Genomic DNA, 140,534 nt, shown 5'->3' on the forward strand with positions numbered 1-140,534 from the left:
ATTATGCTCCTGTCCCTGTGGTCCTTACTGCCAAGCCCGTGGTGTGATTCAGTGGCCCAATAAATTCCTTTCTGTCCCTGGCAACTCAAGAGCCCTGCCTAACGCAACCACCCAGCAGTGAGTGGTAATAAACACAGCAGTTCAGTAGGAGAGATGTCGTGGGCAGGGCTGGACGATTTGCCAAGTGAAAGTTCTGGGCAATAGTGCCGTGACGTCAGAGCAGACAAGATCGCCTCACTCATTCAGCCAATAACCATTTATCGAGGCCCTGCTTGGGACAGGCACAGTACTCGCCACACGGGATATAACAGTGAACAGGAAGGACGAGGTCCCTTTTCTCACTTTGGAGTAATTGGAGGGGACTTCCTAGAGCTGGTGAGGCTTGAGGCGGTCGCTGAAGGACGGTGAGATCCAGCCAGCTAGAGGGGGGTGGGGAGACTTTCCACAAAGGTAAAAGCATGAGGAAAGACACGGAGGCCGAAGACTGCAGTGGCTTCGAAGGCACAGCGGAGGTCTCCCAGCTCCACGGTGTCTGACTGCAATGGGCCCTCCGCAGTGTTCATTATGGCAGGGCGGAATAAGTGGATGAATGAACCAATGAAGTAAAGCGTGAGTGGGGAAGAGCCGGTCATTTGGCTGGGCTGGAGGAGAACTACTCCCAGGGAAGGTCACGCTGAGGAAGGGAGCCTGAAGCCAGACTGCAGAGCCCCTCGCTAAAAAGCACGATGGCCTTTGCCTCGAACCCACTGCACAGTCCTGATTCCGGTGGACGGGGAGCAGCTGGCCAGGCAGCGTGGCTCCAGGTCCCGTGTGGCCGCATCTCTGTGGTGGCCGCCGCGCCCAAGCTCGCTCCGCCCAGCACCCTAACCAGCGCCACGGCCACCCAAGGTCATGCCCCAGACGCCACCCGCCCTGCTGGCTCCTGGGCGAAGCTGCCAGCGCAGCACTGCTGCCCAGCCTGTAATTTCAGCATGACCTCCGCCCCGCCTGGCCGCCTGCACCCCAGGCCGACGCTCCGCGGCGGGAGCTGCTGCAACAGGGGAAGAGGTCTGCAGACTCCCGGGGCCCCCGACCTGGCTGCAGGGGCACCCCCAGCTCTGCCAGGCTGCGGCGAGGCACCGCCGGTCCGCGGCGCCAGTGAGACCACGCCCCCTCGTGGCCGGGAGCCACCCTGCACCTCGACCTTTCCGGAGGTGGAGAATTTGCATCTTTATTTATTTAGTTTTTGAAGAAAATACATTTCTGAAAAGCTGAGAACACACACAAATCATTTAAGGCAGATAGGCTGGTATCTCACGGAATCTCATAGTAAAGAGTTTTGGAGAAAGCTGTTTTGGATTTTCCAAAGCCAGAGCAACATTTTCTCTCTTTTAACACTTCCCTGCTAAGTCAGGAGGATGTGAGGTCTGCAAATTGTCGTTTTAATTGTTGCCCACCTCTATGGAGAACACTCACATGCACATATGCTTTGTGAGGTTATGGAACGTCTTCCACTTTTTGTTGTTGTTGTTATTCTAACAGCCCCATCAGGGCAAATACTTCCTCTGTTAAATGACCTGCAAAAGCAAAGGGCTCTGGAAACTCGGCTTCCCGCCTGTGTGCTGCTTGTGCCCAGCGGGGGCAGACTGCCCCGCGCCTGCGCCCTGAACCCATTCTCAGGCATCGCGTCTGCGTTACGTGACGCCCCGTGTTAGGTGCTGGTTGTTTTTGGTGGTGGTTGTGGAGGAGGGCGATGTTTTATGAAAACTAGAAGACAGATTCTCATCTCAGGGGCCTCTGTCCACCTTAGACACAACATACACATATGACACAACCCACAAACAATTACAAAACAGCAGAGTCTAAACTAAACATACATGTGCTGAGAGCAGTCATCCTCGTGGGGGAAGGCTGATGACAGGACACTCGCTGGAGACTTGGTGGCTCGGAGGCTGGGCGAATGCCAGGCCCACAGACCAAGGCCTTCGGGGGTGGGGGGCTGGCCTGGTGTTAAGGAGGAAGCCAGCACCTACCCGTCTTTGGAGATACAACCATTAGCCCAAGGCAATGTGGCCCACCTGGCACCTACACTCACTGTTCTGCCTTTGCAAAGACCCCACACTTCTCTGCAACTTCCTCACCATTTGGCTGCCGCACAGGATCAAATAGGAAGCACCGCCAGGGACGCTTGGCCCACTGCACAGCCCTTCCTGCCCCTAGCAGACCTGGAGCTGCACGGGGGGCTTCAGAGTACCCCTCATCAGCACAACTGGTCATTCCCTGGTCCTGCTCCTGCCTCTATCTTTGAAGGGAGCAAACGAAGTCCTTTGGATCCTGGAGCCCTGAGGGCAGCCAAGCCCAGAAGCCAGGTATGCTCACTCTCTGCAGAGAACACCTGGGCAGGGGTGGTGCAGTCCCTACACATTGACACAGCTGTCCGTGTCACTAGTTTCAATACAGCGGGCATGGATTATGAAATTCAGCACATGAAGCAGGGGAGCTTGAGGGCAGGAGCCAACTGTTTTCAAACATGTTTCAGACCATGAAGGTCATTAGTGAGGAATGTTGGACTGAGGGATTCCACTGAGCCTGTCCATTCTTCACTAGTAATTTCTCAAAGGCAAACAGAAGGCCAATTTACTCATCTACAGTGGGGAATGCAATTGCCACACAATTTAAAAATACTCAGGAACCAGAAAGTTCTTCAGCGAACAAGAAACTCAACTAAAGACAATCACATAAGCCGGATAGCTAATGACAGCAAGTCAAGAAAGCCCAGGGCAGCCATGTTACCACCCCCAGTTCCAGCCCCTTGGAACCATGTCTACACCTGGATTCCACCAGGACTTCTACACACTGAGGAGTCAACTCCTCCCAAGACCACGAGGAGTGAATATAACCCCAGGCAGTTGCCCACCCACTGCTTTTGGAATGGCTCAAGGCCCGTTCCCTGGGAGGGATTCTGCTGTCAGTGATGATCTCAGCTTTTGGACTTATACCTGTTTGGATTTGGCTAGTCTTGGGATGACCCATCCAGACTCTGTAATCTGGCTTCTGATCAGGACAGCGTTGCTCCCGGGCCAGGGTAGGGGTCAGGGGTATCATTCAGATATTTTTGGTTCTAGGTAACAGAAACCCTATCCAAACCGGCTTACTTGGCAAAGGATATTCATTGTGTCATTTAAGAGGAGGTCCTGTGGAGCGCGTGCTCCAGGTCAGTGGATTCAGCATCTCAACGGGGACTCAAAGATCCCAGTCCATGTGTTCCTTTGTCCACGCTTCCCCTCCACAGGGCGCTGTGCCATTTGCCCTTCATGCATGAGACGGCTGTCGGTCCACAGCTTCCAGATCTAGAGATGGTTCTCAGGAGTTGCAACCTGGGGTGGTAACATGGCCGCCTTGAGCTTTCTTCACCTGGTGTCTTTAGCTATCCCGTCCATCTGATTGTCTTTTTTTTTTTTTTTTCCGGCATATTATGGGGGTACAGATTTTAAGGTTTCAATAAATGCCCATTTCCCCCCCATCTGATTGTCTTTGAGTTTCATTGGAGAACTTTCTAGTTCCTGAGTATTTCCAAATTGTGTTGCGATTGCATGCCCCATTGTAAATGAATAACAGAATGTGTGGCCAAACCTTTGGATTTTTGCCAGTCTGTAGGTGAAAAGTGGTATCACAAGTGTTATTTCAATTTTAATTTCTTTTGTTATAAGTGAGGTTGACCATTTTTTCATATACTTAAGGGCTACTTGTTTTTCCTTCTCTGTGAACTTTGTCTTCACATACGTTGCCCACTTTCCATTCGGGCTGTCGGTCTTGGATGCTGGTTTTGCCATCTCTCTGCTCTGGCCTTCTCAGCACTTGCTTCCTGCCCAGGCTGGAACCAAGATGGTGGCAGCAGTTCCGGACACTACAAAGTCCCCAAATTAGGAGTATCTCTTCCTGTATGTAACTAAACTGGTTCCAGTTCCCCCTACTCCCTTTTCTGTCTCTTCTAGGGACAAGCAGAGCTAAAAACGACTTCTCAGCCTGCCTTGCAGCCGGGGGTGGCCATGTGACCCAGTCCTGCCCAGAGAGATGACGTGGAAGAGTGCTATGGGATTTCTGGGAAAGCCCTGGTCAGAAAAGGGACAGTGTCACAGTCACAGTCCCTTTCTTCCTGCTTTAATGTGGACAGAATGGCTGGAGTGACAGTCTTCTTGGCACCATAAAAGAAAGACCAAGAGAGCCACAGAGATGCTGCTCTTAGTACCAATGACAGAAACTGCCTACACCCATTTTATACTGAGATCATTAAGTATCTTTACTCTTAAACTACTGTTAAGGGGGGGACTTCTGTTACCTGCTGATAAGGACATTTCTAATGGATAGACTGTGGCTTTCTCTTAGGAGGGACGAACTTCCCAGAAGTAACCCTTTCCCCTTCCCTGGACTTCTGCTCAGGTATTGGTCAGATCGGGTCACATGACCTTCCCATAGCCAATCACTCTCAAGGGAAAAGGATGGCCCTTAGGCCCACCAGGGTGACTCCTGGCAGGTGGGGTCAGCCTTCCCTGAGGCCTATGGATGCAAGGAAAAGAGGTGGAAATTGGGGAGAAAAGGATGACACTTTTAAAACACAGGAAGTGAGGAATGGCTGTGGGCAGGCAGCCAGTAGTGCAGGGAGTGGCCTTGGCTCAGGTTTGGGCCTGGGGGAGCGGCATACCTGTGCCTCACCTGCTTGTACCAGTTACGCAACCGCACAGCCACCGGGCTCCCCTGGGCTCCGCCTGTGCGCACAGGTTTGCAACATGTTCCACCTGTGCGGCGACAAGGTCATTTGAATGATGCATGGACAGTTACCTTAGCTACACTTCTTTCAACAAAGTAAAAAGAAACAGATGTATCTCCTTAAAACAAAGACCAAAACAAGCCAGGTAAGGCGGCACACCTGTACTCCCAGCTACTGGGAGGCTGGGCTGGGAGGGTTGCTTGAGCCCAGGAGTTTGAGGCCAGCCTGAGCAACAGAGCAAGACCTCCACCTCTAAACATAAAAACAGATATGTCAAGGGTTGAATGTATTTATATAAAAATAGTAAATAGAAAAAGAGTCTTTTAAAAAAAATGCCCCAAACAAAGACAACTTTCCTTAATACTAATAAATTACACTAGATCCCTGATCTCCAGCGACTGTTAAAAAAATGTTTCAACATCGACCTGGAGAACTGTCTTCACCTTGACATCAATCCACTGATTTTAGGGCTGTGATAATTCAATCTACTACCATCTGATGTAATTTTTCTGCTATCTACACTATGTTTCTTCATCTTCTTGGCTCAGCAAAATAAGAAGCCCGTTAGGAGACCTGTTGAATCCAACGTCTCTGTGCCTCCAGTCAGGAGCCAAGGTTGATCTGTACTTTTAGCTGATGAACCATTCTAGCTCACGTGAATCATCACATCCTTTTCTAGGGGTTTCTTTATCTTTTTATGAGACAGAGTCTCGCTCTGTTGCCTGGGCTAGAGTGCTGTGGCGTCAGCCTAGCTCACAGCAACCTCAAACTCCTGGGCTCAAGCAATCCTCCTGCCTCAGCCTCCCGAGTAGCTGGGACTACAGGCATGCGCCACCATGCCTGGCTAATTTTTTCTATATATTTTTAGTTGTCCAATTAATTTCTTTCTATTTATAGTAGAGACGGGGTCTCACTCTTGCTCAGGCTGGTTTCGAACTCCTGACCTTGAGCGATCCTCCCGCCTCAGCCTCCCAGAGTGTTAGGATTACAGGCATGAGCCACCGTGCCCGGCCTTTTCTAGGGGTTTCTGAGTCCCCCCTTAATCTTGCTCAGCCCTCTGGCCCCATAGTTGAAGTCATCATTGTCTTCCTTTTCAGAAACGGGAATGTCCTTTACTTTCCAGCTCATCTTTCATTGTCACTTTTTCAGAGACCACTGGCAGGGGCTCAGCACCCCATTTCTTAGCAGCCAAGGATAGAATCAGGTTTGGTTAAGGGACCCATATTTCTCTTGAATAGCCTGCTTATTGTCATTACAAACTCTTCAGCCCATCTTGGACTAAGAGCTAGTGCCTCCCTGGCAATGCTTACGCACACACTTCCCTCCCAGGTTGGAGAGGTAGGTCCCCCGGCCCCCTGCGTGGGTCCCACCCTCCATTTGGGCCTCCACCAGCACCCCCGCCCCCGTCCCCCCACAGCTCCTAGCAGGAGGCCTGCTCCTTCTGCACAGAACTAAAAGTTCCTTTCAATTGTTTTCCCTGGCAGTATTCTATTGCAGTTGTTTATTTCCTCCATTATTAAAAAGTAACATAAGCTCATGAAAGAAAATGTAGAAAATCCAGATAAGTAGGAAGCTAAAGTAAGGAAAAAACAGCTGACTGCCTCACCACCTGAACTTAAGCATAGTTAACATTTCCATGCCTCAGGGAAGCTATCCCAACAGGCCTTGTGTATCTTTTCGTGTCTTCTTTGTAAAATTTACTTTTAAATCTGAGCTCTAATTATCAACATTTTATATACCCTTCAACAGAGTAATTCTACTCCTACAGAGTCATTGTGAATGTGGGCGGAGGGTGAGCTTGAGCGCAAGGCATGGGCAGGTGCAGGCGTGGGCCAAGGACGCTCCTGGAACAGTCGTACAAGCCCAGGAAAGGTCCCTCATTCGGACAGTGCTGCTCTCTGGGGAGGAGGAGGTAGAAGTGAGGACAGAGGGGTATGCTTTTACTTACACACTTACAAAACCCAAGAAAACAATGATTTTTGTAGAGATTCTTTCCCTAGTTTTTTCATTTCTGATACTTCCAAATTTTCTTTTTCTCTTTTTTTTTTGAGACAGAGTCTCACTTTGTTGCCCAGGCTAGAGTGAGTGCCGTGGTGTCAGCCTAGCTCACAGCAACCTCAAACTCCTGGGCTCGAGCGATCCTCCTACCTCAGCCTCCTGAGTAGCTGGGACTACAGGCATGTGCCACCATGCCCGGCTAATTTTTTTTCTATATATATTAGTTGGCCAATTAATTTCTTTCTATTTATAGTAAGACGGGGTCCGGGGTCTCGCTCTTGCTCAGGCTGGTTTTGAACTCCTGACCTCAAGCAATCCACCCACCTTGGCCTCCCAGAGTGCTAGGATTACAGGCGTGAGCCAACTCGCCTGGCCATACTTCCAAATTTTCTATGGGGATCATATCTTGCTTTTGTTATCACAAAAATGTAAAATATGTGTTATGGGCTGTGTATGTCCCTTGAAAATGCAGATGTTGAAGTCCTAACTCCTAGGACCTCAGAATGAGGCGGTGTGTGGCAGTAAGGTCTTTAAAGAGGTAGGTCATTAAGTTAGAATGAGGCCCTCAGGGTGGCCCTGATGCAGTATGACTGGTGTCCTTACAAGGAGATTAGGACCGAGACACTCAAGAGGAGAAAATATGTGAGGAGACAGGGAGAAGACGGCCATTTGCAGGCCATGGAGAGAGGCCTTAGGAGGAATCAGCCCTGCTGACACCTTGATGTCAAACTTGTAGACCCCAGAATTGTAGGAGTCAATTCTGTTGTTTGAGCCGTGGCACTCTGCTATGGCAGTCCCTCCCAACATGTCATTTTATTTTATTTTATTTTATTTTTTAAAATTTTTTTGAGACAGAGTCTCACTTTGTTGCCCAGGCTAGAGTGAGTGCCGTGGCGTCAGCCTAGCTCACAGCAACCTCAAACTCCTGGGCTCAAGCGATCCTCCTGCCTCAGCCTCCCGAGTAGCTGGGACTACAGGCATGCGCCACCATGCCCGGCTAATTTTTTATATATATATCAGTTGGCCAATTAATTTCTTTGTATTTATAGTAGAGACGGGGTCTCGCTCTTGCTCAGGCTGGTTTCGAACTCCTGACCTGGAGCAATCCGCCCGCCTCGGCCTCCCAGAGTGCTAGGATGACAGGCGTGAGCCACCGCGCCCGGCCTCCCCACTTTTTTTAAATCCTAAGGGTGGTGAGGTCTATAAAGGTGACAGGATGGCACAGTGGTTAGGAGACCAGATTGCAGACCCCACTCGGCTTAGCTTGTGGTTCAGATTCAGGTCAGCCGTTTCCTTTCTGGTGCCATTGGGCAAAGCACTTAAGCCCTTTGGATTTCAATTTTCTCATCTGTAAAACGAGGATAACGAAAGCACGGGTGTGAGGACTGAATGAATTAATATATCTAAAGTGCTTGAGCTGGGCTGCAGCCGCAGAGGCTGAGGCAGGAGGGTGACTTTAGCTCAGGAGTTTGAGGCCAGCCTGGGCAGCACAGCCAGAGCTCCGTCTCTCAGAATAAAAATGTACAGTGTTTAGACTGGCCGGCCCACAGGGCAGTCATCAGTCCTGTGCACCCCCTGAGCACTGGAACTGTGGCTTGTCCAGGCTGAGAATTGCTGTAACTGTACATTCTCATTGGATTTTGAAGGGTTCGTGCAAAAGGAGAATATAAAATAAACTCAGTAATAATTTCTTATATCGATTGCATGTTGAAATGATGATATTTTGCATCTATTGGGTTAAGTAGAATATATCATTACAATTATTTTCACCTGAGTGTTTTTTGTTTTTTGTTAACTGCAGCTACTAGACTGGGCGCAGTGGCTCACGCCTGTAATCCTAGCACTCTGGGAGGCCAAGGTGGGAGGATCGCTCAAGGTCAGGAGTTCGAAACCAGCCTGAGCGAGACCCCGTCTCTACCAAAAATAGAAAGAAATTAATTGACCAACTAAAAAAAAAAATATATATATATATATATACAAAAAATTAGCCAGGCATGGTGGCGCATGCCTGTAGTCCCAGCTACTCAGGAGGCTGAGGCAGGATGATCACTTGAGCCCAGGAGTTTGAGGTTGCTGTGAGCTAGGCTGATGCCATGGCACTTTAGCCCGGGCAACAAAGTGAGACCCTGTCTCAAAAACAAAAAAAACAAAAAACAAAAAACTGCAGCTACTGGACTATTTACAGTTACATGTATGGTTTGCATTGTGTGTTTATGGGACAGCCACTTAGGACAATGCCTGGCATATAAAGTCGGTGACTGTTAGCTGCTATCTGTGTTCTGCGCCTAGCACACGTAAGCACTTATCCAATGGCAGCTTTTGTTCTAAAATCTTCTCCCGTGGGCCCCTGTCTTGCCTCAGGTTTGGAGATCTCCGCTTGGGAGGCCTCTGTTTCCCTTCCCAGTTTGTGCTATTCGCAGGCAGTGAGAGCCCTAGCCTTTCCTTTTATCTTCCCCACCTCCATGACCTCTCCAGGGGCACCCTGCCCCCAGTCTTGGTATTTCTGTGCAGGTGGGACTCTCTTGGTGTCCAGTCCCCTGTCACCCTCCTGCCCCCCCTCCCCACTGGCTCTGGGCCCAAGCACCTGTGTGCTCCACACTGAGCCCCCCTCCCCCACACCTGGGCCGGCAATTACTCTGCCATCATCTTTCTCGGGTTTTCTCCTTAGGCTGGGAAATTCTGAAGCTTGATCCTTGGTGCTGAGACGGGATGCTGGCAGAAGGTGCTATTGGCAGGCTGCCAAGAGGCTGCCCCCAGAGGCCTTCACCCTGACGAAGTCACCCCTGGGCCTGACCCGGGCCTGGCAGCTGGTGGAGATGAGCCCGTGTCTCAGCTGTGGACTCAGACTAATCAGTTTCTCAGGGGACCAGTGTGTGCAGCAGATGGCAAGTTTTCAGCGCAGTCAGTCGGCCAGAACAGTTTCCGTTTGGGGAAGTGTCTCCGTCAGCCACTGAGGCCGCGGGAGGGGAGGTGCGCAGGGCACGGCTGGGGGGCGGTGGCTACACACACGAGGAACCAAACAGCTTTACAGAGAACGTCAACCAGAACTTGGGGGTGAGGACCCCCAAATTGAGGAGGAGATGGTGGGGAAGGTCAGAGAACCGAAGGGGGGTGGGCAGAACAAAGCGACAGGGGCCAGGCCTGGGCGGTGTGTGTTCAGTGACAAATGCCCAGTGGCAGGACTCCAAAGACCTTTTTTTTTTTTTTTTGAGACAGAGTCTCGCTTTGTTGCCCAGGCTAGAGTGAGTGCCGTGGCGTCAGCCTAGCTCACAGCAACCTCAAACTCCTGGGCTCAAGGGATCCTCCTCCCTCAGCCTCCCGAGTAGCTGGGACTACAGGCATGTGCCACCACGCCCTGCTAATTTTTTCTATATATATTAGTTGGCCAATTAATTTCTTTCTATTTATAGTAGAGACGGGTCTCGCTCTTGCTCAGGCTGGTTTTGAACTCTTGACCTTGAGCGATCCGCCCGCCTTGGCCTCCCAGAGTGCTAGCATTACAGGCGTGAGCCACCGTGCCCAGCTCCAAAGACCTTTTTTAAAAAATAGTAGTAAAATACACCCACTACAAACTTTGCCGTCGTAACCATTTGTACCGCGTTTCCCCGAAAACAAGACGGGGTCTTATATTTATTTTTCCTCAGGAAGACACCCTAGGGCTTATTTTCAGGGGAAGTGTTATTTTTTTTTAAGTACAGTACAACAATCTACATTTATTCAAATAGAGTTAAGTCGTCGTCTTTTGGAACATCATCATCACTCTCCAGAGCCCGAATTCCATCCTGAATGTCTTGCGACTCTATTTCCCTTAGAACCATCGGCCCCAATGTCTCCTGTGGAGCAACAGAGCTCTCACGGGGCGGATGAGAAGGGCTGCTCGTCTTCTGTCCCACTCCTGGACGACACGCACGGGTTGTGCGGACGCTGCGTAGCCACGCCCGTCACTAGGGCTTATTTTCGGGGTAGGGCTTGTATTGCGCACATGCTTAGAAATCCTGCCAGGGCTTATTTTATGGGTAGGCCTTATTTTCGGTGAAACACGGTAGGTGTACAGTCCACTGGCATTAAGCACAGTTACCTTGCTATGCAACTGTCCCGCCATCCATTTCCAGGTCTCTTTGTCCTCCCAGACTGAAGCTGTCCCATGTGAGGGAGGACAATCAGCTTCCCTCAGTTGACAGACCCCAGTGTTCATCCTCTCCAAAAGCACAGTCACAGAGTAATGTGTGACCAAATATCCAAACACCTATGGCCCAGGCAAGTTGATGCATAAAATTAACCATCACACCACCCTAATGTGTACGAGGAGGGATCTCATTGTGGTTTTCATTTTAAACTTTATTTATTTTTTTAGAGAGAGAGTCTCACTCTGTTGCCTAGGCTGGAGTGCAGTGGTGTAATCCCAGCTCACTGCAGCCTCCGACTCCTGGGCTTCAGGCAATCCTCCCACCTCAGCCTCCCAAGGAGCTGGGACTACAGGTGCGCACACCACGCCTGGGTAATTGTTTTCATTCTTTGTAGAGCTGGGGGTCTTGTTGTGTTGCCCAGGAGTTTGGGGCTGTAGTGAGCCATGATTGTGCCACTGCAGTCGAGCCTGGGTGACAGAGAGAGACTCTCTCAAAAAGAAAAGAAAAAAAAAAAATAAAGAGAAAGGGGAACACAGAAGGGAACACTCTGGGATTTTAACATTTTATTTTGTTTCCATTTCTGGACTTTCCCTGATTTGTAAAAATTAATTATTGAAGTCAATAGAAAAGAACATAAGAAGAAATGGTTAGGGGATAGTGGATAATAATATATAATGAATACTCATTTACTCACCACACCACGTAAGAAATAGAACATTACCTTCATTGTATGACTATCTGAGTTAATTTTTTTATATAGTGTTTGGTGAGGATCTACCTTCATTATGTTTATATCCAATTTTCCCAACACCATTTGTTAAAAAGACTGTCCTTTCCCCATTGAATGGTCTTGGCTGCCTTGTTGGAAATCATTTGACCAAATATGTGAGGGTTTACTTTTTTTTTTTTTTTTTTGAGATAGAGTCTCGCTCTATTGCCCAGGCCAGTGTGCCGTGGCATCAGCCTAGCTCACAGCAACCTCAAACTCTTGGGCTCAAACGATCCTTCTGCCTCAGCTTCCCAAGAAGCTGGGACTATAGGCATGTGCCACCATGCCCGGCTATTTTTTTCTATTTTTAGTTGCCTGGCTAATTTTTTTTTCTCTATTTTTAGTAGAGACAGGGTCTCACTCTTGCTCAGGCTGTTCTCAAACTCTTGAGCTCGAGCCATCCTCCTGCTTCGGCCTCCCAGAGGTCTAGGGTGACAGGCGTGAGCCACCCACGTGTCTGTCTTTATGCCAGTCTCACACTGTTTTGATTACTGTAGCTCTGTAGCAAGGTTTGAAATTGGGAAGTGCGCATCTTCCAAACTCATTCTTCTTTTTCAAGATTGTTTTGGCTATTTGGGGGGGGGGATGGTCCTTTGATATTCTATATGAATTTTAATATGGCTTTTTTCCTATTTGTGCCAAAAATGTTATTGGAACTTTGATAGCAAAGGGCTTTTAAGAACAGGACCTATAATACTCCATTGGAAATGTGTGTTTTCCTACTAGGCACACCGCTCCGCTGCCCGAGCCTTCAGCAGAAGCTGTCTCTCACTTGGAGAGAAAGCTGAGAAAGGGGCTCGCGTCTTTCTAGGGAGGGCACGGGGTGGAGGGAAGGCCTGGGAGACGAGAGGCAGGGGCTCAGCAGGACAGGATGGGGCTAGGGGCACAGAAGAACCTTCTCGAGCCCTGGAAAGAGTAGGGAGGATGCCGGGGTCCCATGGCCATGGCGTAGGATTAGGAGATGCTATTATATTTAGACGCCAAAGGCCAGGGCCGCACCAGCCGTAACACTGGGCCCAACCTTGGCATTTCTCACACCCAGGGACTTTGTCCCTGCCTGGGCTTGCGCCCTGTCTGGGAGGCCTGGGTCTTGGCAAGGGGTGGTCGGTCTTGGGCTGCACACGTGGGTGGCTCTGGCTGTCGCAGGGTGAGGGCCCCACCCCAGCAAGGGGCCTTGCTCACTGTTCCTCTCTGGATAGACACTGCCACCTTCTGGCTCTTTGTCAACTGACTGCCACCACCACCCTACCCTCCAAAACCGGTTTTCTTCTGACCAAGAAAGGATAGATCAGGCCCGGTGCGGTGGCTCACACCTGTAATCCTAGCACTCTAGGAGGCCAAGGCGGGCAGATTGCTCAAGGTCAGGAGTTAAAAACCAGCCTGAGCAAGAGTGAGACCCCGTCTCTACTATAAATAGGAAGAAATTAATTGGCCAACTAATATATATAGAAAAAATTAGCCGGGCATGGTGGCGCATGCCTGTAGTCCCAGCTACTCGGGAGGCTGAGGCAGGAGGATCGCTTGAGCCCAGGAGTTTGAGGTTGCTGTGAGCTAGGCTGACGCCACAGCACTCACTCTAGCCTGGGCAACAAAGCGAGACTTTGTCTCAAAAAAAAGAAAAAGAAAGGGTAGATCTGGGGAGATGTCCTTCACTGTCTTACACTCTTATCTTCCGGGGCTGCCACACAGGTCACCTGCATTGCAGTCTGGGTGACCCCAATCTTTTCAGTCCTACATTTATTTTTTTTTATTTTTTCTTTTTTTTTGAGACAGAGTCTCACCTTGTTGCCCAGGCTAGAGTGAGTGCCGTGGCGTCAGCCTAGCTCACAGCAACCTCAAACTCCTGGGCTCAAGCAATCCTCCTGCCTCAGCCTCCCGAGTAGCTGGGACTACAGGCATCCGCCACCATGCCCGGCTAATTTTTTCTATATATATTACTTGGCCAATTAATTTCTTTCTATTTGTAGTAGAGACGGGGTCTCGCTCTTGCTCAGGCTGGTTTCAAACTCCTGAGCTCAAAGGATTTGCCCACTTCAGCCTCCGAGAGAGCTAGGATTACAGGCGTGAGCTACCGTGCCCTGTCAGTCCATTGGTTTTTGCTGGGAGTCCCCGGGCACCTCCCCCACAATTATTCTCTGTTCTTGGGCAGGTTTGCTGGGACCCTGTAACCAGTTTCTCAGGTTTATCAAGGTATTTTTGTTTTCCTCCACTTCTACAGTTAATTCTCTCTCTCCCATTACCTGAATGCTGGGCAAGAGCAAAAGCCCTTTGCTTTGGTAGCTCTCCTTTTTTTTTTTTTTTTTTTTTTTGAGACAGAGTCTCGCTTTGTTGCCCAGGCTAGAGTGAGTGCCGTGGCGTCAGCCTAGCTCACAGCAACCTCAAACTCCTGGGCTCAAGCAATCCTCCTGCCTCAGCCTCCCAAGTAGCTGGGACTACAGGCATGCGCCACCATGCCCGGCTAATTTTTTTTTTTTTTGTATATATATTAGTTGGCCAATTAATTTGTTTCTATTTATAGTAGAGACGGGGTCTTGCTCTTGCTCAGGGTGGTTTCGAACTCCTGACCTTGAGCAATCCGCCCGCCTCGGCCTCCCAGAGTGCTAGGATTACAGGCGTGAGCCACCGCGCCCGGCCCTTTTTTTTTTTTTTTTTGAGAAAGGGTCTCCTGTCACCTGGCTAGAGTACAGTGGCATCATCAAAGCTCACTGCAACCTCAGACTCCAGGACTCAAGCGATCCTCCTGCCTCAGCCTCCAAGTGGCTGGGACTACAGGGGAGCAACACTATTCTGGGCTAACTTTTTTGTTGATAGTAGAGACGGGATCTCGCTCTTGCTTAGGCTGGTCTTGAACTTCTGAGTTCAAGCAATCCTCCTGCCACAGCCTCCAGAGTGCTATGATTACAGGCGTGAACCACTCCGCCTGGACCATTTTGTGTTTTTTTTCCATTTTATTTAATTTATTTTTTAATAGAGATGAGGTCTCGCTCTTGCTCAGGCTGGTCTGGAACTCCTGAGCTCAAACGATCCTCCCACCTTGGCCGCCACCACGCCCGGCCCCATTTGTATTTTAAACTCAGTGTTGAAACCCAAATCCTCTCAAGAGGCAGGCATCAAAGGGAGTCCCAGGTCTCCACCTCTCGACTCTTGCCATCCCCGAGTCCCAAACCAGAGAAAGGAACTTAGGCGACCGTGCAGACTGGAGTCTTGCCTGGGACTCTAGGGTGCTGCAAAGATGATGTCCTGACCTTGCCCAGGGAGGCCCTTGGTCCCCGTGGAATCTGCAGGGGTCATCGGGAGGCCGGTGGAGAGGCCACTGCTTCCTGGGGACACCTTCCATCCGAGACGGTGGAAACCGCACGGCCCGTCTGCTCACGCTCCCCGTGCTCCACCTCCTCGTCCCCTTCCCTGGCGCGAGATCCTCTTTCCTCCCTGCTTCCTTGCCCCCACCCGCTCTCCACGGAGCAGACTTATCCAGTGGGCGCCTCCCACAACCCAGTTCCTTCTCCCCGCTCACCTCCCTGGGCCACATGCTCCCTGCTGGAGGCTGGAGCACCTCGGGCACTCCCAGGGAGGGCAGCCTTCGGGGGCGAGGACTGCTCGGCCAGAGGACAGAGCGAACCATCCAGCGACTGCGCCGCTCGGAACACGGCAGGTGCTCAGGGCTGCCCTCCTTCTACCCCAGTGTGGCCGTCAGACACGCTGGTGTCCACCGACAGGAAGAAGCACAGGCAACATTTTTTTTTTTTTTTTTTTTGAGACAGGGTCTCACTCTGTTGCCCGGGCTAGAGTGAGTGCCGTGGCGTCAGCCTAGCTCACAGCAACCTCAGACTCCTGGGCTCAAGCGATCCTCCTGCCTCAGCCTCCCGCGTAGCCGGGACTACAGGCAAGTGTCACCACACCTGGCTAATTTTTTCTATTTTTAGTAGAGATGGGGTCTCTCTCTTGCTCAGGTCCGGAACTCTTGAGCTCAAGCGATCCTCCCGCCTCGGCCTCCCAGAGTGCTAGGATTACAGGCGTGAGCCACCGCGCCCGGCCCAAATATAACAACGATTTATAAGGCACTTACTCTGTATTCCGTATATCAATACAAGTATCTAGAGATGATTAAAGTGTACAGGAGGAGACTGTGTGCAGACTATGTGCCACTACCGTGCCATTTTATATCAGGGACTTGAGCACCTGTGGATTTGGTACGGGGGTCCTGGAACCAATCCCCCTGGACACCAAGAGAGACTGCAGGTACAGTATTGAGCACTCAGGTGGCGACTCCCCACCTGGCTAGCTGGTCACCGAACTCCCTCCAGGCGGGCCCCCGTGCAACCGCCATGATCGATCAGGGAGAACGCCGACTTGCCTCCTAACGGAACGTAGGTCTAAATTACCAAAGAGGCAAACTGGGTTCAGATAAGGAAAAGGGCCAACACTTGCAATGAATTCCCACTTCTGTGTTGACCACAGGGGGCCAATTCCAAGGACATATTTACCATTTGATCGAAAGAGGGGAAGCGTCAGGAGACCCCGTGGTGCGTCCTGTGACTCAGTGGAACAATCACTGACTTGGATCTGAAAATCCTGCTTTGTTCTGGGCAAAGGGACTGACTGCCTCATTCTGCACGTGGGGCCACTGCGCATGTTAAATGACCTCAGGTGCGTGGGTGTGGCAAAGCACCTTCCACAAGGAAGAGATCCAGAGGCACCCTCTTTCAGTTCTTTGGGGGGCCCCGGTGAGCTGTTCCCATTGCTTAGAGGGAGGGTGTCACCCCCCGGTGGCAAAAGCAGGAGGAAGGAGACACCGAACAGCTCAGGGCCGCAGACGCAACTGGCCTCCCCCAAGAAGCCTACGCGGAGGGGCACCGGCACCGCGGGGACTGTCCCACCTCACCTGTGCAGGCGGTCTCTGATTGCCATGCTTCCACTTAGGATTGTGTGAGCTATGCTAGGTCTATGCAGATTGCTTTCACTCCACCGTAAAGTTGAAAAACCCCCAATCGAACCATCGGAAGTCAGGGACTGCCTGCCGTGTTGCCGGCACTGACTGCATTTTCCACTTAGGAGTTTCTGACTCACGGTGGGTTTATCGGGGATGTGGCCCCATTGTAAATCGAGGGCACCTGTGTCACTTCCTACTTTGGTGGCTTCTCTTGGCACCCCTCCTACTGTCCTCCCCAGCGGGCTGTCACACACCTCCATCACCCCCACTATTCACCCCCTTCACTCTCCGCCTCCTACTTAGAGGAAGTAGCGGCCACCAGGCAGGAGCCACGCGGTGTTCTCCATCTGGGGCTTGGACCCCGTGGCATCTATGGTCTCAGCCACCTCTGGCCATCACTGTCCTCTCGTTGACACCTTCAGCCTCCCCTCTGCCAGCTCCTTTTAGCATATTAATTTGCTAAGGGCATTCCCAGCTTAAAAACAAAACTAAACTAAAACCCAAATCCTGAAAGCACTCCTTCCACCTAGCACGTCCTCCCTCTTTCTCTTTGGGGGAGGAGTGGGGGCCGTCCCCCTCCCTCCCTCCCCGCCCCTGGCTTTTCCGCTCAGGCCTCCTCACCCTCTGGAGAAGCCCCTGCCAAGGTCACTGATGGCCTCTTGGTTGTCACATCTGTTGGACACCTTTTGGTGCTCATTTATGTGTCCGCTCTGTGGCTTCCCCGCCCTGGGCCATCCCCTGGCAGCCGCTACCCTGGGACATCTCACACTTTCTGGGACGGCACCTTCTCTGTCTCCTCTTCCTCCGGGCCATTAGGCGTTGGCGTCCTCCAGGGTCCCCTGCTTGCAGCACGCTCTCTCCTGAGCAGTCTTATCAGACCCGTGGCTTCTGCTGCTGTCTGTGCGCGGAGAATGTTCGGCAGTAAGGCTCAGCAAGAAAAGACACTGATAAAACGCTTGGGTTCCACAGACGCAGCTGGGGTAAAGTCCTGGGTCCTTCCCTAGGACTGTGGGCAAGCTGGCGTGCCACCCAAGTCCTGGTTTCTCGTCGACAGCACTGGGGTAAGAACAGCACCTACTTCTTAGGGTTGTTATGAGGATGAAGTGGGATAATTCTAGAGCAAGCACCTGTGCATGCAGCTGTCAGTATCGTGACTGTCATTCGCAGGGGTGGAGAAGCAATGGACAGAAGGGAGATTAAACTAAGGAATTTCGGTGGTTTGGATCCGGGTTTTGAAACACAAGAGGATGGTGGGCTGCTGGGGTCCCTTTGCCAAGGCCATTCCTAAGCCCAGAACACAGATGCCACGGGGCCGAGAGCTGAGGAGCGGGCAGCCCCTTCCCATGGCTGCTGTTCCGCTTCTGGCCATCTGGACGACCTTGTGAGCACATGACCGTGGACCTGGCAGGGGGCTGGCCCGCAAGGGGCTGGCCAGGATGCCCCGTGTGCGTGTGCTGGCATTCACCAGCTAGTCTGCCCTGCAGTGGGGGAGGTGCTGGCGGATCAGAATGTGAAACAGCTTGGAGCCAGGAAAGGGAAAGGTCACCTTTGTGGCTGTGTCCAGGGGGAGGGGACACAATTGTCGGAGGAAGGAGCACCAGTCCTTGAGAAGTATGTTGACCCTGCCCCTAGCACCTGTGCCTTTGGCAGGTCCTGACTACGTGTGCCTGCTGTCTGGATCTGATCACAGGCTCCAAAAGAGGACCCGTGGCGGCTGCAGTGGTGTCTGGAGCCAGCCAGGCTCAGGAGAACCAACTGTTAAATTTGCAGCAGTTTTGTAAGCTGGCTGTTAAGCACAGCCATTATTAAAATTTAAGTTATATTTTCTTTCTTTCTTTCTTTCTTTCTTTCTTTCTTTCTTTCTTTCTTTCTTTCTTTCTTTCTTTCTTTCTTTTCTTTCTCTTTCTCTCTTTCTTGAGTCTCACTTTGTTTTATTTTATTTATTTATTTTTATTTTATTTATTTATTTTTTCTCCACCCCCCCCCTTGAGTCTCACTTTGTTGCTCAGTCTAGAGTGAGTGCCATGGCGTCAGCCTAGCTCACAGCAACCTCAATCTCCTGGGCTCAAGCAATCCTGCTGCCTCAGCCTCCCGAGTAGCTGGGACTACAGGCATGCGCCACCATGCCCGGCTAATTTTTTCTATATATATCAGTTGGCCAATTAATTTCTTTCTATTTATAGTAGAGACGGGGTCTCGCTCTTGCTCAGGCTGGTTTTGAACTCCTGACCTTGAGCAATCCGCCCGCCTCGGCCTCCCAGAGTGCTAGGATTACAGGCGTGAGCCACCTCGCCCAGCCAGTTATATATACTTAAATTTTGTTAAAAGACTCAAGCTCACCACTTCCTAATTATTTTGCTACATTGTATCTGTCTGATGGAAACACCATGCACCTCTGTGTCCTGTGATGTCATGTTGGTAGTTTGAAATCAGCAATGGTGGAAGTGTTTACACTACAGATCAGCGCGCCGGAGCACGTACACACACACATACACACACACACACACACACATACACACACACACACACACATACACACACACACATACACACACATACACACACACATACACACACATACACACACACATACACACACACACATACACACACATACACACACATACACACACATACACACACACATACACACACACATACACACACACACACACACACACACACACACACACACACACACCCTCCGCCGGAGCAGGTTGTTAAACATTTACCAGCATCTCACCGGACTGACTGATTCCAGGAAGTTTGTTTTTATCCATTTCTCGTGACGTTCATACTAGCCATGTGCCCCACATCAACTGGGCCCGAGTCCCACTCCGACCTTTCGGATCTTCCCACTTCAACATCCAAGTGAGCGGCCTCACGTGCCCAGGTGGCACTGGTACCATGCCCCGGCAGAGGAGAGAATGATGGTGGCCATTACTGATCACTTATCACTTGTCCAGCCCTGCCTCAGCTAAGTACTCATTTCATCTGTGCGACATTACCGTGAGGTTGGTACTAAACTATGACTCATTTTACAGAGGATAAAGTGAGCCACAGAGAAGTTAAGCAACTCTTCCCAGGCAACCAGCTGGGAGGAGGCTGGAGTCCTCACTCACCCACTGGCTCTACTGATAAAGGATGATCTGATAATCTGATAAGGGAATTTGTTTAAGTGGTTCAATGACCACTACTTCCTGCCACCTGACCCTGCCTTCACCTTTCAGCCACCACAGGGCAATCTTTCCTGAAGTTTTATTGTTCTTAGGCACACAATAAAACAATAAAACTGTGGACTCACAAAATAAGGCCTGTCCAAGGTCTTTAAGAGACTTTAGTGAATAAATGGGACTGTTCTAGAGTTAACGATCTACTGTTTCAGTTGATGTGCTTCTGAATCAATCAATCATTAATCAGGAACTGAGATCCAACTAAGAAACCAACTCCGTTCAAGACCTGGCTACCTCCCATGAGAGCTAAGGGCCCGAGAGTTTAAATTAGTTGTCAAGGCCTGGCACGGTGGCTCCTGCCTGTCATCCTAGCACTCTGGGAGGCCGAGGCGGGCGGATCGCTCAAGGTCAGGAGTTCGAAACCAGCCTGAGCAAGAGCGAGACACTGTCTCTACTGAAAATAGAAAGAAATTAATTGGACAACTAAAAATATATAGAAAAAATTAGCGGGGCATGGTGGCGCATGCCTGTAGTCCCAGCTACTCGGGAGGCTGAGGCAGGAGGTTCCCTTGAGCCCAGGAGTTTGAGGTTTTTGTGACCAAGGCTGATGCCACAGCACTCTAGCCTGGGCAACAGAGTGAGCCTCTGTCTCAATAAATAAATAAATAAGTAAGTTGTCAAAAGTTACAGTTTCTAAGAAGCAAAGACAGGATACTGACCCAGCTCATCTGATGCCAGAGCCCCTGGTCCAGGCAGCGGCATATGACAAGCTATTAGGCTGCTATTGAAAAATCTTGTCCCAGGCATGATGGCGCACACCTATAGCCCCAGCTGCTGGGGAGGCGAGGCGGGAAGATCGCTTTAGCCTAGGAGCTCTGGGCTGTAGTGCGCCATGCACACCAGGTGGCCACGCTAAGTTCGGGATCAGTATGGTGACTTCCTGGGAGCATGGTACCACCAGGCTTTAAGGAGGGATGAATCAGCTCAGGTTGGGAATGGAGCAGGTCAAGACTCTAGATCAGTGGTGGGGTTGGGCCTGTGAGTAGCCACTGCACTCCAGCCTGGGCAACACAGTGAGACCCTGTCTTTAAAAAAAAAAACAAAAAACTTTGGGGGAAATGGGGAGATGATGGTCAAAGGGTACAAAGCCTCAATTAGGCAGGAGGATAAGTATTTTTTCTTTGAGCTATATTGCACAGTGTGGTGAATATAGTAAATAATGTATTATATATTTCAAAATTGCTAAGAGTAAATTTCAAAAGTTCTCACTACAAAAAATGGTAAGTATTTGACGTGATGGATATGTTAATTGGCTTGATTTAATTTTTCCAGATTGTATTCATAAATTGTAACATCACTTTGTACAAATTATATCCAGTTATAATTTGCCGTATGGTTAAAAATATTAATAAACATTTAAAAAATCTTGTAGAAGAATATTTAATGGTAGAGAAAAATGTCCTAAAGTATTAAGTAAAAAAATGGTGGTTAAACTATTTTATCAATTCTTGGATATATGTTGTTTTTCACATTTAAACATATCTGAAATCAGGGTACATAAAAATCATTTCTAGATGAATTATAGGTATCACTGTGAAAGCCTAAGCTTCTATAATTTAGGAAGATACCATAGGAGTAAAAATTAATAGGGTCCTAGAAGATACTATAGAAGAATACCCTCACAATCTTGGGGTAGGAAAATATTTATTAAATAGGACACAAAAATCATAACCATAAAAGGTATGTTGACCTAAAGGAAAAAAACTGAAGCAAAATTAATAAAGGTAGACAGTTTATTTGGCCAAGTTTGAGGACTGCAACCCAGGAGCATATTCAATTTGACCTGAATATACACTCCGATTAGCAGCAGTTACAAGTGGGTTCTTAAAGGAAAAAAGAAGAGGCTGTTCCTAAATTATTTGCCAAGAATTTGCATTAAAATTACATATTATTGATTGGCTATCCATTCCTCTCTGTATCACAGATTCCAGGAACATGAAGTTAGTGGGTAAGGAACAAAATGACTCTAGACTATTCCCCCCGCCCCTATGGATAGGGGGGAGGGGTTGCGACTGAAGTCCCACACTCATGTCTCTGAGCTTGGTAAGTTTTGCAGACCTCACTAGCTCAGACTGCTCTGAGCTGCTTCACTTGTCTCAGGTCGAAAAGTTGGACTACATTCAAATTGAGAGATTTTGTGCATCAAAAAACATGTTAAGAGGATAAGAGGGCAAACCACTGAGTGGGAGAACATTTGCAAGACATGAATCCAGAAAGGGGACTCATCTCAAAATGTATATGGAACTCCTACCAGTCACAAACAAGCACACAGTCCAAAGGAAAAACAGGCACTTTCCAAAAGAGAACATCCAAACGGCCAATAAGCATACACAAAGGATCTCAATCTCATTAGTCTCTGGGGAAATGCAATGTAAAATCACAATGAGCAACCACTATACCCACCAGAAAGAGTAAAGTTGAAAAGAAGGACAATGCCAACTGTTATAGAAGCTGTATAGAAATAGAAACTCTCATATGTTGCCGGTAGAATGTAAACTATAGAATACAAAATATAGACACTCACTTTGCAAAACTGTTTGGCAGTGCCTATTAAAGCTGTATATATGTGCCTTGTGACCCAGTGATTCATTCCTAAGTATTGTCCAATAGAATTTGTGCATACGTGCAGCGGAAGACAAGTGCAAAATCTGTAAGACCATAGGTCTGAAGAACACACGTTTGAAGGACACAATTGACAAGCCTGATCCAAAGGGCAGATGCAGAAGTCTGCACCTCACAATGAGGGAGCTACACTTGTTTTCAAGAACACCTGGGAGGCCGGGGACAGTGGTGTGTGCCTGTAGTTCCAGCTACTCGGGAGGCTGAGGCAGGAGGATGGCTTGACCCTAGGACTTCCAGTTCCAGCCTGAGTGACATAGCCCGACTCCATCTCTTAAAAAACAAAACCAAAACCAAAAAACCCACCTGCCAGCTGGGTGCAGTGGCTCACACCTATAATCTCAGCATTCTGAGGCAGGAGGATTGCTCGGGCTTAGGAGTTCAGGACCAGCCTGAGCAAGAGCGAGACCCCATTTCTACAAAAAATAGCAAACTTAGCAGGGCATGGTGGCACTAGACTGTAGTCCCAGCTACATGGGAGGCTGAAGCAGGAGGATCGCTTGAACTCAGGAGTTGGAGGTTGAAGTGAGCGATGATGATGCCACTGCATTCTAGCCAGGGCAACAGAGCAAGACTCGGTCTCAAAAAAGCAGAAAAATACACCTGCAAATTACAAATTTAACCTCACATTGGATCACAAAAGGAGTCAACAGTGCCAAAGACAACATATCGCATAGACTAACAATGACTCTCCTTTGACTAAAGCCTTAGTCAGACTCCCCTGAGCCCTCTGCTTGGTGAGGCCTGACCTTTGGCTTCCTTCTCTGTCCTCACAGTCTCCAGTTTGAGCAAGCACCCTGCTACGACAGTTTAACAACTCCCCACCCTTGGTATCTCACCGCCAGGGCAGCTTATCTCTCTGGCCCCAGTTTTGCTGAGATGCAAGTGCTCTCTCCCAGCACAATGATTCTCGAACTTTTTGATCTTGGGGCCCTTTTACATACATTCTTAGAAGTTATTCAAGACTCCAGGGGATGGTCATGCTGGAGACTCAGACTTGTGGGGGGAGGGGGGAAATAGGCATTTATTGAAACCTTAAAATCTGTACCCACATAATATGCCGAAATAAAAAAAAAAAAAAGACTCCAAAGAGCTTTTGCATTTATGGGTTATATATACATAACTGTATTTACTGAGTTATGGCCGGGCGCGGTGGCTCACACCTGCAATCCTAGCACTCTGGGAGGCTGAGGCGGGAGGATTACTTGATGTCAGGAGTTCGAGACTGAGTTAAAACTGAAAACATTTTAAAGGTATTTATTTATTTTAAAATAACTACATTTTCCAAAATAAGAATTTCATGAGAAGAGTTGCCTTGTTTACATTTTTGCAATTCTGTTCATATCTGCAATGGAAGTAGCTGGATTCTCACATCTGCTTCTGCTGTATGTTGTTTTGGTTGAAGTACATGAAGAATATCCAGCCTTACACACGGTTGGAAAAGAAAGGGGAGTATTTTAATAGTCTTTTCAGATATGAAGGATACAGCCATCCCTTGGCATCCATGGAGTATTGGTTCCACAACCTCCCGCAGATACTAAAACCCACAGATGTTCAAGTTTCTGATATAAAATGACATAGTATTTACATATAGCCTACACACATCCTCAATATATTTTAAATCATCTCTAGATTAATTATAATACTTAATACAATGTACATGTTATATAAATAGTTGTTATATTATATTTTTTGTTTTGTTTTTGAGACAGAGTCTCACTCTGTTGCCTGGGCTAGATTGCCATGGCGTCAGCCTAGCTCACAGCAACCTCCAACTCCTGGGCTCAAGCAATCCTCCTGCCTCAGCCTCCCGAGTAGCTGGGACTACAGGCATGTGCCACCATGCCTGGCTAATTTTTTCTATATATTTTTAGTTGCCCAGATAATTTTTTTTCTATTTTTAGTAGAGAAGGGGTTGCACTCTTGTTCAGGCTGATCTTGAACTCCTGAGCTAAAGCAATCCTCCTTCCTTGGCCTCCCAGAGTGCTATGGTTATAGGCATGAGCCACTGTGCCCAGCCTATATTCTATTATTTAGGGAATAATGACAAGTGAAAAAAGTCTGTATATGTTCACTACAGTTGCAATTTTTTTCCTGAATATTTTTGATTGGTGGTTTTTTTTTTTCTAAGGGATTTGTTATAATAGATTCACGGTTGGTTGAATCCATGGATTTATAACCCTCAGATGGCTGACTGTAGTTTTTTTTCTGTAACAAAATGCACAAGTGATAGTTTCTTATAAGTTAATTGCAATGTGGAATCTGAAAAAGTATCACTAAGTATTTTGTTCTCTGTTACAATCAAATCCATTCTTGAATGGATCCTTTTAATCACGCCTAACTTTTTAACATCCTGCATTGGTCATTTGGAAAATACTGGATCACTGAGTTGTACAGATCTCCCAAAAGTTGCAGATCTTCATTATACAATGCACAAAAAAATCACATTTGGTAATATTGCCACTAATCTCATTAGAAGCATTTTTAAGAATTGAGGCCGGGTGCGGTTGCTCACGCCTGTAATCCTAGCACTCTGGAAGCCAATGCCGGTGGATCGTTTGAGCTCAGGAATTCGAGACCAGCCTGAGCAAGAGTGAGACTCCGTCTCTACTAAAAATAGAAGAAATTAATTGGACAGCTAAAAATATATATAAAAAATTAGACGGGCATGGTGGCACATGCCTGTAGTCCCAGCTACTCGGGAAGCTGAGGCAGAAGGATTGCTTGAGCCCAAGAGTTTGAGGTTGCTGTGAGCTAGGCTGATACCATGGCATTCTAGCCCGGGCAACAGAGTGAGACTCTGTCTCAAAAAAAAAAAGAATTGAAACACTCTCAAATTGAGCATGGTAGTAAGTTTTCCAAAGTTCTAGTTTTCCCTTGAAAATTCAAATTTTATGATAAGCAACAAATACTGTCAATTATTTCTTTTTTTTTTTTTTTTTTTGAGACAGAGTCTCGCTTTCTTGCCTAGGCTAGAGTGAGTGCCGTGGCGTCAGCCTAGCTCACAGCAACCTCAAACTCCTGGGCTCAAGTGATCCTCCTGCCTCAGCCTCCCGAGTAGCTGGAACTACAGGCACAAGCCACCATGCCCGGCTGATTTATATATATATATATATTAGTTGGCCAATTAATTTCTTTCTATTTTTATGGTAGAGACGGGGTCTCGCTCAGGTTGGTTTTGAACTCCTGACCTTGAGCAATCCGCCCGCCTCGGCCTCCCAGAGTGCTAGGATTACAGGCGTGAGCCACCGCGCCCGGCCATGTCAATTATTTCTTGGAAGTGACTGGCTCATTTTATACATTTTTGAGACAATATAGCCCAAATATCAAGTCTGAGTAAGTATGGCTTCTCTGTTAGTTGTTTTTCAAGTTAAAACGGTATCTGTTCTGTATAGAAAGCTGCCTAAGACCAGCCTAAGTGCTTTTCCAGGACGTGCCATCGCCCTTCCACCTGCTCTCTGCCCGCTTCCTGTCCAGGCTTTATGTTACTCAGAGGTGATTACCAGGTGGCAGGGCACCCGCGCTTCTTTGGCTTACCTCACTTCCTCTTCCCCTCCCCCAAGGATGGAAACAATGCGAGAGGAAACGTCTGAATTTAAAGGAAGCCACCAGAGCAAATTGTGCTGGGGAAGTCTGCCCAGCACTTAAGTAACTATGTGCATTAAAAACATTTCTTTAGGTCGGGCGCGGTGGCTCACGCCTGTAATACTAGCACTCTGGGAGGCTGAGGTGGGAGGATCGCTCAAGGTCAGGAGTTCAAAACCAGCCTGAGCAAGAGCGACACCCTGTCCCTACTAAAAATACAAAGAAATTAATTGGCCAACTCAAAATATATAGAAAAAATTAGCTGGGCGTGGTGGCGCATGCCTGTAGTCCCAGCTACTCAAGAGGCTAAGGCAGGAGGATCACTTGAGCCCAGGAGTTGGAGGTTGCTGTGAGCTAGGCTGACGCCACGGCACTCTAGCCAGGGCAACAGAGTGAGACTCTGTCTCAAAAAAAAAAAAAAAAAAAAAAAGCACAATTTTTTAAGAGACAGGTATAAGGGTGGAAAATTTAGTAGCTGCTCACGGCACGGGTGGAGAAAAACTTCTTGCAAAGGGATTAGGATATAAAAGTATAAAATGTATTTTATCTTCTTAGGAGAGAGATGGAGAGAAAAAAAGGGGAAAGAGACAGAGAAAGAGGGATGGCGTTGCTTCTGGGCTTTGTTGCTCAGGCTAGAGTGAGTGCTGTGGCGTCAGCCTAGCTCACAGCAACCTCAAACTCTTGGGCTCAAGCAATCCTCCTGCCTCAGCCTCCCGAGTAGCTGGGACTACAGGCATTCGCCACCATGCCCGGCTAATTTTTTCCATATATATTAGTTGGCCAATTAATTTCTTTCTATTTATAGTAGAGACAGGGTCTCGCTCTTGGTCAGGCTGGTTTCTAACTCCTGACCTCGAGCAATCCGCCCGCCTCAGCCTCCCAGAGTGCTAGGATTACAGGCCTGAGCCACTGTGCCCGGTCTGGGCTCTTTTTAGATGATATGAAAACAGAGTCCCAAAGGGTGCCTGTCAGCTAGGGAGAGAAAGAACAGAGAGAGCTCATAGGATTGAGCTTTAGCTATTATCGGGGAAATTGTGGGATTAGATATTTTCCTGTTATTTTCGAAAGGCCGCCCCATTCAACAGGGTCTTGCTATGTTGTCCAGGCTGGCCTCGAACTCCTGGGCTCAACCAATCCTCCTGCTTCGGCCTCACAAAATCCTGGGGTTATAGGTGCAAGCCACCACACTCACCTAATTCTTAATATAACTGACAATGGACATTTAGGTCATTCCCAATTTTTCCCTGTTGCAAACACATGTTACAAGCGAACATCCTTGTAAGTATGTCTCTGCACAATTTGGTAAGTATTTCTATGGTGTCAGACGCTCAAAGTGAAATTGCTGGATCCAAGGGTATCTGCATTTCGTAACAGGACGAGGCGACAGAATTGCCCTCTAAGGAGAGTGTACTAACCAGCACTCTGTCTACCCACATCTGCTTTAGTTTGAAATGATCTGTTTGCATATCCATCTCCCCCACATCCCCAGTGGATTGAGGTCCCCTCAGGAAGGGAATGTTCCCTGCTGTCCCCGCTGGGGCCAGGTCTTGCATGTCATAGGGGCTCAGGAAACTGATGTGGAGCAGATGTGAAAGATCTGGTGATGTTAACACCACCAGCAGGCCGGGCGCGGTGGCTCACGCCTGTAATCCTAGCACTCTGGGAGGCCGAGGCAGGAGGATCGTTCAAGGTCAGGAGCTGGAAACCAGCCTGAGCTAGAGCGAGACCCCATCTCTACTAAAAAAAAAAAAAAAAAAAATTAGCTCAACAACTGAAAAAAAAAATATATATATATAAAATTAGCTGGTCATGGTGGCGCATGCCTGTAGTCCCAGCTTCTCGGGAGGCTGAGGCAGGAGGATTGCTTGAGCCCAGGAGTGTGAGGTTGCTGTGAGCTAGGCTGACGCCACGGCACTCACTCTAGCCCAGGCAACAGAGCGAGACTCTGTCTCAAAAAAAACCAAAACACAAACAAAAAAACCCCACCACCAGTAGCAGGTCTCCTCCGTGTGTGCCAGGCACCATTCTAGGCATTTTGCCAGCATGAGTGTATTTAACCCCAGAACTACCTTGGAGTAGGCGCTGTTGCTGGCCACATTTTGCAGACGAGGAAACTGAAGCTCATAGAGGTTAAGTGACTTGCCGAGAAAATGAGACCCTTAACCACACGAATGACTTCTGCAGATTCGGAGAAAGCTTCATGCTCTGGGCACCTGCTGCCAACATAACGGCACCACGCCAGGCGCTCGTTAATGGCTTGCAGCAACGCCCCGCCCCCACGCCGGCTCTCCAGCTTTACCAGAAATTTTTAGGATTAACTTAAGCGACACGAGACAAAATTTCATGAAATTAAGTAGTATTTCGAAATCGTCCAAATTTGCTTCTGATTCCCGTTATTGCCCATTTTACAAAGTTGCAAGCAGAGTAGTATTTTGTGCTCCTTTATGGGGGGGGTCCGGGGGTTGGACAGCTTCATGCTGACTCAGGCGAATGGATGCCACGTTCCGCCCACCCCCCGCCCCAGTGCGGGCTTGCGAAGGTAGGCCCGGACTTGGCCGCTGTCTTACCTCGGGATGCTATCACAGACACACCATAGACCGCATGCTTTAGATAACAGAAGTCTGTTTCTTACTGTTCTGGAGTATGGGAAGTCCAGGATCAAGGTGCTGGTCGGCTCAGTTCCTGGTGAAGGCCCTCTTCCCGGCAATGACCTCACATGGCAGAGAGAGAGAGAGAGAGTTTCTTGCTCATCTCTTCTTACAAGGGCACTAATCCCTTTCATGAGGGCTCTACCTCATGACCTAATTACCTCCCCAAGCCCCCACCTCCAAACACCATCACACTGTGAACCGGGGCTTCAACAGAGGAATTTTGGGGGGACACATTCAGTGCACGGCAGCCAGCAAGCGTGAGTGGGGAGTGGCTGTGGGGAGTGGGAGCCGATCTGGGGGCACCGGGGCAATGCACAGGCACAGACACAGGGACCGTTCAGGGAGTGGCCGGGTTTGGGGTTCCGGTAGATAGTAGAAGACAAGGGTGGTGAGGGAGCTGAGGGCCATGGATCGTGATAAGCGATTCAGAGCTGAACGGGGCAGTGGGAAGCGAGGGCAGGTACGGGAGCAGGAGCAGCTAGCTGCTCAGGGCTGGCCCAGGAGGGGAGGCCAGCGCTGGAAGCCGCAGGTAGGGCAGATTGGGCGGGGGAGGGGCGCAGACGGCTGGCAGGGAAATCAGTCCTGGACGGCCAGAAATAGTTCTGCTGTCAACACCTCCCCCACACCCTCCTCCTCCTCCTCTTTTTCGATTTCTAATAATGGCATTGCAGTTCTCCCAGCCCCAGGGATGGAAGCCTGAGTCACTCCGACTCCTCCCCTTGCCGTCCGGTGTCCAGCCAGCTGCAACTCCTGCCGATTCCAGCTCCTCCGCGTCATCCAGGGTCCTGCCAGGACCCCATGTCGGACCTGGCCCTGGCTCAGAGACTACGGTCTCCCTTCCCCAGGCCCAATCCCCCACCTTGCAACGTTCCCTCACCACTGTTACCAGATGCTACTCTGGGCTAGGCACACCGCAAAACTAATGCCCTGCAGGGCTGGCTGGGTGGAGGGCCAGTCCCTCCCCTCTCCCAGCCTCCCGGGCTGGCCTCCCAGATCTCAGATCTCCTTCAAGATCAGCTTGATGGATGCTGCCCCCAAGTTCTGCAGGGTCTCCCGCACCAGGGTGATTTTCTCTTTGCCAGATGCCTTGGGTGTCACCTAAATTCCTTTTGGGGCCGGGGTGGTGGCTCGCACCTGTAATCCTAGCACTCTGGGAGGCCGAGGTGGGAGGATCGATCAAGGTCAGGAGTTCGAAACCAGCCTGAGCAAGAGCAAGACCCCGTCTCTACTATAAATAGAAAGAAATTAATTGGCCAACTAATATATATAGAAATAATTAGCCGGGCATGGTGGCGCATGCCTGTAGTCCCAGTTACTCGGGAGGCTGAGGCAGGAGGATCGCTTGACCCCAGGAGTTTGAGGTTGCTGTGAGCTAGGCTGACACCATGGCACTTTAGCCTGGGCAACAGAGTGAGACTTTGGCTCTAAATAAATAAATTCCTTTTGGGACACTTTCCTCTTGTGCTAGGGTTTGTGTTGATTGCATATACATGTCACTGACTCCTGGGGGGTAGGGACAATTTTTGTGTCTCCACAGGGAACTTGCATGTGACCTAGACTCAATGATGGATTGGGGTTTGATTTATAACATGGGAGTTTGCAATTATGTTGACCGAAAATTGGAGGATCTAAACCTCTTTCCTTTAAACAGCCTTTCTCTGCAGCAGCTTTCAGGGCCAATAGTTACTACCACCAGGAATTCCAAACCAGCAAAATATTATTAAAGAGGGGCTCTTGTTTCTTCTTCTTTCTCCTTGAAAGAGTAATGGCCTTTGAGCCAGGTACGTGGATTTGAACTGGAGTTCTGCTACTTCCCAGCTGTGTGACTTTGAACAAGTGTCCTAACCTCTCTGAGCCAGTGGAGCCAAGACCAGCTGCCTCACCACACAGGCACTGTATGGGGAAGGCTGGCATGGAGCTGGAGGCCTGGGAGGCAGGCAGTGAGGGGCAGTTTGGAAAGACTTTGTTTGCCTCAACTGCCCCGGGCGCTGCTGTGCTGGCAAAGGACACAAGTGCTCCCCCGGGACCCCTCAGCAGGCAAAGGACAGACTCTGGAACACACGGAGGCCACAGAGCTGCCTCCTGCTGGGCCTTCGGGACCCCCACCCGCTACTCGGAGGAACAGGGCAGCCCCTGGAGGTGGGCAGCAATTTTGTTACCCCCATTTCAGAAGTAGCAGCGTGGGTAATTGAAATATGTAACTGAGTCTGACTGTTTGGACCACGAGGACTTGCACGCCCCAGTCTCCCAATTTTCAGGTGTGGACACTGAGGCCCAGGTGCCTGGCAGTGGAGGTCGGCATGAAAGTCTCATTTCTACGGTCTCTGTTTGTGTTTTGAGCAAGAGAGCTGGGAACAGAGTGAAAGGGCTATGGGGTCACTCTGGAACACGCTGGCCCGAGACCAGGCCTTTGATGGAGGCCTCGGACTTTGGGGGCACAAAAGCAGCTTCCCCTTGGGCCCAGGCCACAGGCTCCCAGGGCCTACGCAGGGGCTCTGCCAGGCTGGGACCGGGTGGCGGAAGCTCTTTGAAGTTGATAATTCAAGGTCGCCCTCCTGGCCCAGCTCCACCTGGCAGTGCTGTGGGCCCTGGAGGGAGAGCGAGGAACATGGGGCAGGAAGGTCGCTGCTACGTGGAGTGAGTCTGTGGGGCTGGGAAAGTAGGGAAGGGGAGGAGGACGGATTTTTAGAAATAAAACCCAGCCAGCACTGGCATCTCCCTTCTGGAAAACAGGTGAAGAGAGAGACTTAGGGTGTTTGTGGCAGAGCCGTCAGGATGGTGTTTCGTATGCAGACAGACAGAATGCAAGTGTGTCTGCTTCGGCTGCGTGAGTACTGTGGGGGCTCAGAAAAACAGTACCCCAAAATGAAGGCCTCAGAAGCAGCCTGACCTGCCCTGTGTCTCTGGCCCCTCATTCTCCCCCAGGCCAGCCGCAGAAGCTAGAATCCCTCCTCCCCAAAGCCAGCCATAGTGCCTAAAAATATTTTTTTATTTTTATTTTTTGAGACAGAGTCTCGCTCTGTTGCCCAGGCTAGAGTGAGTGCCGTGGCGTCAGCCTAGCTCACAGCAACCTCAAACTCCTGGGCTCAAGCGATCCTTCTGCCTCAGCCTCCCGAGTAGCTGGGACTACAGGCATGCGCCACCATGCCCGGCTAATTTTTTCTATATATATGAGTTGACCAATCAATTTCTTTGTATTTTTAGTAGTGACAGGGTCTTGCTTTTGCTCAGGCTGGTCTCGAACTCCTGACCTTAAGCGATTCTCCCACCTCGGCCTCCCAGAGTGCTAGAGTTACAGGCGTGAGCCACCGAGACCGGCCTAAAAATATTATGCTAACTTTTACCCTGCCTCTCTGTGTAAATGTAAAGAAATTATCTGACCTACCTTGTCTGCAGGTCCTAAGACCCCATTCCAGAGAGAGTCCTCCCTCATACGCAGGAGGAAGGAACACTGCACAGAGACACCAAGAAGAATCTAGACACATAGGCCATGCCGGGTTTCCCCAGTCTGTTAGCACTAGATCTGGCCGGGCGCGGTGGCTCACACCTGCACAATCCTAGCACTCTGGGAGGCTGAGGCGGGAGGATCACTTGAGCTCAGGAGTTGGAGACCAGCCTGAGCAGGAGTGAGACCCTGTCTCTACCAAAAAGAAAGAAAGAAAGAAAGAAGCCAGCCAGGTGTGGCGGCACGCGCCTGTAGTCCCAGCTACCAGGGAGGCTGCAGTGAGCTACAACGAGGCCACTGCACTCTACCCAGGGTGACAGAGTGAGACTCTGTCTCAACGAAAACAAACAGGGCGGCTGAACACCCCTCCTCACAGCCTCCCACCCCATTAAAAAGGAAGGTTTTAAATTAAAAAAAAAATTTAAAATTATTAGACCATACCCTTTTAGCCCAATCATACTTCTACAAAGCTGTCCCTACTTTGTTAAACCTACGCATAAAAATGGGCAGTTTCCCATGTTTTTGGGTCTTCATTCTGAAGGCTCCCATGTCACCTAAAACTATGCTCAAACACATTTGTACGATTTTTCTCCCATTAATCTGCCTTTTGTCAGTAATGTCAGCGAACCCGGGGAGGGCGATGGAGTTTTCCCTTTGCCCCTCCGTGCCACCCAGCTGGAATGTGACACACGTGGGTCCTGGGTCGTGACTGCTGAGCCCAGGGCGTGCCCCCAACCTTCACGTACGTAACTTCGGCCTCGTCTCGAGCCCTGTCATCGCTGTGGTTCCCACTCGGCACAGGAGAAAGCCGACTCCGGCCATGCCACGGGCCTTCGCCGACTAGCAGCTTGACCTAGTGAGAAGCGAAAGAGGGATTTCAACTCTCAACTCGGGTCAGTCTACACACCAGGTGGATCTGAGGGTGCACTTGAGTAGCTGCCCGTGGCTGCCCGTGGTCTTAGTCCAAGAGTGCAGAACCCACCTGGGTCGATGCACCTGGGGGCTCGGGCCGGAAGGCGCGAAGGGTGGAAGGTTTGCTCAGACTTGCGTTTGGGTTCGAGCTACAGTGTCAGCGCCCCACACGCTGGCTGAAAGGGAGCATCCTCCCGCGCCGTGTGCGCGCCTGTAGTCCCAGCTACTGGGAGGCCGAGGCGGGAGGATCGCCTGAGGCCGGGAGTTCGAGACCAGCCTGGGCACCATGGCTGGCCCCCTGTCTCTGTTAAAACAAGCGATCCAACGCGCCGCCCCGGAGAGGGCTAGTGTCGCACGCGGCCCCCCTGACGCCCCCGCCGCGGCGCGCCCGGCCTCGCCTCCTCCCGCGGCGCGGCGCCCTCTGGAGCGCGGGCTCCGGGCCCGGGCCGCGGCGGGGGCGGGCGGCTGGGCCCCGCCCCTCCCGGCCGGGCCAATGGGCGGCGGCGCTGGCGGCCCCGCCCCGGCGGGGGTCCCGGCGGCCGGCGCGGGCCCGGCCCAGCGGCAGCCCGCGGCCAGGCGCCCAGGGAGCGGCCCGCGCTCGGACCTCGCCGCCCGCCGCCGCTCGCGATGGCCGGCTACCTGCGGGCCGCGCGCGCGCTCGGCAGAGCCCCGGGCCCGGCCTGGGCGCCCGCGGCCCCGACGGCCCCCGCCGCGCAAGAGCAGCCGCGGCGCCACTGTGAGTGCCGCGCCGGGACCGGGCGCGACGTGGCGGCTTCCCGGGGGGGGGGTCCGGGAGCGCGGCCCGCGACGCCCGCGGCGGGGTGGCCAGTCGCGCGCTCCCCGCCCGGCGTTTCGGGCCGCTCCCGCGCAGGGGCAGGGACTTGAAGGACAGTGACAACTGGTGGCCCGGGCAGCTGCCGGCCCTGCGCCCCCGGCTATTCCGGGAGGGGTCCCGGGCGTCCGCACCTGGAGGGCGCCCCCGTCCCGCGCCCCGGGAGGGACTCGGGCGACGGAGGTGGGCGGGAGCGGCGGCCCGCCCCGCGGGCGAGAGGGAGGGTCGCGGCGCGGCCCCGCGCAGACAAAGGGGCCGCTTCCCCTTCCTCTTCAGCCGGGCGCGCTTTAATCGCTCCTCGCGACCAGGCCCACGTCAGCTATTTCGGGAGCCTTTTACGCGGCGGCTGAAGGAGAGTCCTTCTTAATTCCCCCTTTTGTTTGGCCGCCCCCCCCCCCTTCGCCTTCGTGCTGCGCTCGATTCTCCATCCCGGCTCCACCGGCCTTCTCTTGCTGGCCGGCCCGTGCCCCCGCTACCTGCTACCTGGCTCCCCCACCGGGAGACCTGGCAGCCCGCGCACAATGTCCCTCTCCAGAACCGTCCCCACAGCTTCAGGGCGACCCTCAGCCCCCAGCTTAGGAGAGAAGACAGCAGTGGAGTCAGGACTTGGCCCGAGCCTCCATGACCCATGCGAGCTGCCCTGCCGGGCATGTGGGCGCTGGCCTGCCCCTCGCACTGGCTCCCCACGCCAGCTACAAAAGGCAGGGGACAGTGTCGGGCCCTTGGCCCTGTCTGATGCCTGTTGCCGTGGAAACCCGTATCCCGACCTGCCCAGAAGCCCCTGGGGAGAGCCAGGGGAGTGAGGAAGAGGGGATGGGGCCCACCCTGCTTGGCCTGGCCAGAGGCAGAGGCTGTAATCCTTAACAGAGTGTGCGAGCAGCTGACCAGAGGGGGTGGGGAGGAGAGAAAGGGCTTGGGTCCCGGCCCCACCCCCCCTCCCCCCACCAAGGAGAAAGGGGCATGTCTGCTTTTATAGTTCTGGGATCTACTTCTAAGCCAGGCAGCCCTGCAACTCCAAGATTCCAAGTGCCCCAGACCCCAAAGATTCCCATAGGGCACCACCTTCAGCAAAATATGGTGGAAGTTAGATACATTCCCCAGTTCTCTCTTTTTCCCTACATTACTGGTAAAAAAAGAGAGCAACAAAAGAAAACCAAAACCAACAAAAAGCACACACAAACAGGAAAACAAAGCCCCTTTTGGGGCCTGAATTTGGATAAACACAAAAAAAGCAGTCAGTTGCAGGTCCTTCCAGAAGTCCCTGTGTGGTTTGGTTATTAATGGGAAAAATGCTTGGAGTTTGAGTTGGGTATTAGACTATACAGTTGTGACTCTGCCAGCTTGTTACCTGGCAACGCAGCTGGAGAAAGAATACTTGGCATTCCCCTTGATGACAAGGAGAGAATATTTTTGGGCTGAAACAGTCCTGTGTGTTTGCTGCCCGGTAATTCCCACACGCTTCTCTTTCTCACCTTGCAACTCCACAGGCCTCCTGCAGCTTGGGGAAGTAGAGGCAGGCTCTTCGAACCGCACCATGGGAGAATCACTTACCCAGCCTTTCTTTACTCCAGGCCTAGCCCAGAAACCTAATTCTTGCCCCTTAACTTTTCAAGTCTTTCAGCCTCATGAGATATGACCCCAGCTGCCCCACCAGAGCTGTTCTGAGTGGCTGTGTTTAGGGATTGAGGCCTGCCCCCAAATCTTCCATGCGGTGGAGGCCTCTTGGGCTGATTCCCATTCCAGCTATGAGGTTCTGGAAACTACTCTCTGCTTCCTGGAAGCCAGGGTCTGTGGCCTTCCCTGGGGTTTGTGCTCTGTACGCCCACGTTAGGAATACCAGCAGATTGTAATATTAAGAGTTATAAGTGTCTCCAGGGCACGGAGCCCATTTCCCCCCACAGCTTCTGGGGGACCCTTAGCTCCCTACTTAGGAGAGAGAAGACAGTAGTTAGGACAGGACTTGGCCTGAGCCTCCGTTGCCAAGGCGAGCTGTCCTGCCGGGCGTGTGGGCACTGGCCTGTCCCTCACACTGGCTCTCCAAGCCAGCTACAAAAGGCAGGGGACAGTGTTGGTGCCTTGGCCCTGTACCCAGTACATCTGGTGCCGTCTGCTGGTAAGAACCCACCAGCCCCTGTGGGGCCCTGCTTCCAGGGGGCAGGGGAGGGAGCACATTCACAGAAACCGGAGGTGAGGGCAGGGCAGCCCTGACCACAGACCAAGTTGCCCTTAACTTGACCTTCATTATGCCTTTAACAAATGTTTTGAGCTCCTACTCTAATGCCAGACACCACGCAAGGTGCTGAGGATAGAGCTGGGAACAGGACCAGCAGAGGTTCCTGCCTTATGGAGGGGACAGGCAGTAAATAAGGCAGATGTGGACTCGTGTGATTCGTGGTCACGAGACCTCGGGACAAGACATCAGCGAGGAAGCTGTGAACGTGGAAGTTCGGACAGGGCAGCGGAAGAGACCTCAGTGAATGAAGCGCAGAGGAGGGAGGAAGCGGGCCATTTAGGTACAGGGGACAGGGACCCACAGGTGCCGAAGCCATGATGGAGGAGCAGAGAGGAAGCGTGCGTGCGCCATGGAGAGTTATGGGAGTCAGGGCTGGCAGGGGGCTGTGCAGGGCATGTAGTTTGTAAGGACTTTGGCTTTTACTCTGAGTGAAAGGGGAGGCTTTGTACGGTGTTAAGAGGATTGTCACGATCTGATTTACATTTTATCTGGCTTCAGGGACCTGGTGGGAGGCTATGGACATAAGCTGGCAATAAAAAGTGATGGCTTGGACCCAGATGGTGGCACTGGGGGTGATGACCGGTGGTTGGATGCTGGGTGTATTTCAAAGGTCTGGGTGTATCTTGTTGGTTTGGATGTGGGTGTGAGAGAAAGGGAGGAGTGAAGGATGACACCATGGAAAATACTGGAATCTTTTCCAGAATTGCTGTCCTGCCTTCTTGAGCCCCTAGGAATTGGGGCCTTTCCGACTTTCTGATCCTTCTCTGGGACTTGCTGACAGAGCAGCCTCTCGCTGTGAGCAGCATGGGCAGGAATGTGGAGAAGGCAGTTATGCTCTGGGCCGGCCACCCGCGGAGGGACCTCTGGCCTTGAACTGGGAGTAGTGAGCAGATCCCCAAGCCAGGGATGGGTTTTGAGATCCTTATTCAGTGTTGGGCGCTAGGAGCCCCAAATGGGGAATAGAGTTGGCCTAATGGGCGTCTTGTGAGTGGCGTAATTCCACCCTGCACTCTTGCCAGCACAGTGTTTGTGTAGTGCATGGTCGCGGGGGCTGTCACTCTGAGGTTTTCAGGGAGGCCTCCCTGCTGCTTGTATTTCAGGTCTCTGTCACCACTTGTCTCCCAGACCAGGGCAGACCATGGTGGTGTCTCCACCATACAGGCAGAACAGCAGACAGGGGTCTCGAACTCCAGTGCCCCGGGGCACTCTGGAGGGCACATGGCAGGCCTGGAATGTAGGGAGACATGGTAGACACCACCCTGAGCCACCGTCAGCCCGGCCTGTCCTCCATACGAGTGAGTGTCTGCTGCATATCTTGATTTTTATGTAAAAATCTGCTCTTTTTGGACTGGTTTAAGTGTTTATTATATGTATTTATTCTTCATGTTGGTAAAAAAACAATGTAACAGAATTTATCATCTTAACCATTTTTAGGTGCCCAGTTCAGAGGTGTTAAGTACATTCACATTGTTGTGTAACCATCACCACCACCCACCATCCAGCTTTTCATCTTGCAAAACTGAAACTCTTCGTTAAACCACTCCCCATTGCCCCCTCCCCACAGCTTCTGCAACCTCAGTTCTAGTTTCAGTTTCTATGAATTTGACTATTTTAGGCACCTCATGTAAGTAGGGTCACATGGTATTTTTCTTTTGTGACTGGCTTATTTCATTTGATACGATGTCCCCAAGGTTCATCCATATGATAGCATATGTCAGAATTTCCTTCCTTTTTAAGACTGAACACTGTTGCATTGTGTGTGTATGCAGTAGTCCCCCTTATCCTTGGCGGGGGGCACATTCTGAGATCATCCTCAGTGGACACCTGAAACTGTGACTTGTACTAAACCCGATATATGCTACGTTTTTTTCTGTATATGCATACCTGTGATAAAGTTTAATTTATAAATTAGCAACAGTAAGAGATTAACAGTAGTAACTAATAATAAAATAGAGCAATTATAAGGATATACCCTAATAAAAGTCACCTGAATGTGGTCTCTCTCTCTCTCAAAATATCTCGTTGTACCGTGCTCACCTCAGTTCGGACTGTGGTTAACCGTGGGCGACTGACTGGCAGGTAACTGAATCGTGGAAAGGGAAACCGTGGATGGGGGGACTGTATCATATTCTGTTTATCCATTCATCCGTGGAGGGACGCTTGGGTGCTTCCGCCTTTTGACCACTCTGAGCAGTGCAGCCATGAACATGGGTGCACGTGTATGTCTTCGAGACGCTGCTTTCGGTTGTTTTGGGTTTATGTCCAGAAGTGGAATTGCCGGATCCTATGGAGATTCTGTTTTGTTTTTCCACGCTGTCTCCCATAGCAGCGGCACCGTTTTACCTTCCCTGCAACAGTTCCGATTTCTCCCCACTCTCACCAACACTTGTTATTTTCTGGGTTTTTGGTGGTAGGTACCCTAAGGACTGTGAGGTGACAGCCCACTGTGGCTTTGATCCGCATTTCCCTAATGATTCGTGATGCTGAGCATGTTTTCATGTGCTTGTTGCACGACATCTTTGCAGAAAGGTCTCTTCAAGGCTTTTGCCCATTTATTAATTTATTGTTGAAATTTCTTGATATTTAAAGCTTAGCCACCAATTAATATATATATATATATTTTTTTTTTGAGACAGTCTTGCTTTGTTGCCAAGGCTAGAGTGAGTGCCGTGGTGTCAGCCTAACTCACAGCAACCTCAAACTCCTGGGCTCAAGGGATCCTGCTGCCTCAGCCTCCCGAGTAGCTGGGACTACAGGCATGCGCCACCATGCCCGGCTAATTTTTCCTATATATTAGTTGGCCAATTAATTTCTTTCTATTTATAGTAGAGACGGGGTCTTGCTCTTGGTCAGGCTGGTTTTGAACTCCTGGCCTTGAGCAATCCGACTGCCTCGGCCTCCCAGAGTGCTAGGATTACACGCGTGAGCCACCGCGCCTGGCCAGTATTTTTAAAAAGCCATTACCTACCTGGTCCAGATCAAACAAGGCTGCTGGCCTTGGCCCCATGGCTGTCCTCAGCCCCTCCAGGAGGTTTGCTGCAGGGAGGTCCTAGCAGTCCTGACGCTAGTAGCGACAGCAGGCTTGCTCGGGCACGGTCGTGTTTAGGCACTTGTGCGTCCCAGTGGGAAGAGGTGCTTAGCACCCAGTTGGCGAGTGAATACGTAGGCCTTGTGGTCTCTGAGAGTTTGCCCCCTGCATGCACACCAGGGCTGGGTTCCTGACCTTGAACTCCCTGCAGAGGAGGGGCGGCACCCACATCTTACGGACTGCTGTGCCTGCCTGGAGCCGGGAACAGCGGAGCCCAGGCTGAGGCCAAAACTTGTGAGCTGGTCCCGGACGCGTCTGTCCTGAGCCCTCCTCATGAAGCTGGGTTCCATTTTTCACGAATCTGATCAGCTGCCCTCAGATGACCCCGGAGGCGGCGCTCCCCCAAACTATGGTGAACTGGCCCTGCGGCAGCTGAGCAACTTCCCTCCGCCGGGGGGCCCTTCCCACTCAAGCTTCAGGCCAGGAAAGGGGAGGGATGTTGTGTCTCCGGTTGAAAATCCTTGCAGTGTCTAGGGAAGGGCGGCAGAGCTGGCGGTGTCCGCCTTCTGTTCTCTGGGGAATGACAGGCTTCCAGTCTGGGTCTGCTAGCCGTGTCTCCGCATGTGAGCCGGAGGGCGGGGCTGCACGTGAGCCAGGGACCTGGGTTCCGTCTCGCCTCTGACACGAACCACCCTCCCCGAGCCCCATTTGTCTCCCGAAGTGATCTCTGAGATTCTTTTTGATTAAAAACACATCTGTTTGCATGTCTTTGGAAGGGGCCTTGTTTGAGGTTTGGGCACTTGGTTTGGACTGAGCCTGGGTGGCCAGGCCTTTTTAGTTTCTAGGCCTGCTTTGCACAGGCTTCCGTCCCTTGCTGTCACCTAGCCGTCACTTCACCCGACCCAGTGTTTTCAAGAGGACGTCCCCTTCCCTTCGTCCGAGTGCGTGTCTAGTCTAGGTGCCGTTCCGCTCTGGGGAAACGCCTGGCGTCCTGCTCTGCGCTGCTCTCGGCAGTGAGCGCCATCGCCCAGCGACTGCAGGCTCCTGTTTGTGTGCGTTGGCTGCGCTCCCCGCGGGCCCTGGGCAGGGGAGCCGGCCCGGTGCCTCTGTCTGCTGCTGCAGGCAGAGGTGCGACAGGCCGACAAGCCCCGGCCGAGGCAGCCCTGCCGGCTCCCCACCTGGGCCGGTTCCTCCAGTGCTCCTTGGCATTCTCGTCCACGCGGGCACGGGTCTGGCATGTCCAGTCGCGTCCCAGGTCTCGGGCGCCGTAAGCCTGCGCGTGCCGCTGGATAGGGTCAGGGTCTTCCTCACTGCTGCTTTCCAGCCCTGCAGCCTTGGGCGGTGAGCCGGTAATCGCTCCGAGCCTCGGTTTCCCCACATTGAAAACGGAGAGACTAATACCTCCCTCGGGCTTGTTTTTGGGATTACAAGGATCGCGTGTGTGGAGGCCGGTGCGCCGCCAGACACAGAGCACGCGCCCCGGTCCCGGCTGTCTGCGCCCGCTCCCCACCTCAGCCGGCCAGAGGCGCTCAGGCTGCAAGCCACGGAGTCAGCGACTGGCTAAGCGTGAGGGGATTTTCCTGGAAGGACACAGGGCAGCTGGTAGAATTGCAAGGAAAGCTGTTAATATAAAGAACTGAGTCTTGGACAAAAGGGGAGCCTGGGCCACCCTGAGGGACAGGTGGCGGGAGCCCCTGGACAACCTCCCCGATTTGATTTGATGTGGGACGGGGCAGCCCAGCGGCCCGCCATCGCCCGTGCCGGGCTGCTCGGCCCTCCGATGCCAGGGCGACAGGCGCTGACTGGCCAGACCGGAGCCCGTGAGGCGCGGGCTGGGCATCTTTCTGGCTGGTTCTCCCCAGGCGTCCTCAGTGGGGGGTCCAGTCCCCCAGGCAGTCAGGGAGCTGCTTCCGATGAAGGGGGAGGGGCGCTGGGACACTGGGCAGCCGGGGCCCTGGCTGTCCACGGTTCCCTCCTTGCTGGAGGGCAGGTCTGGCCGGGGGGAGAGGGGCTCCCCACCACCGCCGCGGGGGTGCGATGCATCGTGTGTCCTTGGTTCTAGATGCTGACAGGAGGATCAAAGTGTCGAAGCCGGTGGTGGAGATGGACGGTGATGAGATGACCCGGATCATCTGGCAGTTCATCAAGGAGAAGGTGGGCCCCTCCCGGAGCGGGTGGCTCTGCAGGTGGGCTGGCCAGGCACAGCGCTGAGCCGCACACGGGGTTCTGGGTCCCTCCTCGGCTTCCTGGGCCCCCTCCGCCCCCAGTGGACAGCCACAGCCCTTCCGTCCACGCTGCCTCCACATCTTGACCACTAGCGGTTCATAGGTGCCAGGCGGGGGCCGTCGTGAGCAGCCTGGGTCTCCTGCTGGCACCGAAGTCTGTGCGTCCCACAGGGCCGATGACCCTGTTACGTGTCTGTCGCCCCCAGCCTCCTGCCACGCTTCCTTGGGGAGGATCGAAAGTGGCAGGGGCTGGCATGCGGGGCGTGGCCCGGCCTGCGGCTGTGGCCACCGCAGCAAACAGGTCCCAGGTGGCTGCTTGAATCCCCAAAGCCGCCTTGGTCTGGGTCTGCCCGGGAGAGGGCATCGTCTGTGCGAAGGCCCCTGCCTCGTGTCCGGCCACGGGAGGAAGGTTGAGAGCCACCACCTCCGATTGCAAAGCGCTCAGAGCACTTGGAGGAGAAGGGGGAACCCCTTGTATAGAACAATCTAGATGAACTTGGGGTGGGGGTTCGGGTGAGTTGGGGCGCCACGGCGGGGGCAGAAGGTCACATAGGGGAAGAGCGGTCTGAAGGGCTGTGGCCTGGTCTGCTGACCCCTCTCCAGCCCCCAGCCCCTGCCAGCTCTGGTGAGGACCCACTGAGGAGTGGCTGCACCCCTGTGTTCTGCTGCGCCCCCTCCCTCACCCCTGGTCCTCCCTCACCCCTGCCCTGACTGGGTGTCCCCTGCCAGGGCCTGCACACTTCTCCTCCTGCCCCTTGGTGTCCTGCCCCAGGTCACAGCCGTCTGGCCTGATGCCTTGCTCTGGTCCTCTGTCCCCAGCTCATCCTACCCCATGTGGACGTCCAGCTCAAGTATTTTGACCTTGGGCTCCCAAACCGTGACCAGACCAACGACCAGGTCACCATCGACTCTGCGTTGGCCACCCAGAAGTACCATGTGGCTGTCAAGTGTGCCACCATCACCCCCGATGAGGCCCGCGTGGAAGGTGCGAGGGTGTGGAGGTGGGCGGCGGGGGAGGGTCACGGGGTACCCCCCCCCCGCTCTCCAGACGGGGGTTGGGGAGGCTGGCCGCGTCGCTCACCTGGGGACTGGGGGGTTGGAAGCCTCTGGAACGGGGGCTTTCCCGCGCCAACTTCGCTGGGGGCTGGGGGTGGGCGCCGTGAGGTGACCCAGTCTCCCTGTGGGTGCCTGGTAGGCGGGGCCCCTAGAGGTCACTGCGGACGAGGCCGGGGGAGGTGGGGTTAAGGGGCTGGCCTCAGGTTCCACGGCTAGGGCATGGCAGAGCTGAGGCCAGAACCCATGTCTCCCAGCTTCCCGGCCAGGGGTGTTTCTGCCGTGCTGTGTGGCTCTGACCAGCGGTGGGCGTCCTCAGCGACAGGGAGGAAGAGGAGGAGGAGGAAGATAGTGCTGATGCTGCCACAGTAATGGTGGCTTCTTGGGGCAGCCTGTCCCTCTGGGCCCTGGACTGCTTTGCGGGCGGCTTGGCAGAGCCGTGCAGGGGGGTCTGGGCGTGAGAGCCTCAGAGACCTCTGGGGAGCATCGCTAGTGCCCGCTGCCTCCACCCCGGTGCCCGTGCAGGCCTCCCTGCGAGGACCCCTCGGCCAGGGCTCCATGGATGGCCCCAGTGTGTGGATAAGGGGGCCGGGTGTGGACGGTTCTAGAAAGGATGGCAGAGGAGCTTTCTGAGTTCTCTGTCCCGCCCGCAGTGTGAGGAGCTGGGGGAGGCATGCGAACGCTGGGCCTGCCCCATTGCCCTGCCGGCTCATCCCTGGCCGCGAAGTGCCGGAATCGTTTTGGTGCTGAGTCCTTTTCACCTGTTTTGTTTTGTTTCACCTGGACCCTGGGATTTATGGATCGGGAAGTCGAGGGTCACAGTCTCAGTAACTAGGGGGAAGGACAGAGCGTCGGGAGGGAGGCAGAGTGCCACCAGGGTCTTGGACAAGCCCTTTCCCTGGGACTGCGCCGTCTCCGCCTTTGATGTCGGAATAAAAATGGCTGTCAGGGCCCCAGCACGGGCAGGCCGGTTCCACGCCCTTTGCCTGTGAGCTCATTTAACCCTCACAGTAACCCCATCGGCTGGGATATATTCTATCCGTAACTTCGTTTTGTGCAAACCTCACAAAACTGCCGGGTTCCAGAGCGCACGCACTCACAGTGCAGACTCCGCTGCCTCCTCTGGGACGGTTTTCAGGGCCCTTGTCTGGCTGTGGTGTTGCTTGGGGTTCAAATTCTGGTGGGAAGGTGGTGGCTGCAATGGGCCCATTTCCTCTCCGTCCTCACAGAGTTCAAACTGAAGAAGATGTGGAAAAGTCCCAATGGAACCATCCGGAACATCCTTGGGGGGACCGTCTTCCGGGAGCCCATCATCTGCAAAAACATCCCGCGCCTCGTGCCTGGCTGGACCAAGCCCATCACCATTGGCAGGCACGCCCACGGCGACCAGGTAGTCTGGCTCGGCAGGCGGGGCCCGTGGCCCTGGGGTGCCCCCCAGCCAGAGCTGCTGGCCCGAGCCACCCTCTCATCTCTGCAGTACAAGGCCACAGACTTCGTGGCGGATCGCGCCGGCACGTTCAAGATGGTCTTCACGCCGAAGGACGGCAGCGGCGCCAAGGAGTGGGAGGTGTACAACTTCCCCTCGGGCGGCGTGGGCATGGGCATGTACAACACGGACGAGGTGAGGCCCGGCCTGTCTCTTGGCCTCCTTTCTGCTGTGCTGGCCTCGCTCTCAGGCCGTGAAGAGGCCACCAGCAGCCCCAGGCTTATCCCCTGCCCGCTTGGCCTCTCTGTCGGAAGAGAGCGCCTCTTTGCTCCGAGTTCCGGCGAAAGTGCCAGGCTCGGGTCGCGTGACCGTCTCCGAGCCGGTCACGAGGCCCTGGGCAGGGGGCTCTGAGCGGGAGGCGAGTGGAGTGGGGGAATTGGCCCTACCCCAGCCTTGTGGTCTACGCGCTGGGGAAGGGCGGGTGCCGGGGGCCGCCTGCTCCTCGGAGTTGGGAGCGGCGCTGGGCCGGCAGGCAGGAACGGCGAGCTCTCTGCACGGAGCTGGTGCAAGCCGCCGCGGTGTGGGGGGCACAGTGCCATTCCTGGGGGTCTGGGCCTGGCGCTGGGAGCCTGGGAGGAGACCGGCAGTCCCCAGGCCAGGGGACCATGCCAGGCCCGCTCCCTCCCTCTGCAGTCCATCTCGGGCTTTGCGCACAGCTGCTTCCAGTACGCCATCCAGAAGAAGTTGCCGCTGTACATGAGCACCAAGAACACCATTCTGAAAGCCTACGACGGGCGCTTCAAGGACATCTTCCAGGAGATCTTTGACAAGTAACAGCCTCTTCCTTTGCTGCGTCCCGCAGACTCCGCACCCTTCCCCACGCTGCCCCCCCACCCTCCCCCACCCCCCGTAACCGGGAGAGGTCCCAGTGCATTTGGCGAAGTGCTGAGGCTCAGGGAGGAGTCCCCAGCCCCTCGGCCTCCTGCTCTGTCCCCACGACGGCCCCTGCCCCGCAGGCACTATAAGACGGACTTCGACAAGAACAAGATCTGGTACGAGCACCGGCTCATCGACGACATGGTAGCTCAGGTCCTCAAGTCCTCGGGCGGCTTCGTGTGGGCTTGCAAGAACTACGACGGAGACGTGCAGTCAGACATCCTGGCCCAGGGTACGACGGGGGGACCCTGCTCCCCGGGGGGGATGGACCGTTGGTCTTCTCTGGCTGGGAGCATTTTCAGACGCTTTTGGTAGAAACCTGTCGTGGAGCAGCAGGACCCATTGCACGGCCTCCTGCGGACAGCAGGGGGCAGGAGCTCCCTGGCCTCTGAGTGAAGGAGGGTCACAAACTAGGTTTGGACTGGTGTATCACTGAGGCTGCCCTTAGAGAGAAAGCAGGGCTCAGGAATCCAAGTCCTAAAGGGCTAGATTGCCAGCCCTGAGGTTGTTCCTGACCCTGAGGGTTTGGCTCTGCTGGGAAGATGGGATCAGGTAGGACTGGGTGCACTTTAAATGACAGGGAATGCTGTTTGCACAGTAAACCTAATGGGTGTAGGAGAATATCAGGGAAGATGGCAAAGCCCAAGCCCTAGAGTGTCCTGGAAGACAAACCTGGATTGCAGGAGAAAGCGAGGGTGAGGCCATTAGAGAACAGCAAGAGGCTGGGTGCAGTGGCTCATGCCTGCAATCCTAGCACTCTGGGAGGCCAAAGCGGGAGGATTGCTTGAGGTCAGGAGTTGGAAACCAGCCTGAGCAAGAGCGAGACCCTGTCTCTACTAAAAATAGGAAGAAATTAATTGGCCAAGTAAAAAAAAAAAAATATATATATATATATATAAAAATTAGCCAGGCATGGTGGTGTGTGCCTGTAGTCCCAGCTACTCGGGAGGCTGAGGCAGGAGGATCGCTTGAGCCCAGGAGTTTGAGGCTGCTGTGAGCTGGGCTGACGCCATGGTACTCTAGCCTGGGCAATAGAGTGAGAGTCTGTCTTAAAAAAAAGAGAGAGAGAGAGAACAGGAGAAATGGCCCGCTTGTGTTGGGAACAAGAGTAGGAAAGGCTGAGGGCGCGGGAGGGGCGCAGGCGTGAAGAGGAGGGCGAGACCTAGAGCTGCACCGGGCGGCTCCTGAGCAGGAGGAAGGGGAGGTCCCCAGGCCGTGGAAAGGCCGAGGGTCTCCCTACCTTCAGCTTTTCCGTGGCGATCCCCTGCCAGAGCACTCCCCACCTAGGATGGGAGCGAGAAAGGCGTGAAAATCAACCTAAGCGTGTGAGGAATTGTGGCGCGGGCGGGTCCAGGTGAAAATGGCAGAAACTCTCAGACGAGCCATTTTCACGTTGCAGCTGTCTGCTTTTTCTTTCTTGGCCACCACCATCCTTGTTTGGGGGCCACAGGGCAGAGGGGGGCGACTTTGGAAGCCCTAGAGTCCGTGACAACAGCAGGGGTCACTTGTGTTGACGTCTGCATTGGGGAAAATTTGGAAATGAAGCACAAGGCCGGAGCCTGGCTTGAGAGAGCAGCGGCAAACGTGATGGCTGGGAACCGGCCGGCCGCGGCTTTGTGCCTCTGCCCGCTCCAGCCCCGGTCCCCAGCCCAGCTGGCGGGCAGGTGGGCAGGTGCCGGGAGGCTGCAGGGGCCTGCGGGCCACAGGCCACAGGCTCTGAGCGCCTGAAGGTGGGACACAGACGTGTGTTAGTGTGCCGACCATAGCCACCCTCAAGTGCCCATCGTTCTGTGCTGGGTCCTAGAGCCCCTCGCTGGGCCAAAGAAGCCCCAGACGGTGCCGTCCTCCCAGTTACAGTGGGCGGGTGGCACGTGGAGCCAGGAGCTGAGTGGCTGCCACAGCGGGTGACAAGGGCAGAGGCACCAGCACCGAGAGGAAGTCTTTCTGCCCCTCAGGCTTCGGCTCCCTGGGCCTGATGACATCCGTGCTGGTCTGCCCGGACGGGAAGACCATTGAGGCCGAGGCGGCTCACGGGACGGTCACCCGCCACTATCGGGAGCACCAGAAGGTGAGTATGAGGCATGTGGCTGCAGGAAGCCCCTCTGCCCCAAATGGGCCCAAAGCCCACGGCCTGAGGGCTGGGGGGACAGCCCGGCCAGCCTGGGTGGGCACTGGTGTCCAGGCAGCCTTCCTGCTGGGCGGCTCGGCTCTCGACACCCCTGCGACCCCTGTCCCCAGGGCCGGCCAACCAGCACCAACCCCATCGCCAGCATCTTCGCCTGGACGCGTGGCCTGGAGCACCGGGGCAAGCTGGACGGGAGCCAGGACCTCATCGGGTGAGCGCTGAGGGACAGCCTGAGCTGGCCCGGGCAGGCCCTGGGTCCCGGCCCTGCACAGCGGGGCCTCACGCTGCCCTGGCCCTGCAGGTTTGCCCAGACCCTGGAGAAGGTGTGCGTGCAGACGGTGGAGAGCGGAGCCATGACCAAGGACCTGGCGGGCTGCATCCACGGCCTCAGCAAGTGCGTGGCTTGGGGCGGAGGGCGGGGTGGCCTTCCAGCACCTCGGGGCCAGGTGGGAAGAGGCCGGGGGACCCCTGTTAGAGTCCCCCTCGTGAGCCAGCTGAGCTTTGCCGGGGGCCGGGGGCAGGGCAGGTCCACAGCCCTGAGGGAGGGCTCAGGCGCTCCCGCGGCCAGTCCCTGTCCCTGAAGCCGCTGCTCAGAGCGGCTCTCGTCCCTCCCATGCGCTCCCGGGAGAGCTTGCTCCCAGGTGCCCGTCCCCTGGAAAGGACAGGCCTGCCAGGTTCCTGCCGAGTTCGCCGTGGCCCTTTGGCACCGGGCTGCAGGTAGCCTTTGGCCTGCGGCCTGGGCCGCGTGGGGAGGTCGTTCCGAAGTCCAGGCCCCGGCCGCCCCTGAGGCGAGCGTGTCCTCTCTCCGCAGCGTGAAGCTGAACGAGCACTTCCTGAACACCACCGACTTCCTGGACACCATCAAGAGCAACCTGGACAGGGCGCTGGGCAAGCAGTAGGGGGCGCCGCCCGCCGCCGCGGTGGCCGGGCCGCCGGTCCTCCCACCCGCGGCGGAGGGTGAGCCTCACCCCTTCTCTGGAGGCCTTTCTAGGGGACGGTTTTTATAAGCGAGATGTTTTTAAGAGTACGTGTGTGTTTCCCCTCACGGCGGTGGCGTGGGGCAGGAACCGCGTGTTTTACCTCAGCCGGCCAGTATGTTCCGCATACTGTGATTCATGTCGCCCTGGAGCACATGGTGCCGCCTTTAGCTACTAAAAAGCTCTTTGCAAAACTGTCTGCTGTGTTTGTCCCTGAGAGGGAGGAGGCGGGGGGCTCCGCAGTGGAGGTTTCCCCGGGGACAGACTGGTGCGGCCAGGAGCCTCCGTGTCCCTCCGCTGGAGCAGCCCGGGCCCCACTGGCACTGGGGGGTGCAGGCTTGGGGGTTCCTGGGGTTCCCTAGCACGATGCAGTTCCCGGTCCAGCTCCGCACCTTGGCATGGGATCCCAGCAGGTGGGCAGAGCAGGTCCGGCTGGGCTCTGTGGGGCGCATGCGTCACCGGGGCGCCTGTCGCCCCCGCCAGCGGCTCCCACACTTGGGTTCGTTTTCACCCCACTTTGGTAAAACCAGAAAAGTTATAAAGAGTTGCTGTAAAACTCCGTATGCTCAACCAAAAGGACTGTTCTCTCTCCATGCAGTGGTCCTCTTCCACTTTTTGGTGTTAGAATGTCCAGGGAAGAGTGGCATAAGCTTTACGAAGTCCTTTTCCTAAATACTGGGGGGACTCCCATGGCTTCTGGAACCCAGCGGTGGCGAACCATTGCTGAGGACTCCAGCAGCTTTGGGGAGGGCTCCTGCCCCCTCACCCATCCTGCAGCCCCTTCCTCCTTCCTTGGTCACCCCTCAAGCTCCCAGGCTGTAGGGAAAGTGAGCGCTGGCTTCCTGCCTCTGCTTGCCTGTCACCAGCAAAGGGCTGGCAGCCGCCCGCATGCAGCCTCCGAAGCCCAGTCTGGCACCGGGAGCTGGGGCCCTGGGGCCCTGACCTGGAGCAGCCGGCTGTGGCGCCCGGCCCGCAGCGCAGAGGCTGTCTCAGCCCCCTCGGGTGCCCGGGAGCGAACCCCGCAGCGTGGGGCTGGGAGAGCCCTCTGGGGGAGGCGTGAGGGCCAGCTCCCCGGGAGCTGGGGAAGGAAGCATTTGCAGTCACCTCGCTAAAGAATATTCATTTATTTATAATTATTGCTAAGTAAACTTCTCTTTTAAACAGGAACATAAAAACACAGTAGGGCTCTGCACAAGTGGAATCTCTAAACAGTTGGTTTGTATACACGTCAAAATAAGTTAGGATGGAATCGTCCAGGAGTTTCCAAGTCACCCGAGAGGCTGCAGGCCTCTTTGGAGAAGGTAGGGAGGGTGGGGACAGGGGCCTTGCTAAGACCACCCCGCTCAAGCCGTGAGTTGTGCTGCTTCCTCCTCTGAGCTCTGCCCAGGTCCAAGGCACAGGGCAGGGGCGTTCAAGTATCAAACCTCGCAGAGGGCCGGTGCTGACGGCGGGGCTGGGGAGGGAAGGAGAGCCCCCCACGGGGCCAGGCCTTCTCCCTTCGGCTTCCAAGACCGAGGCCACTGCGCTGGCAGGGGAGAGGAGGAGGAGGAGGAGGTACAGGGTTCTTTTTGGTACCAGGGAAGAAAGAGGTTGTGGGAAGAGGTAGTTTGCAGGGGATGATGCCTTCTGCTCAGCAGGAGAAAATGTCTCGTACAGTGACGGGGTCACTGCCACCTGAGGGTCGTCATGGCCGGCACCTGGGAGGCTGAGAGGCCCCGGGGTCTGGGGAGCCACATGTGGGCCACCTTGTCCACACCCTTCCGTCCTGATCACAGTCACCCTGAGGCCTGGCTTGGTCCTTCACTTAAGGATACGGCCTTGGGGGTAGCTGTATTTCAAACTGGTTCCCCCCACCCCAGCTGTGTCCCCCTCCTGGTGTTTGGGCTGAAGCTGGTAGCTTCCTCTGGGCCTTAGGGGACAGCCCCGCCTGCCCCTCCCCACCAGGGCCTCAGGAGGCGAGCGGGCTGGAGCCAGGGCCCTGGATTCCTGAATGTGCTGCTGCGCTGCCCTGGACCTGCAGTCCCCGTCCTGGGCTCCAGGGGCAGGAGCTGGCGTGGGGACAGGGAAGACAGCAGGTGCCAGGGAGCGAGCTGGTGGCTGAGCAGTCAGCGGCCTGGCCGCCAGGACGGTGCACGGCCAGTCAGCCACCGGAGGGGCCCAGGCAGGGTGCAGGGCTGCCCGGCCTTCCGAGGCAGGAGGGCCGGAGCCGCGGTCCCCATGGAGCCCCCGCCCAGCCGGGCTGCTCGGCAGGGGAGCACGAAGCACACACAGCACACGAGCAAGCTTGCGTTTGGAAAAAGGAAATGCGTCTCCATCAGAAAAGATAATAGGTGACACAGAAGTGGAAAGAAAAAAAATAAATTACCTTCAAAATACCCCCATTTGCTCGAAAAAAAATGTTTCCCCCCTCTATGGTCTTCATTTTCCTTTTTAAATATGTTGCTCTTTCCCGGGAGCCAGCTAGCTCTTGGCTGCCCCGTCCTCAAGATACTTACCCATGAGAAACTATTTCCGTCCCCTTCCCCCCACAGGTGGTCCCTGGCCTCCCCTTGGTCCCTGCCGATGCCCTCACCCTGCCCTGCCCTGGCTCCAGGGCCCCTCCTGCTTGCGTTAGCGTGCGCCCGGTGCCAGCCACGCCCCGGCCGGCCGTGCTCACGCGGGACCCTGGGGGCTGCCCCAGCTCAGGACAGAACTGGATGGTGTTCGTTCATTGAGATCAACTTCAGGGACACCCACTTCCAGACAGGGCTGCGGGACAGGGGCCTTCTGGGGGTGGGCTGGGGGCCGCATGCAGGCCTGGCCGGGGAGTGCGGGGGCACCGGGAGGTAGAAGGCGGGGCGGGGGCCCTGCCTGGCTGCGGAGGACAGGACGGGAAGGGGCGGCATGGGGGTAGTGCTGGCCGCAGGGAGAGGCAGGGCTGGTTAAGGAGAGAGGTGAGGAGAGGCGAGGCTCGGCTCACGTGATCTCATCCTGGAGCGCTCCGGAGAGCCTGTGCCTTAGTGGCCTGTCCCCAGCGGCCCGTTTCTCCCACCCTCCCCTGGCAGCAAGCCAAGGAGACCAGACCGGGCCTCCTGCGTTACCGTCCCTTGCCAGGATGCCCGGGCCTGTGCCCGGCGCGCAGCCGCGGCCAGTAGTACAGTCTCCATTTGGTCTAAAGGTCCCTAGTGGTGCAAATGACTCGGGCAGGCGGGCCCGGGGCGGTGGGGCGGCGGCGGCGGTGTGTTTCTCAGCGGCAGGAGGAGCAGCCCGCAGCCGGCCCGCCCCAGCCCCAGCCCCCCTCGTGCCTCGCCGGGCGGCCGCCGTGCTATAGCACGTTGTAGTAGGCCATCTCCTTCATGGCCTGCTCGGTGAGGACGCTGGCCTCCGGCCCGCTGTCCACGCCGGCATAGGCGTAGGCGTTGTCCTCGAAGTCCTCCATCTCCTGCTGGCTGTCGAGCTCGGACGGGTCAGCGCCCGCCAGCTCCATCATGGGGTCTGCAAGAGAGGGGCACAGTTAGGCCCGGGTGCCGCCGCGTGGCAGGAGCCGGTCGCCGCCATGCAGGAAGCAGATGGCCTTTTAAAGGAAAGCCTTCGCAGTCATGGCTTCCAGAGGGTCCTCGGCTGCCTCCCAGCTTTCCCCGGGATGCCTGAGGCTCCCGTGGCTTCTCCGACGGGTCACCGACCATCAGCCCTAACTGTGCACGTGGGGGCAGGTGCCACCGTGCGGGCCCCTGCAGGCCTGGGCTCGCAGGCTTTGGGTCACGCTTCCCTTCTAAGTCACTGCGCCCTACTTACTCCTCTGCAGTGTCTCTCTGGTCCCCTCGCCGAGAGAAAGCCTGCTGTGCCATCATGTCTCTGTAAAGCACTCAATTTAGCGCCTGCTGCAGGCCAGGCACTTCACAGCCCTCATCTCTTCGGAGGCCCACAAGCCCATTTAGCAGATGCAAAGGCTGAGGTTCAGAGAGGTTAATCCACTTGCCAGAGGTCACCCAGTAAGTGCTGCCGTTTTGAGCCCCTGTGCTGCTCTGGCTCAACTCGAGGGAGGGAGCCGTTTCTCCCCGCCCATCCTGGGGGCCTTTGTGCTCCCCACCAGCTCCGCCCGGTACCCCTGGGCCCAGCTCTCCAAGGACAAACGAGCACCCAAGGTAGGTTCACGAGGACACACGAGGCCAAAACGCTTAAGAGACCTCTTGTGATTTTATCAAGTCGCAATCTTGTTACAAAGATCTGGGGGCCCCGGGAGGCTGGCTGGCCGGGACCCCTCGTGCACTCTGGCCCTGTCCACTGAAGAGGTACGTGTAGCAGCACCCTGTCCTCTGCCCACTCCGCGTCAGCCGTGCCACCCCAGCTATGACAACCAAAAATGTCTCCAGACATGGCCAGATGTCACCTAGGGGCTCACTCACCCCTAGTGGAGAACCAGTGCTCTAAAGGTAAATCCATCCCTTGCCGATTAGCGGTTCAGGAATAGGAAGGTGACCCAATTCTGGCCAGGGAATCACGAGGAAAGGCCTGTTGGAAAGTTCTTAGGATGTTCTCACTGGTTTTAAAGAGCTCAGGGGAGCAGGCTCTCACTCCTCTACTGAATGTGGACAAGGAAGCACATCGCCCTGAAGGCCACTGGCAGCCGTCTTGTGACCATGAGGAAAAACCACAGCTACTGCTGTGGATGGAGGAAGCCCAACCCTGATGTCATTGTTGAGAGCTGAACCAGCCAATCCCGAAGATGGTCTAGACTTCAAGTCATTTCTTAATCTACGTGCTTATTGTGTAAGCCAGTCCAAGCGGCGGCTGTTACTTGCGCCTGTGGCATCCAACGCCCTGTGAGTCTTCCTGACAAAGCCGATTGTATCAAATCTTACAGACTCGGCTGTTTCTTCCTCAAATCTTAAATGCTGCAACCTCATTAAGGTTGCATGCTATACAGCTGGTTATAAGACTAAATAAAGCACCCGGAGAAAATAGCCCCCTCTGGATCTCTGCACACGGCCCCCACTTTGTTCATTAAGTCTATTGGTCTTGCCCAGTTGGCCCCAAAGAATAGTCTGTGCCATGTTTTACACGGACATTGATCCACCTCCCCAAATTAGAGCCCCTGAGTTTGCTAGGCAGTTGCATTTAGGATGTATACTGCCTTCCTCCTGCCACAGCGCCACGCCCGGCTTCTCAGATCACCGCCCGACGTGCGGGGAGCCCCGGCTGCTCCTGGCCGACCCCTGCCCCCCACCCCCCATCCGGTGCAGGAGGGAAGAAAGCAACCTAAGCATCCCTGGTTGCGGACCCCATGCCGAGAGAGCTTGCACCTCAGTGATCCCTGGGAACGAGGTGTGCAAAGACAGTCTTTTTTTTTGTTCCTCGAGGAGATTTTCTGGTGAAAACTAGAAAACCTGCTAGACAAATTCTATAAGAGCTGTAACACTGACAGTCTCTTGATGGCCCGGTTATTTCCCAAATGTAAAGGTCTGTTCTGGTCCTCCCCGGTGGGTTAGCTGCAGGGCGGGTCCAGGAGAGCAGCAGTTCTCAAACCCTCCTGCACAGGGAATCACCCACAGTGCTTTAAAAAAAAAAAAATCCTGATTCTGGCTCACATTCCAGATCACGGACACAAAATCTCCAGAGTCCAGACTCGGGCATCAGTGTTCTCAAAATCCCTCAGGTGACTCCCCACATGCAGCCAATCTGAGAGCCTGTCTCTAGAGTCTGATGGAAGGTTCTCCAAGGGAGGTTCAGTAAGACCTGGGAACCTCTTGGAAATGCAAACCCTCAGGCCCGCCTGGACCTCAGGGTCAGCAGCCCTGGGGGTGGCCCAGCCACCTGTTTAGGGCCCTCCGGGGATTCCCGCTACTCTAGTTCAATGCCTCTCAAACTTCACTGAGCACCAAACGGCCTGAGGGCCTGTCTGAAATGACTCAGCAGGTCTGCGGTGGGGCCCAGAGGCTGCATTTTTAGCAAGATCCCAGGCGATGCCCACGTTGCTGGTCCTCCGACCACATTTTGAGTATCGAGGAGCTACAGAGAGCTTCTATGTGCAGCCAACAGGGTTTCGTTCTCACCTACCGGAAGCAGCCTTAATAGACAACTGAAAAACAACACAACCGAGACAGGTGCTGCTGCCAGCAAAGCCGGGCCATGCACTGGCCAGCTGCTCCGAAGCCACAGTCAGGGCTAGCGCAGCCGACCCCAACACCTGACTGGCTTCCAGCAAATAAGTCCCCAGGGCAAGTCGACTCACCTGGGTACTGCCAAGGCACGCGTGTCTCGTAAGAAGCACCAGAAACAGCTCCACACTGGAGAAGGAGCTTCCTGAAGTGCTACCAGCTCCCTCCCGCCTTGGAGAATAGCTAAACCACCCCCTCCCCACAATGGGGCCAGAGCCATCAACTGTTAGCTCTGCTGTGGCCCAATGTAAGTGCTTTGATTACTGACCAGGGCTGGAGGGAGAGGCTATTGCTAACACTTGGGATGTTTTATAACAAACAGCCTCTGAAACTTCTACCAACTGCTGAGGTATAGGATCCTGTCTGGAAATTTCCCCCAGATCTTAATGACAGGACCATCCGACCCTGTCCTGAATATGTGGGTTACTTTCTCTTTGGCAGGCACTTTGAAGAGCATGACTGACTGTGTTACACTCTTTGACTTGGCTGCTGGGAAGCTCAGAGCTCCCCTCTGCATGTCCATCAGACCTCCCATGGTGTACTTGCAGTTGTGACCTCAATAGCTCTCCCTTATCTTTCCAGCTGCCATTTTTTCCTTTTATTACTTTCTTTCCCATCCACTTTATTTATATATTTAAGACAGAGTCTCACTCTGTTGCTGGGGCTAGAGTGCTGTGGCATTAGCCTAGCTCACAGCAACCTTAGACTCCTGGGCTTAAGCAATCTTTCTGCCTCAGCCTCCCGAGAAGCTGGGACTACAGGAATGCACCACCATGCCTGGCTAATTTTTTCCATTTTTAGTAGAGACAAGGTCTCGCTCTTGCTCAAGCTGGTCTTGAACTCCTGACCTCGAGCAATCCTCCCTCCTCGGCCTCCCAGAGTGCTAGGATTACAGGCGTGAGCCACCACGCCTGGCCCCATCCACTTACTTTAAATGTTATGTCATGGTAATGAGGTAAAGTGTCAGCTCCTATGTGCTGTGATCTTGCCCGAGCTACCTAACTTCCCTGTCCTTCAGTTTCTGCATCTGTGAGCTAGGGGTAACAGAGCTAACTTCACTTTGAGGATCACATGAGTTAATAAAGGCCTGGCACACAGTTAGCACTCCATAAATGTTAGTTATGATTTTTATTATTATGATGTGAGCCCGTTGAAGTCCTTTGAAGAAGACATAAATATCCCATCGTTATCGCCATGACGGCCCTGCAGGGCCCCCCCTCTCCAGGCCTGAGCCCACCCTAACGAGGTCTCGGCCTCGGCCAGCCTCCCCATTCCCTTAACTGGACAGGCGGCTCCTGAGTGCGCCATGTTGGTGTCATTCCTGCTCTGTCCATTGCGCATGGCCCACCCACCTTGGCTGTCCAGGCCGATGTCCATGACGCCATGCTTGACCTTCATGTGCCGGCTCAGGTTGCCCTTGAGGTTGAACTTGCTGGAGCAGTAGGGGCACTTGAAGGGCTTGCTGCCTGCGTGCAGGTGCATGTGGCCCAGCAGGTTGTACATGCGGTTGAAGGACTTCCCGCACACCTGCAACACGCCAACCCGGGCCCATTAGCCTGTGGGGAGCGCGCCGTCCCCCGACCCCAGCCCACGCCCACCTCCGTGGCCAGGCCACAGCCCCGCCAGCATGGACAGTGCTCTCTTTGTCCTTTTTTATGTGACTCCAGAAGCCCACGGAGCAGAGAAACAAGCCGCCCCTGCTGTCATCGCTCCTGCGGGTCTGGCCCGCCCTGAGCTGGAGTCACCGCAAACTCAGACCCAGCTCGGATCCCCAGCGGCACCGAGTCCCAGGCCTGGGCTTTCTCTGTGGCCCAGTTCTCAAGAAACACAACGCCAGCAGCTTTGAGGATCCGAACCACCCTGCGCACCCCAAGCCCCAAAGCCCAGGCTCAGTTTCCCCCAGCCAGGGCTCCCCACTGCCCACACTGGCCACGCCAGCTCTCCGTGGGCCACGGCCGCCGAGTCCTGCGGACGCCAGGCCACCCGTGGGGAGGGCGCAGCCCCGGCCTGCGGGCGCGTACCTTGCATTTGAATGGCTTCACGGGCGAGTGTACAATCATGTGTGTCTTGAGGGTCTGCTTCTGCACGAAGGTCTTGAAGCAGATGTGGCACTGGTAGGGCCGGACGCTGGTGTGGATCAGCATGTGCCGCTTCATGTTCGCCTGCAGGGTGAACTCCCGGCCACACACCTCGCACTTGAACTCCTTCACGCCCTGTGGGGGGAGGGGCGGTGGTCAGGGCCACACGACAGACACAGACGCTGGAGTGTCCCACGGTGGAGGGTGGGGAGCCCCACACAGGCACCGCTTCTGGGAAGTGTCCCTTTCCAGGGGGACTCTGAACAGCTACCACTTGTTTAAAGTCACCGGGAGGCAGACAGGGGCTGTGCCCATCCGCACGCCTGCTGTCTCCTGTCCCCAGGGTGGGCGTGCACCTGGGGCTGCGCCAGCACGCTGAGGCAAGCCTGTGCTCAGTCATTCACTCGGCAACCGTGTACTGGGCACCTGCTACAAGCCAGCACTGTGCTAGGCGCCAGGGGCCCGGGGTCGAGACGCGCAGTCTCTGTCCGGTGTCTGTGGCCGTTTCATCAGACCCAGGACGTATGCATTACGCTGACCCTCAGTGCTGTCTCTTGGTGTTCTTTTTGGTTCACGGAACCCTTGGAAAATATGATTAAAGCTAGGGACATCCCAGGAAAAATGACACTTAGGTCGGCATAGAATTTCGAAGGCTCTCAAACCCCCAGAGCCCGTCCACTGACCCCCTGAGAGAGTGTTTGCCAAACCTCCCTGGCTGTAAGAGCCACCTCCAGTTCTGTCCGACATGCAGCCTCCCAGGCCCTTCCCAAGAGTCTCGTTCAAGGGGCCCAGGGACGGCCCGGCTGTGTTTGTGCTCAACAGCGCCCCCGGGTGGCTCTTGTCTCCGATGGATTTGGAACACTGGGTCCCGGGAGACACAGACTCCAGGCCAGGGAGGGGAACCTGCGGCCGTCTGATTTCAAGATTGCTCCTTCTTAAGCATCAAAGAAGGCAAGAAAAGCTTCATCTTTCCCTGCTGCACCCCTTTTAATAAAAGGATTTACTCTGTTAAAATTTGGGTTCAGTTAAAAGTCCGTACTCAAGGATCCAGAAGGCCACATGTGGCCCCAAGGCTGCAGTTTCCCCACCCCGGCTCCAGGGGAAAACCCTCCGGTTTGGACGTGAACATGCTTATCTATGGTCTGAGGTGACCCCCTGAGCAGGGCAGGGTGCTGTGTACAGGAGGCGTCCAATTATTGTCTAAGGGGGAAAGTTAGGATAAAGTTGGAAGCTGTTTTCTCTTTGCTGAGTGAGTGATTTAGTAGGACCCCCAATGGGACAGCTATGGTCACAGCTGCTATCTCTCTGCTTGTTTGGTACAAGTTTTGTACGTACGTATGTAAATATGCATGTATATATGTATGTATGTATGTATTTATTTAAAAAAAAATTTTTTTTTTTGAGACAGAGTCTCACTCTGTTGCCCAGGCTAGAGTGAGTGCTGTGGCGTCAGCCTAGCTCACAGTAACCTCAAACTCCTGGGCTCAAGCAATCCTTCTGCCTCAGCCTCCTGAGTAGCTGGGACTACAGGCATGTGCCACCATGGCCGGCTAATTTTTTCTATATATATTAGTTGGCCAATTAATTTCTTTCCATTTATAGTAGAGACAGGGTCTCGCTCTTGCTCAGGCTGGTTTCGAACTCCTGACCTTGAGCAATCCACCCGTCTCGGCCTCCCAGAGTGCTAGGATTACAGGCGTGAGCCACTGCACCCAGCCAATATATATGTATATATGTATTTAGTTAGTTATTTTTAGAAACAGGGTCTCCCTCTGTCATCCAGGCTAGAGTACAGTGGCTTCATCACCGCTCACTGTAACCTCAATCTCCTGGGCCCAGCAATCCTCCCGCCTCAGCCTCCCAAGTAGTTGGGACTACAGACGTGTGCCACCGTGCCTGGCTAATTTATTTTTATTTATTTTTTGTAGAGATGGGAGTCTCACTATGTTGCCCAGGTGGGTCTCGAACTCCTAGCCTCAAGCCATCCTCCTGCCTAAGCCTTCCAGAGAGTTGAGATTACAGGCATGAGCCACCATGCCTGGCCTGTATTGTAATTTAATAGTTCCCGTGTCTGTTTCTCCTAGCAGATGGGCTGTGTCTCCTTTTCATACCCGCTTGACATGTTGCAGGTGGGTACGGCCACCAGGGGGCCCTGCCATTCAGGAGTTTACTCGATAAGCACGTGATGTGCGTATTGTACACGTTTAGGCTGATGATAGGTATGTTTTCGATGTTATTAGCCTTTGATTTTTGCTTTCAGCTTTTCTTCGCAGTATTATTTATCTTTTAACACTCTGCGGAGTTGTGGGGATTTTTAAGTCTGACAGCAGAGGAGAAAGACGGCAAATAGATATTTTTATATAGCGCGTATGCGATCACCCTCCACTTGCATCCTCTGCAGACATCAACAATCAATCACACGCTTTTACTGCCGAGCCCAGATTCAGTTTCGGAATCCTTCTGAACATTACGTTTTGGGCAGCTACTACCAGCTGACCGGAGGAGCCCCTGCAATGCAGCCTACCAATGGCTGGCTTCTTGGCGCCCCGGGCTGTTGCTCCCCGGCTCGGTGTGGCGGACACTGCGAGAGGTGGGGTGGCGAGCTGGACCTGGTACCACCAGGAGGCCCCCACTGTGGAGAGAAAGCACTACGCGCATGCGGCTTTGAAGGGTTAAGTGGGTTGGATTTGGGTCGAAACCACGGGGCAGCCAAGTGCGTGCCAGGGTGGGGTTGTGAGACCTGAGAGGCCTCGTTCCACCTGCCCGGATGTGAGGGCCCCTCGGAGGCGGTGACGCTGGCTGAAGGCAGGGGGAGGAGGGCAGGGGAGAATGGGTCAAGGTCGGGCCCAGGGATACTGCAGATCTCAACAGTGCCGCTCAGTCTTCCATCTCACAAACCACTTTGCCTAGGTTAGACATGCTCTAAAACCACCTGAATGTACTCTTCCATAGCAGTTATTTTTCCTTACACCTACTCTCCCTTAAAAATTAAATGTATTTAGCCTGTTCCTAAAGGGAAGTCAAAGGTTTTTATGTACTTTTTTTTTTTGAGATAGAGTCTTGCTCTGTCACCCTGGATAGACTGCAGTGGCATTGTCAGTGCAACCTCACCCTCCTGGGCTCAGCTCCCGAGGAGCTGGGGCTACAGGTACTCACCACCATGCCTGGCTAATTTTTTCTATTTTTGGTAGAGATGGGGTCTGGCTCCAGCTCAGGCTGGTCTCTAACTCCCGAGTTCAAGTGATCCTCCTGCCTCGGCCTCCCAGAATGCTAGGATGACAGGCGTGAGCCACGGTGCCCCGCTAATATACTTTTGTAATGACCAGAAGAAAAGGACGCCCTCTGTACTTCTGACCATTGAGTTCGGGTGCCTCCCCGTGGCATCCCGGCCTCTCTCTGGCCTCAGCTCTCTGGAAAACAGGCAGGTTAGGCTAGTTCAGTGATTCTCAAACTGTGTTCCTTGGGTTCTGCAGGGGTTCCACAAACATTTCATTAAAAAAAATTTTTTTTTTTTTTAAAATAAATAAGGGTTTACTATTTGAAAAAGGCAGCCTTACCTTGTGGGTGAGCGAGTGCTGCTTGAGGTGGTGGATCTGGCTGAACTCCATGCCGCATTCGGTGCACACGAAGGGCCGCACGTTCTGGTGCTTGAGCATGTGGTTCTGCAGCTGGCTGCGGTAGTGGAAGGACTTGTCGCACTCGAGGCACTGGTAGAGGGTGGGGCCCTGGTGGGAGGCGAGGTGGCGCTTGAGCTGGGTCAGGGTGGAGAAGTCCAGGCCGCACTCCACACAGACGTGGCAGCGGCCACTCTCGTGCTTCACTTCGTGGGCCTTGAGCTCGCTGGGGTAGGCGAAGCCACGGCCGCAGAAGTGGCAGCTGTAGGGCTTGACCTCCGAGTGCAGCAGCATGTGGCGCTTGAGGTGGCTGGTCTGCGTGAAGGCCTTGTGGCATACCTGGCACTTGTGGGGCCGGGTGCCCTGGTGCGTCAGCAGGTGCGTCTGCAGGTGGCTGGGCTGCTTGAAGAGCTTGCTGCAGTGCGGGCACGAGTGCGGCTTGATGCCGTTGTGGCCCAGGATGTGCGTCACCAGGTTGTACTTGGACGTGTACGACTTCTCGCACATGCGGCACTGCCAGCGCTTCTGGCGGTCGCCCGCCTCCACCAGGTAGGAGTCGTCGATCTGCACGTTGATGTCCAGCCGGTCCAGCTGGGCCTTCTTGTGGCGCTCCGCTGTGGAGCCCGCCGCGTCTGCCTCGAACTCGCCAGCCTCCTGCCACACGAAGCCCTGCTCTGGCTTCACGGCCTCCGGGGACTCCATGCTGGGCGCCTCGGGGTCACTCAGCGGGGCCAGGTGGGGCGGCTCGAAACCACACTCAGCGGGCAAGGCCTCTGGCCCGGGCAGCGCCATGCTGGGCTCGGGGAAGCCGTCCCGGGCCGGGTCTGGGAAGTGAGGGTCGTAGGGGGCCACGTCCAGCTCCGGCCTCGGCGTCCGGGGCAGGTGCCGGAGCGTCCGGGGCTTGCGGCTGAAGGCGCTGAGGTCGATCATCTTGACGGCGCTGCTCTGCACCAGGGCCTCGCAGGCGCCGCTGGACACCTCGGCCGGGGCTTCTGCGGGGCCTGCGTCCTTGCTGTCGCCAGACACGGAAACCTCATAGACCTCCTGCTCCTCTTCCTCCTCCACCTTCTCGAACTTGACCTTGGGCACCAGCCGCACCGGGGGCCGCGTCTTCCGCCGGGTGTGCTTCTCGAAGGCGGCCTCCACCTCCAGCACCTCCTCCTCCACCGGCTCCTCCAGGGCCCGCCCGTTGCAGGCCAGCTGGTAGACGTCGGGGCCGGGTGGCCCAGGCTCCCCCATGGCCGTCCCTGACAGCTCAGGCCCCAGGTCCGGGTAGAAGGCCTCGGCGCTTATGGTGGCTCCAAAGAGCTCATTTTCGGAGACCAGGCCCAGCACGGCGGCCTGGGCCAAGGACAGCACCACCACGGCATCCGTCTGTGTCCCTGAGTCCATGAAGCCCTCCATCCCGTGGAGGCTGCTAGGAGGGCATCGCTGTGGGAGGAGAAGGGAGCATTAACACCGGGGCTCGGCGCCGCGTGGACGGCTACACACAGAGCGGAGACGACGGCTTGGCTAATTTGGGGTGTGTCTGGCCCCGACGTCTTTCTATTCCTGCTTGAGGGACAGGGCACCCTTGCAATTACAGGGAGCAATGACACCCTTTGTGCATCCAACCATCTCTGCCATCTCCCTGTAGGATCCCGGGTGAGCCCCGTGCCGGCCTTCGCCTTCCCTTCTGTAAAAAGGGGAGGTCGGATTTCCCTCTAACCGTGTTCTATGGGGCCTTCAAGAACTCCTCAAAAATCCGATTCACAAGGCAAGAAGATTCTACTATTTTTTAAAAGAGTTTTAAAAGCCCACCTACTCGACTAGAACAGGTACTGCATTCCAACACATTCAGAAGCCCCCCTGGCTTTGCTGCCAAAATAATTAGTTTTGGGCAGAACTTAAGACTGTAGCTGAGGTGTTCACTGTCACCACCTGTGACGACTTGGCTGTATGAATGAAGACACGTACATACATACGGCAAAAACAAGGCGACACTCAGAAACAAAGTGGGAGCTTAGGCCAAGTCTCAGACACCGGCTGCCACCGTCAGCCCTGATGCAAAATCTCCGTCTATCCAAACAGGTCACTGTTTTGCTTGATTAGCTAAACGTTATGTATTCAAATATCTAAACTCACACCGATAGAACATGGTTTTTATCTGCTTTATACACTGGCGTTCCGTGCCGGCCCCGACATGGAAGAAGGGGCCTTGGCGGCACTCCTTGCACCCGGCTGCCCGGCTCTCCCCGGGGCTGCCCTCTCCCCGACCCTGCTCCTCCCGGGGGTCTTCACAGCTGCCCCCACCTGCCTCGGCACCCTCTGCAGGCTCCCCCGGGGCTTCGGCACACCCAGTGATGGCCCAGTGGCTGTGCGTGGCCTGCTCCCGGCCTCAGGTGGTCACGTCGATGCCCCTCACCCCAGGGCAGCCGCTGGCGCAGCAGAGGAAGGGGCGGCATGGCGGTGACTCCTGCCTGCCCTGCCCGCTCCCCTCCCGGGCGGCCCTTCCTCAGGAAACCGGCTCGGGCCTGGCGCCCTCCCCCAGCGCCCAGTGGAGCTTCCCCTTCCTGCGGCGGCTAAAAATACCCCGCACAGGAATTCAGCCTCCTCGGCCCGGCCGACACTAAAGATTAAACCATGGACCTCAGCACAGCAGCCCCTTGTGGAAGGGACGAGTGGAAGGAAACGCCTGGAACAGGCTGGGCGGGCCGAACCTGTTCCTGAGTCACCCACACCCCCACGCCCAGACCCTGGAAAGTGGACTCAACTAGCTTGTGTGCCTCAGTTTCCCCACAGAAAAAACAGGGATGCAAACACCTACGCACGGAAGGGGTGTGAGGACCAGCGGTCATGACGCGGGGGAAGGGGCTTGGCTGACCACAGAGCCCGGGCCAGCCGTGGGGCACCCCTGTGGGGTGTCTGCCCACAGCCCTGGAGGAGCCTTTTCTGAAAAAAGCCACAGAGCTGAGAGATGTTTCCACTCTCGCTCCCCAAATTCAGCACAGCTTAAGTGGTTCTGAGGACAACCTCGAGGGACTCGGAACTCGGAACTCATTCATTCATTTGAGCAACAAGTCCCTGCTAAGGCCCTGCTATGGGCCGGGCCTTGAGCCTGGAGACAGCGAGGGGAATGAGGCAGGGTCCTGCCCCGCTGGGCTCACCACGGCCACCCTGCCACCAGCCGGGCAGAGCGGCTGCCTCCTGTCACTGCAGCCTGTCTCTGGTGGCCCCCAGCGGCCCTCCTGCCTGCTATGGAGTTGAGCAAACGATGTGCTCAGCATTTTTTTAGACTTCCCCAAAGGCAGGGCCAGAGAAGAGGAGGAACTAATGACCAGCAGCGGTGCAGCCCATGCTTCACACTTGGCACCAGATCCGAGTTCAAATCCGACTCTACATTTACTGTGACTTCGAACAATTCCGATCTCTACACGGGGGAAAGGGTCCTGACTTACAGGGCGGGGAGGAGGTGAGAAGAGCATGTCGGGGTGAACGTCGGTTCCCTTCCCTTTCCTGTCCACGGCTCCAGTACCAGGCACCCTGCCCCCCTCCTGGCAGCCTCACAGCAGTGGGCGCAAAGCAGTCCCCTTGCTCTCGGGGAGGGGGGCAGGAGAACACTAGCAGCCCACAGCAGCCCGAGGGGCCGGGCACAGGGCTGGTGTGGTTCTCCGCAGGGAGGGTGACCACGTACCTGACCATCCACACTGGGGCCCTTTTACAAGGGGCCCCTCCCCATGGTCACACCAGGTACCAGATGCAAACCAGCCAGGTGTGCCCTCCCCACACGAACAGGTGGTTCTGCGTTGAGAAGGTGTGTCTGTGTCGGAAGCCTGTGCCTGGCTGCAAAAGGGTCCTTGCCCCCAGGGCTCTGTGCCCAAGTGGGGGCGGGGGGCACAGAGGTGCCAGCAGCTAAGCACGGACCTGGGCGAAGAGCCACAGCTTCTCATTGGTGAGTCCGTGCCAGTCCCAAGTGAGCCACTTAATCCTACACGACCCGTGGGGCGTGGCGGGGTACCCTGCTCCCCACTTCACAGCCCGGCACACTGGGCCCCGAGGAGCATGCTCCAGAAGGCTGTGGATGGGACGCAGCTGGGTGTGTACCCAGGTGTGAGGGCCCACGACCAGGCCACCTGGGCCCCATATCGCCCTCTCTGTCCTGGGGCCGTGCGGCCTGGGGGTGTCACGTCTGAGCCTGGCCTCCTCCTTAGGAACCGCCCTGGGACACCAGGGGCCAGCAGGGAAACATGGGCAAGCCCCGGGCAATTGCCTCTTCCTTTCTGGCTGGGCCAGGGTCCCCAGAGGGCAGCCAGAGCCCTTCCTGGGGTCTCTACTTCTGCCGGAAGTTTCCACGGAGCCACCACCCCCTGGCCAGTCTTTTGCATTGGGCTGGACACTCGCCAGAGCAGAACACACGCCGCCCTGTGAGTGCCTGTGTCATGGGGCTTCAGGGTGGGGTGGGGCCCGGCTCTGTGTTGTACTGTTCCCTGGGCCGCCAGGCTGGCTGACAGAGGCTGGGAGAAAGACAGAGGGAATCTGATTTCCCTGCATGTCGTGCACAGGAATGAGGGACTGGGGAGCTGGCACGGGGTGACCCGTGTCACCGTATCCCCTTCCTTCTGGGCTGGCTTTCCGGTTCACTTCTCACCCGCTCCACCTCGCAGGCCACAACCTCTCTGTTCTCGTGTCCTGGCACAGAGCTGCCTGGGCAGGAGAGCCTGCCAGGTGTGCGCCACCTGTGTACCAGGGCTGCCTCCCCACCCAATCTAAGGCCCCTCTGTCATCTGCCCGGGGCCCCTGGCGGCACCTCCCTTCTCAGGGCAGGGCCTCTCCTCACCACTGGTGCTGAGGACTCAGAACAAAAGCCCTCCCCACGTCAGGGCTAGTGGCATGAGGGCCATCTCTGGCTGGGATGCGGCTGGGCTCCTACCTGGCACCCTCGGTTCCCAGGGTGGGCAGAAAGTAAATGTTAAAGGCAGAGAAAGAGAGAAACAGATTAGCTGCCTGATTGCAGTGGTGCTGGGAGTGGGGGGAGGGAGGGAGGGAGGGAGAAAAGAAAAGAAGAGAGTGGGAAGTGGGGGCAGAGGAGGAGCGAGAGTGGGGGAGGGTGGGGAGAAAGGGCTTCGCAGGCCAAGAAACAAAGGCAGGGGAGGGGGAGGGGCATGGAGGGGGAGGGGTGGCGTGACATGGAAGCCCAGGACTGCCCTATTTCCCAGGGCTCAGCACCACCCCCTCCCAGGCCTGAGGGCCAAGCCAGCCCCAGCCAGCGAATCTTGTCTCAACCTAAGGCCAGGCAGGGGACCTTCCCTCCCCACAAGGACCCAGGCCTCCAGAGTCTGTTACTTCATCTGCGGCTCTGCCTTCTCCTGCATTGTATTACGGTTCCTGTAAACACTGGGCAGGTCACCTGACTCCGCTTCCTTATCTGTAAAATGGGCACAAGAGCCTACTTAGAACCTGGAGGGCTGGGGAAGTCTTGGCCTACCTGCCTGTCACCAGGGTCCCTCCCTAAGATGTGACAGCACCTCTTCTCTTCCCACACTACTCCAAGCGCTTCTTTCCTCATACCAAGATCCCCTTGTCCTCCTCCTCTAGGGTAGGGGTGGGTTGGGCAGGACCAGGGTGGCTGGTGTCCCCCTGGGACACAGGTGGGGCGGAGCCTGGGTGAAGGCCCCAAGGCCCAGGCTGGCTGGGGGCTGGTGGGACGGGGCCATTCTTTGACTAACTCCCACCACCAGGGAGATCATCTCAAAACCCAGCTGAAGACACAGGAGTGCTCTGGGCTTCTGCCAGCCCAGGCTTGGGCTGTCACCGAGCACCTGCCATCAATGTGGTTGGATGACTATTTCCCGAGGGTCCTCGCTCCCTGACACAGCCTCAGCGGTGCCCTGTGCTTATGCCGGAAGGACAGTTTGCCCTTGGCCCCTTCATCGTGGCCTTGAATCACCAGGTTGCTCAGAGGCTGCGGCCTCCAGGCCTGCAACCCAACCACTGACCCAGCGCACATTTACCGAGCACCTACTGCGTCCTGGGTGCTGCTCTTGGTCTTGGGGATAAAGTCTGGAGCAAATCAAAGTTCTCACTGTCCCACGCTTAGCTGCGGGAGCTCAGTCGACAGGGCCAGGATCTCGGGGAGCAGGACGGGGTGGGGTGGGGGCAGGGCCCTCCAGAGCAGCAGGGCAGGGGGGCCCCACTCCCGGGTCTGGCATTCAAGCCCTCCAAGATGGGCCTCTGGGCCCTTTGCCCCTGGGAGCCCAGGTCCTGGAGTGGGCAGGACGGGCTGCCGGGAGGGGAAGGGGAAGTTCCAGGTGTGTACTCTGCTGTTAAGAACACCCATGGGACTTCACCTCCTAGCGAAACCAGCCTGTGTCCCCTGCTGTCCTCACGGTAGGCTTAAGGTAAACTGCTCACGTCTCCAGAAAGGAAGAGGAAGCGAAAGCTGGGAGGCTTGTGCAAACCCGGGACTCCTTGCCACCGTCTAGCTTCTGCTGGCCCACAAGGCACAGGCCCAGCAGCGGGGGGGTGGGGCGGCCAAGGGGGAAGTGTGTGAGTCACTTCCTTATTGGATTCTCTTTCTGCCTCGGCTTCCCCTTTTCTCTGTGGACAGGCTCACCGAGCCCCACTTCCAGGAGCCAGAGTGGCTGAGCCACTGACACAGGGCCACCAATCCACAAATCACACCAGGGCTTGAGAATCACCATTTCCAGCCCTTGTCACAGATCAGGAAACTGAGGCCCAGGGAGAGGAAGGGACTGCTCCGAGGTCACCCAGTGAGACGCCGGGGAAGCAAGGACTGGGACTAGAACGCAGCTAAGCTACAGCACCCGGCTTCGTGGTCAAAACACTAATGTGGATGTTGCTGGCAAGGAAGCTACCTTGTCAAGCCCATGGAGCCCAGGCCCAGGTCACTGACGTTTACAATCAGTTGACGTAAAAAAGCAAATAGCCCTCCACAACCAGGGAGGGCCTCGCCAATCCGATGATGACGGCCTTAAGAGCAGACGCCGAGCTTTCTCGGCGAAAGAATCCTGCCTCCAGACTGCATCGTACAAACCCTGCCTGAGCTTCCAGCCTGCCCTGCAGAGTTTGGACTTACCAGCCCCCGCAATTGCTCGAGCCAATTCCTTAAAATACATCTCTGTGTACGTACACTGTATATCCTGTCGGTTCTGTTTCCCCGGAGAACCCCGCCGGGACGGCAACGCTGACTCACAGTGGTGTGTGTTCGCGGCTCATCTCCCCGCTGGTCCCCCACCCCAGGGGACGGTGCCTGCAGGAGGCAGAGGGGCACAGCGGGGCAGTGTCCTGAGAGGGCACCAGGGCGGGGAGAAGGTGGAGGGAAGGGAGCAGCAGCCACCAAGGGGCCAAGGATGAAGGAATGAATGCGACCTAGAGGGACCCCGTTGCAGGGGAGCCCTACTCTTCCACACGCCGCCTCCCCAGGGGTGGCCTCAGGCTGCACAGAGAAGAGCCCTAATCTGCTCGGGCTCTTTCCTATCTGACACCCTCACAGGTGAGACAGCCCCTCCCTGGACCGCCCTGACAGCCAGGCCTGTTCTGAAAGCCCTTGCTCTCCTGGTGTCCCAGGCTGGGGGACACCTAGACCTGTCCTGTTTCTACTGGCTGAGGCTGCGGAGGGCCTGGCCGCTACGGAGTGAGGGTCCCCCTCTTCCAGGAGGTCACAGGGACCCTTAAACCCAAGGAGAGGAGGACCGGGGCCCCCATGGCGACAGGCACAATCTTGGACCCACCGTACCCACGCGACTCCTCAGGCTCAAACACTTCCCAGGCCAGAGACCCCGGGTCCACGGAGCTCCAGAACTGGCGTCCTTTGATTAGAGTACCAACGCCTGGGCCTCGCTCCAGACGGTTCAACCAGAATCTCCGGGTTCAGGGCCTGGACGCGGCTTTCTCTAAAAGTTCCCCAGGTGATTCTGATTCTACAAATGAATCAGCAAGAGCTGATGAGCACGCGGAGACTGGCCTGGCCTTGCCTGGAGAACGATGTGGGGGCGCCTCCTCCCTCGCCCTCCCCTACAGGCAGCTGCCGCTCCCAGCCGGGGGTCGCCAAGCACAGGACAGCCCCCGCTCGGGCCGGGCTGCACGCAGGCGGCTCACACAGACGCTGAGCCCAGACCTCTCCCGCCCGTCCCTGCGGTCTCCTCGCTTGGAGACGTGGGTGCACGTCCAGCCGCACAGCACCAACCGCTGGGCCCGATGCTCCCAGAGTACCCGAAGGCCTGCCGGGGGTGGGGTGGGGCCAAAACGCCAAGGGCAGCCACCCAAGCAAGCGGGGCGGGGCTGGGGGTGTTTGAGCGGAGCTCACCGGATCCTTCCCCTAGCCTGGGGCAATCTCAATCACCCCCACCTTGCCCCGAGGAAAGCTGGGTAGGTCTCTGACTCTTGTAGACATGAGCCTGTCTAAACTCACAGGCGTCCGCTGTGCAAATTACTGCGGGCAAATGCTGAGCTGCCTGCACAGCTGCACAAAAAGCACATGGCAGCTTCCCCGACGCTAAGTACAGGAGTCATGTGCGGCCTGTGATCTGAAGTCACCAGGCTCCCAAAGCCACGGGCCCGGATCCTCCCATGCGACGGGTCACAGGCCCACTGAAGGACGCCTCGGCCTCTTTGTTGCAAAGGAGGAAATCTCGGCTCTCCCACGGCAGGACGGTGGCCTCGGCCACTTGGGCTGTGCACCCTCAAGGCTGGCCTTGGAACCTTCGCTGGCAGGGCTGGAAGGAACTTTGGGGACCCTCCTGTCCAAGGCTGTCATTTTACAGATGTGGAAACTGAGGCCCAAGGCCTCCACCCCACAACGGAGACTAACGCAGGAGCTCCTGACTCCTAGTGTGTTTCTTTCATCCACGTGGAGCGTGGGAGCGACACCCCCAAGCAGGCTCCCCTGCGGGGTGTTTGCCTTCCACGGCCTGGGGGCTGTGAGGGTGGGCATGGGGGGCAGGGGGGCCAAGGGATTCCCATCATTCAACCCACCTGCAGGCAGTACTTTGCGCTCTCAAGAGTTCTGCGACAGGCCGGGCATGGTGGGTCACACCTGTAGTCCCAGCCTCTCGGGAGGCCGAGGCAGGAGGATCGCTTGAGCCCAGGAGTTTGAGGTTGCTGTGAGCTAGGCTGACGCCGCGGCACTCTAGCTCGGGCAACAGAGTGAGACTCTGGCTCAAAAAAAACCCAAAAAGTTCTGCCAGAGAGCTGTCCCTTGCCTTCAACCGCTAACACAGCTGGTCAAAGCCGGTCAAGGGAGGGAGAACCGAAACAAGCCTGTGCTCCCGCCAATCTGTCACGACATCCCACCGTGCTCAAAATCCCACAGTCACTTCCCATAGCTCTTGGAATCCGGCCCAAACACCTCCCCACGGGCCTCCACGAGCTGGCCTGGCTGGCCCCCTGCCTCTGTGGCAGCTCACAGCGTGACGCTGTGCCCTCCCTCTGGGCTCCAGCCACACGGCACGCACGCGCCCCTTCCTCACTCCCCGTCCCCCGGCTCTCAACCCAGCGTCGTGTCCTCAGGACACCTTTCCCGACCCCGCAACCAGGCCTGGTCCCCCCGCTTCTCAGCGGGTTCATGTTTGATGTGCTTCCTTCCTGCACCTCACCGTAATTTTTTTTTTTTTTTTTTTCCGACACCGTAATTTTTGATGCCTTGTTAATGGTTTACTTATTGGTACAATGACTTGTTTCCTATCTGGCGTCCCAGTTAGAGCACAGGCTTTCCCAGGGCAGGACGCTGTCTGTCTGCTCACCATGGCACCCCTGGCAGAGCACACGTGCAGAACGTGGGGAACGCGTCGCTGCCCTTTTGAGAGTGCCCATGCTCAAGTGCAAGGGGAAAGAAGCGGCCCCTTGCTGCGGCCCGCTTTGCAAAGCAGCCAGGCGGAACCCCCGCCCCGCCTGGACTTCCTCTCCCTGAGCTGCAGGGCCAGGCCCATTCCCAGGGGCGGGACAGCAGGCCTCACTCATGTTTCTGGAAGGCTCTGCGTCTCTCCTCCAATTCCAGAAGCAAAGATGCGCATCTGTCTCCCAAACAAGTACACTGCACTAGGCTTGAAGGCGGCCAGCTGAACGGAACAGGGAAAAACTCACAGAACTCGGGCTTCCCAGTTCAAGGGACAAAGACAAGAATCACAACTGAAGGGATGATGCGGGCATCTGTCTGCTGGGCTGGAACTCTGTCAGCCTGTGACGAGCACACGCTATTTCTAGCCCTCCGGGCAGTCCTGTGGGTGGGGAGTGCCGCGTCCGCGTCAGGGATGTGGGAACCGAGGCAGTCCCTCGGGCAGGGTGCAGCAGGCCCGGGCTGGGTGTGCCAGGGCCAAGGCCCAGCCCTGGGCGCCCCGTTGGCCGCTGGCGGGGACGGGCTCTCTGGGTCGTGTCTGCCTTCCCGGCCAGCCCCGGTCCCCCACGCTGGGCCCTGATTCAACCCGGGAGGCCCCGTGGTCCCCCGACCTCCTCCCCGAGCCTCGCCGCAGACCCTCCTGCACCGAGCCCTCCGCCTTCCCCATCCCGTCTTCCTCTCCCTCCATGCCTCCCCTCCTTCCGTTTCCGTGGCAACCTCATCCTCCGCTCTGCCACTCGGTCCTGCGTCCCCATCTCGTCTCTCCCTTTCCTCTTTCATCTCTCCCTCGTCACGGGGTACGGTCCACATCCCCTGTCCTTTGCGTCTGCTCTCTCGCTCCCTTTTACTCCCCTTTTATCTCCTTCACCGTTCCCTTGTCATCTCAGGGCGACTTTTATTTATCTCTTGCTTAAAAATAAAGAGGAAAGGAAGGAAGGAAGGAGGGAAAACGAAACCCCGTTCCATCAGCCCAGCTTCTCCAGTTCAGTCCCGGCCCTGTTCCTCTAGGGTCACCTCTGAGGGTCAGACTCCCCACCGCCGGCTGGAGGAGGACGAGAGCCCCCGGAGCGGACCCCCTGCCGCAGTGATGGTCTCCATGCCTGCACCTATGGAGGGAAGGGAGTCGACACCCGGCTGGGAGGTGCTGGGGTGAGGGCTGCCCGGGGAGGCGCCCTAGAGAGCCTGGCCCGGCTTCCCCGAGCCCGAGGACGGAGCAAGGCACGACCTACAGCGTGGGTGAGCCAGGCGCAGAACCCCCACGACTGCCCAGGCACGGATCCCCTGCGGTCCAGGGAACCCCAACCATATGGGCCCCGCCTTGCCTCTCAGGCCTGAGACACGGCCTGGCCCGACACGCGGCAGATGCTCAGAGTGCCCGGATCCCCCACCCCAAACGGCATGGTGACAGTCCTCAAAATCCACTCTTTTTTTGGAGCCAGAGTCTCACTGTGTAGCCCCGGCTAGAGCGCCAGGGCGTCAGCCTAGCTCACAGCAACCTCAAACTCCTGGGCTCAAGCGATCCTCCTGCCTCAGCCTCCTGAGTAGCTGGGACTACAGACAAGCGCCACCACGCCCGGCTAATTTTTTCTCTATATATTTTTAGTTGGCCAATTAATTTCTTCTATTTTTAGTAGAGACGGGGGTCTCGCTCTTGCTCAGGCTGGTTTCGAACTCCTGACCTTGAGCAATCCTCCCGCCTTGGCCTCCCAGAGTGCTAGGATTAAGGCATGAGCCACCGTGCCCCGCCCCAAATCCACTCTTTACCGTGTTCCCTAATTGCCTCTGAGAACAGGGGGCGCCCACCCATGGGCTCTCCCACCTGTGTCTCTGCACCCCGGAGATGAAGGCGGAACTAAGGCCCTTCCTCACTCATTTTCAGCTGTTCCTTACTGAGCTCACATTACAGACATATCTGATATGACACAGGCTGTCCGAGGGACACGGGCACTTATATTATCATTTTACAGATGAACAAACTGAGGCTCGGAGACTCTGTTATTTGTGTCAGCCGCACAGCCAGGGAGAGACGAGGGCAGCACTGGAGCCGACTGTGATCACAGTCGTGTTCCTCCCCACGAGACACTCCTTCCTGCGTTCCTGAGAGGAGTCAGGTCGCAGCAGCCCCTGGCCCGGCCTCCTCCTGGCTTCCACGTTGCTGTGTTTAATCTGGAGTGATCAGAAATGACAGGAGAAACAAACGTCCAGGAACAGAGATTTAATGTAGCAAACAAAGCCAGCCGGTTGTGGCTGTGGCCCCAGCGTTGCAAAGCGACAGAGAACAGACGGGCTGGTGGAGGGTGGTATCGAGCCCCCTGGGAAATGAAAGTCGAAAGTCGCATGGGGACATAGATGGGGCCCTTGGTCTGCAGGAGCCCCACGGGCCGAGCGAGCACCTCGCCGTGGCTGACAAGGGCTGCCGTGCCGGGGAGGAGCCACGGTGCTGGTGGCCCCTAAGCCCGAGGGCCCGGCTGGAGCAGCTGCCCGGCCTGCCTGGCTGGGTGCAGCGGGCAAGGCCTGGCCCCAGGATGCAGCGATTCCCAGGGCAGGACCGGAGACCCGGGAGGGAGAGAGGGGAAGCAGCAGAGGTGGGGAGGAACCGGGAGGGACAGCCCTCGCTCTGCAGAGGGCAGAAGGCAGGAAAGCGAGGCTCCCAGTCCAGTGGGCCTAGGCCTGCCCTCCACCCCCAGCGTTGCCACTCGGGAGCTCTGGGTCCCTGGGCAAGTCCCTCAGCCTCCCTGGGATCTGGTTTCCTTGTCTGTGATGGGGCAAGTGACAGGGTCTAAGACATACTGGCCCTTCCTTTAGGTCAGGTGTTGTCTGATGAAATCATGTATATTAAGCAAGGAATCTTGACAACAAAACTCACTCACAGAGGGGGAAACCGAGGGCACAGAGGAGCAGAGTGACTCCTGCCCAAGGTCACCAGGCACACCAGAGAGTACTCGGAGGTTGGGGCTGAGATGCTTTCACGGTAAAGGCGATGAGGGAACAAGGTGTGCGACAGCAAGGCGGGGGGCACACGGGCTCAGTTAAAGGGAGCCACCTGCCGTCGCTGCTGTGGCTACTACCATCCACGCCAGGCTGGCGCTGGGTGCTGGCGGGGCACAAAGGTCCCCAGCCTCAGGGACCCCACAGTTTGGCTAGAGACAAGATTAAGAACTGTGAAACAGCAGCGCAAAATATCAGACAGGAAATAAACACCGAAGGTGTGGGGTATCACAAAAGGACAAAATAACTTTGCTTTTTCTCCCTTTTAACTTAAGGGATCAGGATGTTCTTCCACGGAAACTGGCACTTTGGGAGGCGAGAGGCTCGGAGCCCAGGCTGCAGGGCCAGACGTGCCTCAGTCTCCTCATCTGCGGCAGAGGATGGCGTTCCCGCTTCCTAGAGTTGTTAGGGTTAACTGAGCCCATCGGGAGCCGGGTGACCTGTGGTGGTGTCGGCCACACAAAGGCTGAGTGGAGGGGTCGGGGGAGGGGAGAAGCTGGTTAAGGTCCCCCACCCCCAACAGAGGCAGGGGAGAGGGCAGAAGAGCGGTGGGCAGAGAGGATGCCGAGGGAGGGACGATGACAGGCGAGGGCTGTGGCCGGGCGCCAGCGCGATCACTCCCAGGGCCTCCATCCCAGCAGAGCCTGGCAGTGGCTCCCTCCCGAAGCCGGTGCCGTCATCAACATTTATTTTGCAGTCACCCACACACCCAGCTCGAGTACGGACTGATGCCAGGAGAGGAGTGGAGGATGCCTGTCTCATTCACGCAATGCCTCCGTGCATCTCCCGCGGGCAGGGCAGCTGGGGAAACATCTCAGCTGGCAGCGTACACACGCAGGCACCAGACAGGCGCCCGGCCACACTGGCTGTGATCCGAGGCGAGCAACCCGTGCCTCCCTCAGTCGCCCAGCGCGGATGCTTCCGTGCGGCGAGCCAGGGGCAGGACCCGCGCAGGGGTGGGAGCCTGGGCACCTACACTCGACCCCACAGCCTAGCTGGGCAGGGCAGATGCACTTGGGAGACAAGAGGCTCCGAGGGGGGGGGGAAGGAGGAGGAGGAGGCTGGAGCTACGTGGCGGGTGTCCCAGCCGTGCACTGCTGCGTCTGCCCATCACCAGGAGCTACCAGCGGACGAGGCAAAGGTGGCCCGTCGCTGCAGGGGGCTGCAGGCTGGAGGGGCAGTGGGGCCTGGGAAGGACAGACAGAAGAGGGCCTCCCGGGCAGGGCCCTGGACATCAGAAGGGAAGGTGCCCACGGTGGTGGCGAGGCCCAGAGCAGGAACTGGTTCCCTCTTCAATCTGGATCACAGAAGATGACATTTAGAGCTTTAGAAGCCCCATCTACAAGGCAGAGGGCTCCGGGCCAGGTGCCCCCAGATGCTGAAATCCAAGTGCAGGTCTGCGATCCTCGGGCCAGAAGGATTTTAACAGAGGTGACTGCCACGCGACGCGAGGCCCTGCTGCACTGGAGGCGTGAGGGTTTCCTCGCTGTCCCTGCTGTGGGGGCTGCCCGTGGGTGGGGGTCCCCCGAGGCAGGCCGTGGCGTGCAGGGTGGGGCCTCCCCGCTACAGGGGTCTGGAGTCCGCTTGGACACTTCCTGGCTGCACAGCTCGGGCAAGTCGCTCGTCTCTCAGAGCCTCAGTTTTCTCAACTGCAAAGCGGGGAGAACAGCGGCCTCTCCCACGGGATGGTGGCCAGGGCCACAGAAGATCATGCGATCGAATGTTCCCGGTATTGGGGGCTGGCACTTGACAAATGGCCGTTTATAGCTTCTACCGCTGCAACATGCACGCATGCGCGGTGTGAATCCCCCAGGGCCCCAGAATATTTGGCATGTTCTTACTATCACCAAGAACACCTCAAACCCAGGAAGGAGTGGTAAGAGGAGGAGCACCTGGAAAAGGTAACCAAATCAGGTGCCAGGAAGGACAGAGATGTTGGAAATGAGCCTGGTCTCATGGAAGGTTCTAGCTCAAGTTCTTGGCCCGCACGGACACTCTGGACCCCAGTGGCTGTGGGGCGGTGAGGGTCCCGTGGGCCCCAGGACCCAGAAGGGGGCCCTGAAGAGGGGAGAAGGTGTCTTCTCTGGGCCGCTAGAAGCCTTGCCACGGACACCACTTCTTTTCTGAAATTTCACAGCTCATCCAGGGAGCTCAAAAGATCACATTCCTGAATGAATTACAAAACCCAACTCTCCTCCCCAGAGTGTAGACGTCTCTCTACGGGATCACACGCAGGCCAGCTGGGATGACCCACCCCTCAGCACACACAGCCCAGGGATGGACCACAGGGGACGGCGGGGTCTGAGAACGAGGCCCCCCACAACGTGCCAGCCCCAGCCCCTGAAACCAAAACGCCCAGGAACCACGCTCACACGTGGGGCTGAGGCGCCCGGCCACAGGAGGCGAGGGCCGCCCTCCTGCCCCGCACGGCAGCCAGCACGGGGCAGCGTCCTGGCTGAGGACGCCCAGGACCTGCCTCCGCGGGGCCCGGCGGAGGATCCCCTCCTTGGACGTCCCCAGCCCTGGGTGCCGAACTGCAGGAGGAAACACAAGTTCTGGGACCCAGGCTGGGCAGGGGGACGAGCACGCCTGTTCACACGGGCACAGCCCGCCGCAGCGTCCAAAGCCCTTCCCAGGTCCGACGCCACGGGATCCTCCTGCCAGCATCTGCGCGGGAAGCTGCACGGCGGCCCCGGCGGGGTCCCCTACTCCTGGTGCAAAGCCCCGGCGTCAGAGCGCTGGCCGGCTGCCCGAGAGCCACAGCGCCGCTGGGCCGGCTCCCAGCGCGCTGTCTCACTGGATCCTGACCCCCGTCTGTGGGCCGTCCTGGTTCCATCACCCGCTTTACAAACACGGGAACTGAGGCACAGAAGGGCTTTAGAGCATGAAGCACGGCCCCCGAGCTCTTTGTGACGGATCCCGAGAGAGGAGGGTAGCCGTAGAGACCCGAATGGCAGCCTGGCAGTGCTGTGACTTCCAAGAGGGTTGATGAAGTCTACGAGGTCAGTGAGGCTCAGAAGTAATCGTCATTTTAAAAACAGGTTGCGAAGCGCTGGTTTAGGGCCAGTTCACATCCTGAGTTCACATCCTCTGTTACTTCCAAACGCGACTGTCCTTACTCAAGCGGGGTGGCACCGAGAGCACCTGCCTCACCAGTTGAAATATGTAAAGTGCAGAGAGCAGAGCCTGGCACACCCAGCGTGTTTGCACCTATTATTAGCATCCAGCAACTCGCCTGGGGCCGCACGGCAGTTCCTGGAGTCGCTGGGCTCCAGGGTGCCAATTCTTAAAGGGGGACTGAGCGCTGGGTCCCCTGCCACGGGGAACCACGTCTGCGTCTAAAGCCTGTCTGCACACGCAGAACCTCGTCCCCCTGCTCCCCGTCCACTCCTAGGCCAGGGGGGCAGTGGGTGGGTGCCTTAATTGGATGTGAGGAGGTGTTCCGGCCCAGACCAGAAAAACCTGACGGCCAGCCAGGCCCGCCCTGGCAGGCTCCAGGTTGCCAGGGGTGTCCTGAGTAGCAGGTAGGCCAGGAGAAGCAGCGTTGGTGGCCCCGGGCCTGGTGGCCCCAGTCTCGGATCTCCACTCAGAGACACAGTGTGGGGGTTGGGGGGTGCCTGCCCCCCAGACATCTCCACTCCCTCCTGGAGCACAAATCCCCAATGTCCCTAGATAAGCACACTCCCTGCTACCTTTCCCACAGCTCACCTTGGCTTGGTCACCAGGACTGAGGGGGAGGACACAGCCTTCTTCCCAACCCTTTTGAGCCCCAGACCTGGGAATCGTGTGTCAGTCTACATCTGACGAGTGCAATGCACGCCTCAACAGACACTCACTCAGGGCCTACTGAGGGTCAGGCCCTGTGCCGGGTGCAGAGGAGGAAGGACACACAGGGCTTTTGCCCTGGGGGGCTCTTGCTGGCTGAGACCTCCAGGCCTGGGGGCTTGTGCTGCACACGCCCACCGGGAGCCCTTGTCTCAAGCCACCCGGGCCACTCGCATCCCGGGGCTCCTTCCCGGAGGCTGCTTCCTCCTGCGGAAGTCCCTGTGTCCCTTGGCGCCCCTGGCTAGACTGAGGCGCCCACGTGCTTTCTCCCCTGTGGCCCTGGGGGAGCCGGGGTACGCAGACCGGGCCCTTTCTCCTGTGCTCGGAGGAGTTGCCCAGGGTCTTTCAAATCTGCAGCCCGAGGCCCTCCCACCCCAGGGAAGAAATGTGTCGCAGACAGGCTCCTCTTGGAGAGACCCGGCTGCTGCTCCACTCATGCCCTGCCCTCTCCGGCCCCGCGCTCCAGCCCTCACGCACACCCCGTTTCCCCGCCTGCACCCCAGCCCACGCAGCCTCGGCAATGCCCAATTTCTCGTCTTCTCTCCCCTGCCCAGTGGGGGCGGGTCCACATCCACCATGGCCTCCTTGACCCCTGCTCTATGACATCTGCCCCCTCTGCCGGAGCTGAACTGTCCTCTGGAAGCTTGTAGCCCATGGCCACACACAGGGGCTTTGCGCTGGGCTCCTCCTGCCTGGCAGCCCCCCCGCCCCGCCCCCCAGCCCGCACGCAGGCCGCACTCCGGCTGCCCTCTACCTCAGCCCAGCCCTCTGCCTGCTGCGCGCCAGGCCAGTGGCCGCCGGGCTCAGGCTCGGGCCTGCCTCCTCACCCTGCACGGCCCTCGAGAAACTCTCTCGGGGCTTCCACTCCCGCCCGGTGCTGACGTCGCCGGAGCTGCACCTCCTGCCCGGGACACCACAGTTACAGCAAACCCGTCACCCTTCACCCATCTCAACTCGCAAGCATCACATCCTTACAGCCATCCCCCACTCCCAGCTTCCTCCCTTCTGCTGCTCCAGTCTCCTGGGCTCAGAACTCTGGGAGTCACTCTGAGTTACTTTTCTGCCTGTCAAACGTGGACGGCACGCCACTCGCAAACAAAGGAGTTAGAGGGAGGAAGACAACACGGTCCCTGCCTTCAAGGAGCCACAGTAAGCGGACGATTGCCTTAGTGAGATGGCAGCTAAACATAAAGGTCTCAGAGGCGTGATTAACTCTATGTGGGGGAATCAAAAGGGGTAGCAGTGCCTGAGCAGGGTTTTGTAGGCTGTGTAGGAGTTCGGCAGGTAGGTTAACAAGAGCAGGAGGGTGTTCCGGGGGGAGGAGAGGAGTGACTGTAAGGTACAGAGGTTGTGACGCAGCACAGGGGCTTGAACCGCAGCCTACACGTGTGTGAACACACTTTGAGAGCGGTCAGGGCCGCCATGCACCACTGAGCCCACGGGGAGTGGTTGCCCCGGGGCTGTGCAGGGTGGTGGCCCTGCCTGTGGTCCTACCGCTGACCCACGCACACAGGAGAGGAGCCACTGCTCGGAAGATAAAGCAGATGTGCGAACCAGGCACATGCACACGCTGATTGACAAGCCTGGCAGCTCTCAGAGGAGGTTCATTTGTACAGGTTTAAAGAAAAATAAAGAGGCCTACAGGGAAGGAAGCAAACTGTTCTGTTTGGATAATTCAGGAAAACCTGAGTGAATGCTCTCTGCAGCTCCCAGGCAGCATTTGAAAATCCCTCTGACTCACGAGTGGGACATTCGTGTCCCTGCCACAAAGGATGGGTCGGCACGGCCTGCCAGCCCAGAGGCAGTGGGCCCTTTATTTGGCGAGGGCCACCCCGCCTAGCCGTCCTCTAGCCTCAGTCGCTGGGCGACGGTCTCCTTTCCAGGACGCCAGGCCCAGCCAGCGGCCGGCGTGGACGGGGCCCACCGCTCCCACGGCCGGGGACGTGCCGGGGCATGGGGGTCGCCCCTGACAACGGTGGCGCATGTGACCCGGCCCTCTTCCCCACGCTCAGCTCCTGTGTCACCTGCTCACAGACCCTGCCAAGCCCTCCTCAGCCAGGGACGGGGACACCAGACACAGAGGGCGGCTTGCGGGATCTGCACCCACCCGTGACCTCCACCCACCCTTACATCAAGTCCCGCCGTGGCAGGGCAGAAAAGACATCCCAGGGCCCTGTGTGAAGCCGCAGCCCAGCCCCACCAGGTCTTTAGTCAACTCTCCCCGCCGCCGATTCGGGGTTCCTCGTCTGTGACTAACAGGTCTCTTGTGCCTGAGAGCAGCAGCCCCCAAGTGTCCCGCATGGAGAGTTTCTTGCACATTTAGAGCAATGGAGAAAAAACACTCACATTCTCCCTTCCTCAAATAAACCGACTTCTCCACTCGTCCCTTCCCTTGAAAACAGAAGCGCTATTCAGAAGGAAAAAGAAAAAAGAATTAAAAAGAAAAAAGAGGCAAGAGGAAAAAAAAAAAGAGAACTGAATAGAAGAAAAAGAAAAGGGGGAAAAGAGAGAGGGAGAAGAGCTTGGTCCCGAGGGAGGTGGCGGGCGCCCGGAATGAAAGGCAGAGGGAAGGGAAGGAAAGCAGAGACACAAAGGGCGGGGGAGAGAAAGACAGAGCTTTGAAAGAAAGAATGTTCCAGCGTGAATACTGCGTGCAGGGGAGAAAGGCGCGCTTGAAAAGGAGCAGCCCAAAGCAGTGACCCCTCATTCACAGAAGGTGCCAATCACGGCGACAATGCAAGCCCTTTCTTCTTTTCTCCTTCTCTCCTTTCTGGGGAGGGAGACGCTGAGAACGGCAAGTTAATTCCTAAAAGTACAAAAAATAAATTCTGTTCCACTGGAGCAACATCAAAGAGCTGCTGCAAAGGCTCCCCCCAAACTCACGACACCCCCACGAGGAGTGCTCCCGCTCCAGGAGCCGCAGCCCCGTTTCGGGGTCGGCCGCCCCTGCCCGGCCCCGCGCCCCGCTGTGGCCTCCTCCGTGGGGCCCCGGGGAGCAGAGGCGAAGGGAGCGCCCTGGTCTCCACCGGCAGCTCTGACCTCTGGGTGCCCAAGGTCCCCTCTCGGAGAGCCCCGGGCCCTCACCAGGCCGGGGGCGGAGGAGGGGTCTGAGCCAGGCAGCTGCTCTGGCCGGAGATGGAAGCTGGGGCGACTCGCCCCGCCTGCACCGTGTCTGCCCGGATCTCCTGCTGGGTGGCGCCCACAGGAGGCCTCAGTCCCCAGTAGAAGTGTGGGGTGAACGACAGGCTGAGTCAGCCCTGGGACGCACGTCCACTCGAGGGACCGCTCCCAGGGAGCCCGCGGCCTGCCGGGGCTGGGCCCTCGCTCCAGGAGGGTAAGCTGGTCTGTTAGTTCTTTCCACTGGCCGCCAACTGTCAGGCCAGTGTCCCTGACGAGGGTGGGGCCTGTGTGGACACTGAGGCTCACTCTGACAACACGGATCATCACAGACCGGCACTTTCCGGAGTGAGCCAAGACCCAAAGACTGCACGGAGTCCAGGAGCCCAGGCCTGGACCCGCACTTCCCGTCCTGCCCTCCTTCCCGCAGTCGGACGCCAGCGAGTGCTGGGCCCGGTGCTCCAGGGTGACAAAATGCCCACTCACAGCTCTCAGTCTAGTAACCAAACGTCTCCTAAAATGTTCCTCTGAGATCACAGGTGAGCGTCCCTGGTCCCCCTGTTTTGTCTCCCCTTCTCTCGTTCCTCCTGTCTTTCAGTGTCTAGCGAGTTATGACGGAACCTGAAATGGGGTCACCTTTACGCAGGGGCGCCTTTTTCCCTGTGATCATCCAAAGGCTGGATAATGAGAAATGCCTGGGGGCAGGGAGGCGGGGGAGGAAGGCTGATTGGCTTATTGATTGACTGAGTGAGGCTCAAGCTTGCTCAGGTACTGGGCGCGCCGTCCGTGCTGAGCCCAGCGGTGTGGGCTGGGATTACGCAGGGAGGAGGAACGCGGGCCCTGAGATGCTGGAGGCCGATCTAGGGTTGCCTGGGGTGGGGTTGGGAGGGGTGGGGTGGATGCAAAGGATCAGGGAAAGAAAACCCCGTCTTTGCTACCTCCACCTGGGAAAGACTGTTACTAAGTTGGAACAGGCTCAGACGGGCATCCAGACCCGTCAAGGAGAGAAGGGCACATGGAGAGTACAGAGGAGCAGAGGGCAGAAATTTAGCTATAATCACTCTTGCATTTCAGCTGGAAAAAAGCAAATGCCAACAAATACTTGTTGAGCAGCTACCACGTGCCAGGCAGCTCCCCTGTGTTCCTAGCGGGACAGCAGTGAGCAGGACCCAGCCCTGCCCTCAAGAACGTGGGGTGCGGTGAGAGCGACAGGCGACAACACGGGCGATTCCGATTCCAAGTATAAGGGAAGGGCTGAGTTACACCAGTGCAGGCGCCGCGGTGCCCAGGGCGGGCAGCTCTGGGGAAGCGGAGGGTCCGGGAAGCTTTGTCGGAGGAGGCGGCATGGAGGCATTTTAATAGATTAAAGTGAATTAAATTTTATTTTGAAAAGGCTTTGAAGCATCTCACTGGTGAGACACTCCAGTGTCTAGAAAAAAAAATTGGAATTGATCAACGAATTGACGGGTAAAACATCCGACAGATGTTCCCCGGATCGGTTGGTGTGTCGGGAGAGGCCGGGGTGGGCGCAGAGAAGAGTGACCCGGTGAGGACAACAGAGACGACGAAGAACTCTTGCGTAAAGGAGTAATCGTGGGGCCGGGCGCGGTGGCTCACGCCTGTAATCCTAGCTCTCTGGGAGGCCGAGGCGGGCGGATTGCTCGAGGTCAGGAGTTCGAAACCAGCCTGAGCAAGAGCGAGACCCCATCTCTACTATAAATAGAAAGAAATTAATTGGCCAACTAATATATACAAAAAAAAAAAAATTAGCCGGGCATGGTGGCGAATGCCTGTAGTCCCAGCTACTTGGGAGGCTGAGGCAGGAGGATCCCTTGAGCCCAGGAGTTTGAGGTTGCTGTGAGCTAGGCTGACGCCACGGCACTCACTCTAGCCTGGGCAACAAAGTGAGACTCTGTCTCAAAAAAAAAAAAAAAAGGAGTAATCGTGGCTCAGTGCTAGGCTCAGCAGCGAGCAGCGTTTCTACTGTGGGCTTATCCCAACATTGTGATATAATGACAGCAGTGAGAGAGGAGAAACAGTAGCATGGAGGAGAGGGAAACCGTCACCTACGAAGGCACAGAGGCAACAAAGTCCAGCACTGGTAAATGAGGAAGCAGCAGGCGAAATACACTCTTTCAAAATATGGCGGTGGGCAGCAGCCAGGAGGCTGAAGGAGCCGGAGACGGGCACCCAGCCTGGAGGGCTGGAGGCGGCGGGTGAGGTGGCGCAGGGCCTGCCGTCTTAGCATCAGAAGCCAGTTGATATTGTTTGATGTAAAAAAAGATATAGATGTATTACTCTGATAAAAAAAAAAAAAACAAAATTAAAAGCAAGTAAACAAGCCCAAAAGGCGCTATCACGTCAATTCAGGATCACTCTGAACTCCTTGGAGCACTGAGCCGAGAAACGGAAGGGTGCTATGCTTATGAATTTATGAGGATAGGATTTTTTCTTTTTTTTCCAGACAGGTCTCTCCCTCTGTCGCCCTGGCTAGAGTGCAGTGGCCTCACTGTAGCTCACTGCAACCTCAGACTCCTGGGCTCAGGAGATCTTCCTGCCTCAGCCTCCCCAGTAGCTGGGACTACAGGTGTGTGCCACCACACCTGGCTAATTTTTCTATTTTTTTTGTAGAGACACGGTCTTGCCCTTGCTGAGAGGCTGGTCTTGAACGCCTGGCCTCAAGCGATCCTCCTATCTCGGCCTCCCGAAGTGCTAGGATTACAGGTGTGAGCCACCTTGCCTGGCCGAGAATAGAAATTTCTCCGAGAAAGAACAGAATTCAGGGAGCTCCTGCCCAAGGCCACACATTTGGGCAGAACAGATGGGTGGGCAAGCGCCTTGGGGGAAAAACCTGCAGAGTGTTCGAATGCGGTTTTAACAACAGGATCTGAAGCTCTAGAGATGCCTCCCAGAAGAATCCAGGGGGATCCAGAGACCAGGGGTCCCTGCCGCTGCCTAGAGCTTCCACGCAGGGCCCAGATCCTCGGTGTTAGCTAACACAGCCGACTTCTTCATCGAAGGCAGTGAGATCTGCACGCACAGGAGGCCGCGCCACGGTGCGCAGGCCTGAGGTCTGGCAGGGTCACTCGTGCCCTGGCCACCATGCCCAAAGTGCCCCCGTGCACGCTGGCTCTCGAGCACATGCTGACTGTTCTCCCGCCAGCCACTTCTGCTCTACTTTACGCTCTTGCCTAAATATATAAACAGCGACATCCCTCCTGCCTACAGATCTCTTCTCCGGCAACCTCAGATTTCCCCCGAAGAGTAGAGAACTGCAGAGTATACCCGAAAGCCCGGAGAGCCCAGCATCCAATCTGACGTGGGTGCCTTGAAGAGGGGCCTTTGGTGTCCCAGGCACTTTTCCCTTCACGGGACAGAGCCCCTTGCTCGGAGCCCTAGGACTCAGTCCTAAGAAGCCTGGTTGTCCGGCTTCCCGGACCTCGGCAGATGCGAGTTTCAAGTGAGGAGCAGGAGCGGGGAGGCGGAAGGGGCGCCTCTCCATACTGGAGGCCGTGACAGCCGCTGGCCAGGGCACAGGCTGAAAATGACCAAATGGCACTTCAGTTTGGGGCCCGTTAGGGTGGGGCAAGCAGTGCAATATCTCAGTTCAGTAACTAAAGCTCCTGACCATGACTTGGAGTCGTCAGGATGGCTTAGACTGCATCAGATGCCACTCAGTAGCCTTGATCGAGAGTCAGGGAGTGTGTGTTGGACCCAGGGCTGACATGCGGCGAGACGACCTTGCAACCTGCCCTGTCCTGGGGCAGGAGAAGCAAAGGCATCCACTGTGCCCAGTCTCCGAGCTGCCACTGCCACTGCAGGGCGCCCGGTGGTGGGTCACAGGGCTGGGCTCTGGGCCACTCTGCCTAATGCCACAGACCAGGGGACACAGCCTCAACCTCTCAGGATCCCATCCGTGAAATGAAGAGGACACCTGCCCGGCCGGGTCACACTCACTGTGGACCAAGGGAAGCAATCTTTACAGTTAGCTGAAACGTTTTGTAAATATAATGTAATGTTACTTGAGCCACCTCTTTTTCGGGGTGGCTAGACCGGGTACCCCATCGCCGACACAGGGGTAGGGAACAAAGACAATACCGTCAACTGTCCACTCTGCTTTAGGGTTTTCTTGGACACAATGAAGCAATTATCAGGTGACTTTTGAAACTAAACAAACTTAACTTGAACATGGTCAATCAGATAAATCCAGAATCCATTCAACTGGACGGCTGGCCTGCCCAGACTCTTCAAAGCCAACGCCACATATACATACACACACAAAGCAGGGGGACTGTTCTAGATCAATAGAAGCTAAAGAAACATTAACAACCAGATGTAATGTGTGAGGCTTTTCGGATCAGGAAAAGGACCATAAAAAACGTTTTTGGAGTACAACTGGGTAAATCAACACAGGACTGTATGTTGGATGATATTATTGAATAGTGGCAATATTTTAGATGTGATGACAGTACAATGGTCACAAGTCCTTGCTCCTGAAAGATACCTGCTGAAATACTTAGGGGTGGGCTGTCTGCAGCTGACTTTTAAGTAATTCAGCAAAACAATTTAAAAAAGAGCGAGATAGGCTGGTCCGATGGTAGTGGGTTATTAGAAATTATTAACATCAGTGTCAATAAAGTTGGTATACAACACCCGAATGCTAAATTTGACTGGCTTACAAAAAATAAAAATAAAAGAGAGTGAGATAAAGAAATGTGGGCCTGGGACAGGGTTCACACCCCTAATCCTAGCACTTCGGGAGGCTGAGGTGGGAGGATTGCTTGACCCCAGGAGTTCAAGATTAGCCTGGGGAACATAGCATAATTCCATCTCTATAAAAAATAGAAGAAAAAAAAAAGTGGTGGGGGGTTTAGGATAAAATAACAAAAACAAAAAGTAAAAAAAAATTGGCTGCGAATGGTTATGTGTGCCTGTAGCCCCAGCTACTTGGGAGTCTGAGGCAGGAGGATCGCTTGAGCCCAGGAGTTTGAGGTTGCAGTGAGCAATGATGACTGCCACTGCACTCCTGCCTGGGCAACAGAGCAAGACCCTGTCTCTTAAAAAGCAAAACAAGAAAATGTTGTAAAATGGTAACAATGAGTGAACGAAGGCTCTTTGCTGTTGAGTTTGAAAATTTCAAAATAAACAGTTACAAGAAAAACAAGCCATGCAGGTGGGTCGTTACTTATTCTTTGCATCTGGTGGGCCAACCTTTGGTTTGTTACTCAGCCTGCCCAATGCAGAAAGTTCTGAGCTTGTGACGAAGACATGGGCCACTTCCCTCATCAGAACCTGGCACCCCACACACATCCAAAGTTCAGAAGAAAGGATCCAGACTGGGGAGCCTACGAGCACCTTAAATGCTGTAACAGTCGGAACCATGATGCACGTGTCGGAGATCATTTCCATCCTAGCCAGGCGGTAGTGCCCACTTGGAAAGCCCAAGCTCTGCTACCCAGCAGTGGTACCCACTAGTGATCAAGACTCAGTTTCCCCTTCTGAACACAGTCCCTTCCAGCTGACTGTCTGGGGACGCATCTCTGCTCAGTGCTCCCTGAGTTCCTCTGCCCAGGGCTCTGGGGCTGGGTGTCCGAGGCAGCCCTCCCACTAGCAGAGAAAGTTCCCGTGCATTCAGCCAGCTCCTGCCGCTTCCTAACGCCCTCATGGGGGATTCCCAGACCTGTGGCCCTGGGAGAGCAAATGCAGACACCCAGCCTGGATCTACCCCCCAGAGACTATGGTGATTGCCTGTTTCATTTTCAAAAAAATAAGACATGGGGTCTTGCTGTGTTGCTCAGGCTGGTGTGCAGTGGCAATTCACAGTAGCTATCCCACCACTGATCAGTGTAGGAGTTTTGACCTGCTCCATTTCCAACCTGAGCTGACTCATCCCTCCTTAGGCAGCCTGGCGGTCCCCTGCTCCCAGGAGGTCACCACATTGATGCCCACTTGGTGTGGACACGGGAGGGGCAGGGTGCACCACAGCCCAGAACTTCTGGACTCCCAAGTAGCTGGGACTACATACATGTGCCACTGCACCTGGCAACTTTGGTAATTTTTTTTTTTAGATAGAATCTTGCTCTGTCACCCTGGGTAGAGTGCAGTGGTGTCATCACAGCTCACTGCAACCTCAAACTCCCGGGCACAAGCGATCCTCCTGCCTCAGCCTCCCAAGTAGCTGGGACTACAGGCATGCGCCACCATGCCTGGCTAATTTTTCTATTTTTAGTAGAGACGGGGTCTTGCTCTTGCTCTGGCTGGTCTCAAACTCCTGAGCTCAAGTAGACCTCTCGCCTTGGCCTGCCATAGTGCTAGGATTACAGGCGTGAGACACAACTCTCGGCCAACTTTGGTAATTTTTAAAAGCCTTTCAAGTGATTCAAATGTGCACCAGGGTTGAGACCCCCTGGCCACTCCCAGCCCCTCCAAGCGGACTCAGGCTTTTAACCCAGCCCCAGTTCCCTCCTCCAGGCCATTCCTGACTTGCCACCTTCAGCCTGTCCTATGTGCCATCCCTCCAGGGGAGGGTCCCCTCCTCTTTGCCTCTCCACCTTCCCAGAACTGCATTTTTCCAAGTGTGGTTCAAGTGTCTCTTCAGCAACCTGGGCCGTCTCTCCAGGAGGGCAGGAGAATTCTCTTCGGTGAACCAGGGGATAGGGAACAGCGGCCCGAGATGGGGTCACTGAGGCAGGCAGCACATTGAAGGCCATGTGGAGGGTCCAATGTCAGGCATCAGGAAGCCAGAGGAGGGTTTTAGGCAAGGAAATAACATGATCCCACACATGTGTTGAAGATGCTTCTGGTTCCTGAGTGCAGAGGATGGGGGCGGGGCCGAGCCAGTGCCCTGGGCTTATTATCTATTTAACCCTTTCCACCACCACCCCCGCCCCACCCCCCAGCTCCAGGCCTGCATGGGAGCTGCTGTCCTTGGGAACCAGGAAGAATGGAGCAGGCTTTCTTCCCAGTGTGGCCAGTAGGGCTGACAGCTGAATGTGGGGAGGGGGTGGCGAGTGACAAATGCTAACAATGAGAATCCATTCCAGCCTCCCAATGGGCAGAGACCATCTGGACAGAGCCAGAGGCCACTGAGGGGATGTCCCTCGTCCCTCGGTGGGGAAGAAGCTGGCTCCAGCCACTTCAGAGAGAGGCTTCAGAAACCCAAGGAGCACTCGCCTGGTGTCATTCAAAGCAACATTAAAAATTGAAGGGTGCCAAATGAATGGATGGGAAGTGTTAGCAGACCTGCGAGGGTTTTCCCCCAGATAAAAGCAATGGAAAGAGGAAGAGAGAAACGGAGGTGAGGGAGGGAGGGGGCAGCGAGAGGGAAGAGGAAGAAAGGAGGATGGGAGGGAGGGGGGGAGGGTCTCAGAGCTTCCGAGTTTACAGGAAGAAAGGGGGAAGCAGGCAGAGAAGAACAAAAAGGCGAAGTTGAAGTTCTTTGCTTCCAAGTGGAGGCCACTCCAGCCCTTGGGAAAGCGGCTTGTGGGCAGCGTGGGGACAGTCTCGGCGCCGTCCCCCGGTCCCTGCTCTGCACGTTAAGTCCCTCTTCTGCCCCAGAGCAGCCCAACCCCGCCGCCCTCGGATGCATGGAACTTCCCAAGGCCGGGAAACGCTGGCGCCGGCTGCCCGGGGCCCTCAACCGGCTTCACGCTTTGCCGTCGCCCTTGAAATTCTTACCAATTTTCAAACATGGGGCCTGCATTTTCATTTTGCCTGGCCCTGAAAATTCTGTAGCCAGTCCCGGCTGACCTTTCCAGAGGACATTGTTGCTAGAAAGGCGGGTGCAGGAAGGCAGTGGGCCGGCTCCAGCTGCTGATGGCTGTTTGCTATCCAAATACACGTCCCAGAGTTGTTGACTCAGCCACCAGGCATTAGGAAGCACCGGGCTTCCCGCCCCAGCTGGAGAGCCGGGCCTGACTCAGATGAGATGCGTGAGGAGCCCTGTGCGTGCGAGCTGGAAAGTGTCATCTTTCAAGAAGCCATGAGGGTTTGCCAGACACTAGGCACAAAATGGTCCTGCCCTCTACCCTGCACATGAAAAAGCATGGGCCATGCTAAGGCCCAAAAGCCAGCCTGCTGACACCCACCTGGCCTGGGAGACCCGCCTTCTGCAGTCACCGCCTCCCCGGCCCCCCGCACAGGCTGCAGGGGCCTGTCCACATCTGCGAGCTGATGGGCTCATCTGCTCAGATGCCCCTGCTGTGGGAGCCGGGCGGCCCATGCGGAGCCAGGGCAGGAAGCCACAGCTCATCACTGGCACCCCGCAGCCAGGAAGCCAAGACCATGGCCTGGGTCTCCACCCCACACCATTCACCAGGGCAACCGTGTGGCTGCCAAGTCTCCACGTGAAGTGGCGAGGCAGATCCAGCTGGACACCATGGCCACAGGCCTGTGCCCAGCCCAGCCTAGCAGCCTGCCCTCCACAAGCAGCGCCCCCCCCCCACCTGGTTCTTCACTCAAGGGACGCTAGAATCCCAGCACTGCATGGGCCTCTTCCCCTTGCCAGACCGCCCCTCTGAGGACCAGAGGCGGAGGCCCTGCAGGCTCCTCTTCCACCAGCAGGAACACCCGGGAGGGCGCTCACAGCATCCTCTCCGAAGGCTTGCAACTCAAAGAATCCAAATCTCTCAGGCCCAACCTGGGCGTGACTTTAAAGAGAACTAAGTCCCCCGCAGGTGCCAGGTGTGCAAAGGAAATGCACCTGCAGGCAAAACTGGAGGCAGCTGGAAACCGGGTGCCCCACCCACAGCCAGAACGCTACAGGCTCGGAGGCCTGCAAGAGCGTCCTGGACCCCAGGGTAGCAGGAGGGCAGACAGACCCCGCAGAAGGGGCGAGGAGAACAAGCCGGCGAGGCAGAGGGGAGGCCGGAGAGGAGGTCCAGCCGCGCTGCCCGGCTTCCCTCACTGCTGGGCAGGGCCCGCCAGGAGCCGAGTTAATCAGCAGGAAACTGAGATGGCTGTTTCCTGACAATCCCACCACTGCCACCGCCACCGCCACACGGACACACACACACACACACACACACACACACACACACAGGAATTTGTAAATAGGGAGGGCAGCTGGCAACTTCCTGGGGACACACAATGCAATCCACTTTTTCAAATAATGTAGACAAAACAACACAGAGAATCTTCCCTTTCCTGCGCGCAGACAGACCACGTGCAGAGCCTTTTGCATGTGCTATCTCGTTTACGTCTGGCACAAGGACCCCTCCAGGAGTGACTGTCACTCCCCTGCTTTCTAAACTGGGAGGCACAGAGAAGGAAAGTCAGTAGACCCAGCTGGGAGTGCCCAAGTTTTCAGACCCAGGGCTGGCAGCACTTAGAAAGCTGTCTCTTAAAGGACCTCGCTCTACCTTAGATCAATGAATCTCTCCCCTAGGCTCGGTGGCCAGAGTTCAAAGGGAGTCTAAGGTCAGACTCTGGAGGGCAGGGTGGGGGTGCGAGATCTCTGCCTCCCCCTGGCTCTTCTCCCACTTTCCACCTCTAAAGCTTGCAAGCAGCCTGCCACTGCAAACTCTCACCACTTCCAACATCTCCAACATCTCCAGTGCTCCTCCAACTCCCTGCAGTGAAGGGTCAGTTTTATTTATCCTAATCTTTTGAAGACCTGACACCAACAAGCAGCCCTTGGCCCTGAGACCTGCCACATGAGGTCAAAGGTGGCCATACAGATGTCCACACCTGTTCAAGATGCGGCCACCAATCACCCCCTTAGACATCACGGCAATGCCAAACAGTACAAGTTTCTGAACAACACTCTCAGTTTCTGTTCCTAAGCTCTTCAGTAACTAATGGGTAACAGCGTGCGGAACTTTCGAGCGGCACGGGACTAAGAAGGTATGAGAGTGTTCATAAATTAAAGAATTTTCAATGCAGAACATATATTTCCTTTCAAATGAAAATTCTAGTCACAGGTGAGAATACCTCAAATTTTCCCTTTCTTAATATTTCAAACACCCACTTCTTTTTTTTTTTTTAGAGACAGTCTCAAATTTTTGTTGCCTGGGCATGAGGGCAGTGGCATGATTATAGCTCATTGCAACCTCTAACTCCTGGGCTCAAGGGATCCTCTTGCCTTAGCCGTCTAAGTAGCTGGGACTACAGGTGCCCTGCTAATTTTTCTATTTTTTGTGGAGACGAGGTCTTGCTATGTTGCTCAGGCTGCTCTTGAACTCCTGGCTTCAAGCGATCCATCTGCCTCAGCCTCCCAGAGTGCTAAGATTACAGGTGTGAGACATCACATCACACCCAACCTGAGCATTCTTTTTTTTTTTTTTTTTAGACAGAGTCTCACTTTGTTGCCCAGGCTAGGGTGAGTGCCATGGCGTCAGCCTAGCTCACAGCAACCTCAATCTCCTGTGCTCAAGCAATCCTGTTGCCTCAGCCTAGCATGTGCCACCATGCCTGGCTAATTTTTTCTATATATATTAGTTGGCCAATCAATTTCTTTTCTATTTATAGTAGAGACGGGGGTCTCACTCTTGCTCAAGCTGGTTTCGAACTCCTGACCTCGAGCGATCCTCCTGCCTCGGCCTCCCAGAGTGCTAGGATTACAGGCGTGAGCCACCACGCCCAGCCTGAGCATTCTTAATTGTCACTTTTTAGGTAGCATTTAATTTTCCAGGATCATCTCGTCTGCCTCTCTTCTCTCTTAAAACCCATTTTAAGAAAATAGTGCTTTTAAGTTTCTTAAGTGTTCTTGGAATTTACATTCAACTACATGTGGCCTGCCGAGCTCCATGGAGCTGAGGTTTAAAACAAACGTTCTGTCAATGAGAAATTCACAAATGCTCAGTGTACAGTATAAAGTTAGCAATTCTTAACCATGTTCATAGCTCCGCTGGATTCCTCTAGATGAAAATGGGCTTTGGTTTATACTAGCCCAAGCATCTGCAGTTTTAATCTCAGAAGAAAGCGGCCACCAGAACAGGTCCCAGTTGGGCCAAGTTGGCCATGACAACGCCGGCACCTAGGAACCACCTAGGGTATTTTAAGTTGCAGACTCATTGGTCCCGCCCAGATGCAGTGGATTCTGGGCTGGGCCCAGGGAACCGCATTTCAACAAGCTCCCCAAGAGGGAATATTAAATGCACTGAATATGTCCCCACTACATAAGAACCAGGAGTGATGGGATGTGACCGGTGGCTCAGGAAGTTTGGTCTTGGGAAAGCAAAACAAGTCCAAACAAAAGCAATTGGGTTTATTCCACTGGGGCAGGTGCTGTGTAAAGACCAGGCCTTGAAAGACCAGAGTTCTAGTTTTTTTTTTTTTTTTTTGAGACAGGGTCTCACTTTGTTGCCCAGGCTAGAGTGAGTGCCGTGGCATCAGCCTAGCTCACAGCAACCTCAATCTCCTGGGCTCAAGCGATCCTCCTGCCTCAGCCTCCCAAGTAGCTGGGATGACAGGCATGGGCCACCATGCCCAGCTAATTTTTCTATATATATTTTAGTTGGCCAATTAATTTCTTTGTATTTATAGTAGAGACGTGGTCTCGCTCTTGCTCAGGCTGGTTTCTAACTCCTGACCTCGAGCAATCCGCCCGCCTGGGCCTCCCAGAGTGCTAGGATCACAGGCGTGAGCCACCACGCCCGGTCCAGAGTTCTAGTTTTTAAGAACTTTCAATGTGTCCTTAGGCGAGTCACTTATCCTCTGTAGTCATCGACTCCCTCAAAGGAGATAGCAAGGTGAGAGAGCACTGCTTTTCAAATAAGAATCACTTGGGGATCTTGTTAAAAACGCAGATTCTGCCCGGTGCACAGTAGTCGCAGCTACTCAGCCTGGTCAACAAAGTGAGACCCTGTCTCTTAAAAAAAAATGCAGATTCTGGTTCAGAAGGTCTGGGGTGCTCTGAGACACACTGCATTTCTAACAAGCTCTCAGGTGCCGCCGCACCCTTGACCCCCCCCAGGGTGCATGTCAATCCCCAGAGTCTACGATGAGTTACTACACGCACACGGCTACGTGTTCTCTTTCATTCAGTTCAATGTGTTATTGCATTCATGACCATCATTCTAATTCACGAACAAAACCATCATTGCCAACTATTGGGTCCACAACCTCATAAGCTGAGTCTAAGCCACCAATTCCAAAGTTTATTTTAAAAAAGGAAAAGCCATTTCATTTAATGTTGGTATCCTTTTGTTACTAAACAACACAACACGTGCTGCTTATTTATTTATTTATTTTAGAGACAGCCTCTTCACTCTGTTGCCCAGGCTGGAGTGGTGCAGTGGTACCATCATAGCTCATCACAGCTCATCCTCCTGCCTCTGCCTCCGGAGTAGCTGGGACTACAGGCACCACCACACCTAGCCAATCTTCTGTAGAGACGGGGGTCTCACTATGTTGCCCAGGCTGGTCTCAAAGTCTTGGTCTCAAATGATCCTCCCGCCTCAGCCACCCAAAGCACTAGGATTACAGGCATGAGCCACTGCACCTGGCCCCAAAAGCAAATGTTTAAAAATCTGCAATAACCCTCTTTGCAGCACTTTGTACTTGTAGAAATATACCCCTTTCCTGCTGAGTACATGTGATCGTCCCACTGGGAAAGTGGCCTCACGTTCCCCACTCAGCTGGGCCTGCCTGGTGTCCCCATGCCCTACTGGTTAACTAACACTCTGGGAGCATATGTCCAGAGAGTGCAGCTGGGGCCTGGCACATAGTAAGTGCTCAACTAATGCCAGCTGTTGCTGTTCATAGATAAGGAAATTGAAGTCCAGAAGGCTTGTAATTTGCTCAAAGTCAAGTTCTTAGCAAAACCGAGACTTGCTGTGGAACCCATACATTTATCCCCCGTGCCTCAGTTTCCCCATCTATAAAATGGAAATGATAACAGTTGCTAATTCTTATGATTGCTGTGAATATTAAATGCGAGAATTCCATAAATGCACTCAGCCTGGCCTCCAGTAAGCACTCAATAATTAACTGCTCATATGGTCATTAGTATCAAGCCTGAAAGACTAAAAATGACAAAAATCCACTCCCATCTGAGCTGGAGTCTGCTTATTCCCCACGGTTCGTATTGGCGCTAACTGCCCGTGACGGTGAACCGCTAGAAAGGTCCCTACACCTTGCTGGGGCCTTTCAGACTGGACCAGGGGAGCTCACCAGGCTAAATCCCCCAGCCCCCAACACACACCTGGCCTGTGCTCCCCCTCTGGGGGCCCAGGGGGGGACCCTCTGAAACCTGTTCCTGGGCCAAACCTCTCTGAGAAGCTTCCCAGTGGGCACTCGTTCAACATTAATTCATTGGGGTTTTTTTTGTTTTTGTTTTTGTTTTTTTTTGAGACAGAGTCTCGCTTTGTTGCCCAGGCTAGAGTGAGTGCCGTGGCGTCAGCCTAGCTCACAGCAACCTCAAACTCCTGGGCTCGAGTGATCCTTCTGCCTCAGCCTCCCGGGTAGCTGGGACTACAGGCATGCGCCACCATGCCCGGCTAATTTTTTTATATATATATCAGTTGGCCAATTAATTTCTTTCTATTTATAGTAGAGACAGGGTCTCGCTCTTGCTCAGGCTGGTTTTGAACTCCTGACCTTGAGCAATCCGCCCGCCTCGGCCTCCCAAGAGCTAGGATTACAGGCGTGAGCCACAGCGCCCGGCCTGTTTTTTTTTTTTGAGACAGTCTCACTCTGTTGCCCAGGCTAGAGTGAGTGCCGTGGCGTCGGCCTAGCTCACAGCAACCTCAAACTCCTGGGCTCAAGCAATCCTGCTGCCTCAGCCTCCCAAATAGCTGGGACTACAGGCATGAGCCACCATGCCCAGCTAATTTTTTTCTATATATATTAGTTGGCCAATTAATTTCTTTCTATTTATAGTAGAGACGGGGTCTTGCTCTTGCTCAGGCTGGTTTTGAACTTCTGACTTGAGCAATCTGCCCGCCTCGGCCTCCCAGAGTGCTAGGATTATAGGCGTGAGCCACCGCGCCCGGCCTCAACAGGAATTTATTATGTCCATAATGTGCCAGGCATGAGGATAGGTATTAGGAAATAAAACAACAGCAATAAACAAGTGCACAGCCTTTCCTTGCCATGAGCTTATAAAACTATAAAGTGGGTATAAATTGCTTTTTTTTTAATTAAAATTTTCCATTATAAAATTAATAAGCCAGGCACGGTGGCTCACACTTATAATCCTGGCACCCTGGGAGGCTAAGGTGGGAGGATCACTTGAGGCCAGGACTTTGAAACCAGCCTGAGTAACACAGTGAGACGTTGTCTCTACCAAAACGAAAAATAATAATAAGAAAATTAGCCAGGATTCCCATCTACTTGAAGGCTGAGGCAGGAAGATTGCATGAGCCCAGGAGTTCAAGGCTGCAGGGAGCTAGGATGGCACTACTGCACTCTGGCCTGGGCAACAGAGCAAGACCCTATCTCTAAAAAAATACAATTAATAAAACCACCAATTGCAAAGAGTTTGAAAAAGATGTAAGAGTAAAAAATTAATACTCTCACCCTAACAAAACCACTTCTTATGTATTTCCTCTTGGTCTCCTTCATGCATGTTCTGTCTTTTCATGGTTTTGAGCATGGTGTACACAATCTGGGGTCCTGTTTGTTCTCCTTTACCTGGATGCCACAGGAATTTTCCATGTTGCACATCCAACAGTCCACGTTCATAGCCACGGGCTACCCACACAGGTCGCCGTTTGCCTGCTCACTCTCACACGGGGGGACATGCGATGGCTTCCAATCTGCCCACAGATGACCTCTCAATCATCTTCACGGATCCGTGCACAGAGAAGACAAAGCGAAGAGGCAAATGGCATGTAATCTGATGGTGTCAGAAGGGCCTGGGCTGAATAATGACACTGTGTGAACTTGAGCAAGCTGCTTAACCTCTGTGAACCTCAATTTTCCATAAAATGGGCTCAATACCACCTCCATAGAGGTGTGGAGAGGATCAAACAGGGCACCACTGGTAAAACTCCCAACGCAGGACCTGATGCACTTTCTTTTTTTTTTTTTTTTTTTTTATTTTTTTTAAATTTTTTTTTTTTTTTTTTTGAGACAGAGTCTCGCTTTGTTGTCCAGGCTAGAGTGAGTGCCGTGGCGTCAGCCTAGCTCACAGCAACCTCAAACTCCTGGGCTCGAGTGATCCTACTGCCTCAGCCTCCCAGGTAGCTGGGACTACAGGCATGCGCCACCATGCCCGGCTAATTTTTTATATATATATCAGTTGGCCAATTAATTTCTTTCTATTTATAGTAGAGACGGGGTCTCGCTCTTGCTCAGGCTGGTTTTGAACTCCTGACCTTGAGCAATCCGCCCGCCTCGGCCTCCCAAGAGCTAGGATTACAGGCGTGAGCCACAGCGCCCGGCCGCACTTTCTTTTCTCTTACACATCAGGTGGTCATGACTGTGACTCCCAAATGCCTCCTCAATGACTGGGACAAGCCGCAGAGACACCCCTGGAGCATGGTGTGGCAGCTTCCCACACCCTCCTCTGCACAGACTGCTAAATTCTGGGTGACTTAGGATTCATATGCTCAAGTATTCAGGACAGAAGTGATACGCATTCTGCAACGTTCTTCAAAATGGTTCAGGAAAAACATATATCCGTGTACAGATGGAGCAAATATGGCAAATGTTAGCATCTGTTATATCTAGGCCATGGGTATATGGGTATTTACTGTAATACTCCTTCAACTTTTCTAAATATTTGGAATTTTTTCATAAAGTCTTTAAAAATACTCTTGCTAATTTAAAAGGTAAAAAAACGTATCGTACTTTAAAAACTGGCATTGCGTTCATTTATTTATTTAACAAATACTAGTTCAATACTGTCCACAAATATTAACCCAATATAGTATCTATCAAGCAGAGGGTCGAGCTGGTCCCTAACCTCGGGGACATACCATTCAGCATTCTCTTCAGGTCAGGCATTTATTTGCAAATTATACTGTCTGTCCACATTGTCTTCCAAGTTTAAATCTTGCTTTAAAAAACAATGTATATAGGATCTTGGTAGAATTAAATTATCAACCCTTTATGTATCTAATTTATCATAAAATCTTTTCCCCTAGGCTCTCACTTGTTTGGTAGACTACATAGAGAAGTCATAATTTTCTAATGTAGTCAAATCTTTTTAATTTTTTGATGAATTTTTCTTTTTCTTTTTCTTTTTTTTTTTGAGACAGAGTCTCTCGCTTTGTTGCGCAGGCTACCAGGCTAGAGTGAGTGCCGTGGCGTCAGCCTAGCTCACAGCAACCTCAAACTCCTGGGCTCAAGCAATCCTCCTGCCTCAGCCTCCCGAGTAGCTGGGACTATAGGCATGCGCCACCATGCCCGGCTAATTTTTTGTATATATTTTTAGTTGGCCAATTAATTTCTTTGTATTTGTAGTAGAGACGGGGTCTCCCTCAGGCTGGTTTCGAATTCCTGACCTCGAGCAATCCACCCGCCTCGGCCTCCCAGAGTGCTAGGATTACAGGCGTGAGCCACTGTGCTGGCCTTTTGATGACTTTTTCTATTGGTTCTAATCTTTGGAAATCAACCTTTAGCTCAAAATTTGGTATTGATTAAATTACGCTTACCATTGCTTTTACTCTTTCTGTATGATATTTACATATTACTGTTTCAGTATTATTGTGTTGACCAAAATTTTAAAAGCAATGTTAAATAACGATGGTGATGGCAGGCCTCGGGATTTTGTTACTGGCTTTAACAGGAATGCCTCTGGCGTTTAACTGTTAATTATAGCACTGGCTACTGGTTTGAAACAGATATTCTTTTTTTTTTTTTTTTTTTTTATTGACTCAGGCCTGGAAAATGGATGAAACAGATATTCTTGATCATGCTAAGAATACACCCTTCTAAAAAAAAAAAAAAAAAAAAAAAGAATACACCCTTCTATTCCTTCTTTGGTGTATTGATTAGGTAGACCTGGTTGTTCAATTTAATCACCTTCCCCTTGTATATTTTGGAAATAATACAGTCTTACCTCTTTAACTCATTAGCATGAAGTTGTTACTATATTAAGCTTTTCTGATATTGACTGTTCTTCCCTCCTGCCCCACTGGGTTATGGAGGATGACTTGTTTAGTACATTATTGAATTCTATTTCCTTACCTAGCATTTTCATTTATTAATATGGTCTCTTCGCCATGTTTAATATCAGGCTTACTCTGCTTTGTAGAATGAATTGGAGAGCTCTCCATCTTTTGCTAAGCCATGGAATAGCTTAACGTTATCAGTATTATCAAATTCAAAATAATTAACTAGCAAAAACACTTGGGACCAGTGTCTTCTTTGGGTACAGGGGCAGTACTTTGATAAGGATTGCAAAATTTTTTTCTCAATTAGCAACATATACGTTTTCAGAAAAGCATGCATTTAATTGAGATTTTGAAATTATGCCTATTACTGTGCATAAATTTTCTATTATTTTAAAATCTCCTCTATATCTACTGCAATATCCTATTTCTCATTCTCATTATTTTTCTCATTTCTCCCTTTTATTTCTCAAATAGATTTGCCAGAGGTTAGTCTACTGTTTGTTTAAAAACAGAATCAGCTCTTGGATATATTTGCTAATTTTACTGTGTTTCTGTTTTCTAATTCATTTATTTCTGCCTTTATCTTTACTATTTTTTTCCTCCTGTTTTCCTTAGGGGCTGTTTTTATTCTTTTTTTCTAAGAGCTCAGGCTGAATGCTTGGTTTATTCTCTCTTTCTCTCTCCCTTTTTAATAATAAAAGCATTTAAGCCTATGAGAATAGTGCCAGCTGTCTCCCATAGGTTTGGTTATGTGGCGTTCTGATTTTCAATGCTTTCTAAATATTTGTCACTATATTCTTTATTTCTTCCTTGACCCAATGGCAATTTAAGAGCGTGCTTTACAATTTTTCAAGTGGTGAGTTTTCGTTTTCGTTTGTTTAAATTTACAAGATTTTGGCGAGGTTTACTGCATGGTGATCAAAGGACTCCCCGACTGGCAGAATTTCTGTTTTGGGTAGCATGTGAGTTCTTGCAGTTGGTTACTGGTAGCTGACAGAAATGTTTGCAAAGCATATGCTCACTTGCAAAGCCCATGTGCTTTTTTTAAAGTTTTTGTTTGCCATAATGTTATGTCAAATGAGAAAGGATATAAAGTTCAATGTGCTTATAACCGTGTTCAAAACACAATATATTTACATATATGCATGGAAAAAGACTATGAGGAAATACACAGAAGTACTAAATAGTGTTGGGAATTTCCAATTTGTGAGATGAGTAATTTTTACTTTCTTTACCCTTTTCTGTTCTTATCAAATTTTTTACAGAACCACGAGGTTGCCTATTTTAATAATAAGATTTATTTAAATAGTTTATTTGTCCAAGGCTTGGTAACAGAAATGCTCTGCTATTGGAACCATGTTTCAGCAAGGTTCCCCCTGGCAAGAGAGTTAAGAAATCCACCAAGAAAGATTTGAGGAATAATCTAATTTGGATCCAAATAAGCATTTGACACCTGGAGACTATGGCCCCGTGAGGGACTCCCTGTCACTCTGGCTCTAGAGGTCCCCTCTGGAGGAGGAAACTGATTCCCAGGGCACCAGAAGAACCACCCTCATTCCTCCATGTCCCCCACTCTCAAATGAGCTCCCCGCTTGCTGGGATGGCTGAGTTTACCCTCACAGGGAAAAGACAGGTATATGAAAAACTGAAATCCAATCACTGCAACTGATCCGTGCAGGCTTTTATTTTCTTTCTTCCTCAACATGATCTCTAAGGCCCACTCAAAAAACTGCATTTCCAACCCAAGGTCAGCTGAGAGAGACCAACTGAATTCAGAGGAACTCCGGCCAAACCCCCAGCGTGGGCCCTTGCAAATGGAAAAGGTGGCTGATGTTCTTCTCAGATGTTCTACCAGCTTCTGCCACCCACCCCAACACCGGCAGCTCTGGAGAGGAGGTGGCCAAAAACCCCAGGGAGATCCAGAAGCCTGCTCCCTGACTGCCCACCCCGAGACGAAACAGGCGCAGGTGGAGGGCAAGGCGAAAGGGATGAGAAAGGAGGAGAAGGAGAGGGGGCGTGGCAGGTGTTCCAGGAGCCAGCTGGTTCCTGGGGGACCCATCAATCCACAAGCACGTGACCAGCGAATGCCCAGCCCAGGCGCCATGGCCCTGGAGCCACCTGGCCTCCTTCCCCTGACGTTTACTGCCCTTAATGGGAGTCATCTTGCACCGGGGTCTTCCTCCTGTTTCTCTGCCCTCTGTCCTCGCTGAGCTGAACCCTCTGCACTAGCCAGCGGCGGGGAGAAGGGAGAGAAGCGTGCCCAGGAGGAAGGGGCACAGGCGGGCCAACAGCCGTCTCAGCCGGCATCCAATGAGTCCCCTGCCCAGTCTGCTGGGGAGTTTGGGTCCACCAGAGTCAAGGGGTGGAAGACACTCATAGAAAGTCTGGGGAAAAGAATCCTGACCGCAGTGTCCTTTTCTTCGGGGAATGTATTAAGATGGCCAATCAAATATGGCAAGGGCCGAAAGCAGTATAGTGGCAGGCAGAGACGCTGGTGTGCCCAGTGCCCCAGTGGAGCCTCCTGTCTCCCGGGCACACTCCCCACCTGGGCATGGCTTAGGTAAGGGGCGTGGAGGAGGGTCACATCATGCTGCCAGGGAAAAGAACCACAGACATCCTTTCTCTATAAACCTGGCCACCTGTCCCCCATGGCTTCCTATGTCCAGGCAGAGCCCCACGCACCACCTGGGTGTTCCAGGTAGTGACCTTCAAGCATGTTTACACTCAAACCTGATGACACCTACAGGCACCAGCTTCTCACCCTCTGCTCCACGAAGTGTCTACACAGTGTGTTGAACCTCCAGTTACAAAGCAGCCAAGAACTTGCGGCCATCACTCTTAAGAATGTTCCCTAGAGAAGGCGCACTCCCAGTGTGTCAGCCAGCAGGAGTACTTGTGCAGGGAGAATTGGAGTGAGCAAGTGTTTCAGCTCTAATTTTTACCTCCAATTTACCAGGCTCTCCAGGGGCTCATGATCCACCTCTGTATCTCCTGCTTTACTTTTCTGGTGGGTGCTAGGAGTTGGGTGAGAGTGGGTCAATGGATGGAGTGTGATCTTTGGACTCAGTGACATCTGGTTCAAATCCCACTACCATCCCTTGTAGGTGGTGAGGCCTTGGGAAAGCAGCCACCTTTATGACCCTCAATTTCCCTATCTCTAAAATGGGTACAGGAATCCTTCTTCTCATTCAGTCATTGAATTAAAAGAGTCTGGCCCAGTATCTGGCCTATAGCAGGTGCTCAAATAACATCGGCTCTCCTTATCTTCCCCCTGCCAGGACTGGAGGGATCCCAGCCTCAAGATGTCATGCACTCACGCAACATTTCAAAAGAGCTTCTTCCTACAGTCTCAAATGGATTCCGTGTAACTATAAATATGTATTAAGAACACGCCCCAGTGGAAAAATTTTACTTGGGGTTATTTCTCAGTGAGTTTTACAAAACACAATCAAGCATATAAAATGTACTTTTGTAAATTATCTACAAACAGCTGGTGCAAAGCAGAAATTCTAGGTGAAATGAGAAGGAATTCAAGCAAAAGTGCCACATTTATTCCCCAGAGGGGTTTCTCAGCTCTCAGGGCAACTTTTCCGAGAGGACTTCCCCACATGGACTTACAACAACAACAACACAGGCCCCAAGTCCCCGGGTTATGCCGAGTGCTCTGTCATGCGTCTCTTTGCTCAGAACCCCCGGGTGCCCCCCACCCCTGGATGAAGTCTGAGCCTTCTGACACATTCTCGGTGGCCCCTACCTCCCGCCATCCCCCTGCAGCAGACCACCTCTGACTCCTCACGTGTGGCCTGTGCTGCCTCTGCATGCTTTAGTCCCCCACGCTACCCTCGTTTGCTGAGACTCTGCTAAACACCACCTCCACCACCGGTCTCCCCTACACCCACCCGTGCCCCCAACACATTCTCACATGTGTATATACCATATCTAGCACCTTTTCTGGATTGGGGGCTTGCTGCGGAAGGAGACCATCTCCTTCACCTTTCTGTCATAGAGTTGGGACGTGGTAGGTAACTTAGTACATCTCTGCAGATTCAATGAAGGAATGAATGAAGAAATGACAAGGGGAGGCTTGTTTTTTTTTTTTTTTTTTTTTGAGACAGAGTCTCACTCTGTTGCTCGGGCTAGAGTGCCATGGCATCACCCTAGCTCACAGCAACCTCCAACTCCTGGGCTCAAGCGATCCTCCTGCCTCAGCCTCCCGAGTAGCTGGGACTCCACGCATGCGCCACCATGCCTGGCTAGTTTTTTTCTATATATTTTTAGTTGGCCAATTAATTTCTTTCTATTTTTAGTAGAGACAGGGGTCTCGCTCTTGCTCAGGCTGGTCTCGAACCCCTGACCTTGAACAATCCTCCCGCCTCGGCCTCCCAGAGTGATAGGATTATAGGCGTGAGCCACCACGCCCAGCCTAGGGGGAGATTTTTAAGAGAACAGAGAATTCAGGATGGTGCAGACCTCTCTCCTGAAGTCACAGCCCTGTAGTCCCCAGGCGATAACGAGAACCATGCATTACATAAGCACAGAGCACAGCTCACAAAAAGTAGGCTCGTGAGCCCATTTCACAGGATGTGACGCCAAGACTCAGGGTGCTGTGGCTCATCAGGGCTGAGACGATAAGCTCAGACTGGCAGGCGCGGCTCCTATGGTCCCGAGTCCTGTGACTTGATGGTGAGGTTGTCCCCTTGCCCCTGAGCCCACTTCTGTGGGGACCTTTTCGCTCTGCACCTGCCTGTGGGGAGAAGAGTGGCTCTGTGTTTCTGGGATTCACGCGGATTTCTACCCTACAAAGGACGCGGCTGAGAGAGGGCTCCCCGAGGCCGAGGAGGAGCCGGGCCAGAGTCTGGGCGCACACTGGGGCAAACACTGGACTCCATCTCAAGCCACCGAGAGCCAAGACCCTCATCCTTGGACCCCACACCCCCCACACTGCTAAGCGGGGTGGGGTCTCACAGGGCACCCAAGCTACCCACCACTTGTGCCCTTGGTGGGCCCAATGCCGTTAAAAGTGGCTCTGTTTTCCCAAAATCTTAACTGGCTAAAGAAGCAAAGTGACAAGTTCCATCTGAATCTAAGGTTGCAGAATGGGGTCTGTAGCGCTGTGCCACAAATGGGGGGGCGGGATGAGGACATGCCATTCAGGGAGGAGTGGGAGGGTTGCTGATAAGAGATCTCAGCCACCATACAGATAACGGGGGCTAAAATGACAAAGGAGCCGGGAGCCGTTGCTGGCGCTTTGAGAGAAAGGAAGAGCATATTAAAATTTAAACAAAGCCCACCCCAGGGGAAACATTCAGTCTCCCTCTCCAACCTGCGCCTCTCGTTTCCAACACACAAGTCACCGGGTTCACATACACCAGATCGTCCCTCATCTCGAGGGGCTGGGGTTCTGTGTTTTTGTTTTCTGTAACCCACACGGGCAGCAGCTGGCACGCTGTGTCTCTCGGCGGGGAGGCAGCTCGGGCCTCCGCAGCCCCTGTGGCCGTGCTGGCAGGCCTGAGAAAGGTGGTGGCAGGCCGGACCGGGCCTCAGCTGGGGTGGCACTGGCTGGCGGGCGGGTGCCGGGGGGCTGGGAGCCAGAGGACGGGCAGGGAACCAGGGCAGAGCAGGCGGAGGGAAAAAGTGGTGGTGCACCCAGTCGGGGCCAGTCTGAAGGTGGACAGTGGCCTGGGGTCAGCGAAAAGGAAAGACAGACGCTAAGAAGACGGGAAGTTCTGCCATAAAGCGCTCACTGTTAAGGAGGAGGAAGAGAGAGGAAAAGGAGGAAGAGCCGGTCAGGAGCAGGAACAGGAAGGCCCAATTTAGACCAGGCAAATGCTACTTCCTCAGTCATCCCATCAAACCTCCCTCTGTTCCCCCACCAAGGCGGTGACGGGGACGAAGAACTGGGCGGCAAGGGGCTGAAAGTCTAGGCAGAGGCACTTCCCTGGCGGGAACCCTGGGCCGGAGCCTGAGGCCTGCACAGGAAATCCTCAGTTCCCTCTCACACCCCACACCCCCCAACTCCCCCCCACGCCAACCTGGCCGGGAGGCCGGCCTAGGCGCTCGCTCACGGTGGTCTCTGCAGTGAGGGCAGGATGTTTGTTTTGAGCATCCTCTTGGAAGAAAGACCAGCCTAAGTTCTCTGACAGATTCTAGAATCCTCAAAGCTAGCTCTGCCCCAGGCACTTGAGGAGGTTTTCCTGGGAGCCACAGAGCTGTCCAGCTGCCCGGGTCAGAGGAGGCAGGAGGAGGCCCAGCCTTCCAGCTCATGGCAGAGGGGCAAGGATGGGTCCAGAGGCCTTTCCCTGGCCATTTACTCTCAACCAACATGTGTGCAACATTTGGAAAGAGTGTCTTTTCAATTTTTTCTCTGAGACAGAGTCTTACTCTGTCTCCCTGGGTAGAGTGCAGTGGCATCATTGCAGCTCACAGCAACCTCAAACTCCTGGGCTGAAGCGATCCTCCTGCCTCTGCCTCCTAAGTAGCTGGGACTACAGGCATGCGCCACCATGCCCGGCTAATTTTTTTTAGTAAAGACAGGGGTCTCACTCTTTCTCAGGCTGGTCTCCAATTCCTGAGCTCAAGCAATCCACCTGCCTCGGCCTCCCAGAGTGCTAGGATTATAGGCGTGAGCCACTGTGCCTGGCCTGGAAAGTGTCTTAAAGACTCACAACCATGTTTCAAAAGAGTAAGACTTGGTATTCAGCAGAAAGGAATCAAAATACTATATGATGTTTCTGGAGGGCAATTTAACCAGCTAAATCTTTAGGATGTGTCCCTGGCCCAGTGATTCCTATCTAGAAACATATTCCAAGGAAATAATCAAGGCTCTGGGCAAAAATAGCCAAGGATGTTCACCACAGTGGTCTTTATAAGAGAGAAAAAGAGGAATCACCTAAATGTAGGTGACTGCTTAAATAAATGATGGTCCATCTGTACAAAAGAACGACGCAACTCTTTGAAGTGACTTGGAGGAGAATGTTTGACCCAATGGAAATTTTAATCATATGTTGTGAAGTAAAAGCATGAAAAAGGAAAAGAAAAAAGTAACAAGAAGGTACAAACAGTATGATCTCATCTTTTTAAATTAAAAACTATGCTGGAAGGGTATATAACATACTAAAATATTAATAATTATAGGTGTTTTTTATCTTCTTCTTTTTGCCTGCTTATATTTCCTAAATTTTCTGCAATAATCATCAACCTCCTTGTAACAACAACAACAACAACAAAAATCAATAAAAGCTATTTTCTAAAACACAAAAGGAAGAGCTCTAAGACTCAAGAGACTGTTCATTCCTTGAACATTAAAATCTGAGCTGGATTTAAAGAAAAAAAAAAATACTGGACAGGCTGGCATGGTGGCTCACACCTGTAATCCCAGCACTTTGGGAGGCCGAGGCAGGAGGATTGCTTGAGGCCAGGAGGAGGTCGAGTCAGCTTGAGTAACATAGTGAGACCCCGTCTCTAGAAAAAAGAGAAAAATGAGCCAGGCAAAGTGGTTCCAGCTACTCAGGAGGCTGAGGCAGGAGGACTGCTTGAGCCCTAGAGTCTGAGGTTGCTGTGAGCTATGACAATACCACTGCACTCTGGCCTGAGCAACAGAGTGAGACCTTGTCTCAAAAAAAAAAAAAAGAAAAGAAAACACTGGACAGACACATCTTAAAACCACCTAAGAACATTTTCAAGGACTAAGAGGTAATAAGAGGTAGTTTCCAGGAAAGAGGAATTAGAATTGTCCAGAAGGCCCCAGCGAGTGCAAGAAGGGTGAGAACCACTTGCAGGGAGCCAAATCCTCTGGAAATGTCCATGAGTTCTCAGGACTACCTTTTCTGTACAGGCCCTTCCAGTAACTGCACTGGAGCGGGGAGATGAGGCTAGCAGAGAGACCACGGTGTGAAAAGGCAAATGTCACCCTTGTCCTTGTTTAAGGAGAGGACAATGGCCATTTTCTTTAGACAGTGAATTCAAAGGGGAAGGGGCAAAAAGGGCCAGTTCCTGAGTTGAGATTTGTTCATCTAAGTGGAAATAGGGAATGAATTTTTACAACCGAGGTAACAAAACTCCAAAATAGGAGTTTGGAAGAGAAAGTCCCACAAGCTCTGTAAAGGAAGCAAAAGAACTCAGCTGATGTGAGGTTTTTCTGGATAACGAGACAGAACACAAGAAGATAACAGAGCAGAATGCTGGGGAGGGCGGTCAGAGAACCCAGGTGCGCCGGTTACAGAAGCCGGCCTTTGCTAGGAGACGCCCTAGAACCCGGGGAAGGAAAAATTCCACAGGGCATGGACTTAATTATTCAAGCGTCAGGAAAACCTGAGGAGCAATGAGGAGACGTCTGAATGTCTCCAGTCCTCTGTATGATTAAAAGCCAAAAGCTTTAAAGTCTATCTCAAATATCAAAATGCATCCATCCGGGAAACATTTACTGGGTGCTTCCTATCTATGCACGCATTCAGCAAATAACCAGGCACCGGTGGGTACAACCTTTACATGGGGACAGCACCGTGAGTTCAAGACCACCCTCACCGACTAAACAAACAAGAACGGTCAGGGTGGGTCACTAGGATGCATCCCTTGTAAAGATGCCAAGTAGCACAGTGACAGAGTGCTGGGCATGCCAGCTCGGGTCCACTTTCTACTCCCATGAGCACTCCTCAGCCTGAAAGGGCCCTGCCTCTTTCTTCAGAAATGATGACTCCAACTTAGAAAATAAATATGACAGTGCACATGAGTACAGCTGGTGCTGGATGACTTTGTATCTCTCAAACACATCAAATTCTTCCCCCAGCTCCCCCACCCCGTGAAACTATATCCTATGAATTACAGCCTCGTATTCTACATGGCCAACACCTTCAGCTCTGTTCTCCACACAGCATTTCTCCTCAGGAAAGAGGAAGCCATCAATCCCCTACTTTGAAAAACAGCCCAGGAGTTTCTATGAGACAAATTATTAAAATAAAGAAGCACCTCTTCCTCCCTTTAATTAAAGAGATGCCATCCAATGGCACCTCTGGATAGAAAGAGATATTTTTAAAAGTTATTCTTCCAGAATCTTCTATCCAAGTGACTTTAGCCCTGAAAATTCCCCTGCCATAAAACAAAGTGATGGCACCAGCTTCGGGCACCAGGAATTGTTCCCTCTGCACCTGGCAGCAGCTGGTACCTACCTGAGGCCAGTTTACAGACAGAAATAAAAGCTCCCTTGAAATAATGCTAAGGTTCAAACACTCCGATAAAAGCTGGGACTTCAAAGGTAGGACTGCAGAGCCCATCCCTAATCCGCCCCATTGTATCGGATGAGGCTGGCGGGTTCTGGGCTGGCCCTCATCACCTCTGCCTGAGCTCTGCCCCGTAGGCAGAGCCAGCTGGAGAGGCGGCAGCGAAGTTTACACCCTTGGCAGGCACGGGCCTACGCCCTGGTGCACAGCCACGGTGCGCGGCAACTGGTCCCAGACCCGCAAAATGTTGCTTAAAAAAGAGAGAATAAGAAAATGAAACACTGATCAAGAGAGATGAACCCAATGGCTCTGGAGCCAGAACGGAATTTAATGTGGAGTTCCAAAGCTCACTCTCACCGTGAACTTGGGCAAGTCATTTCAGACTTCCAAGCTTCAGTTTCTTGGTCTAAAAATGATAACCTTGCACTGGTTTCTGGAGGGAGTCACTGAAATAGCCTACGTGAGTAGAGGTGACAGAGCTTCTTCCCTCTTCCTGCCCTCCTCTCTCTCAACCCCACCCTCCTTCTTTTCTTCTTTAAAAATATTCATTAGGCAGTATATGCACAAGGTACAAAACTGAAAATGCAGAAGAAGGTACACGGTGAAAAGACCACCCCCACTGTGGGAAACCACTGTTACCAGCCGCCCTGGTATCCTCGCGGAGCTACAGCATAGCCAGGCATTCTGTCCCTTGCCTTCTCACGTAAGAAAATATTAGTATCTTAGCTGGTACACAGTGTACATCAGTACATGGGGAGCTTTCGCGGTCTTTCTTACAGCTGCGTGGAATTTCATTGTATGGTGATAGGGTAATTTATTTACCAGTTCTTTACTGATAGACATTTTGGTTCTTTCTTTCTTTTTTTTTTTTTTTTTTGCTTTTACGAGCAATGATGCAATGAACTATCTTGAAAAATGCATCATTTCACATGTATGAACATTATCTGTAGGAGAAATTTCCAGAAGTGGAATTGCTGGTGCACTTTTAATAAATACTGTCAGAATTTTCTCCATAAACGTTGCGCTGATTTACACTTTTATCAATTATGAGAGTTATCTGTTCCCCATTATGATATCTACACAATGAACTTGTGTTTCTCTTACTGCTAGTGGGCTTGTACATGCTCTCATATGGTTTATTTATTTTTTTAACTTTTTTTTTTTAAGTAGAGACAAGGTCTCACTCTTGCTCAGGCTGGTCTCGCTCAAGCGACCCGCCCACCTCTGCCTCCCAGAGTGCTAGGATTACAGACATGAGCCACCACGCCTGGCCTCTCATATGATCCCTCTGTATGTAGATCACTATCCTGAGTCAAAAAAGAAGAAAAAAGTAAAATAAAAAATTAAAGAAATTTTAATAAATATATATATATATATAAAGAACCCTCTGTATATCCTTTTGTGTCAACTGTCCATGTTCTTAGCCTACTTTAAAAATTAGGTTGATGGCCTTTTTCTTATGACTTGTTGGAGCTCTTTAGATATTGAGGAAATGAGCTCTATCTATGATATATGTTGCAGAATTGTTTTCCCAGTTTTGAGAATTGGCAGGCTCCTTTGACTTTGTTTATGACAACTCTGCCATGTAGAAATTCTTTACTTGGGTAGGGTCAAATATTAATTTTTCTTTTATGGCTTTTGGGTTTTAAGTCATACTTAGAAAGTAGTTCCTCGAGTTCATTTTTTATGTTTATCATCATTACTCCATTTGAAATTTATTTCATTATAATGTGTTCTTTTTTTTTTTTTTTTTTTTTTAGATAGGCAGCTAGTTGTCTCAAGTCATAAATTTTAAAATGCCATATTTTATAGTAACTTACCTTGAAGGCCCTTCTCCTTCTTCTCTTCCAACCCAAGCCCAGTTACCTCAGAATCATGTTCTTTCTCTCCACGGCCCTCCCGTCCCTTCATTCAACCGTGAGCCGAGGGCTGGTCTATGGTGTTCATGACTGACAGCCACACATGCCACTCAATATCTTAAGTAAGTAGAGACCTCAGAAGCATCCTTTTATTTTATAGTGAAGGACAGTGAGATCCAAAGAGGTGAACTGGACTCGTCCAAGACTATGGGGCAGGTTAAAGTATATTCTTGTGATTTTTTTTGTTACTATTCAAGAAGAGAGATATTGGTTTTGCCATAAATTCTGCTCAATCAATAGATATCTATTAAACAACTCCTCTGCCCAACAGTGCACCAGGCACTGAGGCTCCAGAAATAAATGACACAGCTCTGTGCTTTCAAAAAGCTCACAGTCTAGCGTGGCATCTGAACACACATACTCTCAGACTAATAGGTAAGGCAACAGTGGCCTGGCCCGTGAATGTGGAAAGACTGGTTCAGTTCTCAAGACGTGGCTTAGGCAAGGCCCAGAAGATACCAAGATTTTAATTGGGCCTGACATGACTAGGACTTTGACCACTGAGAGAAGGCATTTAGCAATAAGGCAACAATGGGACAAAGCAGGGTGTCTGGTGGGAAGTAACATGACTTAGCTGTGGGTGGAGTCACACACACAAAAAGGTTCCTCTGAGAATCTGTGGTCATTGGCAGGCTCTTATGTGGGTTTGGGCTCTGGTTCCTCAAACTGTAAGCTAAGAATTATAAACAAATGGATCTATCGGTAGGGCCTTCAGGTATCTGGCAGAGGGAAACACATCTTCTCCCTGGAAGAATATATTTTAATCTTATACCTCAAGGCGGTCTCACAGATAGATTTCTAACAAATATAACCTCACAATAAAAAAAATCACAAAATACTGACATCCTCATGAAGACCAAGCCCTCACGAGTGGGAGTTGGCAGAAGCAACAAACAACCACGCCTGCGAATACTTCAGATACTAGAACTACTGGATGTAGAGAATATAAAATAAATGTTTAATATGATTAAAGAAATAAAATGGGGAATTAAAAACACGAGTAAGATTTTTTTAGAAAAAGACCAAGCTTATTTGAAAAGAATAAAATAGAAACACAGAAATAAGGCCGGGCGCGGTGGCTCACGCCTGTAATCCTAGCTCTCTGGGAGGCCGAGGCGGGCAGATTGCTCGAGGTCAGGAGTTCAAAACCAGTCTGAGCAAGAGCGAGACCCCGTCTCTACTATAAATACAAAGAAATTAATTGGCCAACTAATATATATATAGAAAAAATTAGCTGGGCATGGTGGCGCATGCCTGTAGTCCCAGCTACTCGGGAGGCTGAGGCAGCAGGATTGCTTGAGCCCAGGAGTTTGAGGTTGCTGTGAACTAGGCTGACGCCATGGCACTCACTCTAGCCTGGGCAACAAAGCGAGACTCTGTCTCAAAAAAAAAAAAAAAAAAGAAACACAGAAATAAAAAAATATAATCATCCAGATTAAAAACTCAATTGATGAGCATCAAAAATAATGACTGCAATAGACTAAAACATATTGAATATTAAATCTGGGAGTGAATATTGATACTAAAAATGCCTCCATGGAAGGGCTAAAAGAGAAGATTAGAGATAACTAAAGAGAGAATTAGCAAACTGGAAGACAAATTAGAATCACCCTGAAAAAACCCAAAATGACCAAAAAATTAAAACTGAAAAAGAAATTAAGAGACACAAAGGATAGAATAAGACCTAATATACAACTAATTGGAGTTCTCAAAAGATAGACTAGAGAGAGATAATGATAAAGAAACAATATTCAAAGAGATAATGGCTAAAGATGTTCTAGAACTTATGAAAGTCATCAGTTCCTAGTTCCACAAAGCTCAGTGAATCTTTACTCAAATAAAATAAATCCACTCATCAGTATTACATTATAGTGAATTGCAAAGCACAAAACATAAACACATGCACACATGTACACACACACACACACACAAACAACCAGAGAGAAGACTGCCTAAGAGAACAATAATTGGGCTACCAGTTGCTTAACATCAATAATGAAAGCCAAAGACAATGGAATACTGCCTGTGAGTACTAAGGAAAATAACTTTTAAGCTAATATTTTATACCCAGTAAAACTATCTTTTTTTTTTTTTTTTTTGACACAGAGTCTCACTTTGTTGCTCAGGCTAGAGTGAGTGCTGTGGCATCAGCCTAGCTCACAGCAACCTCAATCTCCTGGGCTTAAGCAATCCTTCTGCCTCAGCCTCCTGAGTAGCTGGGACTACAGGCATGCGCCACCATGCCCAGCTAATTTTTTGTATGTATATTTTTAGTTGGTCAATTAATCTCTTTTTATTTTTGGTAGAGATAGGGTCTCGCTCAGGCTGGTTTCGAACTCCTGACCTCAAGCCATCCGCCTGCCTCGGCCTCCCAGAGTGCTAGGATTACAGGTGTGAGCCACCGTGCCCGGCCTATACCCAGTAAAACTATCTTTTAAGACTAAAGATGAAATAAAATTTCAGCCAAACAGAAACTGAAAGCTTATGACTAAAAGACCTTCACTGCATTCTTATCTCAGAAAGAAGGCCTAAGAAGGAAGGGAAAATGTGAGTAAATGGTAAATATGTGGAAAAATGAAGCAAAAATTAACCATATACAACATTAAAAATAGCACCCAATTTGTGGCATTAAAGAGAGAATCGAGATGCAGCTAAACCACTGTATGACAACTGAATGTGAGCAGGGACAGCAGTGATTTTATAGCAAACATTCCAAGGTCTGCATTGTTTGAAAAATGATACAGATATCACTAACTAACTTTAAATATTATGCAGTTTGCATGCATCAAAAGAATGAAGTGTGTAAGTTTCAAAGTAGTGAAGAGAAAATAAACGGCATGAAGGAAAGAAAAAAACTTTCAAACAGTTTAAAAAGAATCAACAAGGCCGGGCGCGGTGGCTCACGCCTGTAATCCTAGCACTCTGGGAGGCAGGGCTGGTGGATTGCTCAAGGTTAGGAGTTCAAAACCAGCCTGAGCAAGAGCGAGACCCCGTCTCTACTAAAAATAGAAACAAATTAATTGACCAACTAAAAATATATATACAAAATATTAGCCGGGCATGGTGGCACATGCCTGTAGTCCCAGCTACTGGGGAGGCTGAGGCAGAAGGATCCCTTGAGCCCAGGAGTTTGAGGTTGCTTGAGCTAGCCTGATGCCATGGCACTCTAGCTGGGGCAACAGAATGAGACTCTGTCTGGAAATAAATAAATAAAAAGAATGAACATAGAAGAATCAGAAAAAGAACAAACAGAAAGCACAAAACAAGATGGTAGAAAGAAATCTATATATATCCAAAACCATAACAAATGTAAATGGCCTGAACTCTCCAGTGAAACAACACAGATATCAGATAAGATTAAAAACAAAAGGAAATCCAGCTCTAGGCTGTCCATAGAAGACATGAGGACAAAGATACAAGCTGAGTCCTTGACAGGCAGGCAGAAACCATAGTCATGGCAGAGAAGCAAGTAGCAGAGAAGCGTGGCCAACATGCCAAAGCCTAGCAAGAAGAAGAGGGAATGGCAAAAAAAGCAGGATCAGAGAAGTAGGAGAAGGACCCAGAGTGATGAGCCAGACCCAGGGTGGGGGGAAGACTGTTCATGACAGTACCTGCTATGGAGAAGCTGGGTGAGTAAAGGTCACAAAATGGGCCCCCAGGTGTGATCAGGAGGTTGCCAGGGACCTCTGGGAGAGCTAGTCGGAGTGGCAGGTGAAATGCTCCCCACTGTTGTTGAGGTGGAGAGGAGAAGGGGAGGAGGGAAGTGGGGCAGAAAGAATGGACTCTTCTCTGTGAAATCCTAGGGTGAAGAGAAGTGACGTGGGGGGGAGGGGAAGACAGCTGTGTCTGGGGCTGTAGGTGGGGAACTGGGCCATAGGAGGCTGTGGGGTGCCCAGTCCAGGGAAGGACACAGAGGAACAAGGAGTAGGGCTGGCGGTGGTGAGTGTCCCGGGGGGTGGGCACAGGTTTCCCAGCCTGAGGCAGGGAGAGACAGGGTTGGTTCAAGATGGGCTGTGCAGGGGGAAGATAGGAAGAGTCCAGAATTTGAGAGGTGACCTGCTTCTGGGTAATGGCAAGTCTACAAATGGCCCGGGGATCTGCGCCTAGAGAACGGAGCTGTGATGTGAGGTCAGGGCTCATGAGCCTGGGGGGCCCAGCATCAATCATTAACAGCGCGGGACTAACCAACGAGCACCGCAGGCCTCCAAAGGGGACCTGTTGCTTCCCGAGGGACTGGCTTGGATGTGGCCCTTGTGAGAACACTATGACGTGAGGCATAAAACCACCACTGAGGTGTGGGCCACTGCGTTCTGCCAAACACGTGCAGGACAGCCTTCCCTATCTGGAAGCCCACTCCCTTGCTGTCCAGCTGGGAATGGGGTGGGCTGGGGATGGCACTCAGGCGCCACCCAGAAGGCAAATCACACATAACCAATAGTCATCACAAAAGTTATCGCTTCCCATTTAAATGTGGAGGGCCGACATTCCTGCTTTCTGCAGTGATCACTCCAGCCTCATTTCAATTCTGTATATTCACACACTGGGGGTAGGGAAGGAAGGAAGAAAGGGAAGACAGTTGGGCCACAATGTGATCCCTTATTCCCAGCTTCTGGCTGCAATGAACATCCTCACATCCCCTGCGGTCTCTCAGTGCTCCCAGAAACACACACACAATAGAGCATATATATTTAATATCAGAAACTCCTTTACAATGGTGGTTGTCAAAGACAGAACCCAAACCCCTGGGCCATATCTCTGGGCCACTTTTAATTGTCCTTTTACTCCATTTACAAACATCTATCTATCTATCTATATTATAAAGATAATACATACTAGATAAAAATTCAGATAACACAGAAATGAATGAAAGAAAAGACAAAAGGCCTCTGTACTTGGGGTAAAGCACTAGGGATGGGGAAGGGTCAGGCCTGTGAGTCACACACATTAATTAGTAGGTAATAAAACCCAGTCACTTTACCTTTTGAAGCTGCTGATTCAACATATATCTGGCTCTACTTTGGGTCAAACATCCTTTAATCCCTTTCTTTCAGAAACCTCCCCAATTTCCTGTTACCATTTCACCCCCCTTATTTAAGGGTACAATTCCTCAAGTGCCTTCTTTCTGATTCTAGAATTTTTTAATTTAGCCTTTAGTGCTGCAGCAGTCTTATTTTCTAATTCTTTTCTTTGCAAACAAGCATGAGTTGGGCCCAATAGCAATACGGGCTTTCATGGGCTAGCCTGGCAGCCTGGCACTATTCACATGTTGCCTCCTTGGGAAAATCCTTTCCGTTTTCTACATGAACAACAGGGAGACACTCACTTGCAGAGTGGAGGGGGGGGAGGGAGCCTCTGTAATCTCAGTCTCTGTGCTACCAAAAAGAGCTCAGCCCTAACCCTGCCTGCCAGGGACTCTGGGGCCCGACTGCCTGGCCTGGACTCCGATCCTGGCTCTGATGTTTACTAAGCCTGTGACCTTGGGAAGGGTGTTTAACCTAAATGAGCTAATATATATATATATATATATATATATATATATATATATATATATAAAGTGCTGGCCGGGCGTGGTGGCTCACGCCTGTAATCCTAGCACTTTGGGAGGCCGAGGCGAGAAGACTGCTTGAGGTCTGAGCAAGAGTAAAACCCCATCTTTACAAGAAATGGAAAAATTAGCCAGATGTACTCGTACGTGCCTGTAGTCCCAGCTACTCTAGAGGCTGAGGCAGGAGGATCAGTGGAGCCCAGGAGTTGGAGGTTGCAGTGAGCTATGATGATGCCACTGCACTCTAGCCCTGGAGACAGAGTAAGACCCTGTCTTAAAAAAAAAAGTGCTTAGAATTGCACTGGGCACAAAGTAAGTGCCGTATAATAAAAGAGCTGAGTGAGGTTAGTCGAGAAAGACAGCTGACTAGTCCTTGGAGCCAGACTGGGGAAAGCTATGGTCTTCTTTCCAGAGAAGTGCGTATATGGAACCCTCTGCACAGCTTCAGCACACGGACCCCTGAAGCCCACCCACACACTGCAAGGGCCAAGGACCCCTGATTTCAGCCCTCTCTATCGTGACGCGAGGTTCCTAGGGATGAAACACCAAGGCAATTCATAAAGTATTATGTTTCCACACACAGAACTAGTCAGCGCGTCTCTCCCCTTGCTTTAGAGTCTGCTTTTGGCAGAAACGTTACACCTTTCTTCCCCAAAGCCCTTTTGACCCTTGCCAGTTTTTCTCTTGCTTTAGGCCAAATCCTCTCGGGTGCACCTTAAGACAACCTCTCTGTGTGCAACAAAGATCCGACATACTTTTTCAGAATTATTCTGATCTGTCTCAAAAGCTCTGACAGTCTAGCCCATCTTCAGTGCTCCCTGAAGGCAGACCCAATCACAAACTAGTGCCTCACCCAGGTCCTCACCCTCAACAAGCCTGGAGACAGTACAAACCAGAGAAAGCCAAAGATCGGAGAAGCCAGAAGAAACCAGTGAGATTACCTAATCCCCTCGTGACTTGCCAGAGAAGTGACTTGCCCAAGGTCATCCACCCAGTTCGCTGCAAAGTGAGAACCTCCCAGCTCAGTACTTTGCGTGCTTCCGAGACATTGCCATCCCGTGAATCTTGTTAGAATGCAGATTCAGCAGGTCTGCTGAGGGGCCCGGATGCTGATGCTGCTGGTCCACAGACCACACAGAGTCGCCAGGTCTAAGTCAAGGCTAGCGGACTGTACCACCCTGGGTAAAGCCCCTTCACCCACCCTGCAGGTGGCTGTTTAAACGCCCTTTCTTCAGGAAAGCCTCCCTTCCCCCTCCTCCATCACTGGCTCCCGTGCCTCTGTACTTTTTCCTTTGAAGCCTTTATAACAACTGTAATTAAAGATTATTTGTATAATTATTAGTTTAATGTGTGCCTCCCAGGGTGACTGCAAGCTCCATGAGGACTTTACCAGCACAGTGTCTAGTGAATCGCATGCTGCCAATCAACAGCAGCTGCCGGGGTCTGGAATAGGCTGTACCCGCTTCCTGGAGTAGGAAGGTAATGTTTACACCTGTGGGAAACACTTTCTGGAGGCCTCAAGGCCAACAGTGACATTTCTTAGCTTTAAAATTCCCACTAGGTTCAAATATAAGCCAACCAAACTTTTAAGTTGAAAAGCAAACTTTTCCAATAAAAAGATCCCCTAAATCTTTGTCAAGTGCAAAATAGCCCCGATCTGGTACTAGCCACTCTGCTGGAGGACATTTAGGTCCCTGAAAATTGAACATTCCCTTACAGTCCTCACTGGGTGGACCGTCTTCAGGCACTGAGTGAGGGCCCCGGCCACATAGCAGTGGGCACACTGCCCACCGGACCCTCTGCTGCAGGCTGACTGACAATTTTCTTTTTCCGTTTTCCTGCTGCCATCCTTTCAAGGAAGCCCAAAGCACTGAATGCCCAGCTCCTTGGCCCGGGCAGAGAGGTCCGACCACATCATCATCCTAGGGGGCAAAGTTTGAAGTTAGTGTGTCTGGGTTTAGGTACCAGATCTGTGCCCTTGGACAACTTAACTCCTCTGCCAAATGCGAATGACAGTGCCGGAGCCAGCACCTGCAAGGACCAAGGGAGACATATACATAAAGCACTTAGCATAATCCTGGCCCAGACACATGATTATTATTATCCACCCTATATCTGAGTCCAATTCAAAACCTCTCTATTGTTTTGCACAAGTCTCCACCCAGTGGCTCCACCCCACTGAGGATGACTGTTTCCCAGCCCCCTCCTGCCTCACCTGTCTAGAGCTTGTTTGATGCAATGACTCACAGCACAACTCTGCAGCTCCCATCAATCACCTCCCAGTCCCTGCCTCTGTGTGTCATTCATCGGTTCCTTCTGGGAGGGAAATCTTTTCCTAATGTCCAGTATACTCATTCAGTAGGGGTTTATTGAGAGCCCACAATGTACTAGGCCCTGTTTTAGGCACAGGGGCTCAGCAATGCACAAAGCAGACGTCTACCCTCACAAAATGACATCCTAGTAGGAGATTTAATCCACAAATAGAGATCAGTTTAGGTCTCAGGCCTTTCCTTACATCCCTGTTCTTCTCCTCTGACCAATCCTAAATAAATCACACACGAGTCACAGTATGAAGAAAGCACTCCAGATCAAAAAATGGTGTGATGTAGGAACATCCTGATGACCAAACTTCTGATCCTCTGTACTGCTGGACTTTGAAGAAGGCAGTGTTAAAACAGCCAGAATCACCCAGGTCCCCTAGTTGTCACACTGGCCAGTCGAATCCTCCAGAACAGTGTATGTAACATACCTGGAACGTAAGGCACTCCATCCACCTGTCTCCTCTGCAGCATGAGCCCACAGTTTCACATTCTCATAGCCACATTTTCTTTTTTTTTAACAATCATTTTTTTTTATTTCGGCATATTATGGGGGTAAAGATTTTAAGGTTTCAATAAATGCCCTTTCCCATAGCCACATTTTTTTTTAACTGAGCTTGACTCAGAATCCCCAGCAGTATGCTAAGAGCACTGGAAACAGACTCTGAAACCTCAGGTTTGAGTGCTGGCTCTGCCACTTACTGTGTAATCCTGGGCATGGAGCCTCCTTCCTCCCTCAGTTGCTTTCAGACAATCTCTAAGGTCCTCTTCCAGCTCTGAAGTCAAAGGGCTGGGATCAGCCACTATTAACAGGGGACCCAGCAAATCACAGATCCTTAATTCAACAAAAGGAGTCCCCGCCAGGGCCAGGCTCTGGCCAGGCATGAGGGATCTGGGGTGGGGGGAGCAAGCAGGTGAGAAGCCTGCGCAGAGCATCGGCGCTGGTGGGGCCAGTGAGCCTGCACCTGTCTCCAAGATGCATTGGGCTCCTCCTTTTATTTATTTGTTTATTCCCTTCTAGAAAGAAATCATGCTTCTTTCCAAGCACAACTCCGCTAGAAATATCTCTGGGCCACAAGGCAAACCTAAAATAGAAGTGCAAAATCTCTGGTGGTCCCATTAGTCTCCTTTCCTCCAACTCAAAAACCATTCCAGACCTTGTCTGTCTCCTTGTCTCTGGACGGAGAGCCTAAAATAAGTCGCCCTCATAGGAAACGCCTGGTTGGAATGGAAATGACTCAAGCACAGAGCAAATGGCCCACCGGCCACACACGTGGGATGAGGACTCGCCCAGGAATCAGCTCTGAACAGATGAGCAAAAGGCTCTAGGAGTGAACCTCTATCCTCACGTCAACTCACTGTAGCCCCCTCCACCCAGACACCCAGCCAGGCTGGAGGAAGAAAACGTGACCCAAATGTCCAACTTCCCCTATCCAAAAGAAAGCAGCTCTACCCCCACTGTCCTCAAAGCAGGGAAGCCAGCTCCAGAAGGTAACTGGAGCACCAATAGATGGGCAATTGCAGGTTCTGCTCCAGACTGGCAGGTGCCTGGCAGTGGCTTGAAGGGCATCTGACAAAAGCACCTCGAAAGCTATAGAAAATAACATCAAGTATGAAATAGAGGACCATACTAAGTCTCAAAACTCAAGACCAGACAGGCCTATCAGCTTTGATTACAAACATTAGGAATACATTTTCTAATACCTAATGACAGTTAAGGACGGTTGTCTTCCCTTCCCCCACACGGCCCCTATGGTTCTGGACGCAAGAGGGATGCAGGCCCCCAGTCCTCTACTTGGCAGATATGAACTTTGACTGTTTTTACTTACACGTGTACAAACACAGGACTGAGAGGGCAGCTTCAAAGCCGGCTGGGTGACCCCACAGGGCACAAAGTCCTTCTCTGCACACCTGTAGAGGAGTTTTGTGAATTTCCCAGGCACCCACGGGGACCCTGCGGGTCGACACCGGCTGGCAGTTTCCATTTTGCACAGAATAAAAGGGGCTCAGGGTGCTCTTCGCAGGTAGGGTACTCAGCCCACGGCTCAAGGGTGGGCCGCGAGGACAGTCCCTCAGACGGGAAAGGATAAGCACCTCGCAATGCCCCTGTGAAAACGCCCCCAGGGTACTGCAACGCCTAGTCCGAACCACCTCGAAGAGCTTAGAGACACATTAATGACCGTTTTGGGTTAGTTAAAACACAGACAAGCACCTCCCTGGTCTCTTAAATCTTCCCAAACTACAGCTCAGACTGTAGGGAAGCAGTTGCAACGCCCATAAAAGTCATCTTAAAAGGCAAGTTGGAAAAAAAACCCGATACGCACTAGTTAGCAAGTCCGTGGTTAGCGGGGCGGGGGCCCAGGGGCCGGATCTGCGGGATCCGCGCGCCTGGGGTGGGGAGCCCGGGGCTGCCCCGCCGGTCCCTGAGCCCCCGCGCCCACCTGGGAGCCTGGGGGCCCGATCTGACGCTGGCGATCACGCCCCACAGCTCCGTCCAATTAGGAAAATGACCGCGAGAAGACGGAGAGAGGGCGACGAGGAAGGGGGGCAGAGCCACCAGAGGCTAGAGACCGGCCGCGGGGACCCCGCCCGTCACCCCCACAGCCGGCGAGCTCCCACCATGGGTCCCGGCCCGGGCCGCCCCAGCGCCGGCCGGGCAGGGTCCCACGGCGCCCGCGAGCGGCAGCCGGCTGCCCCCGGGGCGCCCCCAACACCCGCGGCGGCGCGCTCAGTCCTCCCCTACCCCGGCCGGCGGGGACGCGCGGCCACCCCACCCGCGCCGAGAGTAAAGTTTGTGGGCAGCCGTAGGGGCGGGGCAGCGAGGGGGTGAAACTTTGAGTCCCGGGCCGGGTGCGGGGGGAGCGCCCCGAGCGCCGGGACACCCACGTGCGGGCCCGAGAGCGGCGGCGCCTCCCGGGCCTCCCGCTCCGCCGCGGCGCTTTCCTTTCATTTTTGCTTCTCTCTCTCTCCCTCTCTCTCCCTCTCTCATTCGCGCGCTCTCCTCGCTCTCGCCCTCTTTCGCTCGCTCCCTCCCTCCTTCCCTTCCCCCTCTCCCTCCGCTCCCCCCACCCCAGACGCCATCTCTCCCTCTTTCCCCGGCTCTCCCTCTCTCCCTCCAGCTCTCCGGCATGAGGGAATGTGGAAGTGAAAGGAAAAGACGACATGTTTGCAGCGCGGCGCGGGCCTGCGCGCGGCCGTCCCCGGGGAGAGGCGGGGGGCGGGTCGGCCGCGGCCGCAGCGACCCACCCCCGCGCCCCCGCCGGCGCGCCGCCCGGGCTGCGGGGCCGGGGGCCGCGGGCCGCGCGGGACACTCACCCTGGGTCCGGGCGCGGCTCCTGCGCTGGGGCCCTCGGCGGGCCGGGCCGGGCCGGGGCCGGGGGCTCCTGGCTGCCCACCGCCCGGCGGCTGCTGCTGCGCGCCCGCCGCCCGCCTCCACGCGCGCCCGCCGCTGCTCCCGCCGCCCTCCCTCCGGCTCCTCTTTCTCTCTCTGTCTCTCTCCCCGCCTCCCTCGCTCTCTCGCTCGCGCTCTCCCTCCCTGGAAGAAGGGAATGAGGCAGGGCTGACGTGAAGGGATGCAAAACAGCTCCTCCTAACCCAGCTAGCAGAGGAAGAGAGAGACAGAGAAGCAGCCCTTTTATCTCTCTTTTGTTTTCTCACTTCCTTCCACCCCCCGACACCCCCTCCTGTCAGCCCAAGTTTTCTTTTCTCTTTCTACCGCAGAGAGGATTTTTCTTCCCTTCTTTCTCTTTCTTTCGGTTCAACTCTCCCACTCGAATTGAAAACCTGAAGGGTTTTCTTGCCCCCTTTTTTTTTCTTCCCTCTTTTCTTCCTTCTTCCTCCTTTCTTATTTCTCTAAAAGGGTTTTGTTTGCTGTGGGAGTTTCGTTTGAAAATCAAGTCACGCCTTTTTTCCTTCTTTTCTTTCTCTCTCTTTTTTTTTTCTCCTCTCAGCAGAAAAGGGGAACAAAGATTAACTGAAGCGGGGGAGAGGGGAGCGTCCGAACCTCGCATGGAAATGGGGGGCCCGGCCCTGCCCGGCACAAAGGGGCCCGGGGCCTGCCCCCATGGGAGCCCCGCGGCCTCCCGAGAGCGGGGCGGCCGGGGCGGGGGCGCGGGCGCGGCTGCGGGTGCCTGCGCCTTCCGAGTGCGGGCGAGCGCCGCGGCCGCCCTCCCCAGCCAGAGGTGGAGGGCTGGTGTGCTCGGTACTTATGTATTTTTAAAGTGGGCAGATGGGCCGGGAGCGTCCCCGCACAGCGCTGAGCAGTAAAAGCCTTAGAACAGCTGTCGGCGGAGCCCTGGACGGCCAGACTAGAGGGAGCGGCGCGGCCGGGTGGGAAGGGCTCAGGGGAGCCCCTGGGAGCGGCGGGTGTGCGGGGTCCCCACGCGCAGGGCCTGGGCCGCGGCCCCGGGCGCACTGCTGGGGGGCGCCGAGGCGTGGCCGCGGGCTGCGCGCCGTCAGGTCCCCGGCGGCTCCCTGCAGGGCCGCGGGGTTTGGCACGGCCTCGCCTCCTCCCAGCTCCCGGCAGGCCGGACGCCCGGCCTCCGACCTCCGAGACACCCGCCCTCTGAGCCGCTTCCCGACTCCGACGCAGGCCGGTCCGGAGCCCTCGGGCAGAGCGGCCACGGAGGGTCAGTTATTCATGGGGCGCCTGGGCGTGCTCCCAAGACCTGCTCCGTCCTCGGCTTCTCCGGAGGAGTGGGGAGAAGACAGGGGAAAAGTTCCCAGAGCAAAGTTGGTCACATTTCTCATTTTCCCAAGTAAGTATTGAGCACCTGCTGGATGCCGGGCCCTTGGACTGGGGCTTCAGCCAGAGGAGAAACGTGAGGTCTTGGTGTCCCCCCCCACACACACCCTGGAGCTTCCGCACGAAACAATGCGAGGGGAGGCTGCAGCCCAGGACCGGGTCACCGAGAGGAAGGAAAGGCTGGATCCTCTCCCCTCCCTCCTCTTGCCTTCCCCTTCCCTTCCTTCCTCCGGCTGCATCTCCTTGGCTCCACCCCTTCTCCTCATCAATTCCTCCCACACTTCCCTGCTCTCCCTGGCTTTTCACTGAAGGGTCCCTTCTCCCAGGAAGGAGCAGATGCTGAGCCCCATTGTCTCTCCCCCAGTGACAGCAGCCTTCGGGGACAGGACCTGCCACTCCTCGCCCCTCCCCCTAGCTTGGAAGCCTGGGCCTTTAGAGACTAGAGCCCGAAGGCCACTGCCCCTTGCCCTACCCTAAACCAGCTCCTGGTGCTCTGAGCCATGACTCCAGTCACTCAGAACATGATTTGGGTTTGCTTGGGAGAAAACAGCCCGAGAGTTTGGTTCAGTAAGAAGGACATCATGGTTTTAACATCAGCACACTGAGCCCCCGGTGAGCCCAGAGCCTGTCTCAGTATACCCTCTTAATAGGTTATGCAGGAAGCCACATTTCTGTCATTACCTGTCCCCTCCCACTTACTGCATCCAAGCCGGATCCTCCAAACAAAGCAAAACGCAATGGACAGTCAAGCATTCATTCAACAAATGCTTGCTGAGTACTACTCTGCCAGCTACTTTGCCAGGTGGTAAGGACTGAATTGTCAGCAAGACACAGTCCTTGCTTTGGCCATGCAGACAGACTGGCAGGGGAAGGAGCAAGAAAAGACAGGCAACCAAAATGCCACGTGATACATGCAAGGGTGAACTAAGCACCTAAGAGGGTGCTTGGATGAGGGTGATCAAGGATGGCTTCCCGGAGGAGGTTGTATCTAGATGACTTGGCCTGTGCTAGCCAAATGCATGGGAGGGAACAGCCTGTCCAAAGGCCCCAGGGCAAGAGAACACATTCTTACAGGTTCTTTGAACTATCAAGAGTTCAAGTATGTGTCGCAGCTAGAATACAAGTGGGGGAGTGAGGAGTGAGGATGGTGTCAGGGCACATGTGGAGGAGGGGAGGGTGTCAGGGAAATGTTCAAATTTGAGCCTCTCCCACTTGCTAACTTCATGAACTTGAGTGAGTAACTTAGCCTTAGTGAATAATTTAGACTCAGTTTCCTAACTTATAAAACGGGAGTAAGAAGACCTGTGGGTTGCAGAGACAGTGACTTTGTTTAAGGGTCCAGGCTTACTTGCTACATGTTCCCAGGAAAGCAAACCTCTCTGAGTTTTCTTGTCTGGAAAATGGGGATGAAAGTGCCTACTTCACAGAGTTGTGAGGCTTAAATGAGCGTATGAGTAGCATGACGTCTGGTACATAAGCACCGACACCTGCCAGCTTTTATTCACTATTACTCTACAGCAGGGAGTCATAGGGAGGTGCCCTTCCTACCTGGAGATGAGATTATGTTCCGGGTTGAAACCAGAGTGACTCACCGTACCAGAAACATGATAAGCCGGCTGTGGAGGAAGCATTCCTTCAAAGATGCTCTGTGTCCCAGTGGGTGCCTAGGACCGGGGAACACCCACATCTGATCCAGATGGCCAGGGTGTCTTCTCAGGAGCATGGCTGGAACTTGATGACCGTGGTCACCAAGGCCTGGCCGGATCAGGGGAGTGGCAGCCTGCCTGAGGAACAGCTAGGAATCTGAAGAGGGGTGTGCCTGGAAAAATCCAAGAGGGCCCTAGGAGGAGGCACCTGGCTGCGTCTGCTCAGGGAGGGGAGTAATCAGAAGTTCACACTGGAGCAGGTGGGAGGTTGTTATTGACTCCCCAGAGCCTGGATTAAATCTCTCAAAACCTCAGTCCTTTGCTTGGCTTCCTGGTTCTCCAAGTAACCTGCAGATGAACTTGGCACCAGCAGAATGCCCCCTGGATCCAGGCAGATACCAGCGTTCCAGTAAACATTTTACTCTTTTATTATTTCTTTATAACACAAATTCATTGTGAAAGAATTTGAAAATCAACTAAGCAAAAGTAAAAAAGAACGCCATGTAGAGACATTATGCTTTAATGTAAATCCTTGGACGTTTTAGATCCCCATATCTATGCTTAATTGCACATAATAATAAAACTATACAAAGTCAATATTGTTAAACACGTGAATGACTATACATATATATGTTATTTTTACAAAACTAACAGAAATGGCATAGCACTATACCTGCTGAATTGCAACCATTGTTACCTAGTAATGTGTCACAAGTATCTTTTCCTGTCTGTAAACATCCACATAATCATTCTTTTTTAAAAAACAGAGTCTTGCTCTGTTGCTCTGTCACCCTGAGTGCAGTGCAGTGGCATCATCGTAGCTCCTGGGCTCCTCCAATTCCTGGGCTCAAGTGATCCTCCTGCCTCAGCCTCCCAAGTAGCTGGGACTATAGGTAGGCACCATAACCCCCAGATAATTTTCCTATTTTTAGTAGAGACAGGGTCTCACTCTTACTCAGGCTGGTCTCCAACTCCTAAGCTTAAGCGATCCTCCTGCCTTGGCCTCCCAGAGTGCTAGGATTACAGGTATGCGCCACCTCACCTGGCCACACATTATCATTCTTAATGAATGATGTTATCCCATGGTATGTATGTATCTTAATTTGTTCAAATCATTGGACTCATGGGATGTTGGCAGTTTTTTGCTTTTATGAACCTGCTGTGGTAAATATACTTGTGCAGTCACCAAAGTGCCAGGCTGGGCTAAGCATGTTATAGAGGTAGATGTCATTATCATTTCATAGATGGGGAGACTGAGGCACAGGAAAGCTTAAAAACTTCCAGAGTCACAGCCATGTAGTGACTGAGCCAGAGTTTGCAGCCAGAGTTTCCACTTGGGAGATCCCTTCCAACCTCTCTGCTTTCCCCTCTTCTTTAGAGTCACTGTCCCCTCTGCGCTTCTGCCCACTACTTTCCTCTCTCACAGATTGCCTCCCCAAGAGAGAACCTGTCTGGGCAGGTGACCCACTTCCTTCTCTGACACCTTTCCAACTTCAGTAATGCCCACCTCCTGGGGTTGTTGGGAGGAATGAAAGCAGATAATACGAGACCTGTACTATATGATATGTATTTTAGATTGTAAAGCCCGTGCGAATGTCAGGAGATACCAGCAAGGACCTAAGCTCACAGACATCACCATTTAGCCAAATCCCCTGACTTGCCCAAACCCAGAAAAATCATCCAGATGCATACTAGGGAGAACAAAAATTGGCTGTTTTGATACAGCAGCAGTAAATAGAGGCCTCCTCAGGGCATTTTTCAAAGCCCCCCCCCCCCCCGCTTAAATTCATAGGTAGGTTTGTTATTATAAGGTTTATTAATCTTCGAGATTTCCCCGAGGGAGGATGCATTCATGCTGCCGACCTTCCAGAATGTTCTATCCCTTTCTGAAAATCCGAGGAATCTTGTAAACTGAGAAAAGGGATGAAAAGCTGTTCTGCGCTTCAATTGATGTGTTCACCAGAATAACTCTGCTGGGAGATTAGCAGGTGATTATTAAAATCTTTCTTTCATTGGCAGAACCAAACAAACATTTTAAAATATATTAGTGGTTTTGCAATATTTAATATTCTGTTTTTAATAGCAAGCCTCCCAGTTGGAATCCAGCAAATGAAAGGTGAAGGACCCAGAGTGAAACGAGACAGGCGCTGCAAGCATAGGTGGACCCAGGGCTCCCGAAAGGCCTGGCCCCTCAGCAGGGGCCATGGGGAGCTGGTGGAAAATAACTGAGAACGAAGTCACTGACCCTTGTCCCCCAGAAGACGTGTTGGACAACAATCCGAAATACTCATAATAGTAATTGTTTAGGAATATTCAGGGGTTTGGGGGAAAACCCCCAAAAAGCAAAAGTCTGCCTGGATAGATAGATTGAACATCTGAGTTTTGCAAATTAGTTTTTCCGGAGTAGTGACAGGATGCATCAAATAATCCACCTCCTTTGACCTCCTCTTGTGATCAGGGGTGTGCATGTGCATCGTGGCTGGAACCAATGAGTCAAAGGGTCCTCTGTGCATAAATGTAAGAATAAAAATACACCAAAAGAAACATGTGCCATCGACCATAAATACAACTGCCAGCTTCACAAACAGTTAAAATCAAATAGATAGATAAAAGCCACAGTGATGGTACTTGCTTCTACAGGAAAGAGCAAACTTGTACCAAGCCTGGAAAATAGTTTGATGTTGTAGATCCAGAGAAGTTTAAGAGCTTCTGCCCTTGGATGCAGTAACTTTAATTTTAGAAATTTCTTTGAGTGAAATAATCAACAATGTGAACAAAGATGTTTGTTAAGAATGTTTATCAAAGTATTTACATTGGCAAAAATTACAAACAAGAAGAAGGAAGGAAAGAAGGAAATAATCTAAATATCCAAAAATGACGAAATGTTTAAAGAAGTTACGGCAAGAATGATTGATGTGATACCGTATAAGCTATTAAAAATCACATTTTTTAATACTTAATGACTTGGGAACTGTATATAACATGCTGAGTGAAATACAAAATTGTATATGCATCAGAATTTTATGTTTTTAAAATGTTGTATAGGCCGGGCGTGGTGGCTCACACCTGTAATCCTAGCATCTGGGAGGCCGAGGCGGGCGGATTGTTTGAGCTCAGGGGTTCGACACCAACCTGAGCAAGACCGAGACCCCCGTCTCTACTATAAATAGAAAGAAATTAATTGGCCAACTAATATATATAGAAAAGATTAGCCGGGCATGGTGGCGCAAGCCTGTAGTCCCAGCTACTTGGGAGGCTGAGGCAAGAGGATTGCTTGAGCCCAGGAGTTTGAGGTTGCTGTGAGCTAGGCTGACACCATGGCACTCACTCTAGCCTGGGCAACAAAGTGAGACCTCTGGCCGGGCGCTGTGGCTCACGCCTGTAATCCTAGCTCTTGGGAGGCCGAGGCGGGCGGATTGCTCAAGGTCAGGAGTTCAAAACCAGCCTGAGCAAGAGCGAGACCCCGTCTCTACTATAAATAGAAAGAAATTAATTGGCCAACTGATATATATAAAAAAAAAAAAATTAGCCGGGCATGGTGGCGCATGCCTGTAGTCCCAGCTACCCGGGAGGCTGAGGCAGAAGGATCACTCGAGCCCAGGAGTTTGAGGTTGCTGTGAGCTAGGCTAACGCCACGGCACTCACTCTAGCCTGGGCAACAAAGCGAGACTCTGTCTCAGAAAAAAAAAAAAAAAAAAAAAGTGAGACCTCTGTCTCAAAAATAAAATAAAATGTTGTATATACATACATATATATATATATATATCCAGAAAAATACATATAAAATGCTAGGAAGGAGTTATACAAGTTAAAAAGTTGTTTCTGTTTTTTGGAATTATAGATGATTTTTTTTCTTCTTTATCCTTTAGGGTATTTGCCAAATTTCTATAATGATTATATATATTTTTCTCTTCCCTGAGCAAGCTGTATTTATTTTTCTTCTTTTTCCTGCTGGCTTTTTAAGGTATAATTGGTATAGAAAAAGTACATGTAATTAATATCTACAATTTGGACTTAGGTCCACACTTCATTGCAATCACCACAGTCCAGGGAATCGACATATCCACTGCGTCCAAAAGTTTCACTGTGTCCCTTCCTGGGTTTGTTCTGTTTGAGCGGTGAGAATGATTGTATTATTTTTGAGCAACAGCTTAGAAAACAAAGGCTAGGCTTCTCATTCATTCCATAGTTAATGATGGGAAGGCCCAAGCCAGGCCTTCAAGGAGCTTCCAGCCGGGAGGAGAAGAAACACGGGTCAGGTCGTGCTGTAGAATGCAGTTGTTTGTCCTCCCTTGGAAATGTTTGCAACCTGGGAGGAAAGAGGAACCAGCGTTCTACTTGCTGATGATTTGGGCTGGAGTTGAACAGACTATCTGTTGTGAAAGTGTATTGTACAAACAGAGAATAGGACTTTTTGTGACGGGAGATAAGCAGGGTGTAGGGTGGGACGGGGGAGGCAGGGCAGGCAGATCCCTGAGAGCCTGGAAGCACCTGTCCCATGGGAGGACCTTGGGGCTGCCCTGAAGGTGTCTCCCAGTTGTCCTTCCCAGCCTGCCCCTGGCCTCTGTGCCCCGGGCTAGCCCGGTACCTGGCACCTTGCTCATGACGGGGACTCAGAAATGTTTATTGTCCCCAAGAATAGATGAATGAATGAGCATGTAACATCAGGGATCACTCTCATGCATTTCTTTGACGGCATTAATTAAACAGTCTGAAAAAGAACTATCGTGAAGCCGCAAGGATAGGTGGGACGGGGGGGGGGGGGGGGGATGTGTGTGTTATAGTCTTTTCCCCAAGGCAGCAGGGGAGGGTGTTTGAAGTGTCTGCTGTAGCGTCAGGAGGGACCTGGGTTCAAGTTCGGCCCCCGCCGTGGCCGTGACTGGAGTCTGAGGAGCTCCTGGCTGTGGTAACTGGCCGCGGTTGCCAGGTAACTATGTGACCCTGGCCAGGGTCAGTCTCTGAGGGCCTCACTGCCTGTAAAGGGGGCCATTGGGCGACCAAGGTTAGTTGAGAAGAGCAAATGAGGTAATGCAGGCGGGATAACCCCGCGTAGACAGCGAGGCCCTCTGCACGTGGGAGGCGCCATGGAGGTCAGTATTATCACAGCGACCCCCAGAGTGGGGAGGAGCGCCATGGGGGGCGGGCTTTGCTATGCTGAATCTCCAGACCTGAATTATCCTTTGCCTTTATTCTTCATTCAATCAAGAAACTTTTACTGAGCACCCAAAATGCACCCACCACCCTCAGGGTGCTCCCGGGCAAGCAAGTGTGACAGACAGGAGACTAGCGCTGACACGCACAAGAGCAGAAGAGGAGTCCCCGGCTCTCCTCCGTGGGAGGCCGTCCCCGTAAGAGGGGATGTTTAAACTGAGTCTCGAAAGAACAGGGAGAATCCGCTCAGCAAAGCAAGAAGGCAAGCGTGTTAGCCGGCGAACAGACTTTGGAAACAAGTTATGTAACCTCCTTGAACCTCAGTTTCCCCTCTGAGGAATCCTACATCACCCCCAACGAGGTAGCACGTGCAAAGCACAGTGCCTGGCCTGTGGGTGCTGAGCAAAGCCAGCTCTTGGTCGTCAGCATCAAACCCAGTTCCCCTTGGAAGCTTCCTTTCGGTTCACATCTTGCTCTTTCCCCGAGTTCCTCTAATATCTTGACGGTTGGCTTGGGCCGGTAAGTTACTCCGATGATTTTCCAGGATCCACAGAATGATTTTAAACTTGGATCATATTTTCCACCACAAAGAAAATCCCAATGCATTTGAATATACAGATGTCACAAGATTAACACTTCCTGTTCACAATGTGCTAAAATTAGAAATTAATGTTAGAAATCAGCTATTTAAAATTCTCCAAAATAACTTTTGGATAAAGGAAGAAATCAAGGATAAAGTGTTCATTTAGAAAATAACATAACCCAGAATTGCACGTATGAAAACCAACCGTGTAATTGCAAAGCTTTACTCAACAGTGTATGTGGATTTTAAAATAATTTTATTATTAAACCCAGAAAATTTTAAATAAAATAATCATTCACAAAATAATTTAGAAATATTAAATAACAAAACCAACCCCAAATAAAGATGAGGAAGATAGAAATAAGGAAAAAGAATAAATTAGAACATAGAGGCCGGGCGCGGTGGCTCACGCCTGTAATCCTAGCTCTCTGGGAGGCCGAGGCAGGAGGATCGCTCAAGGTCAGGAGTTCGACACCAGCCTGAGTAAGAGCGAGACTCCGTCTCTACTATAAATAGAAAGAAATTAAAAAAAAAAATTTAAAAAAAATAAATAAATAGAAAGAAATTAATTGGCCAAGGGGTGTGCTCAGAGCAGGGGGCCTGAAGAATAGTTCCTCTGTTTACAGCACACCCAACAGGAATCTGGGGTCACTGTGGTGAGGGACACAAAACTTGTGGCCTCCCTATGAACAAACGCCCTACATGTGAAGAAGAAAGAAAAAAAAGGAATCAGTGTATTCTACAAGGCTCCTCAGATACTGACATGTATATGAATCACCTTTGGATATCTGTCAATAAAGATTCTGATTCAGCAAAAAAAAAAAAAAAAAAAAAAGAAAGAAAGAAATTAATTGGCCAACTAATATATATATAGAGAAAAAATTAGCCGGGCATGGTGACGCATGCCTGTAGTCCCAGCTACGCGGGAGGCTGAGGCAGGAGGATTGCTTGAGCCCAGGAGTTTGAGGTTGCTGTGAGCTAGGCTGACGCCACGGCACTCCCTCTAGCCTGGGCAACAAAGCGAGACTCTGTCTCGAAAAAAAAAAAAAAAAAGATAGAGAAGCTTGTGTTCAACAAAATCAGAAGTAGAACATCTAAACCACCTCCTCCAGTTTCTGCTCAGATGTGCCCTGGCTGGACAGGCCTCCCCAGCCAGCCTCCTAAAATAGATCTCTCTGTCCCCTACTCTGTTTACTTTTCTCTGCAGCGTTTCTCACCATCTGAGATGACATAGGCCTAATTGTTTACTTGTTTTCCTTCTTTTCTCACCACTAGAATAGGACCTTCCTAAAGAGAGAGAACTTTGTTTTTAAATTACACTTTTTATTTTGAGATAATTATGGGGTTTTTTTGTTTTGTTTTTTGAGACAGAGTCTTGCTCTGTCACCCTGTGTGTGAGAGAGTGCAGTGGTGTCATCGTAGCTCACTGCAGCCTCAAACTCTTGGGCTCAAGGGATCCTCCTGCCTCAGCCTCCCAAGTAGCTGGGACTACAGGTGCTTGCCACCATGCCTGGATAATTTTTTATTTCTATTTTTAGTTGCCCAATTAATTTTTTCTGTTTTTAGTAGGGACGGGGATCTCGCTCTTGCTCAGGCTGGTCTTGAACTTCCCACCTCAAGCAATCCTCCCGCCTTGGCCTCCCAGAGTGTTAGGATTGTAGGCGTGAGCCACCTTGCCAGGCCCATGGTTGCTTTAATAAATTAAAATAGGTAGCTGAAAATGAGACATGCACTAATTTAACATGGAATGCAGGCACTATGGCAGGGGAAGGAAAGTGTTTAAAAAATTGCTTCGTCCTACAGTATTTAGTACAATAATATGCTGTACGGACTGTAGCCCGGAAGCGACAGTCTATACCCTGATGTTCACATGATGATGAAAAGGCCTAATGACACATTTCTCAGAACTATCCGGGTTGTTAAGTGATGCATGACTGTATATAGTATACACTCGGCCAGGTTAGGAAGAAATTATGCAGAACAGGGGCTAGAAGAAATATGCGACAGGCCGAGTGCTGGTGGCTCACACCTGTAATCCCAGCACTCTGGGAGGCCAAGGCTGGAAAATTGTTTGAACTCAGGAGTTCGAAACCAGCCTGAGCAAGAGCGAGACCCCATCTCTACTAAAAATAGAAAAAAATTAGCAGGGCAACTAAAAATATGTAGAAAAATTAGCCGGGCATGGTGGCGCATGCCTGTAGTCCCAGATACTCGGGAGGCTGAGGCAGGAGGATCGCTTGAGCCCAGGAGTTTGAGGTTGCTGTGAGCTAGGCTGACACCACAGCACTCTAGCCCGGGCAACACAGTGAGACTCTGCCTCAAAAAAAAACAAAAACAAAAACAAAAACAATGGTGGGGCCAGGTGCAGCGGCTCACACCTGTAATTCTAGCACTCTGGGAGGCTGAGGAGGGAGGATCGCTGTAGAATGGGAGTTCCAGACCTGCCTGAGCAAGAGTGAGACCCCCGTCTCTACAAAAAAATAAATTGAAAAATTAACCAGTCATGGTGGCGCATGCCTGTAGTCCCAGCTACTTGGGCTGAGGTAGGAGGATTGCTTGAGCCCAGGAGATTGAGGTTGCAGTGAGCAGTGATGATGCCACTGCACTCTAGTTCCAGCGATACATCGGGACCTTGTCTCCAGAAAACAAACAAACAAAAACCAGTGGAGGGGGCCGGGCGCGGTGGCTCACGCCTGTAATCCTAGCACTCTGGGAGGCCGGGGCGGGCGGATTGTTCCAGGTCAAGAGTTCGAAACCAGCCTGAGCAAGACCCGACTCTACTATAAATAGAAAGAAATTAATTGGCCAACTAATATATATAGAAAAACTTAGCTAGGCATGGTGGCGCATGCCTGTAGTCCCAGCTACTCGGGAGGCTGAGGCAGCAGGATTGCTTGAACCCAGGAGATTGAGGTTGCTGTGAGCTAGGCTGCCGCCACGGCACTCACTCTAACCTGGGCAGCAAAGCGAGACTCTGTCTCAAAAAAAAAACAACAAAAAAACAACAACCAGTGGAGGAAGTCAAGGAAAAAGAGAATGCTTTTGGTTATATAAATAAGTCAACTTTTTACCATGCTAAGGAAACAAATATTATCTCCAAGATATATTGTTTTTATTTATTTTATTTTTTTAAGAGACAGGGTCTCTTAGCCGAGTGTGGTGGCGCGCTCCTGTCTGGAGGGTGTGGCAGGAAGATCGCCTGAGCCCGGACATTTTAGGCTGCAGTGAGCTGTGATCGCGCCAGTGCACTCCAGCCTGGGCGACAGAGTGAGACTCTGTCACAAAATAAAATGAAATAAAAATAATGAGCCAGGAGTAAAAGAGAGGGGCTTGCTCTGTCGCCCAGGCTAGAATGCGGCGGCACCGTCACAGCAAGAGATCCTCCCCCATCGGCCTCCCAAAGCGCTAGGGTTACAGGCGTGAGCCTCCACACCCCCTCTGATATATTGTTAAATGAAAGAAGCAAGTTGCAGCTAGTATAATGTTAACATAAAGAAGAAAAATGTACACCAAACAAAACTGTATGTTTTTGTTTGAACACATTATGTGTATAAATGCCTAGAAAGTGGTCGGGAGGGACGGCCGGGAACTGATGCCATCTGGGGCGGGGCGTGGGTAGGGAAGAGGTGGGCAAGAAGGGTGTTGGCTTCAACTGAAGCATGTGAATTTTTATTTCTTACAATACAAATATACTCATGTATCACTTGTATAATTTTAAAAGAAAACGTGATAACAAAAACAAAAAGGCAGACTGCCATAAGTATTTCAAAAACTCTTTTATTATAAGTGCTCATATAAATAACTTTTTTCTTTTTTCACTTTTGGCACACCAGTCACAGCTAATGTATAAATAGTCTTTAAACTGTAAAATCCCAATAGATAAATGGTGAAAAGACACTATGAATCAGGTTTCTCAAGAGAGGAAAATACCAGAGAACAAAATTGCAAGAAAATGTTCACACTCACGGTCATTCCGCCAAGTCCAGCGTGGCAGCTAGCCGAGGACTGGGAAAGGGCTGTCACTAAGCTGTGCTCTCTTCTCTCCTCCCAATTTCCCTTCTGGGGCCCAGGACCAGCCCAGTGTTGAGAAATGGGCAACTTGGGGGAACCCACAGTAGAGGGAGAAGAGGGGCAGTGGCGAAGGGGACACCTGCCCAAATCATCCTAAGGAGAGATTTTGCTAGCTTTGGCCGCCCCTCCCCTCCTGTCGGCCAGGGTGGTCCCATCCCACCCCTGCTTGGCCTCCCGGCCCTTCCTGCAACAGGCGGGCAGGGTGCGGAGGAAGGCTATGCGGAGCCGTGGGGTGGCTGGCCTGCAGGCGAAGTTGGGGGTGTGGTGTTCGGTGCCGCACACAGGTGGCCCGTCCCGGGGGCTGTGGACCAGAGCACACGGGAAAGGTTGACTTCGGGCTGCCTTGGGCTGGGAGGAAATGATGGGAAGAGGGGTGCAGAGCTAATGAAGGCAACTGGCTTGTAAAGCGCTTGCAGCAGAGCGGAAACCTTTGGGGACAGGGACCTTCTCTTTTGCTGTCTGGATCCCCCTGTGGGTTTACACCAGCCAGCACACACTGCAGACTTCTCAGCTCTCAGTTTCTGGATTCGGACAACCTGGGTTTAGATCCCAGCCCTACCCACTCCCTGCTTGATCCCGGGAAAGTAATGAACTGAACCTCTCGGAACTCAGTTTTCCCTTTTCTAAACTGAGGACAAGAACAGTGCTCCCTTCGCAGGGCTGTGAGAGAGTTCAGTGGGAGATCGAGACACTTGGCACCAGGTCAGGCACGGGACAGGGCCCGCTAGCAGGTGGCAGCTGGTACTATGTTCTTGCCCGGCCTCTTAGTGCCGGACAGCTCATAGGGTTTGAACCTGCGTGTCTGTCAGCTGCTGGCCAATTCCACCCACGTGTGTCCTTACTTGTCCAAAACAGAGCTCCTCGTGTCCACCAAGCCTGCCCCACCCTGGCTCCAGTCAGTGGCCCCACTGTGCATCCGGGGCCAACCAGAAGGCCGGCATTCCCTCACCCACACCCATGTGTGCTCACGGCTTGTTGATGGAACCGTATCTCAGGTGTTCATTACCCTGTCCCCTCCCACAGGTCCAGCCGCCGTGACCTCCCGCCTCTGCAGTAGTAGCCTTCTAACTACACACTCTGAATCTGCTCGGGACACCTTGGACCCATTCTTTTGAAAATATTCTCTTACTACCTTAAATAAAATATTCTCTTACTACCTTGCTCTGTTGCCCAGCTAAAGTACAGTGTAGTCATCCTAGCTCACTGCAACCTCAAACTCTCAAACTCCTGGGCTCAAGCGATCCTTTTGCCTCAGCCTCCTTAGTAGCTGGGATTACAGGTGCTCACCACCACACCTGGCTAATTTTTCTATTTTTATTCTAGAAATGGGGGTCTCATTTTTGCTGAGGTTGGTCTTGAACTCCTGATCTCAAGCAATCCTCCCGCCTCAGCCTCCCAGAGTGCTAGGATTACAGGCGTGAGCCACCGCACCCGGCCCCTTAAAACCTTTAGATGGCTTCCAGTTGGCCCTAGGATAAATATTCCTAAACATAAATAGCAGAAGTTAATGGGCAACTGCTGTGTGCCAGGCACTGTGTTAAGTGGTGTTTACCTGCTTTGTCTCATTCTACCCTCACAATCCTGTTAGATACCATCCCTTTCAGCTTGCTGGGTGATGTTCAGCAAGTTAATTTATTGACTCAATTTCATCGTTGGGCAAGTGGGAATAATACCTTATCACACAGGGTTATTGTGGGGATTCAATTAGTTGTATCATGTAACGTGCTTAGAGAAATACCTGGCCCACAGTAAGTGCTCACTAAATTTATTTGGGAGTTGCAGAAGATGCCCCTGCCCCATTTTGCAAATAGGGAAACAGGAACAGAGAGGTTAAGAAACTTGCCCAGGCCCCACAGTGGGTAAATGGCCCAATCAGGATTCATACCTAAGACTGTTGACTCCAGGCGCTAGATCAGTCTTCAAAGAGGCCCCAGGGCCGGCCTGTAGCTCACCCGCCTCTTCCTAAGGCATCCTTGCCTGTCTGCCCACTGCACACTAGCCGTGTAGCTCTTGAACGCACCTCCACCCTCCCACCTCTGTCTTCCACAAGACTGTCCCGTGAGCCTTTGCCTCCTCCGAGAAGCCCTCCTTGAACTCCAGACCCGGTGAAGTACCTCGTGTACACCTAGAGGAAGAAACCAGTCAGGTGTGGTGGCATACGCCTTTAATCCCAGCACTTTGGCAGGATGAGGCGGGAGGATCGCTTGAGGCCAGGAGTCTGAGACCAGCCTGGGTAACATAGCAAGACCCTGTCTCTACAAAAAAATACAAAAATTAGCCAGGTGTGGTGGTGCATGCCTGTAATCCTAGCTACTCAGGAGGCCAAAGCAGGAGGACCACCTGAGCCCCAGAGTTCAAGGCTGCAATGAGCTATGATTGTGCCACTGCACTCCAGCCTGGGTGACAAAGTGGAGAATCTGAGTCAAAAAATAAAATAAGTAAATAAATAAAAACAAAGGAAGTAACTGAGGCAAAATTAATGTAAGTAAAGAGCTGATTTGGGCTGTTTGAGGACTGCAATCTAGGAGCATAGATTCAGGTTGCCCTGATTATTTACTCAATATAGTAGCACTTACAGATGTTCTTTTCTTTGAGACAGTCTCACTCTGTTGCCTGGGCTAGAGTGCCGTGGCATCAGCCTAGCTCACAGCAACCTCAAACTCCTGGGCTCAAGCAATCCTCTTGCCTCAGCCTCCCGAGTAGCTGGGGCTACAGGCATGTACCACCATACCTGGCTAATTTTTTCTATATATTTTTAGTTGTCCTGCTAATTTCTTTCTATTTATAGTAGAGATGGGGTCTCGCTCTTTCTCAGCCTGGTCTTGAACTCCTGACCTTGTGCGATCCTCCCCCTCGGCCTCCCAGAGTGCTAGGATTACAGGCGTGAACCACCACGCCCAGCCACAGGTGGTTTGTTAAAGGAAAAATGAGAGGCAGTTCCTAAATTGTTTACTAAGAATCTACATTAAAATAACATAGGCTATTGATTGGCTATACATTGTTTTTGGTATCATAAATTCGAGGAAAATGATGATAATGGATGAGACAGGTAGTCAAACTACAGGGAAGAAAAGGAAGAACTAAAATGCCTTTAGCCGGGCTCAGTGGCTCACGCCTGTAATCCTAGCACTCTAGGAGGCCGAGGGGGGAGGATCGCTTGAGCTCAGGAGTTTGAGACCAGCCTGAGCGAGCAAGAGCGAGATCCCGTCTCTACTATAAATAGAAAGAAATTAGCAGGACAACTAAAAATATATAGAAAAAATTAGCCGGGCATGGTAGCGCATGCCTGTAGTCCCAGCTACTCAGGAGGCTGAGGCAGGAGAATTGATTGAGCCCAGGAGTTTGAGGTTGCTGTGAGCTAGACTGATGCCACGACACTCTAGCCCAGGCAGCAGAGTGAGACTCTGGCTCAAAATAAAATAAAATAAAATGTCTTTAAACACTTGTCCCCAGGCATGGTTGCAGGGCTGGGCGTGTGGGTGGGGCATAACTGAAGTCCCGCACTCTTGTCTCTCTGGGCCTGATAAATTTTGCATACCTCACATGGCTCCTTCTGTTCTGAGTTATTTTTCTTTTGTATTAGCCACTTTTGATCGAAATCTTTCTCTTCTGAAAGCATTGATAATCAGCAAGTCAGATGTAAGTTTATCCTACATCACTGGGAAATCTGATTTCTGGGTAATCTCATCCCACATGGAAGGGAAAGAGGAGAGGTACTCGAGAACTTAGTTTTCAAGGTTGAATTTCAGCTTGCAAAGAAGCTGTGGCATGTTTGATCATTTCTAAGTGTCTAGTTATCATGATTAGCTTTTTGTTGTTGACTTTAGACATCTAGAAATACAAAGCATAATCAATTTAAGAATCAAATAAATATTTCATCTACTTCTTGTAGATGAATCAAAGAGTCAAAGAATCAATTTAAGACCAAATAAATATTTCATGTGCTTCTTGTCCTGGTCTGGACAGGGTGGTGCTGAAGATCTCCAGTGAGGAAGATGTTCACTCAAACAGCCCGATATGCTTGGTCCCTTCCAGCGTGGTTGGAAGGAGTCCTTTATTTGATGGCGTTTTCCAATAAACAAAAGCTCTAGGTTAGAAAATCTAGGTTACAAAATCTCATGATCTTTGACATCTCCATCTCCTGGAAGCTCGCTGTTATAAGAATCCTTAATTGATTTAGAATTTTTAGTGAGAAGGTGATAAGGCTTTGGCAGTGATGAAGGAGAGCTGGTTCCTAGGCTCCTTCACCCAGACACATGGGCCTCCTCGCCATCATTTCGAAGGGAGAAAGCTGATGCCTCCCAAGCAGGGTAGTCAAGCAAGTGGAAGAGGCTTGGGACAAGGAAGGTTAAAAGTTTCTGTAAGTTTTGCCAACTGATTTTTTTATTATCCCATTTGTGCATTCCACCGGTCTGGAAGACTGAGGGTGGTATGCACAATGGAAGTGCTGATCCATCCACTCTCAATCAGCTTTGACTGCACAAGATAAGACTTCCATAAACCTTTTATAGCCTCCTACAAATCTTCCCATTCTCTTTCTTTCCCCAACTTCCTATATCCATTCAGTTTTATCTAACATCCTTTATTTTAATCCCTTCAACTTAAAACAACCTTTAAAACCTCTAGACAAAATTACTTTTCCTTTAACAAAAACCACATTCTCATGTCTTCTTCATAATCTTCTTTAGCAAAAACACATCCTATTTTTCTTATACACTCTGTATGCTTCTCTTATATCTAGTGGTTTTAATTATATATATTAACTACAATTTTAACTCTTAGTAATCTAAATTTATAATTGAAAAACCTAGGAAGTAATTTTGAATTGTTTTATATCAGTATTTGTAGATGAAAACCATTTCATAATGTTTTAGAAAGATGTTTCCTCAGTTTTTTTTTTGTTTATTAACAGATCTAAATATATATATATATTTTTTTTGAGACAGAGTCTCACTTTGTTGTCCAGGCTAGAGTGAGTGCCGTGGCATCAGCCTAGCTCACAGCAACCTCAAACTCCTGGGCTTGAATGATCCTTCTGCCTCAGCCTCCCGAGTATCTGGGACTACAGGCATGCGCCACCATGCCCGGCTAATTTTTTATATATATATATATATATCAGTTGGCCAATTAATTTCTTTCTATTTATAGTAGAGACGGGGTCTCGCTCTTGCTCAGGCTGGTTTTGAACTCCTGACCTTGAGCAATCCGCCCGCCTCGGCCTCCCAAGAGCTAGGATTACAGGCGTGAGCCACAGCGCCCGGCCAGATCTAAATATATTTAACTTACCTATACCATAGAAAATAAGAAGCTAAAGTACATAAATTTAAACTTATGTTAAATATTTCATTATTTTAATTTACTTATAAATGACTCCGACTTTTTTTTTTTTTACAGAGTCTCACTCTGTTGCCCAGGCTGGAGTGTTGTGGCATCAGCCTCGCTCACAGCAACCTCAAACTCCTGGGCTCAAGCAATCCTCCTGCCTCAGCCTCCCAAGTAGCTGGGTCTACAGGCATGTGCCACTATGCCCGGCTAATTTTTTCTATATATTTTTGGTTGGCCAATTAATTTCTTTCTATTTTTAGTAGAGGCGGAGTCTTGCTCTTGCTCAGGCTGATTTCAAACTCCTGACCTTGAGTGATCCACCCACCTAGGCCTCCCAGAGTGCTAGGATTACAGGTGTGAGACACCGCACCCCAGCCAGACATTTAAAAGTTATCTATTACTTAATGTAACATAACATGACTTTAAGATACACAGGTATCCTCCCTAATGTCTTCTCCAGTCATCCTGGGACCCAGGTACCCATGGGGTACCCAGAATGGTTATGGAGGACAGAGCCCATCTGGGTCCTGCATTTGCATACCAGATACAGAGCTTAGGACAGAGTACAGACCTGTGAAGACGATGCCTGGAGGATCCTCCCCTTCCCAGCACGGCCAGGAAGCACAGCTGGGCCAGGGAGGGCTTACTGGGTTTGGCTCTGCCCTGCCACTGGAGGCCTAGGCTCTGTAAACAGACACATGTCTTCAGGCCTCAGCATGGCCACCTGTCTAAACCCGAGGGTCTAAAGTCTCAAAACCAAAGACATAAATTCACAGTAAAATGTGTGCAAGGCTTTGGGGAAACCCAGCAGCCACCTTCACAGCTTTAGCTCACAGACAAATCAAGCAAATATCAAAAATAGTACAGAAGCAGGCTGGGCGTGGTGGCTAACACATATATTCCAAGCACTCTGGGAGGCTGAAACAGGAAGATTGCTTGAGCCCAGGAGTTTGAGGTTGCAGTGAGCTATCATGACGCCACTGCACTGTACCAGGGCAACAGTAAGACCCTATCTCAAGAAAAAATTACAGAAGCAATAGTTTTATAACCTTAAAACATATATTAGAGACAGTATAACCCTGTCTGCTAAATAAACCAAGGCAAAAGGATCTTAATTATATTTAATACTGATAATTCTAAAGGCATTCTAATTTTATTTTACAATTTTAAAACAGTTTTATTTATCAAAGATTACTAAAGTCATGTGAACTTGGAAAGCATTTGGACTTATTTAGTTAATTTATGAGCACTCATTTATTTATAAGTCAATTTGGTACCATGTAGACAATATACAAATGCAGACATGTACACATGTGTACATAAAAAATATACACTAATAAAGATTTTATAGCTTTGATTTTTAAAATTTTGCCATGAGAAGGTGAAACTCACTAGTTTAAGAGGGCAGTTGTATTAAATTATGCCTCTATAGATGGAACAAGTTAAAGTTTATCCAAGCCCTACTGAGATTTGCAGAAAACAGGGTAGCAAATTTGCATCTCAAAGTAGAGAGAGTTTATGCATTTTCAAGGAGTTTGGTTGTGTTAGTTAGAGAAGATTAAAAATGGCTGGGCAAGGTGGCTCACGCCTGTAATCCTAGCACTCTGGGAGGCTGAGGTGGGCGGATTGCTTGAGCTCAGGAGTTCGAGACCAGCCTGAGCAATAGTGAGACCCTGTCTCTACTAAAAAAATAGAAAGAAATTAGCTGGACAACTAAAAATATATAGAAAAAGTTAGCCGGGCATAGTGGCACATGCCTGTAGTCCCAGCTACCTAGGAGTCTGAGGCAAGAGAATTGCTTGAGGCCAGGAGTTTGAGGTTGCTTTGAGTTGGGCTGACGCCACGGCACTCTAGCTCAGGCAACAGAGTGAGACTCTGTCTCAAAAAAAATAAAATAAAAATAAAAATGGAGCCGGGCGAGGTGGCTCACGCCTGTAATCCTAGCTCTCTGGGAGGCTGAGACGGGCGGATTGCTCAAGGTCAGGAGTTCGAAACCAGCCTGAGCAAGAGGGAGACCTCGTCTCTACTATAAATAGAAAGAAATTAATTGGCCAACTAATATATATAGAAAAAATTAGCCGGGCATGGTGGCACATGCCTGTAGTCCCAGCTACTCGGGAGGCTGGGGCAGGAGGATCGCTTGAGCCCAGGAGTTTGAGGTTGCTGTGAGCTAGGCTGACGCCACGACACTCACTCTAGCCTGGGCAACAAGTGAGACTCTGTCTCAAAAAATAAATAAATAAATAAAAATGGATGTCAAAGTAACACAAAATCATAGGAATTCACCACAGGATTTATAAAGGGACCAATTTTATTTAGATAGGTAGCTTCTAGTTTAGTCTATATTCTAACTGGACCGCTGAGCTCTGGTGAAGTCCATTAACAAACAAGGGCAACTAAGCATCTGCAGGTTTTGGGGCCTTAATAAGGCAGAACATCTGGATCTTTAAAAATCAAGGATCACGCTTTTACATTGAATGCTAGGTTCCCAAAAAGAAGGAAACGCCGTGGGACGGGGCTCTGCAGTGTTTCCACAGTGCTCCTTACCACAGTGCTCGGCTGGTGGGCGACCTCATGCCAATAAGCCCACTCCGTGATCAGCCCATCCCCCACAGGCGGCCAGTGTTTCCACAGCCTGCAGGTATTCCGACTGTGTCTTGCTTATCTGAACACACACAGACAAGTATTGCCCTGCAGGAATAACCATTCACTGCAACGGCTGTCGGCCACTTCCAAAACCGCGGCTCCCACCAGTGACTTGCCAGTCGTAACACACAAAGGTCAAGTGCTTTCTCACAGTGCAAAGTAATCCCTGGTACCCCCAAAAGCCAAAGAGATCAGGAAATTCAATGCAAAAGAGGACAGAGCTTTAGACTGTGACTCTTGAGACCCCACGGGGAGGTAGGAGACCCCAAAGGGGTGTGTGTGTGACCCTTTTCTATGTTCAAGGGGTCTCAGTGCCGCTAGAAGTCTCTTCTAGATTGTCACGTGGTATCTACAGTGGCAAAAGGAAGGAGGAGCAGAAGTGGAAGGAAATGGAAGAACAAGTCTCAGAGGAATCAATTGGGGGAGATTTTAAGGTTCCTAAAAGGCCGATGAAGTTTTGCATTGTTCTCAGCAAAAATCATGCCAACAAGATAGGAAGCAAACAGAGGAGTCAAATATTTTTAAAAGGGAGTTTCAGTTGACTGAAAAGTTTCCAGAAACAGGATCCAAAAGAGAAAAAGCAAAAAGGCCTTTTGATATTTAAAAAAAAATTATAGGCTAGGCATGGCAGCTCATGCCTATAATCCCAGCACTTTGGAAGCCTGAGGAGGGAGCATTGCTTGAGCCCAGGGCTTCAAGACCAGCCTGGATAATATAGCAAGACCATGTCACTACAAAAAATTTAAAAATTAGCCATGCCTGGTGGCATGTGCCTGTAGTCTTAGCTACTCAGGAGGCTGAGGTGGGAGGATCCCTTGAGCCCAAGAGTTTGGGGTTCCAGGGAGCTATAGTCACGTCACTGCACTCCAGCCTGGGGAACAGAGTGAGACCCTGTCTCTATTTAAAAAAAGTTATAATCTGATTGT

General features: G+C 52.5%; 2 protein-coding genes, 2 long non-coding RNA genes and 2 other non-coding genes across 9 annotated transcripts; 3 read left to right on the top strand and 3 right to left on the bottom strand.

The window, feature by feature from the left end:
• Nucleotides 1–23,664: 23,664 nt before the first annotated feature.
• Nucleotides 23,665–33,440, bottom strand: LOC142871840 (uncharacterized). Of its 2 annotated transcripts, XR_012920001.1 has the most exons (5): nt 33,087–33,440; nt 32,841–32,957; nt 28,641–28,719; nt 28,078–28,224; nt 23,665–23,847 (listed from the first exon to the last, which is right to left on the bottom strand). It is a non-coding gene; the product is annotated as an uncharacterized LOC142871840 (long non-coding RNA). The 2 variants fall into 2 exon arrangements; XR_012920002.1 differs by lacking the exon at nt 28,078–28,224.
• A 111-nt stretch (nt 33,441–33,551) lies between these two features.
• On the top strand, nt 33,552–48,045 carry IDH2 (isocitrate dehydrogenase (NADP(+)) 2). The gene is made up of 11 exons (XM_012763320.3): nt 33,552–33,752; nt 41,172–41,263; nt 42,154–42,319; nt 43,617–43,777; nt 43,865–44,008; nt 44,507–44,643; nt 44,830–44,981; nt 46,705–46,817; nt 46,988–47,085; nt 47,176–47,268; nt 47,686–48,045. Exons 1-11 carry the CDS (start codon nt 33,644–33,646, stop codon nt 47,771–47,773), a joined length of 1,353 nt encoding a protein of 450 aa, XP_012618774.3. The 5' UTR covers nt 33,552–33,643; the 3' UTR covers nt 47,774–48,045.
• Nucleotides 48,046–48,960: 915 nt separating this feature from the next.
• On the bottom strand, nt 48,961–119,354 carry ZNF710 (zinc finger protein 710). 3 transcript variants are annotated; one of them, XM_012763311.2, is made up of 5 exons: nt 87,120–87,828; nt 59,624–61,111; nt 56,010–56,201; nt 55,341–55,515; nt 48,961–51,325 (listed from the first exon to the last, which is right to left on the bottom strand). In XM_012763311.2, the coding sequence occupies exons 2-5, from the start codon at nt 61,082–61,084 to the stop codon at nt 51,156–51,158; spliced, it is 1,998 nt and encodes a 665-aa protein (XP_012618765.1). In that variant the 5' UTR covers nt 61,085–61,111; nt 87,120–87,828; the 3' UTR covers nt 48,961–51,155. The 3 variants fall into 3 exon arrangements, with proteins under 3 accessions (XP_012618765.1, XP_075860865.1, XP_075860864.1); XM_076004750.1 differs by lacking the exons at nt 48,961–51,325; nt 87,120–87,828 and adding an exon at nt 118,758–119,354 and having other exon boundaries at nt 54,109–55,515; XM_076004749.1 differs by lacking the exon at nt 48,961–51,325 and having other exon boundaries at nt 54,109–55,515; nt 87,120–87,829.
• Nucleotides 53,190–53,251, bottom strand: LOC142872058 (U7 small nuclear RNA). Its single transcript, XR_012920301.1, has one exon. It is a non-coding gene; the product is annotated as a U7 small nuclear RNA (small nuclear RNA).
• On the top strand, nt 63,804–66,564 carry LOC142871898 (uncharacterized). The gene is made up of 2 exons (XR_012920075.1): nt 63,804–64,083; nt 66,267–66,564. It is a non-coding gene; the product is annotated as an uncharacterized LOC142871898 (long non-coding RNA).
• An 8,789-nt stretch (nt 119,355–128,143) lies between the features above and the next one.
• On the top strand, nt 128,144–128,272 carry LOC142872234 (small nucleolar RNA SNORA11). The gene has a single exon (XR_012920449.1). It is a non-coding gene; the product is annotated as a small nucleolar RNA SNORA11 (small nucleolar RNA).
• The last annotated feature ends 12,262 nt before the right edge of the window (nt 128,273–140,534 follow it).

This window comes from Microcebus murinus, chromosome 7, assembly GCF_040939455.1.
Source record: "Microcebus murinus isolate Inina chromosome 7, M.murinus_Inina_mat1.0, whole genome shotgun sequence".
Lineage (NCBI taxonomy): Eukaryota > Metazoa > Chordata > Mammalia > Primates > Cheirogaleidae > Microcebus > Microcebus murinus.

Excerpts from the sequence above, each read along its gene's own strand:
- IDH2 (XM_012763320.3), top strand. The coding sequence starts at position 33,644 with ATGGCCGGCTACCTGCGGGCCGCGCGCGCGCTCGGCAGAGCCCCGGGC. Across the intron at positions 41,264-42,153 it reads GGCAGTTCATCAAGGAGAAG|CTCATCCTACCCCATGTGGA; the intron begins GTGGGCCCCTCC and ends CTCTGTCCCCAG. Across the intron at positions 44,009-44,506 it reads GCATGTACAACACGGACGAG|TCCATCTCGGGCTTTGCGCA; the intron begins GTGAGGCCCGGC and ends CTCCCTCTGCAG.
- ZNF710 (XM_076004750.1), bottom strand. The coding sequence starts at position 61,084 with ATGGAGGGCTTCATGGACTCAGGGACACAGACGGATGCCGTGGTGGTG. Across the intron at positions 56,202-59,623 it reads AGCACTCGCTCACCCACAAG|GGCGTGAAGGAGTTCAAGTG; the intron begins GTAAGGCTGCCT and ends CTCCCCCCACAG. Across the intron at positions 55,516-56,009 it reads TGAAGCCATTCAAATGCAAG|GTGTGCGGGAAGTCCTTCAA; the intron begins GTACGCGCCCGC and ends GGCGTGTTGCAG.